Genomic DNA, 144179 nt, shown 5'->3' with positions numbered 1-144179 from the left:
TCCAAATCTCGTAATATATCACAATTATAATGGTCATACTGTTTACTAATAAAAGACACATTATGAATTTTGTACGTGGATGATATCTGCTAAACATCAGAATTATATATTTATAGCTCATTATTCTGAAGGTTATGATTCACCATTCATTTTGAAGTATAAAAGCATATACTAACTACAGAGGAACTACACTGTTGTTATAGCATCTAGAACTGAAAATTATGAATAGCAGCAATTTTGTACAAGATCCTCTTGGTAACTTCCCAAAAATATTTTCTTTGAAAGAATGTAAGACGTTTATTTAATAAAAAGGAAAAATAAAAATTATGTAGGCCAAATTTCTGACATCAAGTATTATTGTGCTGATACTATAAAACCAAAATCTAGGGAAATATTTCTCAAATGGTACAGTGAAAAAGTTAAATAAAATTATTTTTAAATATGAAGAAAGAAATTAATTAATACTGTAATTATGATGTGGAAGAGGTTGTTTAGAACTATGAAAACAATTTCTATAAACAGCTAATATAGTACCATTCTGTTATTTAACAGTTGCTGGATTGTGTATGGCTATATCAGATCTAAATATTTACCTAATAGAAAAATCGCTGTGTTGGATAAATAAGAAAATGAATATTACAGTAAAGAATCTATAGCTTACTTAAACAGTTTAAACAACAATAATATTCAACATGTCCTTGACAGCAGTGAAGTAAATATAGCTGGAGCTAAACTAGATCTCTTTGATAAGGAAACCGATACTGTTTATCAATACCATGACTGTGTTTGGTGTAGTTGTAACAAATGTTTAAAGGTGTAGCAACAGAAATAGGAATCGATGGGTCACCTATATCAAATGACATTAATTAAAAGTTCAGAAATACGAAATGCTGGATATAATTTAGTGGTGATGTGGAAATGTGATTGGCTTAACTCAGCAGTATATATAACACTTAAGAAATTAAAACCGTTACCCAGTGTTGTTGAACCACCAATCCAAATGATGCTTCTGATTCATGTCATACAAATGCAGTAAAATTTGGACCTAAAGCAGATATTGGTAACATAAAAATAGGAGATACTGATGAGTGTAGCGCCTCTCTAGCTGTACCATATAATGATTATTATCCTGATACAACAAGGTATTATAGTAAAAGTGGTATGGGCTTACAAAACGTAAAGTTGTGGCACCTAGAAGATTGTATCATGCCGTTTCACCTGGATCAAGGGTGATCAAAATGAATCCTGTTGTTTCCTTTATGTGGAAAATGTGCAGAAGAAAGAATAAATAAATGTAATTACTATGATGACGAAAGAAGTTTTATTGGAGTTTGAATAACTGATGAACTAAATAAATCTATAGAAAAAGGACATAATATTTTAGATACGTACTAAGTATGGAATTTTAGAATTAAAAGCGATGTGTGGCTTAAAATTTATTTGTGACATCACAAAAATAAAATTAGAAAGCAGCCCTCTTAAGATTGAAAGTGATAACAAGTGTATAACACATGTAAAAGAGAAAAACAGATATTCACTTAGATTTAGGTAGAATAAAAGTACTGTAAACCCAGGAAAATGATTTGTTGCTAGGATACTTCTGAATTCACTGTGGGGAAAATTTGTACAATGGCAAAATATAGTAAAACAGAGTATGTCACAGATTTAGAAAAATTTTATGAGACACTATTGGATAATCACTTAGATAATATAGATATAAATGTTATTAAAGACAGTATGGTTCCGATGAAGTACAATTTCAAGGATTATTACATGGAAAATAACCCAGCTAGAAATATTTTCACACCAGCATTCACAACAAAATGGAGAGAAAACTAGCCAGAATACATTCATTCAGTGTTTGATAATGAGAACACTTCCCAACTTCTCACAAATACTGAAGATAATTTCAAACCTATTCTAAGCGTTCTCATTAGTCTATGGACAATTAATCCAAAAGTAATTTTGGGATTTTGCACCTTTAACCACAAAGGCTTTACATGCCTAACTGAAAATATTTAAGACATTAACTCACCTATACAGATATCAGACGTTTGGTGCTGTTTTGCACGTATGCATTCAGTTCTTTAAATGCTGCTGGCCAGGCATAGGGGTGTTCATACCGATATTTCCTATTATTCCAGCTAAATTGTTGGTGGAACACAGCTTCCTGATCACTTTGAGATGTGTTACTTCGGTGGCTGTTAGTGGTGTTGTGTCAAACAGATGGTCTGGCAGATGGGTTTGATGTTTTCATAAATAATCTTATCATCTCCATCAATATTTTTTCATATTATTTGAATTGCATCTTCATCATATATCTGAGCTTTGCACATATCAAATAATGGTACAGCGTGCCCATTACACAAATATTTTTAACAATGAATATATGCATTCTTTGTCTACAATTTTTGAGTCCTGGACAGACTTGACATACCACTGCTTTTTCAGCGTTCTGAAACTTTAGTTTTATTAGGAAATTATTTTACAACGTACTGTAAAGGATAAGACAGATTTTGCATTGTACTCCTATGCATAATTCGTGGTCGTATTAGCTCCAACGCCAGCGTTTCGAGATAATAATCACACTTGTATTTTCTTTGTTCATTATTTGACTATTTAAGCCAGTAAAATTTAAAATCGAAAAAATATCTCAATTGCCATTCACATGCTACTCGAACCATGTAATACTCTTGTTCAGATGATCTACCAAATAGACAACTTCTTTTGTCCGGTGACAGTACGTGATGGTTTCGGATTTTGCATGTTCCCCAGTAGTTGGATCAATTAAGATAGAGTGTAATAATCATATGGAAAACTTTTTTTCTTGCTGACTTGTTTCAACATATCCTAAAGTTCGTTCTGAATGTGCAGGCCCTGGCTGTTTTCTGTTTGTCAGTGTCCCTCGCAAACGAAATGATTCAGTCCAACATGTTAAGAGTGCGAAACTATCATGTCTAATAGATTGAATTGGCGACGAAACCTACAGTGGACTACAACGGTAGACTAATGATTATGCACAAAACTACTGCAAGCAAACACACGATGTTGCACAGTCCACGGCTCCCTGACCTCGACTAAACAAAATGGCACGAAACAGCAAACACGAGACCACATCAGTCCCCCATCCTACTACTTGAGCCTGAATACTGTATGTTCTAAAAACGTCCATCTTTTCTGTCTCACATTATAGAATACTCGTCATACTTTGAAAAGGGCCAGTATTATAGTTTTCTATCCTTTTACTGTGACTCAGATAACTCAGATAACGTGTACGTACTGATAATCAGGGTCATCAAGTCAGAAAACGTTCAGCGCCGTAAAAAGTGATCTGAAGTAATATTCTTTGTTAATAATTATACTCGAACCTTTTTCGTATTTCTTTAAAATTTTATATGTAAGGGAGAGCGTTTAATTTAAGGTCTTTCGTCACTAGGCAGACTTGCAATAAAAGTTTGATGTATTTCTTACCTCATTTTGAAATGATAGGATTCACTTGATATGTACTGCAGTCTTTTTCCGAAATTGCAAAACGTGTCGCCACATAACACCACTTCAGTGTGCACGTTTGTAGCGCTTGACTTGTCCAAAACTGTTGTAACAACTTCCTTCTGAACATCACATGGAACGCTGTGGCCGTCAGTGCCAGAAATATGACTCAACGCTAGAATATTGCATGTCATGCCGCTAAAAGATGATTGCAAAAAATTGCTGGTAGTGGGGAGCGTTATATTGGCAGGGCAGTTTACATGGGAACTCTTGATGTTGCCTGATCGCTGTTTCAATATAATGACCGAATTTAGAAGGAAAGCTCTCCAGAGATTGCCATTTCTGGCAATTTCATGTTTTCGTTGTTATGAGATACGAGGTTGTTCAAATGGCTCTGAGCACTATGCGACTTAACTTCTGAGGTCATCAGTCCCCTAGAACTTAGAACTACATAAACCTAACTAACCTAAGGACATCAAATACATCTATGCCCGAGGCCGGACTCGAACCTGCGACCGTAGCGGTCGTGTGGTTCTCGACTGTAGCGCCTAGAACCGCTCGGCCACTCCGGCCGGCTCGAAGATAACAATGGAAAAGATTGATTAATAGGAAATAGAATAGAATAAGGAATTGACGTCTATTCCATCAAGTGTGCAACAGAGACGATGCAGCTTATGGGAGTGAACGAGGCAGGAGAAGTGAGCCTGTCAGGTGCCGTGGGACGGTCAAAGCCAGTAGTTGCCATGAGCGATTTTAGACAACTGGGGAAAACTGCCAGCATGAAACACAGAGCTACTCCGCTGAGTTGTCCAAGGTGTTTTACTGCTGCTGCCAAAACTAGCAGGTACAGAAATGACAACGCTATTCCGATAAAAGTGACATCCATCTTATTTAACCTGTTATCAGCATAAAAATGTACAACTAGTCCTTGAAAAATTGCAGAATGTTTTACCCCGGGTACTGCTGATCGTATCTTGTCTCGTGGAGAGCCATGACTTGTTGACGTTCTGACGCATTAAATAGTTAAATACTGTTGTTCTGCATGAATCATGGAAAAAGCGCCATATCATTCAATATGACCTGATAGTTAGTACGATGTTAACAAATCAATATAATCAAAGACTGGAATAAATAAAGAGATCAAAACTATCAAAATCACAGAGCTCTCTCTGATGATCCTTGAAGGCTATTGCTCAAAAGTAGGAAGTTCCCTCTAAACGATGGAAAATTCTGCATCTTAGTCAGTCGCATAGTTTCTGTCAATGGCAGGACATTTAACAGTGTGAGATTACTTCACCACCTGCTCTAGCTTTTATGAAGAGACATTCAATTACACATCATTCAGACTTTTACAATGCTTATGACGAATGCTTCATTGATGATTGAGAACGGTTTTATTAACGAAAGGAGCTGCTTTAATTGCTGAGTTCTTAAATACAACGCTACAAGATTGATACCTGAAATACCAACATGCACTGCACTTACGCCTTCTGAACTTCAATAGTTGGCGTAACACTGAGAAAGGCTCGAAACACAAGATCGTAATCGTATACACTGCGGCAAGGATACCTCCTGAAAAGTGGAAAAAGCAAATCGCTTCAGCCGGCGGAAAGTTGTTGTTGAGACCAGACTGTTGATATTGTCTTGGAAACAGGCAAGTTGAGCAAGTATTTCGAAACATACTTAGCCCGAACAATAACGTAATGCTATTGAACCCAACAGCATGATTAAAAGAGTGAATCAGTAGCAAGCACCTGTTTGTTAAGAGTCAATAGCGAAAAAGAAATACTCTTCTATGAATGGACGTCAGAATCACCTTAAGGTGCAGAATTTTTAGTGTTGTGTAGCGCTCTGGATAATTCACGATACACATCCGACACCGTGATGCTGCATGTCAGAGACGTTAACACGAGACGTATGTAGCGAGCTTAGGGAACTTCTGTTACGGAAATAAAATATTTTATTTTTGACAGACAGCATGTCTTATCCAGTTAATAATTCCGGTTTTACACATGGCGACATACGATTACGTCGGTAGAAACAGATACCTCCATCAGTTTGCTTTTCAAGTAAATTCTACGTTATAAGTTCTGACATGATGCGTACGGCCGAGCAAAACACCAAAGTAGTTTGTGAACTTCACCACTGTCTGTAGAATATGTGGATCAACGCTGATAACCGTGAGTGTTCACTTTACTCACACAAGATATGGAAGAGCACAATACAGTCTTAATAACGCCGTGCAATGTCTACAGCTGCTGCTGATTTAAGTAACCATCGATACGATAGCGGATTGCAGTCTGATAATGAAAAGAATATTATCAAATAGCTGCTCATCAGAGGAGAGCGGAAGGAGACACCAAGAGAATGTAACAAAAATCACGTTGTACGTACGATAACATTTAAATTTCCTACCGTAAATTGTTTTAAAACCTGGTTCATATGACAAAGTGAAACAAATGGGGGTAAAGGTTGTTATACAAAAAAATATTTAGTGCAAAGCTAACATCACAATTTTTCATAAAACATAAACCTGAGTGTAGTAATGTAGCATGTAGAGGATAATAATGTGTACAGATACAGTGATTCCTGCGACCTTCCGGAACCCATTAATTTGAGCACAACCTCAGTGACTTCTGTTAAGTGAAGAACAGTTCCAAATGAAACTACACATTATAAATGTAGATGTGATTGGTAACGTTCTCTACACAAAGAAAAAAGAGTACATACAGTTCATCTGCGTTCACACCGGTAAACGGTCGCTTCATGCATTGACAACGGGTAGCCTTCTTATTCGTAATTTATCTTTTTCAGCCAGTAGCTGCAACTTGAATGTAGCGTAATGTGATTCAAATTTCTCACTTACATGCACCATTAAAAAAAACTGTAATTGAGACCAAACCACATGCCCGTCGCTGGCATGTGAAATACATAGCCATCCAGTCAAACATCAGTATTGAATATTCGGGACCAGCTAGTTCTGATTGGCCGGTACGTGCCGCATGCCGGCTAATGAACGATATAGGAGTGACAGATGACGCCTTTCTGCTCTTTTTATGTTTGACGGCTAACTCCATATGTCACTGTGTATTATGCAGCAGAATTTGTTGCGGTAGGTGGCTCTGATGTCCTGTTTTCGTTGCCTTTTAATTAGGCACATGTATGTTTTACTGTCTCGGTGGCAGTCTTCCTATGCCTTTAAAAATATGCCCTTCCATCGTTCCGTTACACATGAAATGTGTTTCGCCTTCGGTTAATTCTCAAAGCGGTGAAATGTTGACAATGCAGCCACTGGTGGTGGGCTGCTTTGTGCGGGTACAAAAGTGAATACTCAGCTGTGTCATTGATTAGACACAATATGGATGTATGGCATACATTCTAACAAAAAGTTAAATAGCTACATCCGCTACAGATAATATGTTGTTCGCTTAATCAAGTCCACTCGTTCCGTCATTGAGAAAATGTAAGTCACCACAAGCAAGCCACAATGGAATCTCACTTATTGAAACGGGCGTTCCTACATAATCTCCAGCGCAGACGTTGTTGAGTCTGTTGTCTGACAGCTGTGATGACAAATCATCAAGAAAAAGAATTGTTACTTACATCACACGTTTCTGTAGAGCAATCTGTGTCTCTTCACTCACAACGAAATCATTTCGCTGGTGAAAATGGATGTCGCAAACGGCGTAACTGAAGACAGCTAGAGTATACGGTAGATTTTATTATGTCGTTTGTAATTAGGCTCCAGGCATTAGTAAAGGGAAGTCTTTCGCTCTATTAAAATAATTAATGCCGTCTTTGGCAAACATTCAGAAGTAAAGATATACGAATCATTTACTTCGTTCACGCAGAGCGAAGATCATCCTGTGATAGGACACGAACATCACATAACTTAAACTATAGAACAAATAGTGCTAGATATGAGCAAAAGTGGTGACCAGTGACGAAGCAAGTGTTATGACGAGTGCCGCAGACAATGACGAATTAAAAATAATCATGTAATTATTGCCGTATTCCTATTTTGTCCACTGTGCAAGTCGCAATTTGAATGTAGTCTTCAAGATACTGCAGAGGCTAATCAAAAACAGTTCCGTTTCTTGAAGCAGTTAGGAACATATAAAAAATATTTTAGCCAAAGCATGCTACGGTGCCACGATTTAAATAAGTGCTTCACTAGAACTCCCAAGCTAACAAAAAAGCCATGAAGTAAACTGCTGTAGCCTGCGAGATTTGATGCCGTCTATGCACCTATGAAATACACGCTAACGTTCTTAAACTTAGGACAAACATAATTCTTACGAGTAAGATACACAAACAAACAGTAGTAATTTTTCTTCAAAAAAAAGGTCAATAGAGCAATTTCGTTATGCTTTCAGTAATTCAGTGTTGTTGTTGTTTTGGTCGTCAGTGGTCTTGATGCAGATTCCCATGCTAGGCTATTCTGAGTAAGCTCCCTCATCTCCGGATTAATTCTACAGCCTACCTCCACTTTCAGCTGCTTACTACTTTATTGAAGTCTTTATCGCCCTCTAGAACGTCTACCTCCAACCTACCCCCCTCCCCCCCCTCCCACGCACCCACCCAGCAGGACACACCGCCCACCCAAAAAGATAATGACGTTCCCTTGATCACCAGGATATGTCCTATCAATCGATCCGTTCTTTTACTGTGGTAGTGACGTTAATTTACTTTTCGCACAGTTCGATTCAGTAGCTGCTCATTAGTTATTCGCTGTATCGTCTAATAATCAGCATCTTCTGTAGTACCGGTTTCCATAGCTTCAATTCCCTTCTTGTTTGAACCGCTTATTGTTCACGTTTCATTTTCATTAATGGCTATACTACAGACAAGTACTTTCCGGAAAGACTTCCTGATACTCAAATTGTTAAGACACGTAAACAAATTCAGCTTTCCCAACAATACTTTTCTTGTTCTTGATAGTCTGCGTTTTGTATACTGGCTGTTTTGGCAGTTATCAGTTGCATTGCTGCCCAAACAGCAAAATTCGTCTGCTACTATTAGTGTTTCACTTCGTAATCTAATTCGCTCCGCATCGCCTAATTTAATTCAGTGACGTTCCATTACTCGTGTTCTACTTTCGTCGATGTTAGTCTTCTAATTTAGATAGAAGACACAATTAATTTTTTCAAATGTTTTTCAAAGTCCTTTGTCGTCTGTGAGACAATTATTACTATGTCATCGACAAAACCGTAAAGTTGTTATTTAGTCGTGTTTGCACTGAACTGTAATTTTCTTTCTAAGTTATCCCTGTTTAGTTTCACAAATAGTTCAGTGTATTCACTGAATAAAATTGGGAATAGGCTACAACACTGTTTCACTCCCTTCCCAACTGCAGCTTCCCTTTCGCGTCCTTCGACTCTTACAACTACAGCCTGATAACTGTAAAAGCTGTAAATTGCCTTTCGCTCCCTGTGTTTTAATCCAGTTATCTTCGAAATAACGAAGAGTGTAGTACACTTGACGTTCTGAAAAGCTTTCTCGAAATCTACAGATAGTAAGAGCATAATCGTGAGTTTGTCTTTCTTAAACCTATCTTCTAGGGTAAATCATAGGGGCAGTATTGCTTCACGTAATCGTACATTTGTCCCCTATCTTTGTTTCTGTCACTTCTTCCGTTCTTGTGTAAGTAAATAGTGTCAGTACTTTGCAATCGTGACTTATTAAATTGATTGTTCGATAGTATTCGCAACTGTTAGCACTTGGCTCTTTGGAATTGGTATTACTAAATCTTCCTGAAGCCGGACGAGATCTCGTGTGTCTCATAAGTCTTCCACACCAGGTGGAACAATTTTTGTCATAATTGAATATCCCAAGGATATCAGTAATTCTGAGGGAATGTCGTAGCATCATTTCTCCCATCTCATCTTAATATACTTCGTCTTCGCTCTCCGTAATATTGTCCCCAAGTTTGTTTCTCTTATGTACATCCCTATATATATATATATATATATAGCTTCCACCTTTTAGCTTCCCCTTCTTCTGCAAGCACTCGTTAGCCATTTTGGCACTTGGTTCTCATTCAGTGGCTTGCCTTGTCTCTGAAGTTCTCTTTAATTGTCCTAAAGGCGGCGTCTATCTTTTGCGTAGTTATGCGTGTTTCTACAGCATTTGTCCTCTAGCCATTCTTGCTTACCAATTTTGCATTTTCTGTTAATCTGACTTTTTTCTATATTCCCTTTCACCTAGTTCATTTGTAGCATTTTCACATTTTCGCCTTTTGTCAGTTAGATTCAACATTTGTTGCTTTAGTAAGGGATTCCTTCTAGGCTTTATCTTTCAAAAAACGTTATTCCTTGTTTCGTCTCTCAACGCTATCCTACCGTTTCTGCCGTATTTCTTCCACCTATTTGAATTCAACGTTTGCTAATACTCACTCCTAAAGTCTCAACAGCCTCCAATTCCTTCAATTTAGGCAAGTCCCATCGTATTATAAACCTACAGTTTTCGTAATTTCTTCACTGTTAGCCTACAGTTCATAACCAATAAACTAAGATTGCAGTCCACATCTAACACCGTAAACGACTTATAATTTATATTCGGGTTTAGAAACGTCAGGTTTCGCACTATATCACCAGTCTGAAAACTTTCATTGTCCTTCTATTTATTCGAAGAATATAATCTTATTTCATGACACTTAAAGCAAATGTTGGTGAAGTTTAAATAGTGTTCAGTGCAAAATTCTTCCATGCAGCTTTCTCTTTTATTGATTTTACCCATTCCATGTGCTCGTACTATTTCTCCTTCTCTACTTTTTATGCTACAGAATTCCAGTCACCCACCACAATTACATTTTCGTGTCCTTGAACTGCCTCAATAATTTGCTATATCTCATCATAAGTTATTTCAATATGTTCATCATATGCTGAGCTAGCTGACAAACTCGTACTGATGTGATAGCTATTGACAAGGATCGTCCGTTCACTATGCTGTTTGTAGTAGCTTACCCATATTCATATTTCTTTACTCGTTGTTAGGCCTAATCCTGCATTACTCCTCTTTGATTTCGTGTTGAAGACCCTGTACCGATATGACCTGAAGCCTTGTTCCTTCTGCCTTAACTATTTCCCATTATATGTAGCTTACAGCTGCCCACTTCCCTTCTTAAATTCTCTAACCCACCTACGGGATTAAGGGATCTAACAATCCATGCTCTGCCCTTAGAATGCCTGTTTTTATCGTGGCGTCGACATCCTCTTGAGTAGTTCCAGCAGCAGATTCGAATGGGGGGAATACCTTACGTCCGAATGTCTAACGCACGAGGATGCCATCATAGCGACTGTAGTTTCCCATTCTCTTCAGCTGTCCGCGATACCAGCACAGCAGGGCAGTCTTGGTTAAAGTGACAAGACTATCCAAGTTAATCATACAGGAAGTTGTCCCTGAAACTACTGAAAAGTCTGTTACCCCTCATCAGGAATTACAGGTTAGTCTGGCCTCTGTATTGGTACCACTGGGTAGTAGTTTCAACTATGATACAAGCTAGAATATCGCTGAGGCACCCAAGATAGCCTACCTTGGCAAAGTAGATGATTCATTTTGGGCAGTTCAGTGTAAAGTACTACAAAACTGATATAACGTCTAAGGCCTTACCAACTGAGGAAATGGCCGTTTCAGTTGCATATGAAATCTATGGAATAATGCTGTCATTCGAGAACTGGTTGATAAGGCTTTCATCTGCGAAAGGGACTTTAAATACGCTAACAACCGAATAAAGGCAGTTAACAAGGAGTTCGATCACCTTCGTAAGAGTGAGAGACTGATAAATTCAGTGCCTAGTCCAGTGATTGATATAATTTACTTGCAGCTACATAGGTCTATTCGTTTTCATGAACTGAAGGACGTTATTAACACATACAGTGCAATAGAAACTTTGTCAATGTCTATCGACTATGCCGAAGATTTTAATAGTGAAGCACTTTACTATGGCGTTGATCCTGTCTTTTAGCACGGCCGATGTTGATAAGAACTCCAGTAAAGGGATAAAAATAAAAATTCACTCCTGTACAAGATCTTGCAGACCTTTCATTAATGAAACATAGCTCACTGGTATCGCGTTATGCCGATGAACACACATCCATCCTGACGTTTCTAACAGCAGCTGTGATAACTGAAAAACCTGAGCGCTCTTATTGCAACCTCAAGTTAATAAAGCACTGAATTTTACAACGAGTGAGGAAAGATTATCTGGTCTGCCAGTACCGTCACTAGAAGAAGAAGCGGACTATTTTTTTAGCCAAAATAATACACGATTTAGCAGACTTAAAAAAATTATTCAAGTGAGGGCAAAAATTAAGGCTACTATATACATATATTTCATTATTAGTAAATATTTTAACATAGATATTCGTGATAATGTACTTCGTGTAAATTAACTTCTAGGATCTACACTGCGCAACAGTAATACAGGACGACTTTTTCGAAACCTCATAAACGCCTCCCATTGCGACACATGAGTTAGAAATTTCGCTCAAAGGTGTTGTAAGAGGTGAGGTATGCGCTATATGCGCTGCCTGCAATAGGCAAGACGTAGGAGAGTCTCTGACCAGAGAGCAGTATGTCGTTAGTTGTTGCTTGTCGCTAGTCTGCGCTAGTCTGCGCGTGTCGACGGTAGTCTTGAGTAGTCTGCGGGAGTCGGCGCGTGTCAGCTGTCTGCTCTGCTCGACACTCTGGTCAGGACTCTGGAGGATGAGTATTGTTGTAGAAGGTAAAGAAGCAGCCTTGCGCATATCTGGTAATGTATATTGTCATTTAATTTCTTTAAAAAATTCCCCAATAATAATTTTTATAATATAAACTAATTAAAAAAAACAACATAAAATTTACCAGGTTACTAAATTTTTTTTATTATTTTGGTGTTTAGGAATTTTTTTGTTTCGAACTTAACATTAAATGAGAAAAGAATTTTGTGGTTACATTAAATGTGAATGCATTTCTGCGCAGAGATTATAAATGGGAGCCAATTTTGTTCAGAGGTTACATTCAATTATTAATATTTAAATTCTTTATAATATTTCTGTGGGGAGGTTACACTTGGCGACATCCGGCCAGGATCGTATTTCTTTGTGAATCTTCTGATAAGTAGTCATATATCTGCTCTTATTTACTTAAATGTAGTTTGCGTCTGGCGCAACGCATTTACTAATTTGTCACTATTTTGATTTGTGACAAACGCCGCGAAAAACTGTTAACAGTACATCGCGATGTGCAATGAGTGAAATAGCCGACTCGAATAATTTGACCGATAATATTTGCGACACTCAGTGTAATGATGACAATCCTCCATTTACAGACAATCTGTGCGTACGGACAGCTAATAATGATTTTGATCCTAATGATGAACAAATAAATTCAATTGTGTCCTCTGTTAATTTCACGACAATTGATGACGCGGGACGATCTGTTACAATGAACGCTGCCCAGCTTGACACACCCGGTTTGCAAAATCTACCTAATGAACAGGCAAATTTTTCTAACGAAAATGAGCAGTGTAATCAGAATACGTCAGATTTATTTAATTCCGGTGTAGGGGCCAACAGTGCATATCCGATTGGCAAACCTTTTCAAGAATCACAGAATATCCAAATGGATACACAAAACGTGACAATTGCAGATACACCATCACACAGTACGGAGAGTAGAGCCGCTGATTTTGGGTGGGATCAAGTTATGGCATTATTGTTACAAATTAATGAATCGTGCAAACAACGTAATAAAAATCTCGAACAGTGGATTGAAAAACTAGACAACAATTCCAAACAGTTGAATGAAAGTTTCAAACAGCGGAATGAAATACTAGATAACCATTTCAAACAATCGAACGAAAAACACGACAACCTTAACGAACAGAACAAACAACTTAGTGAACGGATTGCAGCCGTTGCCGTGCAACGTCATGATACTAAAGAACAATTACGTGACGAAATTCAGACTTGTGCTAGTAACAGTAGTGAAGAAATTAGATCTGTTGCACAAGAATTAGGTAATAGACATGAAGGCACAACAGAATCACTTAGAGATGAAATTAATGCAGTCACTGAACAATGTTCAGAAAACGCAACACAGATACGCGACGAGTTTAATTTAGTCACCAGAACTTTCACACACTCTGGATACGGAAGTCGATAAGAAATGTGAACAACAGATCAGTCAAATTGACGAACGTTTTAAAGTGACAGAAATGAAAAATGTTTCAGTCACTAACACGTCACAGCATTCACCACATTCCGAACATTTCTCACATTCACACAGCCAGTGTAACTTAGGTAATTTGCAGAGACTACGAGACTTAGAATACGAAGTGACACAGACAAACAGATTCTCACACAAACCTGAACCTGTTCACAAATTCAGAGACGATAACGTTGATTATAAACAATTTTTATCCGTGAGAAAAAATAAAGTATTTAAAAATGTCAGAGCACAGGTACACGCTTTGAACTGGATACGTCGATTTATTTTTGTACTTTCACCAGCTTGGCCTGTAATGCAGAAACTAGAATTGACTTGGATACAACAATTTGTTTTTGAATTTTTACCGGCATTGCCTGTAACGCAAAAGCTAAAATTTATTTGCAGCGCGTAATTGACCTCAGGGGATTCATTACGCTATAATGAATATGTGCCGTAGCGTGCACAGGGCTCCGAGCCGTAGTAGTGCTATTTCATCTTTAGTTTTCTGCACTGCTGCCTTCTCTTCTACTATCCTTTATATCTATCAAAACAGCTCTTCAACTATCGATCTATCTAGAATTAAGAAAGTGTAAAGAAAACCTGATATGACAAGTTATACCGAAAGTGACAGTTATCATTATACGCTCCAGATATGACAACCACAAGAACTTTAAAACCAGACAAAAATTTAATCATCAGTATCGTCAAAATTATCAGCAACAGGAACCACATTTTGGTAACAATAGAGGTTTTTCTCCGCAACAGCAACAAAACCAACCGGTTAGCATACCTAACCAACAATGTAATGTACAAGGTCAACCAAGCTTTAATGTTTAGCCGCGTGCATGTATAGCATCAGCTCCAACAAATAGTAACGCACAGCAACAAGGGAATCAGTACGTACAGAAAACACACTATTTCAATTCCTATCGCAATGCACCGTATAGAAATGAGTATCATGACAGACGTCAAAGTAATGAACACAATTTTCAGCGTACGTTTAATAACAGTCGGTCTTACCAACAGCAAACTCATCCACTACAACATATTATCATGAATGAACCAGACAGTAGATATCATCCCGAACGTAATACGTCAGGACGAAATAACAGAACTGTACAAATAGTTGAAATGCCACAGCATCCTCCCGCAAATAATAGCACGTCAGATAGAATTTGACTAGATAACTGTACAGGTCGCATCTTCCAGCAACGGAAGCAATACTTCAGATACACAGAATCTTGTTTACGAAAATGTTATTTGAAACATGCCTTGTTGAATGCACCTCTTTTATCACATCCAGATCTTACTAGAAATTTTTCCATTGCCACCGGCAGTTCTAACACCGCATTAGGCATACACATTTTTCAGGAAATTGAAGAAGATGGGACTACAGTAATTAAAAACATAGCCTTTGCGAGTTGCATTCTGTCACCTGCTGAATGAAATTATTCTGTTACAGAACTTGAAACATTATGTGTTGTATAGGCATTTACGAGCTTTCGGCATTTTCATTATGGAAGACATACGACCGTTTACACAGATCATAGAGCTATACAGTTTTTACTTTCTGCAAAATTTGCACACGACAGATTAAGTAGATGGAAACTTTATTTACAGGAATTTAATTTTACAATTGTTCACATTCCCGGTACACAAAATATTGTTGCAGACGCACTATCCCGTTCTCTCAGCAACAATCAGCAAGACATCGCAACCAACTTCTGCAAAGCAAATTTCAGCGTCATGTACTTTCAACAAGTTGCATTTGAGAATTTCATTTCGTCGTCATTACAAGACATAGCACAAGAGCAGAGTAAAGACAACGTATGGAAAGAAATTAAACACCTTTGGCAAGATGGGAATAATGTTACCATTAGAAACCATTACACTGTACGCAATAACATTCTGTTTCGCCGCTCTCACCCTGACAGCAACAATTGGTTATTATGGATTCCTGACGAAATTGTTAACAAATTAATTTGGTATACTCATTTAAGTTACGCAAATTACGGAGCCAGAAAATGTTTTCTTATACTGAGACAGAACTGTTATTTTACCAACATGGAGAAACGTATTCGACGAGTTTTCGCGTCATGTAAAATCTGCCAGAAAGCTAAGTCAGATACGACTTCACATATTCCTCCATTACATCCCATTGTACCTGTTAAATAGAGACACATGGCCGCTGTAGACATTTTTGGTCCGATTCCCAGAACTAATAGAGGTTTTTGCTACATCTTTGTCGCTGTTGAACTCACTTCAAAATTTGTTACCTTCACTCCGTTACGCAAAGCTACTGCTAAAACTGTTTCGAAAGCATTTGTAAACCATTTTCTATTTCATGTAGGGCAAGTATTGAAAGTAATTTCCGACAATGGATCACAGTTTCGATCTGCTATATGGGCACGTATGTTACGAGCTAGAAACATTTCTCCGATCTATATATCCAGGTACCATGCTTCTTCGAACCCTTGTGAACGATTAATGAAAGAAATTGGTAAACTGTGTAGAATATACTGCCATAAAAGACATATTGATTGGGACACACACATACTCTCATTCCAGGATGTAATTAATTCCATACCAAATGAATCTACTATGCTATCTCCGTCTGTTATACTGAAAAATGTTGAACCACCTAACAAAATTAAAGAATTAGTAACCTTTCCTACATCTCGTCGACTACGACACCATGAAATAATTGACATTGCGCTGAACAACATCAAACGTGCCGCAGAGCGCCGGAGAAGTCACGCCGTGACTTTCACATTGGACAGAAGATATTAGTACGCACACATTATTTATCTAATAGAGGAAAAGGTAAATGTAGTAAGTTTGAGCAGGTCCATATCGAATCTGCAGCATTCCTCACCCCAATGTAGTACACGTCGAAACTTTAAGAACCAGAACAACCAAAGGGAATCACCACGTCTCCAACGTCAAACCTTTTATTGAATGAACATACTTTATGATTTATCACACTGTAATACCATTTCCTGATTTTTTTATGACCACTTATGCAATTATATTCACATGAACACTTACTGATGATTATCGTATTTTTTCTTGGCAAGTGCCCGGCAAGGTAAGGTTAGCAGGTCGCTCTTCTTGTCGTTACACATCAGACCGTGCACATTTTGCATTTTTCATGTATGTATGATTGTTTTACTGTTTTGTTTGTATGCACTATGAAATATTTAAGATATAACAAACACCAGTTGACTTTGACATTTTGCCTTATGATATCTCAACATCGTGACTTTTTTTACATTTTTTTGCTGCTACATTGTGATATTCTGTGTACATTTTTGCATCTGAACACTGTCTATGTTTTTTGACATATTACGTTTTCTGTCATGCAACGCTGTATGCTCAATTATATCACTAGAAACCAGCTTTTATTTAATGGGTATATGATTTAAATGCAAGACATTAATCATTGTTCATTATTTTCAGAAAGAAATAACGTGTAAAAGAAATACATTAAACAGAAATGGGAATTTCACCTTCGGAATGACCGAAAGAAGATGCAATACCTCGTCACGAAGAGTAAATGGATCAGAATTAACAAGCATTAACAAGAGTATACTATACACATCGTATAATAGCAGTCTTAACTAATTTTTTTCTTTCAGAATACGAGACGATTGATGCAGACTGGCAGACAGAACTACACATCTTAGTTTTAGTTATGAAATATGATAGAAATAAGGAATTCTATACTATGAATAGTTGTATAATGAATAATGAAGTGACTTTTTTGCAAATGATAATGAACGATGATGAATAGTGATGCAGAATATTCTAATATGGATAATAAAGTTTTTCTTTACAGGTGATGATAATAATGGAGTTATGATAATATGGATAATGAAGTGATGGATAATGAAGTTTTTTCTTCACAGATGAGGATAATGTTGAAGTTATGTATTTATGCTATGTAGTTATTTAAGTATTTGTTGCAGTCCGTTTCGACAGTATGTGTTATATTGCGTAGTTGGATGAATGAAGGTTTTGGAAGGGACAGCTATGGAACACATTTTTATACACATTTCACTGCCTGTTAATTCGAGGTCACTACTTTTCAGCATAAAATGCGTTTCTTCCTTCAGATTAATAATCCATTTTTTGTATATTTTTTGCAGGAGAAATTATTTATGAAATTAATGTGCTATAAGCAGTTGTTCATTAAGTCTATGTCATTTACGAATGTGATCACATATACTCTACTTGTTTCATAACCTTGCTACAGCTGACTCATGACGAATAACGTTACACATCTTCATTTGCAGCAATAAGTCAAATGCAAATATTATTATCCCCCAGCAATTGGTTATCGATCTCAACGCAATGCATTGCTAGCAAATAATAAAAAAAATATAATAATACTTTGTAACTACGAAATGAGTGCCAATGTTCTCTGTAAAACACCACATGAATATTATGACTTCTGATGACTTGTAATTAGGAAATGAGTGCCTATGTTCTCTGTAAATCATTATATGAATATTATTATATAATGACTTCTGATGATTTGTAATTAGGAAATGAGTACCAATGTTCTCTGTAAAACACCACATGAATATAATGACTTCTTATGATTTGTAATTAGGAAATGAGTGCCAATGTTCTCTGTAAAACACCACATGAATATATTGACTTGCGATGATTTGTAAGTAGGAAATGAGTACCAGTGTTCTCTGTAAAGCACCACATTATATAATGACTTCTGATGATTTGTAATTAGGAAATTAGTACCAATGTTATCTGTAAAACACCACATGAACATAATGACTTCTGATGATTTGTAATTAGGAAATGAGTACCAATGCTCTCTGTAAAGGACCACATGAATATAATGACTTCTGATGATTTGTAATTAGGAAATGAGTACCAATGTTCTCTGTAAAGCACCACATGAATATAATGACTTCTGAAGATTTATAATTAGGCAATGAGTGCCAACGTTCTCTGTAAAACACCACATGAATATATTGACTTCTGATGATTTGTAAGTAGGAAATGAGTACCAGTGTTCTCTGTAAAGCACCACATTATATAATGACTTCTGATGATTTGTAATTAGGAAATAGTACCAATGTTCTCTGTAAAACACCACATGAACATAATGACTTCTGATGATTTGTAATTAGGAAATGAGTACCAATGCTCTCTGTAAAGCACCACATTAATATAATGACTTCTGATGATTTGTAATTAGGAAATGAGTACCAATGTTCTCTGTAAAGCACCACATGAATATAATGACTTCTGATGATTCATAATTAGGCAATGAGTGCCAATGTTCTGTGTAAAACGCCAATTTATGAACATTATTCTGTAATACTACATACATGGTACAGAAATGTTCAATTACTGGGAATGAACGCCGCAAACTACTAATGTAATTCTCAGTGAAGACTAGTATGTGACTTAATGTCCTTCACCTTCTGGCCTAACTACCCTGAATTACTGCAATATCCGTTTATCTTTACAGGTGATGATAATAATGGAGCTATGATGATATGGATAATGAAATTTTTCTTTGCAGGTGATGATAGTAATGATAATAAAGTTTTTCTTTGCAGATGAGAATAATGATCAAGTTTATATATTTCCTATTAGTTAAGAGATGCTATGTAGTTATTTAAGTATTTGTTGCAGTTCCTTTTGACAGTATGTCTTATGTTGCATAGTATAATGACTGAATGTTTTGGGAAAGACAGCTACAGTACACAGATATTGAGTACACGTTTCATTACCTGTTAATTCGAAGTTCACTACTTTTCAGCATAACATGCATTTCTTCTTTCAGCTCAATAATCCACTTTGTATTTTTTCCAGGAGAAGCTTTTCATGATACTTACTAAACCTGTTACTTATTAAAACTGTTCTAGAACCTGCATTTTTTACCCAGTTGTCTATCATTTATGAATGTGATCACATATACTGCCTTTGTTTCATAACCTTGCTACAGCTGACTCATGACGAATGACGTTATTAATCCTTATTTCCAGCAATAAGTCAAAAGGAAAAATATTTTCATGCCCCAGCAATTAATTATCGATTCCAACGCAATGCATTTGAATGCATTATATCTATGTATTATTGGACTACAGACCTTGAGTAATAGTTACAGTGTGTTACATTTTTAAATATGTCATATGCCACTTGAATGATGAAAAATGTTTTGTAATAGTCAGTACTTGCTGAATGATGACTTCTGAATAATACTGAATAATGTTTCGTAAAACTATATGAATACTTTGTAAATGGCCAATGAGTGCCAATGATTACTGCAATCAGATGAGTTATGAATAGTGTTTTGTAATATTCAATACTTGCTACATGTTTAGTAACTGGCCAATGAGTGCCAAATATTATTTTTAAATATGTCATATGTCACTTGAATGATGAAAAATGTTTTGTAATATTCAGTACTTGTTGACCAACGAATGCCACTGTTTCTTATACTTTAAGTTTATATTATGTCACTTTCATGCTATATATATGAATTAGCTCCTGTTTTGAATGATGACTTCTGATGATTTGTAACTGGCCGATGAGTGCCAATGTTCTCTGTAAACAGATAACTTATGAACATTATTCTGTAATACTTCATACATGGTACAGAAATGTTCAGTAACTGGGCGACGAGTGCCACGAATTACTTAAAATCAGTTAATAGACTAGTGTAATTATCAAAGATGACTGGCATAAGACTTAATGTCCTTCAACTTCTGACCTAATTACCAGAAATTACTGCAATATCCGTTTGTCCTGACTATCCTCATGCTCATGGAGCACTATATTTGGTTTTTGCACTAATTCTACGTTGGTGTACCTTACAAGAACGTGGTGTTGACACGACATGCTGTCCACCACCTTGAGCGATGGAGATGTTATTATGGTCCCGCTGTTTGGTGTACCTAATGTACTACCAAAATGATAACGTTGAATATTAATGCGACATTTCAGTGTCTTGGCTACACTGATTAATACTTCAAGGAAAATAAGTTCAGATTGTCTCACTTGGTGTTGTGCTTCTGTAGAAAGATATGGACTTTCAGTGCAGCTACGTGCAACCTACTGTGCTACAACCATGATGCAATCCTTCCCATTCCTTTCCTAGTTCTTGTAAAATGATAATGACATATACAGTGCGTGTGCACTTCATTTTCATTTGTTAACAAGTTCAGTTGTCCTAAATATGCTAAAGACTTTTACAGTCTGTGTGCACTTTATTTCACTCCTTGATATGTTTATTTGTTGTAAAAATGCTAAAGACTTCTACAGTGCGTGTGCACTTTATTTCACTCCTTGATATGTTTATTTGTTGTAAAAATGCTAAAGAGTTTTACAGTGAGTGTGCACTTTATGTCATTTGTTAATATGATTTGTATTCATTGCGTATACATTTTGTGATTTGCTGATATATTCTGAACTACAGTGCGAGTGCACTTTATGTCATTTTTTAATATGATATGTACTCATTCCGTATACATTTTGTGATTTCCTGATATGTACTGTACTACAGTGCATGTGCACTTTTTGTCATTTGTTAATATGTTTTGTACCCATTGCGTATACATTTTGTCTTTGCTTGATATGTTCTGTACTCAGTGCATGTGCACTATATTTTATATTCTGCACTTATATATATGTATATATTCTGTGCTTGTAAACTTAGTTAATTAGGAAAAATTTGTTGCTCATGGCAAGTCCAATAGACTCACCACCGCTGCCAAATTTCCCCCCCCCCCCCCCCCCCCCAGTGGTGGGGTAATGTAAGAGGTGAGGTATGCGCTGCCTGCAATAGGCAAGACTTAGGAGAGTCTCTGACCAGAGAGCAGTATGTCGCTAGTTGTTGCTTGTCGCTAGTCTGCGCTAGTCTGCGCGTTCGACAGTAGTCTTGAGTAGTCTGCGGGAGTCGGCGCGTGTCCGCTGTCTGCTCTGCTCGGGACTCTGGTCAGGACTCTGGAGGATGAGTATTGTTGTAGAAGGTAAAGAAGCAGCCTTGCGCATATCTAGTAATGTATATTAATTGTCATTTAATTTCTTTCGAAAAAATGCCCCAATAATAATTTTTATAATATAAAGTAATTTTTTTTTAAAAAAAAGCATTCATTTCAATTTAAAGATTTTTTCCAATGAATAATTATTCCTTTCGCGATTCACAAAGCATAGGCCAGCATTGCACGGAGCTGTGCCGAAAATTTTTATGTAAGAACAGATATATTTGCAGTTTTTATTGAGGTAAGAATTTTTGCTTTTTTTATTCAGAATACAGGCGCGAGGCGCAGCGCTGCTGTCGTCATAAAATTTAGCAGGTTACTAAATTTTTTTTATTATTTTGATGTTTAGGAATTTTTCTGTTTCGAACTTAACAATAAATGAGGAAAGAATTTTGTGGTTACATTAAATGTGAATGCATTTCTGCACAGAGATTATAAATTGAAGCCAATTTTGATCGGAGGTTACAATATTTAAAAATTCATGTAATTATTATTTTTGTGGGGAGTTTAGGCTTGGTTCATATTTTTAAATATAAATAATTCTGTGGGGAGCTTACAGTGTCTACAACCTTCCTGTGTAGTGTCGAAAAGCATGGCGCCCCGCAATGTCATCCATTGGCTCGGCGATACTAGCAAGGAAAAGGTTACAGCTGGTGTAGGCAAACCGAATGAATGGGTGTCGAAGTGGTTGCGGAACCCTCAGGCGCCACAGCAGCTGCCATTCTGATTTGTTGTCGAAATTTCTGATAGGTACATTTCTAATGTGCTCAACAAAAGTGCGTAGGTGGGACCGAGGGTGTTGCCAAAATGGAGGGAGAATCTTAGAAGAACCCTTTGCAGTTTTATTCACGCACATGATGACGTTACAAACACCTGCGTGATAACGCCACGCCTTGTTTCTTGGATTACGTTCATATTTCGTCGAATGGACTTCAATGATCCCTAGTAGTTCCAACATGTACACGAGAGTAAAAATTACGGCCGCGTTGCACTTCAAATGAATTCTATCACCTTCACTGGGGATGCAGGCCCACAATTTCCTTAGAGAAGCATTGAAAAGCCCGAGTGTGTCAACAGTGTCAAAGGATTTCAAGAACATTATTCCTCTATGTCATCTATATACAAACTGTTGTTTCCAACTGCGAAATCTGTGGGAGTCAACGCCCCAGCCTCCTTCTTCTACTAGCACCATTGAGCTTAAGGTCACAATGCATGGTTCGATCGGTGACAAACCATGCATTATAGATGCAGTAAGCTAGGTCACGCTTAAGGTACTGTACGCAGCGTCTGACAGGCAGGCGCGGGACTGCTGCACATTAGCGCCAATGTCACGTGTGCGTGTGTAGCCGTCAGCCCCGTCACAGAATTGGTCGATGCGCACCTCCAGGCATCCAGTCGTCAGCAAACGTGGTTGCCGTGTATTGGCTGCGGCTTCGCCCTGAAGGTCGCCCACCCGTTGGGAAAGACAAGGGTAGACTTTCAGTTGCAGTGTTTGCTGCTTCCATGCCCCGCTTTTCATTGCCAACTGGACTCACAGAATTTCCACAGTTACAAAATCGTATAGTACTTTGCGCCTCTCAGGAAAGTTGCAGGTTGATTATAAAACCTGGCTTTAAGCCTATTATTTAATGTGATATGAATTTCATTGGTCCACACTTTATCAAAAAATGACTTAACAACAACAAAAAAATTTAACTACCATATTTAGCAAAAAAAATTGTTTCAGCTAGAAGTATTAAATATTCACAACAACACTAGTGAAATATGGACACACATCGGCAATTAAACTAGAAAGTGAAACTGAGTTTTAAAAACATAAAATGCTTTCTTGTACAATATTAGATGGTCAGGATGCGATTAGTACCAATATTACTTCCACCACGACTCTAATTACGCTAAATACCACAGTATATACGGACCTACAATTATTCTGCACCACCACAAAATTACCACTGAAGTACACGTTATATCTACACAGATGGGCAGATTAAAAAAGCAACATTGTCATTACATATTTATCTAACTACTTTAATTCTCTACTATGTTGGAAAAGACATATTGCTACTTACCGTAAAGAAGACACGTCAAATTGCAGAAAGGCAAAATTAATAGACAGTCACATAAAGCTTTCAGCCACAGCGTTTGTCAGTAAAAGAGACAGAAACACACACTATTCACACACATACAAGCAAGCATACATCACGCACACACGACCGCCAACTCCAGCATCTCGGGTCACAATGCTGCATTATGTGGACTGCAAGCAGCAATCTGGAGGGGGCGGGGAGGGGGAGGGGACAGTAGCATATGGGTGAGGAGAGAGACGAAAGCTGTCTGATGGAGTGTGCAGGGACTAGAATGCCAGTAGGTGCAGCATCAGGAGGTTGTGAGGCAGGAAGGTGGGGGAAAAAGGAGCAAAATAGGAAAGGGGCGGGGAAAGGCGGTTGGATAAGTTGGCAGAGAGCAGGAAATAAACAAAGTGGGAGATGAGAATGGGGAGGAAAAAATAGGCCACAGGGGGTACGAACTGTTGTGTGGGGGCAGTACGCTACCGAAGGTTGAGGTGGGATAATTACGGGAGCACAGAATGTATTGTAAGGGTAACTCCCATCTGCGCAGTTTAGAAAGGCTGGTGTGGAGGGAAGGCTACAGATGGCTGAGGTAAAGAAGTAGCCCTTGAAATCAAGTGTGCAATGTTCAGCTGCATGTTGTGTCTACTTTTCTCTTGGCCACAGTTTGGATTTGACCGTTCATCCTAGTGAACATTTGCCTGGTAGTCATACCAATATAAAAAGCTGTGCAATGACTGCACAGAGCTGGTAAATAACGTGGCTGCTTTCACAGGTGGCCTGTTCCCCATAGGTTAGAATAAACGTGTGAAAGAACTGGAATAGGAAGTGCTGGGGTAGGTATTGCACCTGTGTCTTTCACAGGGACGTGATCCCTGTGACAAGAGGTTGCGATTGGGAGAGGCTCACGGATGGACTAGGTTTTTGCGGAGGTTTGAGTGGGAAGTATCTCGGATAGGATGTCCGTCCTCTGTATTTGATTCAGGTGTACACGTCTCCAGTGACTCTTTCTGATATTTACGGTGCCCGCTCGTTATCGCTGACCTGTAACTGAAAATTATTCTCGCCTGAAACGTAAATTAAACGCTAAGTCCGAATCATAAAGCAGAAACACATATAAAATCAATACACACCGGAAATAAGGCAGAACATTGTCACACACAGATATGTCGTACTTCTACCACACAAAAAAACTAAAGCGAAAACCATCTAGAAATTATAGGTGCTGCACAGTAGAACAAAATCAGCAGAGAAAAAAACTCAATGGTATAACCGTCGGGGCGTTATTCATCGTCACCATCATCCATAGGTATCCAGTTCACTCGATGAGCATCTTCAAATCGAGACTTTTGATGCCCCCACACATGAACCAGGTAATTAAAAGCTTTAACTGAGCCGGGCGCGCCCAAAATTCCCGCGCGTGATCCGTAGGAATGATCTCATTCGGTCATCGTCTGTCTTCCGGACACCGGTAATATCTCCATCACAACACCACCGAAGACCGCGCCTCCCCCCTGTCTCGTCAGACGGGGATGTTACTCACTACTGCGGCTTAAGATGAGCTCCAGTTCGGGTATGAAAAATCAAGCAGCGTACTGTGGATTGGTCCCACAAAACACAATCATTACAGGGAACGACAGTGTGACGGACGAAAATATTACTCAAATTTGGTTTTTTTTTACTCCATAGTAGAATTTAGTAGACAAATGGGGTTTGTTGCAATGAATAAACCATACATTGAAGCTGTTATTTTTTTACTGAAAAATATTAATATCTTCTCTGCGTAATTTGGATTTTCCCGAGGCAACTCTCAAAGAATGTGGATCGACGGTTGTCGCTGTAACTCCGCTTGTGGTTATCTGTAACTTGAAGTTAACGTATCACCCTGATCCTTACAGATGTAAATTCAGTTCATCGTACGGACTTGAAAAAAATTGCCAATATTATAGATATTTGGGAAAAAATGGCCATTTTTGGACCCCTCTTTCTTGTCTAACAAGAATACTAAATATTAACATTAAAAAAATTGGCTATATGTTCTGCAGAGAATTCAGTTTGCTTCAAGAGAGACGAAAAGTCATTAAAACTGGATGAAAATTGTAGCGTGGGCCGAAATACATGGTTTTGGGAAAAGCGCGTTTGAAGCTTGACAAGTAGTCATCATATGAAGAAGTGGCAAAACTTGACTCTTACGGACATCATCGACACCTGGTCCACAATAACTATCGTCCCTGCTAGTGGATGGTCGCTTTCTACTACTTTCATCTGACAAGCCCTCATTTTCGTCCTCAAAGCCATCTTCGTCGCTGAGCACATCGTCGCTAGCGTCTCCCTCTTCAGAGAATCGGCGCATTCATCGCCGTTTTTGATTTGGAGGCCACTTGCCACGTGCATTAATGCAGTTTGGCCTACATTGATTACATATTTGATTGAATCAGTGGAGTCAATTTCGATTACGGTGGATGTTAATTTTTGAGCGTATCTCCAAACGAGAATATCGAAACATTGGTTCACGTTTTGAGTATAACCGGCCATACGACGCTCCGGCAAATGAGGTTTACTCAAAACACTAAACACCTCACGGACGCAACGAAGGGAACGTGAGCGTGGGACCGGTTCTCTAACCCCAAGACGTGCCGTGTACACTCCACTTCAAACGCTCACAGAATTGTTACTTTCTGGAGTTTGCGCATAATATTTTGCAGAATAATTCTGAAATGTACACACATTCGAATTCTGTGACAAAAAATTTCTAGTTTTTTCGCCAGCAACCCTGTGTTTACCCTTAAATATTAAATTAACTGGGCCTCCATCGACTCCCGACTACACTATTCTTCCACCCAGGTCAGTAACCACATAGTGAACATACATAAAGTCGGTCGCCTAAAGTAACTTCCATATTCATAACGGGAATTATAAAAATAAAAATTAACTCCAAAGTTTCATTCCTGAGACAAAAAAATGAAGACGAGCCTTCCTTAATATTGCAACACTTTTTCCACGAAAGGCTCTTGTGATCTTAGTTTCTTATAATGGAAGGTACTCCAAACTTCCTCGCTCCTTCGAAACACCACCTCACTGATAAAGGCCAAGGGACTTCCAGCGCACAGAACATGTGCATGAAGTACCTTCATACTCGAAATAGTTCCCACGGGACTGACGGCTAGAATTATCGCGCTTGTAGTCTCACTTAGCAACTCCTCTATCACCTCGTCATTCGCTACAAACCGCACATGTCACTCACTTTCCATGGTTTTCTCCACTACTTCGTCTCTCGTATCGGACAAACGTCACTGCGTTGCCCGTTATCGGGAAAGCCGACCTAACTTCATCACCGAGTGGTGGATCAACTTTCCTGTCGTTCCCGTCGCCGTTTCCACCGTCACTCGTACCATTTCGCTAGTTGCTGTTCCAATCTTTTCGCCTACAGTCGCCCAAGCTATTCGGATACTGCTAGTGACTGGGGCTGTTCTGGATACGCCGGCGTGTTGCGGACCCTCATCCCGATTCTGCTACCTGCGCGGCCGTGGCTCGCAATGGTCCGCACGCCCTCTGCGCCGTTTTTCGCTCGCTCGCTCGTATCGTATTCGATCTCTCGGAGCACAATTTCTAAACTCTCGATTCCATCTCTCTGCCCTGAGCCTCGAGCAGGGTTGCCGATCCTACCAAACGTCGCTCGCACATCTCTTTGCTTCCTATTTATTTTCATAATGGTTCAGCTGAAAATTTAACAGCGACCTCATGTCTTCCTTTTCATCAATTTCCAGCACACTATCACTGGATACCCTTTCCATGAGCTTCGCGACATCGTCTCCAAAACTATAATTTCTCCCTTTTGCCCGTTAGTCTCAGATACATGCAATGCTCCTCCAACCCGAAACTGGCCACAATATCACTCTCAAGATTCCCCTTCACTGTTGCGGTTTCTCCCGAACCTCCGTTCACCGCCAAGTCTAAAGATTCCTCGCTCTTGCGGGCGTACTCATATCCTAATTGCCCCTTCATGTTTGACGTGTCGCGCTCTGGCATGTTGCCACACACGCTTTTGTTCTCCCTCTAAAGCGCTGAGACGCTGTTATATGCTTTGGAACTTAGAATCTAGTTTAGAAGCAATTTCCGTTTTAATCTATAGTGCCAGAACTTCTAAGTTGATTTGCACATTCTCCTGCAGTTTCCCGTTGTTTACAGATACGTGTTTCCCGAACTTCACGTTGTCCTCCGATAGATTTTTAATTTGACTTTCGAAGTTATGGATTGTAATGCGCCAAACCATCTTCAACCGGAAAAAAGCAATAGTTATTTGTAGGGAAACTATCAGAAGTTTATTGATAATACGGTAGCGTTTCTATTTGTCCCTAAACTACAAATCAAGACCTATTTAAAAGGGAACACATTAATTCTCTCTGAAAGAGATCGTGGAGTGCTGCGTTTTGAATTTTAAATATTAGTGGGTCGCGGAAGTCAACGCCTGAAATGGTTAAGTTTTGTTTGATTATTTGAGTTCATATAGCTGAAAAATGACACTCAGGTTTTTGGTTTTGGTTTTTTATTTTTTTGTTACATTTCCGCTTGTTGGGGTTTGCATAGATAACCAGCACTTGAAAAATAAAACGCTGACTTGTACCTGAAGTGGATTTAATTGTAGGAAATAAAGAAAACAGTTTTAAACTGAAAAAGTCAGTACCCGACCTGTCTTTAATCCCCAAACTATTTTCAAAAAACAATCATAGGCTTATTTGAAAGCAGACTAATATCTGGAATATCTCTTTTCGGAATAAAGCAAATCCAAACGGCAAAAAAAGTAAAAGACTGAAATATTGGTAAAAGCAAAGTTCAAACAATTTAAAGAAAAATAGTAGTATATTTCAGCGAACGACTTGCAGCGAAAAGAAAAATAATTGGTATTTAGACAGGGAAAGCAAGTTTGCGGGTTATGGAAAAGTGATTAATTATAAAGGAAAAGTTAGTCCATTTACTATTGAAAGACTGAGATTAACGAAATACTTTTATTATGATAATATTTCAATAGAGTCAAGGATATTGTTGTAGCAAGGCGCTACTTTTAGAGGAAATCGTTGACTCACTACGAGAGATAAGCATTGTGAACATATTCTCCAATATACGTTGTTATTGGTACAGTAAATACATCATTCCTACCCCCCGTAGACTCTAGCATTTAATGTTTTTCTGGTGAATGATACTAGCTTTGATGGTAGTTTATCTTTCGTACCTAGTGAACCCTGATAGCTGCGTTGTTGTAGTTAATATCCAGATATCCCATTATACCACGAAAAGTGTTATTGTGTCCATCCTTTCGTAGATAGTGATGTCGTAGCGAGCCGGTGTGTAATTTATAGCGTGAGAAGCTAAATATAAAATCTTACGTGACGTCGTTGTGTTAGTACAGACTATTACTTCAAGTCGCATAGATTACGTCGCCGAGTGTAGGCAACATCTTGTCAGGACATATAATTGTAGTATTACGAAAGTGAGCTATATTGTCCGACGTTGCTTTTCACCTACGAATTGTAGTGCTGATAGAGCCTGTTCATTCAGTATATCTCCTACGATTGAAACATACTACAAATTTGGCGTTAGTGGTATCTGAAGGGTGGAGCAGAACAGGATTCTGGTACCACTTCGCGGACACTCTGAGAGTTTTTCGCATTACTCCGATTCTCCTCACTTGTTAGTGGAACCTGCTGCACACTTTCCAAGTTTAGGTTTAACGCAACGCCCCAGAAATTCGGCTCCCTAATCTGTTGATGAATTTCCCCATTTGCGGAGGCAACTGCAGCGACGCTCCGTGCATTTTTCTTCTTCTTCTGAATCGACATTCGAAACCTCTCGAGCCGCATTACCCTCAGAGTTATTGTGTCTGGAACTGCTCTTCGAGCAACTCTGTGTATTCTTATTGCACACAAAAAGGAACTACACCGGAAAAAACCCTTATACAAAATTGTTTCCCCCAAAATACAATTGAACGCTACAGAAGATCTTCACTCGCAACGTAACGTACAGAGCAATAATAATGTGCACACGCAGCTTAATATACAAGAAAAAAATCGTCACACGCGAATCAAAAAATAAAATCCCAACACAATAAAATAAAAAAGTAAAATCGTCAAAAGAAAACACAGATGCACATAAATATACGAAAACAAATAACACTGTTATACCGCTGCATAATACTAAATCGGTAACTTGGAAGTTGGCTGAGTGGTGAAAAGATTTTTGCTCATTAATACACACTGAAAAAACTGTAACTCCTTTTCAGAGAATTCCAGTAACAGTGGAATCAGACGACAGGGTCGCCATGTGAAGTGTATCTCTATAGATTATGAAAGATACCTGTGTAAATCATGAACGGTATCTATTAAAATTCTGTGAGCAATAAATTTTTTTTATTTATGACATAGAGGGTAAAACCCTCTCATCGAAAGAGTGTATACATTCTCTTCTCAGTTAGGCAATCATCTGTTCATAGGGAACGTACTTTATAAATCTGAGATTTTAGTTAACAAGCAATTAAATAAATAGGCCTGCATGAATGGTACAAGATACGAACGCTGCAGAATGTATCCTGTGAAATAGAGATTGAGACAAGGGGGTAAAACATTAACAGTGAAATTTAACTTAAATCAGATTTAACTTTTATTTTACGTAATCACATTAGAAAAGCACAGCACATTTATACAAAAACATAATGGTGGCTAGTGCCTGCTTTTACTAACCACATGAGTGCAACAGAATGGGATGCCTTGCTTGATGGGCTCATAAATCATTCTCTCTATCTATATCCGAATCCCGCTCCAGCTACTGCCGGGTCTGGGTGCTGATGAGTCATCTCCATTTGGCTCGGTCCTCCCACCACTTGCTGCCAGGTCACACCTCTCCTTTATACAGATATTCTCACTCCCATTTTCCACCGGGTTCTTGGGCGCCCTCTAGGTCTTTTCCCATCAATCTTTAGTTCTTCTATAATTTTGGGGGGGTCTCTGCCCATGCATCCTCTCAACATGCCCATACCATCTTAATCCCTTTCTTTCAATTTCTTCTCTCATACTTTCTTGTTTGAGGTCCTTTCTAATCTCTAAATTCCTTACTCTGTCCAATCTTGTTTTTCCCTTAACTGCTCTGAGAAATTTCATTTCCCTCTCTTGCAGTCTGCTACAGTCCCTTTCTGTCATTGTCCATGGTTCTCCACCATAGGTGACAATAGGGATGTAATAATTCTTATACATAAGGAGTTTTGCTCTTACTGAAACATCATTATTCCAAATCAGGTGTTTTATTGTTTGGTAGAAATTACCTCCCTTCTGTAACCTCCTATTAATTTCGTTAGTTATTATTCCATCCCTAGATATTTCACTCCCTAAATAAGTGAAACTTTCTACCACTTTGAGGGGTTCTCCATTCAAAGTAATATTTCCGTTGATTCCTTTCTCTCTTCCAAATACCACTACTGCACTCTTATCTTTATTTATTTTTAATCCATACCTTTTCATTATTTCCTTCCACGCATCAGGCTGTAACTGTACATCTACCTCTTTATCACCCCATATTACCATATCGTCTTCAAAAATCATCTTTTTGTCTTTATCTTTTACTATATCTTTAACTGCCCTATTCATTCCCTCCATCACAACATTAAAAAGTGCAGGAGATAGAATAACTCCTTGCTTAATTCGTTGTCTTTTTTCGAAGTATTCAGAGTTCCCCAAAGGTGTTCTAATTCTGTACATTGTCTTTATAACATTAATGTATCCATCTTCTATATCTATCTTCTTCATTTCTTCCCAGAGGCTTTCCCTGCCTTTTCTATGTCCATAAAAACCATTTGAAACGTCCCCTTCGAAAAATTATTGAATTACTGTGCTGATAAATCTCTTACATTATTTGATTTTTCCAACAGCTGAACAAAACTGAACGTACTCAGTCATTTTGCTCTTTACCTATTCTGATCAACACTAAACTGACACACAATATTTTTTTAGCGCAACGCAATCTGACTTTCAATAATCCCAACAAAAGAATGGCCCTGACTAACATTAACCTATACCTTTCACAAATCACTTACCTCACAAAAATCTTCGTTACTCGAACTACTGCAATACAGCGAGCGCCACTACTGCCAGCTAAATAAAAGATTCAAACTACTGAAGGCACTAACTACTGATAGGCATAGTTAGCAAATGAAAGATTTTGATAGAGAACAAACAATGTATTTACCTTAATAGTGTTCAAAAGTCATAATATATATAGCAGTTCATGACATCCATTGTTACAAATGTACTGTTTCTGATGGACACACGTCCAGATCATCTGCTCTCAAAAATCCGCCATCTCACTCCCCCACATCGACTACTGCTGGCGGCCCACCTCCAACTGCGCAACGCTACGCGCTTTTAACAGCCAACTGCCCAACACTACAATGGCCAATATTGCAACAATGCCGACCAGCCTCAGACTGCACACAGCACAGTCAATGATTTTCATACAGAGAGCTACGTGGCGTTACCAATATAAAAACCTAAACAACCTACTTACATAGCCCCCACGCTACCCACAAAAAATTTTACAAATTGTTTTGGGCAGTGGACAACACAGATTTGAAAAAAATTTTCATAATTACAATAACAAAGAAATCAAATGCACACACTTATTGATACAATGTTGGTCAAAAGCTAAAATTTTCTCACACTCCATAAAGACAGTCCTGATCATTCATCACAGTAAAATTGCAGTTTTTTTTCTCTAAATCTGAGCGGTAAAAGAAAATGCACACGGAAGTAGCGGATTTCCATGCTGTCTTGAACAAGTAGTGTTGTCCTTCCAATGGAAAGACAGTGCTGGCTCTTGACATGCAGACAGGTAATGGGCCACAACAGAGCAAATCCACAGCAGAGTCAGTCGAAGTTTTGAAGAATATTGGTAGGTAGGTCATCACAGAGCAGACCCACTGTATTCCTGGTATAGATTATGGTACTGGTGGGCTACCAGAGGTGCAGACCCAGTGCAGTCCTTGTAGAAATAAAGGTATTGGTGGGCCATCAAAGATGCAGACCCACTGTAGTCCTTGTTGCGACTGTGCAGGTGCACAATCACCATCGAAGAGTCTTGTGGAGAATATAGCAAGTCCTTAAACCACCACTTGTGCACTCACAAAGTTTTTTTTTAATTGTCCTTAGAACCAGCAATGCTGTTAACCAGTCCCTTGCTGAGTTATTAACACACGTGCAAACACTATCAGTCCCTACTTCTCACATATTGTCCATATACTATGACCAACAGAAATGTGTGCAGTGAAATGTTATTTACAAGTTACTTAATTTGATGAACTGGTAACAATTACAATTTTATAACATAAGAATACATTTACAAAGGTACAAAATACATCATTAAAGAACATAAAAATACAGATAACATTTGTAGTAACACAGGCTTTACAAAAGAATAGAAATAGACATATATATCAGTATTTCAGGAATTATGACATAAGTAAATGTATAAAATAATGAGAATAGTTTTGGAAACATTAATTTCACATATAAGCATTGAAACAGAACAGAATAAATAATGCCTAAAAATCTCTACAAAGTAAATAACATTTTATTGGAAAAATTCTACAACATAACACTTATTAAGAAAAACACAAATACACAAGAGTACAGAAACACATAGCAGAATAACACAGGAGGAAAGGACAGGATTTGTTTTCAGTGTAACATTTGGTACTGCAGTCCAACCCAGAACTTCATTCCATAGATCGTCCCTCTTATTTCAACATATGCTCCAGCCAAAAAAATTCTATCCAAGCATGATTTCTGTATTCTATTAGTATCCCCTTTGAAAATCGTTATTCTTCACTGTACACTACATTTTTGGCCAAAACAATTTTCTTATAACTTCTCAATGTATTCTTTCCGTATTCTTTATAGTTAGTTTCTTATATAGTCTAACCCCTCTTAAGCTAACTTAAATCTACTGAGCTCAAATGCATAAACTAAAGGACAAGGCAATGCAGCAACACACAACAAATTAACAGAAACAGCAATGACAAAAAATGCAAACTGGCAAAGCAAGCAGCAGTATATATAAATTAGCAAAGCAATTGCAATATTACATTTAATATAAGGCAATGTGCAGCAAACAAGAAAAAAATCAGTAGTAAAACTGGCTTAAAAGAGTACTACAAAGTGAAATTTAGGACTTAACAGAGTAATAGAAAGTGAAATTTAGTAGCACTATGCCTGATAAACAGCAGCAGCAAATGCTATAACTTATATCTAAACATGACAAAGCTCAAGCAGAAAAAATAGTAGACTAAAGACAACAATGCAGATAAGGGAAATGTCTATTCACATCTTAATGTCTATGTAACTAAAGTGGTGCACCACAAGAAGTTATTCAACCAAAAAAATTACCAAGTAGTTGAAAAGAAAATTATGTTTGCAGTAACTGCTATTAATCCCTTCTTATTGGTCTTTCCTTTCCAAGTGCTCCTTTTTCGAAGAATGTGGATCATAAAATAATTATTTAATAGATCTGTTGACAGAAAGTGTTCACATTAGCAAATGCATTTAATTTTATTTTACAAAACCAATGCTGCAACGCAACTGGAAACCAGATATCAAATGAAATAAGCAACTATGTACAAAGTAAAGCATAAAAATATCATTCAGTAGTCATGTGGCATTTCATAAGTTAGTAGAAACTCGCTCAACTCTCGTAGAAAGACGCTTGTCATAATCAGGTGTGCCGATGTAAGTATCTTTCCAAGTAATGAGCGTGTCGTATTTGCGATGCTTTCTAGAAAGGAACGTCAATAGCGAGGTTAATGGTCTCTTTTTTTCTCCACCTGATGGCTTTTTCTCCAGGCGACTAGCATAGCTGGTTGCCCATAACGCATTACCTCAAGGTCACTTAGCTTTCTTACCGAAATATTTACGACACCAGTTTGCACTACAGTGAGAGTCTCATATAGAAAATTTCACAGGTCGAGAATTTGCGTTGCAAATGTGTAGAAACAAAATCCTAGGAATATAACAGTGTCCAAAAAATTTTCTCCTGCATTGTGATACATTCACGCATTTTCATACATTTCATAACTATTAAGTACGATTCTCAGCTTATTGATCATAAACACACCTCAACAGCATAATACAGATAGTCATCGTAACAATAACATCATAGCACCTCAATCAAATCTCAAAAATGTCGTAGCTTTTTGCCATAATGTCAAAACCTAAAAAATTTCTCTGCTCATTTAAATAGTGTCATCTACCTCAAACATACTTTAAAAATCATGATCCCATGCCAAATACGACATTGAAAGCTCTCATAGTATCACAATGGATCCGAAAAAGTATGAACAGTTCACTCAGTGCAGACAAAAATACAATTTCATACATGTGAAATTATCCAACTGTGTAATTGCGTAAACATGTGTCACTGATGCAGTAAAAAAAATGTTTGTTTGTCTGTTAAATAATCAGATAGCTGTGTAATTTATGTGTTAGAGAAATATGGTACCGATGTGTAAAATTGTATAAGCGAATACCATATTAGCTAAGGCTCCTTGTGCTTGCCAAACACATGGTACACAAAGTAAGCGTGTACCCCCCTGAGGATTAATGTAATTATACCCTCAGGTGTTACAGCAATGGAATGAAATGTATCACGGAAAACTTTCTTTGTAATTCAAAAATCTTTAAATATAAATGTTTTAAGTACAAAATTAAACACTCAAATGCGTGTCCTGTAGTGCAAAATGTGCGTCTTGCTGTAAGATAATTCTGTGGAAGTGTCGTAGTTATCGTCCTTTGTAAGCAAAGTTCTGCTGAAGTCAATGTACTCACCTCATCATAAACAAAAGTGAAATGCTTTGCGTATAGATATCGTAGTTATTGTGCTTATTGCCGTGATGAAGAAAGTACTGTACTGTAACGTATTGTTGTGCTACGGAAAAGGTTGTCTCATTGTAGCTATACCACAAAAGTTACAACTAAAACATGTTTTACTTTCGAGAATAATACGTAAAAACTGTGCAGATGTAAAACAGACACACCGCAAAAGCAACATTGTAAATTGTGTCACACATTAGTAGCGCCGTGATATAATCGTGTAGCTGTCAAAGAAACCAAATACTAAGTCATCTTTAATCTCACAGAAAGTGCTTCAAAGAAGGAATGTCTTTGCAAGTAAACCAATGTTGCATTATAATCTCATTAGCAGTATATGTTCTAAGTATGTAAGCCTTATAGTCGCTACGTAATCATGCAACTAACAAGCAAGAATGTACACACACAATAACACCGTGTCCTCTGTTCACTATAACAATGCATTCGTAATTTCTGTTTAAATAAGTTCTCTTGGTTCTTGGCTGGATATTTAACATCAAACATTGTTGCATGTTAACAGATTCTAAGTCTGACAAAGCATACTAGTAATGCAAAATGAAAAATTTTACAGCATAGACTAAGTTAATGAAACAGATTATCTCTCAATAAACGGTTTTACATGTGAAATGTGGTGCAATCCCTTACTCTTCCTAGTAGGCAGAGTTTCAACTTCAACGCAATTATCATGTGGTATACGTTGGATTCTGTAAGCTCCATTGTAAATCAGAAAGAATTTGTGACTCAAGTGTTTCTTCTTATGTGACAATGAATGAGCTTTAATGAGAACTTTCTGACCAATATATAATTTCTTTGCATTTGCTTTACCGTGCAGTTTTCTCCTTTCGTCTTCTGCAGATTTTATATTTTTAACAGCCAAATCAATTATGTCTTTGTGTCGAAGTTTACGTGTATTCGGAAAAGGTACAAGCTCTCTGATTCTGTTCGGAGGTTCTTCATTCTTCAGTACAAGAATAGGTGGTAAAGCAGTGGAGTCATGAGGCATTTCATTCAGCATGTTTTGAAATAAGTGTAAATATCTGTCCCAATGCTCATGCTTTCTGTGACAATAGAGTCTGCAAAGCTTATTGATTTCTTCCATAATCCGTTCAGACGGGTTACAATGTGGTGAGTACAATGAAACAAAAACAGGTTTGATTTTATGGTTCCCAAGCATGCGTGACCAAACAACAGACCTGAATTGTTGTCCGTTATCTGAAATGACTGTACTAACGTGTCCTACTTCACGTAAGAAATTTTTAACAAAGGCGTTGGATACAGACCGTCCAGCGGCTTTACGTAACGGAGTGAAAGAAACAAATTTTGAAGTAAGTTCAACAGCGACTAGGACGTACGAAAATCCATTCGATGTTCTGACAAGGGGTCCCAAGAGATCAACAGCAGCAAATTCTTTTAATTTAGAAGGGATGATAGGAAACAACGGAGCACGATGTGAGATAGTAGATGGTTTCGCCTTTTGACAAAGTTTGCAAATAGACAAGACAATTTTCCTTTCCATATTGTTAAAATAACATGTCGTTCGAAGAATATAACATTTTCGTGGACCAAAATGTGCATAGCAGAAATGAATGTACCAAATGAGCTTATTAACAAAATCGTCTGGAATGCAAAGTACCGATAGCTTGTCATCAACAGTGCAGCGTTTGAAGAGTATGTTGTTTCTAACCAGGTAATAATGCCGAATCTGAGTGTGTGTCTTTTCATGCCATTTACTTTTGATGTCTTTCCAAATCGGATCTTTATCTTGTTCATGAGCAATGTACTTTAAAGACGTGGAGAAGAAGTTTTCAGAGGCGACTTTCTGAATGTAAAGAATACTGAAATTTTTCTCGAGGTTGCCTTCTGTGTTACTTTTCTCAAGCCCAGCCGGTGCGCATGACAGTGCGTCCGCAACAATGTTCTCCTTGCCGGGAATGTAGACTCTTGTGAAATGGAATTCTTGCAGAAACAATGCGCAACGTTTTAACCTGTCATGATTTAATTTTGAAGACATAAGAAATTGTAATGCACGATGATCACTGTATGCTTTTACGTGCTTACCAGAAAGAAAGAAATGGAATTTGTTAAATGCCCAAACGATAGCTAAAGCTTCTAATTCAGTAACGGAATAATTATTTTCAGATTTTGTTAGCACTCGGCTAGCAAAAGCAGTGCTTTTCTGAACAGTAGTGTCATTTTCTGTGGCATTTTGAAATAAATGGGCACCAAGACCAACTTTAGAAGAATCCGTGCTAAGACAGAAATCTTGTGACAGATCTGGATGAGCTAGTATTGGCGCGTTAAGTAGCGATTCTTTCAAAGAATTGAAGTCCAACTGTGCTTGTTCGTCCCAGTTCCAAATAGTATTTTTTCCAGTGAGAGAACAAAGTTTTGCTGTAACTAGAATTTGCATATTCAGAAAACGACGGTAAAAATTTACGAGACCTAGAAAACTGCGGATTTGCTTTTTGAGGATGGAACTGGAATGGCTCTGATTGCTTCTAACTTTTCATGATCCGGCTGAATGCCTTCAAAGAAATAATGTGTCCCAAAAATTTCACCTTTGTCCTACCGAATCCAGACTTTTCCAAGTTAACTGTAATTCCAGATTCTGCAAAAAAAAAGTAACACGCTGTTGAGGATGCGATTATGTTGTTCCCATGAGGCTTCTGCTATCGGAATATCGTTCACATATAAGGTGATGTGACATTTTAAGAACTCAGGGAATATGGAATTTATCCCGCGAATGAATGCTGCCGAAGAAATGTTCAAACCAAAAGGAAGTTTCCGAAACGGATAACAAACGCCGAAACAAAGGAAAGCTGTGTATTTTCTACATTCTGGATGAAGTTAGATCTGATAAAAGCTGGATCTGAGGTCAATAGAAGACAACACTTTTACACCATTAAAATTTTGAAGAAGTTCTTCCAACGTTTGCGGCCTGTCTGTTTCAGGAATGATGATAGTATTGATTTGTCTCGAATCTAAGACAAGCCTGATCGATCCATTTTTCTTCTCAACAACATGTAATGGATAGTTGTATGAGCTTACTGCAGGCTCAATAATGCCCTCGTCAAGCATAGATTGTATTTCTGTTCTAACACGGTCCCTATAATGTGCCGAAATTATGTATGGTCTAACACAAAATTTAGTATGCTCACGAACACGAAATTGGTATTGAAACCCCTTGATTGTTCCTGTTTTGTGAGTAAAAACTGTGGAATGTGCTTGTAAAATCTCAAAAAGGTCCTGCCTATCACTGTCATTGCAATTCTCAATTGTTTGAATTTTATCCTGAATTAACTCATTAGTATCAAATACGATATCACCCCTGTCAGTACTTGCAGAGTGATTGCTAGTGTCAAGTTCCGTCGAAAATTCCGAACTGTTGTCTAACAGGAGGTAAAGCCGATTAATTTCCTCGTCATGGTTTGAGAGGCAATCTTCAAATTTCGAAGCTATTGACTTACCTTCTTTCTCTAAACTTATTTCAGCATCGTGAAAGTTTAAGATTGATTTGTATTCATTCAAAAAGTCTACTCCCAATATAATTTCGTCGACAGTTATGGAACTATAAGAAAGTTCATAAAGAAGCTGTGGCTTTGAGAAAAGAATTCTAAGTTGGTTTGTTGGTCTACATCTACACTTTTTCCAACGATTACACCTTGTAATTTAATCTTACGTAACGGAAGTGTGGGGCAATCGTTCGATTTGTTGCATTTGTTAAAGGCTGTTTCACTAATTACTGAAATGGGACTGCCAGAGTCAAGTACTGCCGTAAATTTTACTTCATTTACTGTAATGTGAATCACAGGATATGCAATGTTGTTATGTTTTACGTCGTGTTCCTGGAGTAAGATGTCCCTAATGTCTTCCATTTTTACGTAATTCTTGCTACGGCAGCTGCGCCGTCAGTTTCAGAAGTACGTTTTGTGGTTGCCAGCGGTATGAGTCATTGCCTATTGTCTCTTTGTTGGCGCGCGTCGTTATTGGGATTTGGAGACCTAACTTCTACAAATTCACCTTTTCGAGAGGGCCCTGCCCTATTTGAATCCCGCCAGTTCTGATGCAATTGAGGTCTGTCGTTACGATCATATCGCATGTCGTCATGTCGGTAGATTCCATAGTTTCTTTCTTGTCGGTCACGTGGTGGAGAATTTCTCCCTGAATTGTAACTGCGCGTTGGACCGTTGCCTCTGAAGTTATTCTGTCTCCCTTGATAATAATTATTTTGGTTCCCATATTGTCTGTTTCTATAGTTGTGTCTGTCACATTCATTACTATGGAAAAGCGATCTTTCTCTGTAACTATTATTCTGCCAACGGTTGTCATATGGATGGTGTCTGTTTTGGTCACGATTTGTGTTGTGAGAATAGCCTTGTCGTGTCCAGTTATTATTTCTTTCGTCGCGGAATTGTGACGGATGTGACCTGTAATTGTTGTGTTCCTGTTTTCGCGTTCCGCGATTGTCAGTGTCAATTTCCAGTTCTTGTAACAGTCCCTGACAAGCTTCAATGTCGTCTTTGCAACGTCCTGCTAAAATAATATGTCGTAAATTTCAGGCAATTTGATTAAGCAAATGCGGATGAGTTCTGAAGGGCTGTATGGGTTTGAAAGATATTGATTCTTATGCAACATGTCTTCAAAATATTTCACAAGACTGGAAAATTCAGATTGTTCGAAATGTTTCATCATTATGATGCCATGTTTTACTCGGTCTTGTGTAGCTTGAGACCAATGTGCTGAAAGGAAGGCATGGTAAAATTCTCCTTCACTGTGACAATCGTGAATGACCGATCGCATTCTTACACCTGGTTCATTCTCTAAATAGCCACACATAAATTCTAATCTGTGCTCTAATGACCAGTTGGGAGGAAAACAATGAGAGAATAGATGAAGCCATTTTTGTGGATGAATGTCGTTGTCAGAATTCTTAAATGTTTTGAATTTACGTGTAGTAATGAACAGCTTGTAGTCAAAATCATCGTGTCGACGAGTAGCATATCGGTCATTGTTACGTCGTGTCAGCGCTTCCATCTCAAAATTCGGTGTACCTTGCCAATTTCTTTCATAATTTCCGAAATGCCGTGTGTTATTATATTGTGGCTTTTCAGTATTTATATGTCCCTCTTCCCGCATTGGAGCGCGAGTGTCCTCTGAAATATGTAATTCTTGTATTACCTGTGTCAGCTGATCTAGTACTTCTGGGATTTCTCTTTGGTGTTGCGTATTAATTTGATTCCGATTTTGTTTGAATTTCCTAATTTGTTCGAACTCATCTGTCAGTGAAGGCAACAGGTCTTGTGTCATTCTGATCATCATCCACGTTTGTAGACAAGTTAGTGAACTGATCCGAAAGTTCGGCTACTTTCTCCGATAGTGAACTTATTTCCTCAGTGTGTTTTTCTGAACCAAGTTTCAGAGTGTCCATTTGTGTTGAAATCGTATCTTCTGTGTCCTTTAAGTTTTCCTGAGTTTTTGCAAGTTGCGTAACAGAATCGGTAGATGCAACTGAGTCAATCTTAGCTTGTAAGGTCACATGATTTTCATGAACAATAGTTTGCAGTTCTTTCATGACTGGTTCGTGATTCTGTAATGTATTTTCATGCCTCGAAAAAATAGGTTGTAAATGCTCACAAATTCGTGTTTTTACGTCATTACAGACTTTTTTACATTTCTATTCTATTTTATGTAACTCATTGGTTAAATCTGACACGGGTTTGTTCAAGTGTGGTGTCTAACCTTTGAAGATTTTGTTCCATTGTGTCTAACTTTTGAAAATTTTGTTCCATTGTGTCTAACTTTTGAAGATTTTGTTCCATTGTGTCCAACTTTTGAAGCTTTTGCTGTACTTGTCCCATTTGTTGTATTAATTGTAATAACAACGCACTGGTGTCTGAAACATGTTCTTCAGTGCTTTTCAGCAGTAAATTTGCACCGGCAACATTCACATTTTGACAAGCAGAAAATGTGTCTTGACTTATTTGAGAAAACGGTGAGGACTCAAAACCTGAATCTACTGTATTTGCAAGATTGTGTCCTGTCACTTCGGATTCCTGAGGCGAGCTGTTGCCGACCGATCAATCGATAATGCTTCCCTGTTCACTAATTGTTTCACTGTCTGCACCATTATTTGCCGCCTGCTCCATTTCCCTAAGCACAATTACCAAATTACCACTTTGAATGTCCGTTAATTCATTACACAGTGGTGCTGATAAGCTACACTCGTCGTCACTATTATTTCTCAGTTTACTTTGGAGCCTAGTGTTTCGTTTTTCACACTCCATTTTTGTCACAATATTTCACACAATAACACATAAAAGCACAATTTGAAGAGCAAAATTAGAAAACACATTAATATAGCATTGAAAATAATATCACGTCAAGTGTAAACGCAGCTGCGAAATACTTGGTGGATATCTACATGCATGCCTCAACTGTTTTACTGTACAACAATGCAAAACTACAACTACAAAGGAAATTCTCTCTATAATTATGCACTAGCAATAAACAATAACTACACTAATGACACAAACTACAAGGAAAAAATCAGAAGATTCCAGTGAGGTATCCTGGCAGGGTCGCCATATGAAACGGCCCCTTAGAAAAATTATTGAATTACTGTGCTGATAAATCTCTTACATTATTTGAATTTCCAACAGCTGAGCAAAACTGAACGTACTCAGACATTTCGCTCTTTACCTATTCTGATCAACACTAAACTGACAAACAATATTTTTTTAGCGCAACACAATCTGACTTTCAATAATCCCAACAAAAGAATGGCCCAGACTAACATTAACCTATGCCTTTCACAAATCACTTACCTCACAAAAATCTTCGTTACTCGAACTACTGCAATACAGCGTGCGCCACTACTGCCAGCTAAATAAAAGATTCAAATTACTGAAGGCACTAACTACTGATAGGCATAGTTAGCAAATGAAAGATTTTGATAGAAAACAAACAATGTATTTACCTTAATAGTGTTCAAAAGTCATAACATATATAGCAGTTCATGACATCCATTGTTACAAATGTACTGTTTCTGATGGACACACGTCCAGATCATCCACTCTCAAAAATCCGCCATCTCACTTCCCCACATCGACCACTGCTGGCGGCTCACCTCCAACTGCGCAACGCTACGTGCTTTTAACAGCCAACTGCCCAACACTACAATGGCGAATATTGCAACAATGCTGACCAGCCTCAGACTGCACACAGCACAGTCAGTGATTTTTATATAGAGCCCTACGTGGCGTTACCAATATAAAAACCTAAACAGCCTACTTACACAATATCACCCTTTTGTTATACACCCAACTTTTTTACATCAATTGAAGGATAGTAAATATCAAGTCGATCGTGCTTCTTCCTTTCCTAAGCCCATGCTGTTCTTCACTCAGCTGCTTTTCTATCTTTTCACTTATTCGATTTAGTAAAATTCTTTCAAAACTCTTGGCTGTATGACTTAAAAGGGTTATTCGTAGTAGTTTTTACAAAGTCTTTTATTGCCTTTCTTGAAGATGGGAACGATGTCTCCTGTTCTCCAGTCGTCAGGTATTGTACTATTTCTCTACACGCTTGATAGTACTCTATACAGCCACTGCATCCCCACTGGTCCTACTGCTTTTATCATGTCCACTGATACTTCATCAGGTCCTGGGGCTTTCCCTCCATTCATCTTCTTCACAGCCTTTTCCATTTCTTCCCGTGTAATTTGCCCTAATTCTGCTTCCCAACTTCTCTCAATTTCTCCATTATTGGTTGTTTCCTCATGTACCTGCTCCTCAGCGTTTAACAGCTTCTTAAAATGTTCTTTCCAGAGATCTTCTATATTCCCTGAATCTTCAATAATGGTACCATCCTCTGTTTCCATCTTTACTGGTATTTCAGAAGCCTTCCTTTTATTTTTCATCATTTTATAGAACATTGTCTTATTGCTCTTCACATCTTCTTCAAGTTTTTTTTGTAAACTCTTCCCATGCCTTTTTCTTTGGTGTTTCCAATATTTCTTTCCACTCCTTCTTTTCCTCCATATATCTTTTATGGTCTTCATCGTTTTTAGTTTTCCACCACTTTCTTTATGCTCCATTTTTTCTTGTAACTGCTTGGAATGTGGTATCATCCCACCAACTTCTCTGTCTTATTTTTTCCTTTCCAGATGTCCTGCCACATACTTTTTGTGCTGCTTCGACTAAAGTGTCTTTGAATAAACTCCATTCTTTTTCTACATAGCAGAAAACTTCTTTTGGAAATCATTAGAGTCTCATAAAGTAGGAATCACTTAAACCTAAGGAATCACACACGCACTTCTAATTCATACTAACACCACACAGTAAAGAGAAAAGGAATTAGAAGAACTACAACGTGCACCACAAACAGACATCGTCGTCAAGAGCTTTGCTCCAGCGACCTAATGCAATGCAGATCAGATCCGGAATGCCTGTTAAACACAGCACAAACGTGTAGGCGATGCAATTTAAGCCCTACAAGTATAGAATAAGAACAAGAAACCGACAAGCTAAAGACTAGTTCGTGTTTCAAACACGTTCCCATAGCCACACAAAGTCAGATCAAGAAAATGTACAAAAATACCGAACAGTCAATTAATCTGTGGAAAGAACTATCACTGTAACTGAATTATCGTGTAATAGTTGTAAGATGAAACAGATTCAGAGAATTGAAGGTTCTACGAAACAACGACAAAAAAGAGGTATTGAGCAAAGACATAACTGCTAATGGATGGAAATTACGGAATACCAACGAAACTGATGAAACGCAAGAAGAAATAATATAAGAAACGCAAGCAGACTCACATTCACACTGGGAAACACGAAATATGGTTGAGACTAAGCAGGGTTCGCACACCACACTCCCCCAATTCCAAGTTCTTGTTAAACAAAAATAACTATTAGCAAAATCGAACAATTAAGAAATACCCTACCATTTCCCATTCCGCATGAAACATTCTGCGTGAATATAAAGATTTAAAGCTAGAAAAGAAATGGATTAAAACCTCGACTAGGCTGTAACTTCAACTGTCTCAGTTACCATACTCACTACTGTGAACTAGCTGTCACGAGTGACCTCTCTCTCTGCGAAACCCCAGGACCGAGTGTCCCTTACCACACCTTGCCAACTTACGCACAATGGCGCTTCGAATAGAAGAGTACAAAACCTCTTTGACACTCTCTAAACTTACACCAAAGATGGTTAAACTGCCAAAGTAGCAGGTAAGAAATTTACCCGCCACCAGACATTATGAAAACTCAGTGTACATATGCAGTCACTCCCTGTGTCATTCTAAGATGGTAGGAATTGGAAAGATGGATAACGGTATATTATAAATACATTGAAATTAATTGTGGGGCTGGTATAGGAAGCACAAAGGCGTAATAAATTAATACATGGATATAAAGTAGACTTAGATTGAATATGAGTTCAGTGAATGTATGCAGTTATTGATGACTGGAGCATGCTCATTTCCCTATTATTTCTCCTGCAATGGTTACTGGACGCAACACGATTATAAGGTGCTAAGGGACAGTGAAATGACGTTAAATATTAACAAAACATTATGAGGTCGCTAATATGGAAACCCTTCAGTCGTTTAACAGTGAAAAATATGTTAAATTTAAATAAGGAGAGAATAGAGTATTTGACTTTTCTGGAAATTGTCTTAAGTGATTAATTATATCATTTTATGCTCCTAAGATGCTTTTTCCCTCTTGAATTTCAGTATTCTTATACAAAAACGGAGACGAAATTCGAATAATTTGAACGCCCACTAAAACGCGCCATTCGAGTCATGTGATGCCTGTGACGTCACTGGCTAGATCGCTGCTCCTACTGTCATACTGCTAATTGTCTTGTTTTGGAAGTTACGTTTGGGAAAAGGGTTACGAATGGTCTGTAGTACCATACTGTACAAATAAATCTACAAAACCTAATGAAAAGTTGTATTTCAGTGTTCCAGAGAATGAGAAGGTGCGTAAAATTTGGTTTAATGTACGGTGAGTTGCCACCACGTCGACGCACAAGTTCACTAACTTCATTAACATTAACTTATCTCCGATACAATCTCTCCCTCTGGTACAACGAAGGATAGCGTCATACAGCAAAATTAAACTCTCAGTGAAAATTGTCGTTTAACCTAAATGCACCCCAGTTATTCGGTAGTCCAGTTTTTAGAGCAATACCAAAATTTATAAGAAGATCGCTGGTTGCAATCTAATCCTAAAGAACATTTTAACTTATCTTTAAAACAATTCGACAGTCCTCTCATATGAACACCAAATCATAATTACAAAACTTCACAGATCAGAAATAGAATATCATTGTGTTTTCCATGCTGTTTACATGCGCCTACTTTTGCACTCGCTGTTTACACACATCATGTTCAAAAAGATATTTCCTAGTTAACATGCCCACACACTACTTTCTTTATTAGAAGCAATGTTTTTAACTTCCTTCTGTCTAGCTATGATCCTTATGCAGCTCCATCATCTTACATAAACATGAAGTACGTGTGCTTCAGATGTTAACGTTAGTTGACACTCACAATCATCAGAGCGCTTATGTTTGTGTCAGCTGTGTAACAGGATGACCGGAGCAGGTGACGTGGTCAGGGTTGTAGGGCGTGGCTGGGTAGAAGAAGGTGGCTGTTTTTAACAATCTTCCTCTTTATTGTTGGTTCTCCCAATACATTTTCCGGTAGCTCAGCACAACCGCTCGTGTTGTGGTGGAGACGTGCTGATGCATGCAGTCCAGGGAACGCGACGCCGTGCTCGGTCAGCAGCTGCGCAGGCGGTAGGAGGTTAGTGGCACGAGGCCGGACCCAGCGCGCCTCCTGCAGACGCGGTGGCTCGTGACGACGCCGGGAGTCGCCGGTGCAGCAGCGGGCAACGCTCTCTGCTGGCCGGTCCTTGGGGACAGCGTCACTGATGACGACGACGTGACACCGACCGAACGCCCTTAAATAGTGCAGACAGCTGCTGAATCCGCTGGTTACACGGCGCTGTGTTTGATAGACGGTTCTCGATGAGCTGGCTAACGCAACCGCGCCACATGAAGCCTGTGCCTGCGTAATTCTGATAATGCTGTGTTCTGGCTGTTGATGGCTGCCGCGCACGTACAAACATACCGACGCTAGTCGCAAAACTGTGTAACCTGCATAACGCGCCGGCCAGCCTTCGTCCGCCGTCTGCCGTGAGGCTGGCGCATCGCACACTGAAACACACTAAATCACAATTTCGCACCATATTTCCTAAAAGTAACCCCTTGTCCTCTACACTTCCATGTTGTACTCGCTGCATTTCTCTCCGCATAACCTCATGGTCCTACATCTTATCCAATGTAAGTGTATGGGTCATATCTCCGCTACTCGCAATGATTTCCAAAAACGTAGAGTGTTCATTCGCAAAGTAAATGCATTTATCCTTTGTTGTCCGTGTCTGAGACAAAGACTAATTTGAAGCTCTATATTACATCCCACATCGAAAAAACGGCAAACGGATGTGTTATCCACTGCGCCATGGAACGCCTGGCGTAGGCACAGTCTCTGCTGAGTGCCTTCTCGTTATGCTTTAGGTCGACTGATAATCGACAATCCACTTATAATATACGGACCTATTTGAAAAAGTTCCAAAATTCCTTAGTTTTGAGCGAGTTTAATTATGTTGCAGGGAATGGGGAAATGAATGTCCATAATTGCACATATCGCCGCTCTAAATGGATGGAAAATAAATGCATCAAATTTCGCAAGGCTTCCACTATCAGGGTTCTCAAAATTTCTTTCTATTGTTACCTAAAAGTCGTAACTGCGTTTTACATTACTAAATAGCTAAGATGTTGTAGTAAAAGTACGTAAAAACCTCGTAACTTCGGCTAAGGCTATGGTAACATTAGTATTGCTTGCTCTTACTCCTAGCCTCTGACTCCCTGAGTCCCCTTCAGACCATGCAACACACTTACGCAGCGGATACGGTCGTCCAGAACATCCATGATGCCCTACTCCACCTGCAACGGCAGGGGAAGGCCGTTTCTTTCTGCTGGGTGCTGGAGCGCGTGCGTATTAGGGGAAACGAACTGGCGGATGTGGCTGCCAAAGATGCATGTTCCCTCCCTCACGTTGTTGAATGTGCCGTCCCCCTCCATGCTGTTACCTCCCTTTTGCGTTCTCGTGTTATGCGTCAATGAGAAGAGGAGTGGCGGGCAGTCGGTGAAAATACGCTGTGTCTGGCCAAGGCCACCACGCGGCCATGGCGTACGTCCTACCAGTCACGCAGGCGGGATGAGGTTCTCCTCACTCGCCTCCGCATCGGGCACAGTCGCTTAACGCATGGTTTTTTACTCCGGTGGGACGACCCCCCAATCTGCAGTGCTTGTGGCGCCCAGATTACTGTCCGCCACATTTTACTTGACTGTCCTTTATTCTCTGACCAGAGGGCGGTGGTTTCCTTGCCACCGGATTTGCCCTCTATTTTGCAAGACGACGCAACGACTGTGGTTAAGGTCTTAAGGTTTTGTGTCCTGTCCAATTTGTTGCCTCGGATTTTAGGGAGAGGTTTTTAATGTGCTGCTGGGTGACTGGCTCACCCAGGTTTTAGGTAACAGGTCCGCCAGTCACGATTACCTACTTGTTTCACTTAGATTTCTGTTCCCTTTTCCTTGTGCTTCATTTCCTTTTTAATGCATTTCTTCTTATCTTGTTTTGCCTCTGTATGTGAGGATTTGGAACTGCGTCAGGTCTGTGTCTTTTAGCCGTTCTCCTTGATCGCTGTCCGTCTTCGTCCCTTCACCGTGTGTGTTCCTGTTTCTATACGTTTGGGCGCTGATGACCATGCTGTTTAGCGCCCGAAAACCTCAAACCATACACACACACACACACACACACACACTCCTAGCCTCTGACGTCACCAGGGCGTCAGCCAACAAGAGAGCGTTTTCGGTCATGTGAACAAATCTCGACATTTAATTACTTTTAACCTATAATTACATAAAAATAACAGATATTTTGTGAGAATATTGGCTGTAAATGCTATTTAAATTTTATAATCAGTCAGAATAACAACAATAAAAAATGATTCAAATGGTTCTGAGCACTATCTGATTTAACATCTGAGGTCATCAGTCTGCTAGAACTTAAAAACACGTGAACCTAACCAACCTAAGGACATCACACATATTCATGCCCGAGGCAGGATTCGAACCTGCGACCGTAACAGTCGCGCGGTTCTGGACTGAAACGAGTAGAGCCACTCGGCCACCGTGGCCGGCAACAACAGTCCCATCCTTTTTTTTAACTTGGGAAAAAAAGCCTATTATGGCATTAGAGCTGTTAGAAACTTTGAAACAAACACAAGAGAGCGCAGGCAAGCGGCAAAAAGATAGTCCAAGATGCGGTGGAAGAGGCTGCAGACGTCTCGTGAGGCAGAGATGAGGTGCACTGGCAACTTCAGCAGCTGTTAGCCAAAAACTGAATTTTTTCGGAATAAAGTATACTTTTTCGGAACTTCTACCTCGCAGATCTAGTACTAAATTACGGAATGTACTCACTGGTGTACTGTGTCACATTTTAATACAAGGGCTTTCCTATTTTGTAAATATGAACGAAGTAAGAACCTTATGTACACAGGTAGTGTGGAGTGTTTCTTTATTTTCTATCAGCGTTTTACAAAAATTCACTACTGGCCATTAAAATTGCTACACCACGAAGCTGACGTGCTACAGACGAGAAATTTAGCCGACAGGAAGAAGCTGCTGTTATATGCAAATGATTAGCTTTTCAGAGCATTCACACAAGTTTGGTGCCGGTGGCGACACCTACAACGTGCTGACATGAGGAAAGTTTCCAACCGATTTCTCATACACAGACAGCAGTTGACCGGCGTTGCTCGGTGAAATGTTGTTGTGACGCCTCATGTAAGGAGGAGAAATGCGTACCATCACGTTTCCGACTTTGATAAAAAGGCCTATAGCGATTGCGGTTTATCGTATCACGACATTGCTGCTCGCGTTGGTCGAGATCCAATGACTGTTAGCAGAATATGGAATCGGCGGGTTCAGGAGGGTAATACGGAACGCCGTGCTGGATCCCAACGGCCTCGTATCACTAGCAGTCGAGAAGACATGCATCTTATCCGCTTGGCTGTAACGGATCGTGCAGCCACGTCTCGATCCCTGAGTCAACAGATGGGGACGTTTGCAAGACAACAACCATGTGCACCAACAGTTCGACGACGTTTGCAGCAGCATGGACTATCAGCTCGGAGACCATGGCTGTGGTTACCCTTGACGCTGCATCACAGACAGGAGCGCCTGCGATACTGTACTCAGCTACGAACGTGGGTGCACGAATGGCAACGTCATTTATTCGGATGAATCCAGGTTCTGTTTACAGCATCATGATGGTCGCATCCTTGTTTGGCGACATCGCGGTGAAGGCAAATTGGAAGCGTGTATTCGTCAACGCCATGGTGGCGTATCACCGGGCGTGATGGTATGGGGTGCCATCGGCTACACGTCTCGGTCACCTCTTGTTCGCATTGACGGCACTTTGAAGAGTGGACGTTACATTTCAGATGTGTTACTACCCGTGGCTCTACCCTTCATTCGAGCCCCGCGAAACCCTACATTTCAGCAGGATAATGCGGACCTTTTTGGATACAAAAAATGTTCAACTGCTGCCCTGGCCAGCACATTCCCCAGATCTCTAACCTATTGAATACGTATGGTCAATGGTGGCCGAGCAACTGGCTCGTCACAATACGCCAGTCACTACTCTTGATGAACTGTGGTATCGTGTTGAAGCTGCACGAGCAGCTGTACCTGTACACGGCATCCAAGCTCTGTTTGACTCAATGCCCAGGCGTATCAAGGCCGTTATTACGGCCAGAGGTGGTGGTTCAGGGTACTGATTTCTCAGGATCTATGCACCCATATTGCGTGAAAATGTAATCACATGTCAGTTCTAATATAATATATTTGTCCAATGAATACCCGTTTATCATCTCCATTTCTTCTTGGTGTAGCAATTTGAATGGCCAGTAGTGTAAAAATTGTTCAAATGGCTTTGAGCACTATGGGACTTAACTTCTGAGGTCATGAGTCCCCTAGAACTTATAACTACTTAAACCTAACTAACCTAAGGACAGCACACACACCCATGCCCGAGGCAGGATTCGAACCTGTGACCGAAGCGGTCGCGCGGGCCAGTAGTGTAATTATTATCTAAAAACTAAGCAATACTTTTAAAAATCCCCCTGTTAAAATTGTTAGAAAAATCATTTTTTTCAAATTTGCAAGTTTGCAATAGTTTTTGAAAAAAGGTACTTTTTACTTGAGTAAATTTTACATTTTTTAAGATGGGTATTTTCCAACCTTTTCGGAGCCTCTTAAGGTTCCGAATATGGCGTATACGTGATAAAAGGGAAGTTAATATTCGCCAGGAGACTGACTCGAGATACTTGTGTATGCCTGGGAACTCGCACCGACGTGCACTGCTTGAGACGGCTCGAGGCAGCTCTGTCCGAACGTGGATTTGGGTCGCCAAATAAAGGGGGCGCCGAAGAGCTTTTAACGAAGATTTGTGGTCGGGCAAGCGCGGCGGTCCGCCTGGCCTCGCCTACAGCCCGCTGGCCAGCTCTGGGAGGGGGTCGCGCGGCACGCACGCAGGCTCTGTGCCTCAGATAAGCGAACCGGACAGGGAAGGACGCCGCGGCGATAAATTCGCAGCACTGGGGCGGCGGTACGCCGGCGTGTGCTGCTGTGCGCGGCGCGACCGAATCGACAGTGGCTGCCCTGGGTGGCCCGTCACACGGTCCTCGCTCCACGTCAACAGTCCGTCTATTGATGTTGGTTCTCGTGCCCTGGGCTACGATCACCCCCTGAAGGACGCAGGCCAAGGTTTCTAGAACATCCCAGCGTCTCAGGGTCACTATTACTTTCGTAAAATCTGCAGACACCGCGGCGTCACCTCTGTCTGAGCAGGGCCTCTGACATTAATCGGCAAATCTTCACGAGCACCTCATTAGCTACGTTCACCAGAGCTCTTCACTTCTGAAAAAATAAATAAACAGATAAAAGAGCTTACATAGACATTGTCACGTACTGTCGGACTCGATTACCAGTTACGATAGCAGGACCGTGAACACCCGACGGACGCTTAACGCTCGTCATCTCACAAGGGAAACTCCCCACCGCACCATCTTCTGATTTAGTTGTAAGAGGGTCCAGTGGACAGCCCGTCAAATACTAAACACAGGTCAAGCATGGAAAGAGGAAGAAGGTGTACTAAATGTGGAAAACAAAACAGAATAGAAACAGTGAAATATCCAACGACAGGATTTGTAACATAGAAGAAGGTACACTATTGCCAATTAAAATTGCTACACCAAGAAGGAATGCAGATGATAAACGGGTATTCATTGGACATGTATATTATACTAGAACTGATATGTGATTACATTTTCAAGCAATTTGGGTGCATAGGTCCTGAGAAATCAGTACGCAGAACAACCATCTCTGTCCGTAATAACGGCCTTAATACGCCTGGGCATTGAGTCAAACAGAGCTTGGATGGCGTGTACAGGTATCCTCCGTGTGTCTGTGAATGAGTGACGAAAGGCTTCAGACATGGGAGTTTTTATACTTTCTTATGAACATGACGCACAAAAACGTTGCAGTGTTCTGCCAAATGCTGTGAGAAACGGAATCACAGAGAGAGAGAGGGAGGGAGGGGTGAGGGAGGGACACATAGAAGGGGAGGGAGGCAGGGAGGAAGAGAGAAAGAGTTATACAGAGAGAGAAATGAGGACTAGAGATCGAGGTATTTGACATAATAAATAGATATGTTTGTATGTATTAGGAGGGAGAGAGAGAGAGAGAGAGAGAGAGAGAGAGAGAGAAAGAGAGAGAGAGGGGTGGGGAAGAGGGAGGGAGAGATAGAGGTGGGGAGGGAGGCAGGGAGGGAGAGACAGAAGAGAAATGAGGACTAGAGGTCGCGGTATTTGACATAACAAACAGATAAAATAGATATGTATGTATATTATGGATTTATTCGACCTTTAAGTCATTTCTGTATTATGGGAGAAAGTGCGTGAGTTTGACATTATCATCACTTTAATAAAACGTGAATGGCGTCTATTTGTAAGTAAATAATATAACAACTCCGTTAATAACGTGCATCTTCGACTTTCAAGGAAATAATGAGACTTTCAAGCTGATGTTCAGTAATTTTTACAGCACATCTGGTACCATTTTTCAGTACTGTTCTCTGACTGGTTGGAGGAGGCGTAACGTGACGCTCATGTCAGAAAAAAATATAATTTGACACCATTCTAATACTACGCTCTGATTCCTTGGAAAGAGGAGGTGGGAGGAGAAGTGTACGCCGGAAATAACGAAATTTGACACCATTTTTTCACATCATTTTAACACTGAAATTGATTGGCTTGAGATAGGAAGGGGAGAGGAGGCATAGGCAATAAGGGCAATCGGGTTGTTTCCATCATCTTGTATGGTTAATAGTGAGCTATGATTGGCTGGAGATAAGAGGTACTCCCCTGTGATTGGTTGGAGATAGGGGGAGGGAGGGGGCTTTTAATGTTCTACTAACTTGGAATAATTCTGCCATGTGTTTGATCTTTTTAATACTGCTTTATGATTGAATGGAAATAAGGAGGGGCATGGCCTCCCAGTGATAAGGAAAATGATGTCTCTGATGACACCATTAGTTGAAGATTATCGATGTCATTACTCATACGTATGATGGCATGACTTCTCAAGTTCGGGGCAGACAGTGCAGCACAAAAAGAGTCACCGTACCATTAATACTCGCATTCATAAAGAATTAATGAACATTAAGGATGCTGAACGAGACGTTACAGGTGATGTTTCTTTGAACCAGTATGCTATTGTTCTCAAGACGCAACGAGTGTCCTGGATGCATGAAGGAATTTTCTGAAGTGTTTTCACTATTTAAATTATAAAATATGTAGGGTGTGTCACCTGTTGCTAATTAAATATTGTAATTAGCGTAGTTCTGTTGCTTTATATCTGCTGGCTTCAAGGGCCTCTAAAAAGCCTAGTAGAGGATTAATCCATCTCCTCTTCATGTCAGCCGATGTTACACTTGAGCCTTTGGTAATTTCCAAGTGACAACCTTGATGCCATGTCATTTCCAAGTGATAAATTAGTCTTAGGTAGGGCTTATATTTGTAACAAAGAAAACTATTAATCATATAAGTGCACTGCATAACAATGTAGTCAACCGTGCGATACAAGACGTTAATACCATGTAGCCCTCTTCTAGTTGTGATAAAGGTCTCAGTACGCTGAGGAAACAAATCCACAAGTTTTATTGACACTTTCAGCTGATGGTTACAACCCGCAGAGTCACGAAATTACGGGGATGTTGATTGAAATGTCGACGCTTTATATCATGTTAAAAGATGCAAAATCGTAACTTTTCGGTTACCACAACACTACTTCTTTCTGTCACTGTCCTGTTAATGTGTTGTTTGGTCCACTGAAGTGAAAATTTATGTGCCGCTGAGTGACATTGGTTTTGTTGCGAGGTACCTGCTCACCTGTGTATAGATTCGTTCGTAGCGTTCGTTTGAAGACCCGTAGGAGGTCCTGTCGGCTATAAAGCCGACTCTTACTCATAAGGTGTGACACTCGCATGCGGTCCCTGTCGGTTAGTATCTAAATGTGAGTGCAGGACATACGTGAAGGAAGTTGTGGACTCCCTCCCTCACAGAACTGAGGACATAACCGAGCCTAGGGGCGGTGTTAGGCCGTACCAGCGTGACGTTTGCTGGGGATGACTCATTATGACGGCCAGTATTCTCACGTCGAGTTACATGTCCCCGAGTGGTGCACCATTCATTAAAGACACGTCGGGCAGTCATTGTTGATACACGAACGATCGGGCAACTTCGCTGACAATCTGATCATGTGCACCTATAAAGACTTCTGTCACTTCTCCAAGTCGATAGATCTCACCTCTCTGATTCTGTACAACCCGTTGGTATATATGCACCACTTCATCGCCTTGTCTTACGTCAGCAATGGAGGATCTTATGACTGCTCAGCCTCAGGTTTACACCATCTGCGGCGCTCCGAAGCGACCATTGTGATTTCTGAAAGATGTATATAATGTTTCATCTGATGAGGTTATACACACGAAATTGTTTTGTCCGTCACGAATCTGATGCGTGCAAGTCACACATGTATCACATGTAAATGGCCACATACCTTACATCTGTGAAAAAGACAGTTGGTCTGTTTCAAAACTCTCCTCAGGGGCTCAGCCTTGTTCCCGAAATACTGAGCGTGAGATCTTAACTATAATCCGTTTATCATAACAATAAACCAAATGTAAACAAACACAAACGCAATAACTGTTCAGTAGCCGTAGCACACGTACACTGGTGTTGTTACGCTCTTGGAAGTAGGTCCTACTTACGTATTAGATATATTATTATTAAGTTACGTTAAATGAAACGTTAAAATATTCAAATGTATTAACAGCCATCAAAGTTTTTCTCAAACACGCTTTAGTTACGTAGTTTTTATTTCAAAAATGGTGTACAGTCAAGCCTCTGCAGCGTTGTGTTCTGATTGTCGTCCAGTTAATGCTCAGTATGAAAATGACTGAGGCTGCTTCCTGTTCCGTAGTGAAACATACTCATACTGGAACTGAGTTAAAAAGTGCTGAGAAATAAGCTGTTCTTAACGTTTTTCATAAACTTCTGGAGATAATCGGCTTTGAAGTTTTCCCAGTGTGTATATAATTCAGTTGATAAACGAAGCCAGATTGAACGTGTGGTGCAGTTGGTAGCATAAGTGAATGTGAAAGATTTGCGGTTTTTAGTGCGTTGGTACAGATGTCCCCAGTAACATTTTTTTTCTCATTCAATTGGAAAAACCTACATCTCGTAACTATAAAATTCATCATCACTTTTTATGAATAATGCACGTCTTCTTGTTTCTAATTATATATTGGACGCGAAATTCCAGTTCCCATATCAAATACAAATTCTTAATTATCGTTTTTTTATTAAATACTGTTCATAAAAGTTGTATAAATTAAGAAAACACAACAATTTAATTTCTGAAGGCAAAAATGAAAAACCAAATACTCTTTATTGGGACTATGTCCATCGTTTTATACCACAGAGGTAGATAAGCATTGTGGAAACATGAAAAACAATCATTTTCACAGCATCGAGCACATCATACAAATGTTGCATTTTTGCATTTGCTACTGTATCTCTACAATATTAACCCAATAGAACTGATCTGGAGCGAAGGTGCTGGATTTGGCCCGAGAAGTAACAAGACTGTTAAAGCCGCAGACGTACTGGAACAAAATGCACGCAGCTTTCTCACACGTCACTGCCGAACGTTGGCGGAATATACAACGGCTCGTCATAAAAGAAGAAGAGAAAGTGCTGCGCCTGGTTGGCTTCGTGGATTCTGTTGTTGATAGGCTCGTTACCAGCGTAGCAGGTGACACTTCCAGAACTGAAATGTATTTCATGAATTCGGATAAGGAAGGAACTAAGAGATTACCAGACGACTTACTGTAAGTAATACCTTCAGTGGCTTCAGTATTTAACTACACAATGAAATCCTTCAATACTCTCTTGCACTACTCACAGCTTATGCAGAAAAATTACCCTGTGGTTAAGTCAGGAATTTTCATCATTCTTGTTTTTAATTACAATAGTACGTTAGCTAAAAACGATACCGTGTTGCGGTTTTCGTCCAGTCGTCTAAGGAGAGTATTGTGGGAGATTTTCAGTGTATTATTCCTTTCTGCTTAAAAATTAAATGACATTCGAAGCTGTATTGCTCCTCTGCTCGTGTATTTTTACGTATGAACTTCAGCTGGCCACGTCACTGCAGGCTAGCTGTACCAAGACCACCACAAAATTTATTGTAGGTGGTCTTGACTGGACCAGCTGACCTTCCAGTGCTGTCCAAGTTAAATGCGACGGTAAAGATGTTGTCCCTTATTATCGCTAAGTCGATGTGGCTCAAAACGTACGCTTATTGTCGTACTTGACAGTAGTCGACACAGCTTGGCTGCAGTCCTATGTGAAACGGAAATCCAATGAGTTTCCAGCAAACGCGGAAGTTTTCATAGTGCAATGTTTACTTCAGGCTTATTCTTATGATGAACGGATTATAGTCACAGAGTGGCTGAGGCACTAATTATTTATACGAGTCATCCAGCTGTGGTTATTTGCCCCTTTCCTAAATGTGTCTTTTATCTAGGATTTTATGTAGTTATTCTGCAGTGTCTCTTTGGGATTATGTTACGGGCTTTTCTGAAGCTCATCCTGCCGGCCGGGGTGGCCGAGCGGTTCTAGGCGCTATAATCTGGAACCGCGCAAACGCTACGGTCGCAGGTTCGAATCCTGCCTCGGGCATGGATGTGCGTTATCTCCTTGGGTTAGTTAGGTTTAAGTAGTTCTAAGTCCCATAGTGCTCAGAGCCATTTGAACCATTTTTTGAAGCGCATCTTATTGGAATTGCCTTACGATTCTTGTAATTCGATGAAACTAGGTTTTCCGTTTTATTAACGATTTTCCATAGATTTTCACAGCGTTCATAGGTATATCATAAATGCAAGGGCGCTAATGACCATGCTGTTAAGCGCCCTGCCCCACAAATCATCATCATCCATACAAAACGGGAAGCACATGGGACATGTACCGCACGAATCTGGTTTCAAGGTCGAAAAACTAACTAGTCTTCACAAGATACCGGAACGTTTTCATCAACAGTATTGCAAACCAGCTGGAAGAAGGAACGCCTTTATCGTGTGGAGCAACGCAGTTCAGCTGCCACACAGGAGTCAGCCTTGGCCAAAAGAGGGGCAAGTACCATCGCTGCACCGAGGAGGAAACCGAAATACGAGACGTACGTGGCGGGTGGGGGCAGGTTCGAAGCCTAGTGTTAATAGCGGCAGAGAATAGCAGTGCGTCGCGTCGCCCAGGGTCCTTTAGGAAGGCCGGGACTTAAATTTAGGACATTTACGAGGTCGGCGGGGGGCGGCAGACCAGCGTCGCGTGCGCAGACGCCGTCACTCGTGGTGACGTCACAGCCGGGCGCCACGCACCGGCCGGTTCTGGGACCGACCGGCCGCGGCCACTGGGTGAGGTGACAGACAGACTGCTGCACGCAGCATGTGACACACACACACACACACACACACACACACACACACACACACACACACACGCAAACACACGAGCGTCACGCTGCCTGGATGAGGGCTCGAGGCTCCGCAGGAGCTAAACACACTGAACACATTTCCCGTGGTCTCCGCACTTCTCTACAAGCCACTGACACTAGCGATCCTTTGACAAGTCCACAGCCTAGTCTTCCGATCTCACTGCACCGGTCGATGTCGTCCAGAGATAGCGGTGCCACACCAAAGCCGGCAACGCGAATCGATACCACGGATGTTAGCGAGGGTTTGCTGCAATTCGCAACAACCAAGAGCACACCTCCTTCCCAGTGTGGCGGTGCCCTCGGGTTGACGTCAGTGTAATGAGAGCGTGTGAAAACTCTGCCCACTCCATGACCTCATTTGAAGCACTTGGAGCGTGGGACCACCACGTTGGTAAAGTTTGTGATAAATTTGTGCTTTAGTAATGATAGAACATCGTACCTCAAGAGAACAGTTTATTAAGCTGCGCATCATATGATGCTTCCACAGTCAGTAACAGTAGTAAATTCTCAAGCAAGTGGTACTGAAGTGTGTCAAAGTTAAGTAAATGCTGCAGTCATTTATGTAACAAAATCAACTAATATTTCAGGTCTTGCACACTGGTGTCCCAAATTAAAGCAACAAACGGAAATTTTGCAAGATTGCGTTGATTTTGGCACAAAACAGTATAAACAGGTGGCAGAAAAGTACATGCATTGTAAAGAATACTGAACGTTAACAAATGGAACATGCATAACAGTAGACGAAGATATTCTTCGTTTTTTCAAGCTTAACAGATTTAAACACACGTTCCGACGACTGGTTAACGCGCTCACTATGGGGTGTGACCATCCCTGGAGCAATACAGGCCTGAGAACGACGGAGCGTGCTGTGAATAACGTCATCGATGTCATGTTGAGGCAATAACGCTCGTTATTGCTGCAGAGCTACTCGTAAGTCTTGAAGAGTGATTGGTGAACGCTGACGTCATGCAAGCCGTCTCCCTAGAGCATCCGAAACATGCTCTATAGGGTTCAAATCGGCAGAGCGGACAGGCCACGCCGTGGATGCAGTATCTCCCGTTTCCATGAAAACATCAACCACTCAGTACAAAGTCTGGGCGCACTGCACTTTGCAACAACTGTACATGAGGTCCCAAGACCTTGTCACGATACCTGGCGGCAGTTTAACCTTTACAATTCACCAATCCAACTTCATGGAGATATATTTGAGAGATCAACATAAACCCCGCCCACACCATTAGGGATCCTCCGTGATATCGGTCACTTTCCACAATGTTTGGGTCCCGAAATCGTATTGCACGTTCCCTCCAAATGCGACTCCGTCGAGAATCAGTCTCCACACCAAATCAGGACTCATCTGTGAAAATAACACTAGCCCACTATTCAACTGTCCAGGTGGCATGTTGACGACTCCTCTCTAGACGTTCCGTTTTGTGAAGACGCGGCAGAGTCAGCTGATCTCCGACAATAAAGGCCAGTCGGTCGAAGTCTTCTCTACACCGTTTGTATCGCTGCAACACGTCCAGCGGATGATGAGAGGTCAGCTGCCAGTTACAGTGAAGGACTAAGGCGGTACCGTCGTGCTCTTATGGCCTAATAATTTTGCCCTCTTTGTGATGGCACAAAAATGTTCAAATCTGTGTGAAATTTTATGGGACTTAACTGCTAAGGTTATCAGTCCCTAACCTTACACATTACTTAACCTAAATTATCCTAAGGACAAACACACACACACCCATGCCCGAGGGAGGACTCGAACCTCCGCCGGTCTGATGTCACAAGTAGTCGTGACACAGTTCCGGTCTCTATAAACTGTCACCATACCCGAGAAACAACAGAACGATACACGTTAAGCCATTGGGCCACATGGGTTTTCGACTGTCATGCTTCCATTCTTCCTATGGTCCTCCGCCGCAGAGAGCCTGGTAGGCATCTCTTCACTGTCTGTGACTGTGTACACAGCAGCTGTGGATGTGGCACTACCCAACAAATACTACTAAGTCTAACAGATGCCCTGACGTCATCGTTACTGTGGTTTTTAGTTGACCGAAATGCCATCTTCCATGGAGAACACGATCGGACAGATATCTGTTGATATTTAGTATGATTGTATCGTAAATTACACACAGGATGGAGAAATAGCAGTTTGTTGCTTCAATTTTTGGCACCACTGTAATTTGGTGACGCTCCTCCCAGAGCAATCAAAGAAACCACCGTTACAGTTATGAGGTCAGGCGAAACTACTTTCATACCAAACTAGTTTCACCTGACCACAACACTCCACGCCCCACACAAACCGCACCATATCTGTCCACAACGAAGCTACTCCGATTTACTAATCTGGACCGCAGGCGTCAACAGGACAACGAACAGTATAACGTACTGGCTAAACAAGGCACAGCTACTACATGCATGCCGTATCAGAGAAAGATACCTAAAACCTCTTTCCTATAGTGATTTAAAATGACTGTGGGAATAACGTGTCGCGAACATTGGACGAAAAGAGGCACCAACAGCTAGAAACGCCATAAAAAAGTATGCAAGATGAAAACCCATCGATATGCCTAGAAAATTTTGTGCATACAACTGTCAGCTCGGAATTAACGGCAATGGAACAAGTGAAGGTGTTTTCTACTTGAAAAACTCAAGTGGTCATCATCTAACATGCGTGCCTGCTACCCGCGACAGAAATGCTATTTGTACTAAATGCTTGACTATAACGAGGAGCTCCGACTTCTGCTGCTTTCGCCAAGGACCTCTTCTCAGAAGACTTTCATAATAAACCTCACGTGGTGAATCAAGGATCATTGCACAACTCCAGACAAGTCAAGAGTAATAACAGAGACACAGAGACTTTTAAGCAATCGTTCTTGCGGTGCACGGTACTTTAATGTAACGGAAAAAGGTCTAATAACTGGTTTTGTGGTAAGTCTCCTGTGTCATACATTTCACAGTGGTTTGCAGAGTGAAGATATGGAAGTAAATTGTAGATGTAGATGGATGACCGTACCGGATTTGGGCCGCCGTCACACCAAATGAGACCGGTGCGTTATCACTTCACCACTTCACTGTATAAATGACTGATTTTCTTAGCACTGAACACAAGTAGTGACAAGCAACTCTCCAGTGCCAATTGCAGTGTTCCAGCATTAGTTTCAGTGTATACAGACGACAGACAGCAACTCCAAGATATCGGTGCCTTTAATGTGGAAGGACCTGGGTCCGATCCCTGGTACTGCGTCGAATATTTATGACAAGGGGGACCTGGAATGAAGTCCATTCAGCGTCGTGAGACCGAACGAGGAACATTTTGAGCAAAGAAGCAGCGGTGTCATCCGGATTCATCTACTGGCAGTAACAGCTGCAGGGGATAATGACGACATGCTTATCACGTGTTCCGTGATTGCAGATTGGCTCCTCATAATGACTTGTGGGCAGCAGTGGGCCAGTCGCAACACACCAAAGGCCTAATATGTGAGAGGTGGTTACGTTTACGTTTTACATACGACACAGCAATATGGCAAGTTAAATCACGTTGAAAGCCGCATAGAATAAATTGTTACCAAATGAATAAACACCCTGCAGAGCCAGAGAAACTGGCACCCCTCCATAATATCGTGTAGGGCCCCCGCGCGCACGCAGAAGTGGCGCATCACGACATGGCACGGACACGACTAATGTCTGAAGTAGTGCTGGTGGGAACTGATGCCATGAATCCTGCAGGGCTGTCCACACATCCGTAACAGTACGAGGGGGTAGAGATCTCTTCTGAACAGCACGGTGCAAGGCATCCCAGATATTTATTTATTTTATTTATTTATTTATTTATTGTTCCGTGGGACCACATTTAGGAGAAGTCTCCATGGTCATGGAACGAGTCAATACATGAAATTATAACACGATTGTAGAAACAGATAAAATGAAATATAAGAAACATATTCAGGCGACAAGTCGTTAGTTTAAATAAAGAAAATCAAAAATGTACACTGGAATTTGCTTAATTTTGTATCTCTTCCAGGAGCTCCTCGACAGAATAGAAGGAGTGAGCCATGAGGAAACTCTTCAGTTTAGACTTAAAAGTGTTTGGGCTACTGCTAAGATTTTTGAGTTCTTGTGGTAGCTTATTGAAAATGGATGCAGCAGAATACTGCACTCCTTTCTGCACAAGAGTCAAAGAAGTGCATTCCACATGCAGATTTGATTTCTGCCTAGTATTAACTGAGTGAAAGCTGCTAACTCTTGGGAATAAGCTAATATTGCTAACAACAAACGACATTAAAGAAAATACATACTGTGAGGGCAATGTCAAAATTCCCAGACTATTGAATAGGGGTCGACAAGAGGTTTTCGAACTTACACCATACATAGCTCGCACAGCCCGTTTTTGAGCCAAAAATACCCTTTTTGAATCAGAAGAATTACCCCAAAAAATAATACCATATGACATAAGCGTATGAAAATATGCGAAGTATACTACTTTTCGTGTTGAAATGTCACTTATTTCAGATACTGTTCTAATGGTAAATAAAGCGGCATTTAGTTTCTGAACAAGATACTGAACATGGGCTTTCCACAACAGCTTACTATCTATCTGTACGCCTAGGAACTTGAACTGTTCCGTCTCGCTTATAACATGCCCATCCTGTCTGATTAAAATGTCAGTTCTTGTTGAATTGTGGGTTAGAAACTGTAAAAACTGAGTCTTACTGTGATTTAGCATCAAATTATTTTCCACAAGCCACGAACTTATATCATGAACTACATTATTTGATAATGTTTCAATATTACACACAAGATCCTTCACTACCAAGGTGGTGTCATCAGCAAACAGAAATATTTTTGAATCACCTGTAATACTAGAAGGCATATCATTTACATAAATAAGGAACAGCAGTGGCCCCAGCACCGACCCTTGGGGAACGCCCCATTTAACAGTGCCCCATTGGGACTGAACATCATTACCACTCTCAATATTGCGGAGGATTACCTTCTGCTTTCTGTTCTTAAAGTAAGAGGCGAACCAATTGTAAGCTACTCCCCTTACTCCATAATGTTCCAACTTCTGCAGTAATATTTTGTGGTCAACACAGTCAAAAGCCTTCGTTAAATCAAAGAAAACACCTAACGTTCGCAACCTTTTATTTAATCCGTCCAAAACCTCACAGAGAAAAGAGACTATAGCATTTTCAGTTGTTAAGCCATTTCTAAAACCAAACTGTACATTTGACAGCAAATTATGTGAATTTAAATGCTGCAGTAACCTTGTATACACAACCCTCTCAATAACTTTAGCAAACACCGATGGCATAGAAATAGGTCTATAATTGTCAACATTATCCCTGTCTCCCTTTTTATAAAGTGGCTTCACTACCGAGTACTTTAATCGGTCAGGAAACCGACCACTCCTAAAGGAAAAATTGCAGATATGGCTAAGTACTGAGCTAACAAACGTGGAACAATACTTCAGTATTCTGCTAGATACCCCGTCATATCCATGAGAGTTCTTGGTCTTTAGTGATTTAATTATTAACTCAATCTCCCTCTTGTCAGTATCATGGAGGAGCATTTCAGGTGACAGTCTCGGAACACTTTTTTCTAAGAGCGCTATATGATTCCCTGCTGGGACTAGGTTTCTATTTAGTTCACCTGCTATATTCAGGAAGTGATTATTAAGTACTGTACATATATGCGACTTATCAGTAACACGGACATCTCCACTACGCACTGATTCTATATTCTCGACCTGTCTCTGCAGACCAGCCACTTCCTTTACGACTGACCATATGGTTTTAATTTTATCCTGAGACTTAGCTATTCTATCTGCATACCACATACTTTTTGCCTTCCTAATAACTTTTTTAAGCACCTTACAATACTGTTTGTAATGGGCTGCTGCATTTAGATTTTGACTGATTCTAACGTTTTGATATAATTGCCACTTTGTTCTACAAGATATTCTTATCCCTTTAGTCAGCCACCCAGGCTGCCTGTTTGTGCTAGTACCCTGTTTTGAACGTTTTAACGGAAAGCAACTTTCAAAGAGCACGAGAAAAGTCTTGAGGAAAGCATTATATTTATCGTCTACTGTATCAGCACTATAAACATCTTGCCACTCTTGTTCCTTGATAAGGTTTACAAAAGTCTGTACAGCAACTGGATCAGCTTTCCTAAAACGTTGGTAACTATATTTAACATGTGTTGCAGCACAAAAAACTTTTAGACTTAAAATTTGTGCATCATGATCTGAAAGGCCATTCACCTTTTTGCTAACAGAATGCCCTTCTAATAATGACGAATGAACAAAAATATTGTCTATGGTTGTTCTACTGTTCCCTTGCACTCTCGTTGGAAAGAATACGGTTTGCATAAGATTATATGAATTAAGGAGGTCTACCAGCATCCTTTTCCTTGCACAGTCACTTATACAATTAATATTGAAGTCACCACATATAACTAACTTTTTGTATTTCCTATAAAGTGAACCAACAACCTCCTCTAGCTTTAGCAAAAATGTTGTGAAATCGGAGTCTGGGGATCTATAAATAACAACAGTAAGAAGTTTAGCTCCACTAAATTTAACCACACCTGCACAACATTCAAACACCTTTTCAGTGCAGTACTTTGAAACATCAATTGACTCAAATGGGATACCGTTTTTCACATACATGGCTACTCCCCCACACCGCAAAGAGCTCCTAGAAAAGCTGCCAGCCAACCTGTATCCTGGTAAAGGAAGCCTCTGAATTATCTCCTTATTTAAGAAGTGTTCAGATATACCAATAATTTCAGAGTCAACATCTATAAGCAGTTCACTAACTTTATCTCTAATACCTTGTATATTTTGATGAAATATACTAATTCCCTCATTAATCGGATACCCAAGCTTTGTAGAAAGTGGTTTCTTTGTTAGAGAGACTTCCCTTAAGCAGGAATGCCTATCAGCTGACTTCAATCTAAAAAAGGTACAGCTCTAACACCCACAACTACCGGAATTTTCCCATGAGTGATCCCACCACCCCCACCTATGCTGTCACCTATAAGTTTTGCCAACCTCCCCTTCCCATACCTGTTGAGGTGCAGGCCATGTCTAGTGAAACCCGTCCTACTGATAGACTCCACCGACACCACTGAAATGTGACTCATGCCTTCTGTCATCAGCGCACCCCCAAGTCTCATGTTATTACGCCTGACGGCTGTATTAAGATGAGGCCGATCGTGACGCTGAAACAGTTCCACGAAATGCACATTCGTGTTGCCAGTCTGAGTGGCTATCTTTTCCAGGTCACCATCTATGTCATACTCCCCATCCCTATCAATACTATTACCAGCCCCACCCACAATCACTACCTGATCCTCTTTAGTAAAATCCCTACATAACCCCCCTATGTTAAAAGTCACCTGAGCCAATCCTGCATTAGGCTTCACAATGCTGGTGACCTGGTACTCACTCCCCAAAACTTCCTGCAACTGCTGGCCTACACCTCTACCATGAGAACTACCTAACAGCAGAACCTTCTTCTTTCTCTTAGACTTTGCAACTGTCCTAGCCACCGTAACTGCTGAGGTCTGCTGCATACTTCCTACATCTACAGCTACTAGAGATTCCTCTCCACTAGACTCTGACAGTTGGTCATATCTATTACAAACACCAATAGTAAAACTATCTGAAAATCTCCTTCTCCTAGCAGATCTCTTGCCAACAGCCAGCTCCCATTCCCCAACTCCCTTCTCCCTCCTCATCCTATCTAGCTCCTCCTGTGCGTTTTTCAACTGCACCTGAAGGGCACAGATCTTACGCTCCTGCTCCTCTATCAACTTACTCTTGCTACATAACCTGCAGTTCCAGGAGAGGATCTCACCAGAATGCCCACTGGCTTCCCCACTGCATTCCCCCCAGTGAAAATACTTCGAACAAGTCTCACACCGCAATCCACTACTCACGAACCTACGGCAAAGCCCACACTTCTCACTCATGGTAAAATTTTACAATTATTGAAACAAGAAAACAACTTTATCTAAGTTCCGCTACTACAATAAGAAGATGTTAAAAACTGACTACAATAATGACAAACTTGCTCTACAAGGGAAGTAACTACTATTATTGACAGTATTAATCAACAACAAATGAGAATATAACAAAATACTAACACAGAAAGAAAATCAAACGTCTAATGACAGTAACGAAACTGAAAGCAGTTCGCAAAAATTTCTTCTGAAGTTATTTCACCGGAAAACACCAAGAACACCGGTTGAAGACTACTAAAGTTCCTAAATAAACTACTATACACAAACAATTAATTAGTACTTAGCTTTCGATGCGCCGCTACAGCTGCAACTGGTCAGCGCGGAATGTAAACACGGGTAAGAGGTTAAGTTGCTCGATACGAAACACTCACAAATATCAGGCCACAACACAAGAAATGCAGAGGTGAATGAAGAAACCACTAATAAGTCACTTATATAGTAAATATTATCACAAAAACAGTTAAAATATATATCTGAAACCTAAAAATAGATGAAAACTTAGAGAGCGATCTCACACGCAGTCACGCGCTTATGACGTCACACCAAAGATCAATAATGTTCGTCTCTGGGGAGTCTGATGGCCAATGGAAATGTTTAAACATAAAAGAGTGTTCCCAGAGCCAATCTGTAGCATTTCTGAACGTGTGCGGTGTGCATTGTCCTGCTGGAATTACCCAACTCGGTCGGAGTGCACAATGGACATAAATCGATGCAGGTGACCAGACACGATGCTTACGTACGTGTCAACTGTCAGAGTCGTATCTAGGCCTATCAGGGATCCCATATCACTCCAACTGCACACGCCCCTCTCCATTGCCGGCCGGAGTGGCCGAGCGGTTAAAGGCGCTACAGTCTGGAACCGCACGACCGCTACGGTCGCAGGTTCGCATCCTGCCTCGGGCATGGATGTGTGTGATGTCCTTAGGTAGTTAGGTTTAAGTAGTTCTAAGTTCTAGGGGACTTATGACCACACCAGTTGTGTCCCATAGTGCTCAGAGCCATTTGAACCATTTGAACCCTCTCCATTACAGAGCCTCCACCAGCTTGAACAGTCCCCTGCTGACATACGGCATCCATGTATTCACGAGACAGTTGTCTTACATAGGTGTTGCTGACGCAGTGCCGTATTCAGCCTGTTTACATAGCTCTGTATTTCAATACGCATGCCTATACCAATTGCCGGATTATGTGACCGAGCGGTTCTAGGCCCTTCAGTCTGGAACCGCGCGACCGCTACGGTCGCAGGTTCGAATCCTGCCTCGCACATGGATGTGTGTGATGCCCTTAGGTTAGTTAGGTTTAAGTAGTTCTGAGTTCTCGGGGACTGATGACCTCAGATGTTAAGTCCCGTAGTGCTCAGAGCCATTTGAACCATTTGAACCTATATTAATTTCCTTGGCTCTTCAATGTAAATAGACGATCTTTATATTTAGATATTCTTTGCATGAGTGGCTGATGTTGCGTCTTAAGTGTGCTTCTACCTAGACTCTAAATGATAATTTTTCCATTCTTCTTTTCCGCATTTGACTCCTACGTAAATGTCTATGATAAACTGCCGTAGAACAATCGGTTCTCTTGAAACTAAATGCCAGTAGGCAGTGAAATGCCCAAGTGGAGTACCAGTTACGAATATTCAGTCGGGATTAGCAGTCCCACAAGCAAGAGAAACCGCAAACACGTTGGTGGGAACCGGAGGAGTGGAAATGTTTTTATTTTGTTGTTGACTGATGTTCCCCTATTCAAAATCTTGAACGCATCGTGTGTTAATGTGTATCTGCCTGTGTGTGAACGAGAATAAAACGATGGTTTGCGCAGTCTATGGTCTGCTGTACGTGCTATTCAAAGCTGTGAGATATCGTAGATTTCCTCTCTACACTGAAGTCAAAATCCAGGTACCAGTCACGCTAAGTGATTGACAACTGTATAATGGTGACTGTTAACGTTAGTCCGTAATATTCATATACGCTTCATGTTCCACTGCTCTGATAGATGAGATCTTAATATCTCCCCATTACCAATTTAGTTCGCTATTTTTCGATATTTTCAGTTTTTGTAAACATTGTAATTGCTCGACATAAAAGTTTTCTGGGTTTGGTACCGCGTCACAATGTAAAAACTATTGCTGCTGGTGAAAAACCAACGTTTCGGCCACGATTGCAGCGGCCTTCTTCTGGGTCTAATCGTGCGCTCTAGCTATGCAGTGTCCTTTATATTTTGTTGTTAGTGTTCACTGCGCATGCCATTACGTCATAATTTTAAAAGGTAGTTAGTTTCATTGGGCACTTCAGGAAGAAGTAGAGGGAATTTTATTTTAATAGGTTATTGCGGTGGAGGGAGAACGTGACCTCTGTTGTCTATTGGCTCTCGTGTTATGTACGATGATTGGTGGTCACCGTCGAATGAGAAATTTGCTGCTGTTTTTTCTCCAGCAGCAGTAGTTTTTACATTATGACGCGGTACCAAACTCAGAAAACTATTATGTCGACTGACTCTGGCCGCGGAAGCCTACGCAATTATATTGCAATTGCTATTAGGACTTACTTGATAATGACTACACCGTCGACCGCGAAAAGCTGTAAAAAGAAAATAGGCAACTGTATATGTAAAATCCCTTTTTGCAAGGGCTGTCAACGAATGTCCTAGGGGTTCCATGACATCAGTGAAGTTGAAATTTGCACGTCTATGATACTGCTGTGTGCATACACGAACTCTGAATCTGGGGTATTATTATCGCGAGTAGTAGCGGGCGATCAGTTGTTGAGAGGAGACGGAAGTGGTCGGACACAGCCTGCGGTAGAGAGAAGCAGCGCGACATTATAGGTCGCAATCTGTCGTGATCGTACTATTGGTGCCGGAGGAGACTTTGGTATCAATTGAGGATTTTTTGGTAATTTGCCACTTCGCTGCACATTGTTGTTGGCTGCATGTCCACTGGAGGGATTTTGTCACATTTGTGAATGCATACACTCAGAGTAATATTCGTTTGTTTGTTGTGCTCAGAAACGTGTTTATTGAGTATAGACATTGTGGAATAATTATAAGTCTGTGTAAAGCTGGTAAGCATTTAAATTAACAATTTTCTGAATATAGAGAAGTAAAATTTTTATTGGTTTCTTTCATTTTCATTTACATCGTTTAAAGTTAGTTGACCAAATCTCTCCAGATCATTCAATTTCTACGTATAAAAGTATGGCAGTAATTATCGCAATTGCTGCATGCATTGCACTCTGAATGGATCGCTGTATTGCTTTTTGAAATATTTTCGGATGTTGCTGAACACGCAGTTGCGTACAGGAGCATTTCAGAGCAGCTGTTAGGAGACGTTAGAGGATATTTTAAAACTAGCAGTCAGATGGTTGGGAATTGATTTCTTTGTAATTCGTGTGACGAGTAGTTAATTTTCTGCTAAAATTCTGTTTTTATTAGTCCTCAATCGGAATACTTTAATTATCAGAGCGGAGCGTCACACATCCATTTTCGTAAGCCTCTTTTAAAATAATTACAAACTCGTTTCAAAGTAAACACTTAGATCGAATGTACAAGATGAGAAATGTTGTGCAGGCAGGTCACTACAAAATATACCGTACCGTCACCAGCGTTCCACTTACAGCGCACTTTTTACAAAAGTTAACAAACAAACCGTGTCGAACAGCGGTGTAAGACAGCAATGATGTATATGACAACAGCAGTTCATCCTAATTCTGTTCCAATTATAGGTCAACGTTAATATCGGTGTTTCCATACAGCATTACACGCCGAAGAGGCAAGGAACCTGGTACACCTGCCTAAATACCGTGTAGGGTCACTGTGAGCACGCAGAAGCGCCGCAAAACGACGAGGCATGGACTCGACTAAGGTCTGAATTAGTGGTGGACGGAACTCACACCATGAATCCTGCAGGGGGTAGAGATCTCTTCTGAACAGCACGTTGCAAGGCATCCCAGATATGCTCAATAATGTTCATGTCTGGGGAGTTTGGTGATATCAGAAACGTTTCAACTCAGAAGAGTGTTCCTGCAACCACTCTGTAGCAGTTCTGGACGTGTGGGGTGTGACATTGTCCCGCTGAAATTGCCTCAGTCCGTCGGAGTGCACAGTGAACATGAATGGATGCAGGTGATCAGACAGAATGCTTACGTACGTGTCGCGTGTCAGAGTCGTATCTACACGTATCGGAAGCCCCATATCACGCAACTGCACACGCCCCAAACCATCACAGAGCCTCTACCAGCTTGAACAGTCCCCTGTTGACATTCAGGGTCATTGGTTTCCATACCTGTACACCTCCATCCGCGTGATACAATTTGAAACAAGAATCGTCCGAGCAGGCAACATGTTTCTAGTCATCAACAGTCCAATATAGATGTTGACGGGCCCAGGCGAGAAGTAAAGCTTTGTGTCGTGCAGTCACCTCGCGTACACGAGTGTTCCTTCGGGTGCGAAAGCCCATATCGACGATGTTAATGGTTCGCACGCTGACACTTGTTGATGGCCCAGCATTGAAATCTGCAGCAATTCGCGGAAGGGTTGCACTTCTGTCACGCTGAACAATTCTCCTCAGTAGTCGTTGGTCCCATTCTTGCAGGATCTTTCTCCGTCCGCAGCAATGTCGTAGATTTGATGTTCTACCAGGTTCCTGATATTCATTGTACACTCGTGAAATGGTCGCAGGGGAAAATTTCCACTTCATCGCTACCACTGTCAAACACTTTTAGATCTTGGTAACTTGCCATTGCAGCAGCAGTAACCGATCTAACAACTGCGCCAGACATTTGTTGTCTTTTGTAGGCGTTGCCGACCGCAGCGTCGTATTCTGCCTGTTTACATAACTCTGTATTTGAATACGCACGCCTATTCCATATCTTTGGCACTTAAGTGTATTGAGTAAATTTGCTCTCCCTCAAATTAAATTACGTTTACAATCGGAAAAACTGGTGTAACGTTTCTCGCCTATAAATAGTTCATAATATTACATTGATGTTTATAATTGTGAATGTTTCATATTGATATTTGAAATATCTTCACATATGTTCTGTGTCTTCCTAGCCCTTCTCCAGTTGATTGAAAAAACCTAGTTTAAATTCGTTTACATATATGAAATTGCACCAATAAAATTTTTATACTTCAAAACAAATTTTTAATAGTGCGTCACTTCCATGGTTGATTCTCAGATATTTGGATTACAATATTAGAAGGATAACAAGGATTACAAATAATCGATAATACTGGAGCGATAACTGTTCAAAATAGGAAAAATATTTGGAGTTAATAAACATTAATTTAGTTTTTACTCTATCGGCATTCAGGCTGCTAGTGTGCTTGATGCATGTCTCCACGCTAGACTGTCCCCTGGAAGCCTCGCTTCAGCCTGTTTACTATGGTCCAGCATCGATATCTCCCTGCAATTTTGGTCACACACACCTCCTTGCACTACGAAAGCAAACGAAGTTGTGCCAAATATTTCTTGTCTCATAGGTTCGATTCAGTACTGACTTAAATATAACTTGTATAAGTGCGACCGCAGAAAACGAGGCCATAGCACAAAAAAGATAACATGTACTCTTGAACTGGTTATGACGCCAAACCATCACACCATAAACACCGTTCTGCGGCACAACATTTCAAATGTTCTGCTCTGCTCATGTCTCTAGCGTTTATAGCCCACGTTTAACTTCTGGATAAGGTTGTACACCAACCATACATCTTCATAAATGGCTTTGAAGCCTTAAATTTATATTCTATGGCACCAAATTTCAGAAACGCCTTTCTGGCTATTACTGGTCTGAGTTTTGCCAGTTCTTTTCTGCAGCACTGTTAGCTGTTTTTCTGGCCAAGAAGGAAAACATGTCATTCAGTTTCAGTGTCTCATTTCCTAATCTAGATCTAAATATGCTCGAACAGTCCACGGGTGTACTGCCGGTCCATAGTGTCCAACGCGCACAATATTTCGGCGATCAGACATGTCGCCATCGTCAGGTGCGCTGACGAACTGAGCTCCTGAGTGCGGGCGGCCGATTTAAATCCCCTCCCCCCCGCGAGCCGCTCTCTTCGCCGTCCGCGGCCCGGGCGCCTTCGGTCGCGAAGACGTGGGGGTCGGAATCTGCCGTAGCGTCGATGTGCTCGCTACATCCGCCCTGGTCGCCAGTTCGTACGTCTTGTTTTAAATCGGCCGCCCGCCCTCAGGAGCTCAGTTCGACAGCGCGCCTAACGATGGCGACATGTCCGATCGCCGAAATATTGTGCCCGTTGGACACTGTGAACCGGCAGTATACCCGTGGACTGTCCGAGCACCAAATACGCCGGGAGAAAATGAAGAATCACATAATAGAAGTAAATATGTTTCAACGACACTATATTATCATTGTTTTACTTTTGTTGATGTTCATCTTATAATATCTTTTTAACATACTGCCCGTTCCGATCATCTGATATTCTAAGTGTCGTGTACGTGGACAGTGGTAAGGAGAGGTGGGCTACACAGTCGTAGAATACCTGTTGACAGGAGCAGAAATGAATGGCGAACAAGGTAATACAACAACAGAAGACTTACTTAACTCGTATTTCTCCAAGCTTACGAAGACTCATTGCAAATAATGCAGCAAGACAAACTATCGCAATGCCAGTAAGGATGAAGCACGAACGAAGGTGTCGTAGCGCGAGTGGGCGTAGAGCCTGCCTCCGGCCGCCCTGTAGTGCAACGGCAGAGGACGCTCTTAGTGCAGAGCTGCTGGTGGTGAGGCTCAGCAGACGGACACAGTTGAGTCCACCAGATCCCGGGCGACTGCTGTTGGCGTCAGACGGAAACTTCCCACTCCTTTATCAACTTTGATACGCCATGGAGTGGCATCAATACATGGTACCACACTGAGTGTAGCACTGTCTCTGCTAGAATTACATTGTCACTGGCAAAACTTCAAATATTAATGACTTCTACCTCAGGAAGGGGTATATCGAGGGTCTATACAAGGAAATGGAAGAGAATGTAGACGAAGATGAAATAGGAGATATGATACTGCGTGAAGAGCTTGACAGAGCACTGAAAATGGCTCTGAGCACTATGGGACTCAACATCTGAGGTTATCAGTTCCCTAGAACTTAGAGCTACTTAAACCTAACTAACCTAAGGACATCACACACATCCATGCCCGAGGCAGGATTCGAACCTGCGACCGTAACGGTCACACGGTTCCAAATTGAAGCGCCTAGAACCGCACGGCCACACCGGCCGGCTCAGAGCACTGAAAGACCTAAGTCGAAACAAGACCTCGGGAGTAGACAACATTCCATTAGATCTACTGACAGCCTTGGGAGAGCCAGGCCTAACAAAACTCTACCATCTAGTGAGCAAGATGTATAAGACAGGCGAAATATCCTCAGACTTCAAGAAGAATATAATAATCCCAATCCCAAAGAAAGCAGGTGTCGACAGATGTGAAAATTACCGAACTATCAGTTCAATAAGCCACGGCTGCAAAATACTCACGCGAATTCTTTATACACGAATGGAAATACTGGTAGAAGCCGACCTCGGGGAAGATCAGATTGAATTCCGTAGAAATGCTGGAACACGTGAGGCAGTACTGACCCTACGACTTGTCTTACAAAATAGATTAAGGAGAGGCAAACCTACGTATCTAGCATTTCTAGACTTAGAGAAACGGTTTGACAATATTGACTGGAATACTCTCTTTCAAGTTCTGAAGGTGGCAGGCGTAAAATACAGGGAGCGAAAGGCTATTTACAATTTGTACAGAAACCAGATGACAGTTATAAGTGTCGAGGGACATGAAAGGGAAGCAGTGGTTGGGAAGGGAGTGAGACAGGGATGTAGCCTGTCCCCGATGTTATTCAATCTGTATGTTGAGCAAGCAGTGTAGGAAACAAAAAAAAGTTCGGAGTAGGATTTAAGTCCATGGAGAAGAAATAAAAACTTTGACGTTCGCCGATGACATTGTAATTCTGTCAGAGACAGCAAAGGACCTGGAAGAGCAGGTGAACGGAATGGACAGTGTCTTGAAAGGAGGATATAAGATGAACGTCAACAAAAGGAAAACGAGAATAGTGGAATGTAGTCGAATTAAATCGGGTGATGTTGCGGGAATTAGATTAGGAAATGAGACGCTTAAAGAAGTAAATGAGTTTTGATATTTGGGGAGCAAAATAACTGATGATGGTCGAAGTAGAGAGGATATAAAATGTAGACTGGCAATGGCAAGGAAAGCGTTTCTGAAGAAGAGAAAGTAGTTAACATCGAGTATAGATTTAAGTGTCAGGAAGTCGTTTCTGAAAGTATTTGTATGAAGTGTAGTCATGTATGGAAGTGAAACGTGAACGATAAATAGTTTAGATAAGCAGAGAATAGAAGCATACGAAATGTGGTGCTACAGAAGAATGCTGAAGATTAGATGGGTAGATCACATAACTAACGAGAAGGTATTGAATAGAATTGGAGAGAAGAGAAATTTGTGGCACAACTTGACTAGAAGATATGGCAGGTTGGTAGGGCATATTCTGAGGTATCAAGGGATCACAAATTTAGTATTGGAGGGCAGCGTGGAGGGTAAAAATCGTAGAGGGAGACCAAGAGATGAATACACTAAGTAGATTCAGAAGGATGTAGGATGCAGTAGGTACTGGGAGATGAAGAAGCTTGCACAGTATAGAGTAGCATGGAGAGCTGCGTCAAACCAGTCTCTGGACTGAAGACCACAACAACAACAATAACAACCTCGGTTTCAATTCCTCTCCCAAATATTTCTTTGGTATATTTGCTATTTGACTGGGGTACAGACTACACAACACAGAGAACGAGCTACCACTCAGCCTCACTCTTCTCTCAACTATATTCCCCATTTATACCATACATCTATCATAACTATACTGTGCTATCTCTCAAGTTATTTTTATCCTTGCTATCTCGAGAATTTCAAATACGCTATGTAATCAAAAGTATCCGGACATCTGGCTGAAAATGACTTACAAGTTCGTGGCGCACTCCATGGGTAATGCTGGAGTTCAGTATGGTGTTGGCCCACCCTCTACCTTGATGACAGCCTCCACTCTCGCAGGCATGCTTTCAATCAGGAGCTGGAAGGTTTCTTGGGGAATGGTAGCCCAATCTTCACAGAGTGCTGCAGTGAGGAGAGGTATCGATGTCGTTCGGTGAGTCTTGGCACGAAGTCGGCGTTCCGAAACATCCCAAATGTGTTCTGTAGGATTCAGGTCAAGACTGTGTGCAGGCTAGTCCATTACAGGGATTTTATTGTCGTGTAACCACCCGGAACAGGCCATGCATTATGAACATGTGAAAGATGCAATCGTCTTCCCTGAATTGCTCTTCGACAGTGGGAAGCAAGAAGGTGCTTATAACATCGATGTAGGCCTGTGCTGTGATAGTGCCACGCAAAACAACAAGGGGTGCAAGTCCCCCCCCCCCCCCCCCTATGAAAAACACGACTACGCCGTAACATCACCGCCTCCGAATTTTACTGTTGGCGCTACACGCGCTGGCAGATGGCGTTCACTGGGCATTCGCCATACCCACACGCTGCCATCGTATCGGCTCATTGTGTACCGTGATCTGTCACTTCGCACAACATTTTCCACTGTTCAATTGTGCATTGTTTACGCTCCTTACATCAAGCGAGGCGTCGTTTGGCATTTACCGGTGTGATGTGTGGCTTATCAGCAGCCGTTCGACCATGAAATCCAAGTTTTCTCACCTCCCGCCTAAGTGTCATAGTACTTGCAGCGGATTCTGATGCAGTTTCAAATTCCTGTGTGATGGTCTGGGTAGATGTCTGCCTGTTACGCATTACGACCCTCTTCAGGTGTCGGCAGTCACTGTCAGTCAATAGATGTGGTCGGCCTCAACGACTTTGTGCTGTACGTGTCCCGTCACGTTTCCACTTCACTGTCACATCGGAAACAGTGGACCTGGGGATTATTAGCAGTGTGGAAATCTCGCGTACAGACGTGTGACACAAGTGACACCCAATGACCTGACCACGTTCGAAGTCTGTGAGTTCCGCGGAGCGCCCCATTCTGCTCTCTCAGGATATCTAAGGACTTCTGAGTTCGCTGATTTGGAGTACCTGGTAGTAGTAGGTGGCAGCACAATGCACCTAATAAGGAAAACGTATGTTTTTGGGGGTGTCCGGGGACTTTTGATCACGTAGTCTATTTTATTGCGGTCAACACTGTAAAAAAATATTCTGTAAATCTGCAAATGCCTTAAATGTATGTTTGACGTTTTACAACTTATAGTCTGAGATATGACGTAGGTCAGTATTGCTTCTCGTGTTCCCCATTATGACGGTACGGAAACTGATCTTCCTCTAGGTCTAACTCTACCAGTAATTTAATTCCTATGTAAATAATTCATGTCAGAAGATTGTACCATGAGTAGTTAGACAAAAGGTTCAGTAATATTCGCACTTGACAGCACCTGTTTTTTTTTATATAACATTATACTATCACTTTCTTCGTGAAACCTGACAGAATTTAGGCCGTTTCGGATTTCTTGCGTACCAGGAGGGATAGTTTTGTCATCATGTGATCTCTCTATCATCTCAATAATTTTGACGTAATGCCATCTACTTTAGTGGACTTTTTTCCACATAGGTCTTTTGCTGACGTGTCCGATTCTTCTCGCAGTATTCAGTCTCATGTTAATCTACTTCCTCACCCTTTCCCATAACAAAATTCCTGATAGAGGGGTACTGGACCTGTAGAGGAACCCACCAACTTAATTCTGCGTATCCATAAGGAAATTCACCTCAACACGCACTAGTTATTCTTTCATTTCTTATCTGGTACATGTTATATGAAAAGTAAGTAATTACCATACTCAGTTCTGACGAAGATCCTGTGGAAGATTTCCCTTATTAGTAAGGCTTGAATTGGTAAAAACGTCTCAAAAACTGCATTACTTCTATCCCAATATCAGCTCGCCATGAATTTGGATGAAAAGTCCCTGATTTCACGTAAGTCATTATTTTAACAGTTTTCTCTACCTGCGTGATGAAAAATCCAAAAAAAAAAAAGAGAAATTACTGCTTTCAAATTCGTTTCCTTGGCATTGGCGTTCTATTTATTCTTTCCATCTTTCAGCCTTCCCTTGTTTATTCATCATTTAGTTTTTCAGCTCTGGAAGTAGCCGTATTTGCACCTAAACTTACTGAACTCCAGGTCTGTCTGTTATACAATCAATTTTTTAAATTTAATTTCATTTTTATGTATATAACTGAACATATTGCAGCATTTTTGTGTCATTGTCAGCATCCACTTACAAGGGCACAAAGGTAAAGAAACATCTTTGCTTCATCACTTGCTGTTTATCAATTGAAATATAAAATAGTAGGTAGACTGTAGCTGAACAATGTGTCAGTATGTACAATGTAACAGCAGCAGATTTTATCAGCATGGTCTCTTAATAGTTTTTGTAAATGATGCCACGTATTGTGAAGCACTGCTACCGTGTTCAGTTTGCACGTCTACACTTCACGATGAGGAATCCTGTGGAAACATGAACAAATATAGCACAAGTCTCGGTAACGGAAATGAGAAGTCGTTTCCTCACGAGTGACATGTCTTAGTGTTCTGCATACAGAACTACCGGTGCAGCGAGAGATGCTATCCACCAGGTGCTATGCCTGCATGCAGCCGGAAGGACGTAACGATTGTGTGCAACGGTAGATAGGCTATTATCTACGTAACCTTTCCGCCTATTAACCTCTATACCAGGGTCTTATCACTGTAAGCTAATGGAGTGTTAAATCAGACAGAACAGAGGATAACGTTTTAACCACGAATTAACATCGCAGCAACGGCCTTTGCGTGGTAGATTCCGCGATTAGCAGTGCACTGTGCGATGAGGTGGACCCATAACTCCCTGTGCCAGGAACAGAGTCCTGTGGGCCCATTTTCGCTGCGCGCTTTCGCTGTGTAACAGCTTATTGCTTCTTTACACCTGTACCTAATTTCTTGTGTTTCAGCTGATACGTTAGCTCGGATATTGTTGAAATAGGCTGAGTAGTACAAATGACAGTCTGTCCCTGCTAAAAATTTTGTTCGTGATTTGGAGTCGAACCTCGACTCACACGTTTAAGCTGCGACGCTCTACCAGTTACGACCTCCGTTCACGCCTCACCCACCATGTCATAAATCTGAACTACTCACCTCCTTTTCTCGCTCTTCACGGGTCTGGGTTCGGATACCGGTTCAATACACCAGTTTCAAACAGACACAGACGTTCAGCGCAGCCTCACACCGCTAATTGGTAATAAAAACTGTTTCAACCAAACAGCTTTGCAGACAGTCTTTCTATACTGTTTGAAAGTAATATTGAATTGACCTGAAGGATGGTTTAACTCTTGTGAAGCCACGAATTAAGTAGACCGGAAACATTCCTTAAAACCTGCACACCATAAGCCACATACGACTCTACTCCATTCCATTGCGGCCGCTCCGAAAAATAGTAACCAAATGAATTTTGAGAAGAAGGCACAAGATAAAGGTGTTACATCAACACGCATTCTTTCTGAGAAACGTTTCAAAAGCCAGAAAGAATGATGCAGGCAAAACATCTAATCATGTCACTTTATCGTATTTCATTTTATTTTAACTATTTTGTACACATCTGGGTACGTGCAGATATGTAATAGGGCCTCCTCATCTTTGCCGCTCATCATTTCTTTTCTACTATGTGAAAAAAACCCTTCTGCAGGTCGAAATACGGAACTCCCTCCTGGTATAGCTTATCTGGTCTCTTTCCGGTTCATTCGCTTAGAGGCCGCTTTTGAGAAACTGCACAAATTCCTCTGTGTTCACTGTAATAATTAGTCCGATGCGGTTTGTGGGTCCCTACGGTACCGACGCAAAGGGAGCAATGTATACCTCTAGAGTTCTCACAATGTACGTGTTCTTGCAACTTTCTAAGCAGGCTCTCTTGCCACAGTTTACATGTTCCTTAAAAAAGCCTATGGGATTATGGTATACGTTCGTTAGATATGTAATATGACATTAAATTATCTTTTATTAAATACGGCTTTTTACATGGAATTTTGTCTTAATGCTCTCTTTACTTCTGGCACCTTTAGTTTCGGAAACACTCTATGGTATATCCATTCACTGAAACGAAATCGACTAAACAATGAAATTGATCATACGAAAGACGCAAAATGATTTCACTGAAATTTGTTTAGAAATGTACACTCCTGGAAATTGAAATAAGAACACCGTGAATTCATTGTCCCAGGAAGGGGAAACTTTATTGACACGTTCCTGGGGTCAGATACATCACATGATCTCACTGACAGAACCACAGGCACATAGACACAGGCAACAGAGCATGCACAATGTCGGCACTAGTACAGTGTATATCCACCTTTCGCAGCAATGCAGGCTGCTATTCTCCCATGGAGACGATCGTAGAGATGCTGGATGTAGTCCTGTGGAACGGCTTGCCATGCCATTTCCACCTGGCGCCTCAGTTGGACCAGCGTTCGTGCTGGACGTGCAGACCGCGTGAGACGACGCTTCATCCAGTCCCAAACATGCTCAATGGGGGACAGATCCGGAGATCTTGCTGGCCAGGGTAGTTGACTTACACCTTCTAGAGCACGTTGGGTGGTACGGGATACATGCGGACGTGCATTGTCCTGTTGGAACAGCAAGTTCCCTTGCCGGTCTAGGAATGGTAGAACGATGGGTTCGATGACGGTTTGGATGTACCGTGCACTATTCAGTGTCCCCTCGACGATCACCAGTGGTGTACGGCCAGTGTAGGAGATCGCTCCCCACACCATGATGCCGGGTGTTGGCCCTGTGTGCCTCGGTCGTATGCAGTCCTGATTGTGGCGCTCACCTGCACGGCGCCAAACACGCATACGACCATCATTGGCACCAAGGCAGAAGCGACTCTCATCGCTGAAGACGACACGTCTCCATTCGTCGCTCCATTCACGCCTGTCGCGACACCACTGGAGGCGGGCTGCACGATGTTGGGGCGTGAGCGGAAGACGGCCTAACGGTGTGCGGGACCGTGGCCCAGCTTCATGGAGACGGTTGCGAATGGTCCTCGCCGATACCCCAGGAGCAACAGTGTCCCTAATTTGCTGGGAAGTGGCCGTGCGGTCCCCTACGGCACTGCGTAGGATCCTACGGTCTTGGCGTGCATCCGTGCGTCGCTGCGGTCCGGTCCCAGGTCGACGGGCACGTGCACCTTCCGCCGACCACTGGCGACAACATCGATGTACTGTGGAGACCTCACGCCCCACGTGTTGAGCAATTCGGCAGTACGTCCACCCGGCCTCCCGCATGCCCACTATACGCCCTCGCTCAAAGTCCGTCAACTGCACATACGGTTCACGTCCACGCTGTAGCGGCATGCTAACAGTGTTAAAGACTGCGATGGAGCTCCGTATGCCACGGCAAACTGGCTGACACTGACGGCGGCGGTGCACAAATGCTGCGCAGCTAGCGCCATTCGACGGCCAACACCGCGGTTCCTGGTGTGTCCGCTGTGCCGTGCGTGTGATCATTGCTTGTACAGCCCTCTCGCAGTGTCCGGAGCAAGTATGGTGGGTCTGACACACCGGTGTCAATGTGTTCTTTTTTCCATTTCCAGGAGTGTATAAACTGCCACATAGGCGTAATAAATACATCGTGACAAAACAAAACTTCAGCTAGATCGAGATTTGAATCTAGATTTTCTGATAATCGCGAACAGCTGCCTAAACCCAAGACTAAGTTAGCTTCTGGTGTCATCCGTGCGTGTTCTGAGTGGTTAGCGTCACTCCTACCAACAAGCAGGAGAGCCAGGTTTGAATCGAGCAGTAATACAGTTGCTCAATTTTGACGACATGTTGGTTACACTGCAAGTTGAGGATTTATGGTTCAAATGGCTCTGAGCACTATGCGACTTAACTTCTCAGGTCATCAATCGCCTAGAACTTAGAACTAATTAAACCTAAGGACATCACACACATCCATGCCCGAGGCAGGATTCGAACCTGCGACCGGAGCGGTCTCTCGGTTCCAGACTCTATCGCCTAGAACCGCACGGCCACTGCGGCCGGTGAGGATTTATGAACAGAGTTCATTAACATTTCAATAGAACTCACTTCACTGATATCACACTCACTGTCTCTGTGTAAATGATGAACTTTGTGTTTTCGCCAATAATTAATGGTGAACGAGTGTGTGAACAGTACCGTGTAAACAAACAGTGGAACATACACGTGTTATTATACGCTTTATGCTAAGTAGCCAGTATAAGAAGCAAAATGTTTATTGCTGCCATTAAGGGTATAAAACACGCGATTATTTTCAGTTTCCTTGCTTTTCGTAAGATGCAAAGTGTGGATAATGAGGGACGTAACGTCGGAATTGGAGATTGATCAAGGAGGTAAACTGCCGTGTAGTATACGAAAAGCTTTGAAGATTATTTGCTGCAGTATGCTCCAGCCAATGAGAATAAAGAAAGATGGAGTATTCTTGAGCCGGCCGCGGTGGCCGTGCGGTTCTGGCGCTGCAGTCCGGAACCGCGGGACTGCTAAGGTCGCAGGTTCGAATCCTGCCTCGGGCATGGGTGTTGTGTGATGTCCTTAGGTTAGTTAGGTTCAAGTAGTTCTAAGTTCTAGGGCACTGATGACCTAAGATGTTGAGTCCCATAGTGCTCAGAGCCATTTGAACCATTTAGTATTCTTGAGCGGAGAGAGATATTTGCGGGCTCCCTTCTCGATGGGCCGTAATTCAGCTTTATTGACATGGGGACCAATATTTGGTGTTCTAGTAATTTTGTATAAACGTTGTGGTTTGTTTTCGCTGTTGACTATTTCGGAAAGTGAAGAAATCAGATGAAAACAAAGCTTCCGGAAATTCTGAGCATTTTAGGGAATTTTAAGTCATTCTTTCGATGGGTTTGAAAATTCCACGTGATGTGCTATGCAGTCATATTTTGAAAACTTCACATTACTGAATGCTGCTGGAATGTACGGCATTACTAAACGATACCGAAACGGATAACCATCCTGTGAACTTCCAGACTACTCCCTGACTGACAACGCTGCGCTTCTTCGGACAGCAGGTGGCGAGTTCTATATGTATTCTCGTTACTACTGAATGAATGTCACAGTACAAGCTACGAACAAGTATACGCCTCTATCCCAAGACCTCCGTGTTCGAGCGGACTTGGTAGCACTATTTGTTTCCTTAGAATCGGTATACATGAGACAACACGCCTACAAGGATAGCAGGGACTGTGTGCCGTGGACTGGGCGGTTTTTTAAGTTAGAGGGTCTCGGGACACAAGAAGGGCTTCAGTCACAAGGGGTACAGGCTGAACACAGGAAGAACGTAGATACAGGAACCATGGGTATAACAGTTGTAAATTGTCGTAGCTGTGTTGGGGAAGTACCAGAGCTCCAAGCGCTAATAGAAAGCACTGACGCTCAAATCGTTGTAGGAACTGAGAGTCGGCTAAAGCCGGATATAAGCTCAGCCGAAATTTTTGCGAAGAACCTAAAGGTGTTACGAAAAGATAGGCTAAACCCGGTTGGCGGTGACTATAATTTACCCTCGATATGTTGGCGAAAATACATGTTTAATTCCGGAGGTACGCATAAAATACCATCGGAAATTTTACTAAACGCGTTCTCTGAAAATTATTTCGAGCAGTTCGTTCATGAGCCCACGCCAATAGTAAACGGTTGTGGAAACACACTTGACCTCTTAGCAACAAATAATCCTGAGTTAATAACGAGCATCAAAACCGATACAGGGATTTGTGAACACAGGGTTGTCGTAGAGAGACTGAATATTGTAATCCCCAAATCCTCGAAAATAAGCGAAAAATATACCTATTCAATAAAGCAGATAAAAATTCACTTGACGCCTCCCTGAGAGACAGTCTCCACTCATTCCAAATTAATACTATAAGTGTAGACCAGACGTGGCTTAGATTCACAGAAACAGTATCGGTAACAGTTGAGAGATTTACACCAAATAAACTAACAAACGACGGAGCTGATCCTCCTTGGTACACAAGACGGGTTAGAACACTGTTGCAGAAACAACGAAACAAACATGCCAAATTAAAACAGACGCAAAATCCCCAAGATTGGCGATCCTTTGCAGAAGCCCGAAATTTAGCATGAAGTTCAATGCGAGACGCCTATAACAGTTTCCACAACGAAACTTTGTCTCGAAACCTGGCAGAAAATGCAAAGTGATTCTGGTCGTATGTGAAGTATGTTAGCGGCTAGAAATAATCAACGCCTTCTCTGTGCGAAACACTGGAGATACTATCGAAGACAGTGCTGCCAAAGCAGAGTTACTAAACACAGCCTTCCGAAATGCCTTCACAAAAGAAGACGAAGTAAATATTCCAGAATTCGAATCGAGAACAGCAGCCAACATGAGTAACGTAGAAGTAAATATCCTCGGAGTAGTGAAGCAACTCAAATCACTTAATAAAAGCAAGTCTTCTGGTCCTCACTGTATACCTTTCCTTTCCGAGTATGCTGATGCATTAACTCCATACTTAACAATCATATACAACCGTTCACTCGATGAAGGATCCGTACCCAAAGACTGGAAAGTTTCGCAGGTTACACCAATATTCAAGAAAGGTAGTAAGAGTAATCCACTAAATTACAGGCCCATATCGTTAATGTCGATATGCAGCAGGATTTTGCAACATACAGGGTTTTACAAAAAGGTACGGCCAAACTTTCAGGCAACATTCCTCACACACAAATAAAGAAAAGATGTTATGTGGACATGTGTCCGGAAACGATTAATTTCCATGTTAGAGATCATTTTAGTTTCGTCAGTATGTACTGTACTTCCTCGATTCACCGCCAGTTGGCCCAATTGAAGAAAGGTAATGTTGACTTCGGTGCTTGTGTCGACATGCGGCTGATAGCTCTACAGTACTAGCATCACGCACATCAGTACGTAGCATCAACAGGTTAGTGTTCATCACGAACGTGGTTTTGCAGTCAGTGCAATGTTTACAAATGCGGATTTGACAGATGCCCATTTGATGTATGGATTAGCACGGGGCAATAGCCGTGGCGCGGTACGTTTGTATCGAGACAGATTTCCAGAACGAAGGTGCTCCGACAAGAAGACGTTCGAAGCAATTGATCGGCGTCTTAGGGAGCACGGAATATTACAGCCTATGACTGGCGACTCGGGAAGACCTAGAACTACGAGGACACCTGCAATGGACGAGGCAATTCGTCGTGCAGCTGACGATAACCCTAATGTCAGCGTCAGAGAAGTTGCTGCTGTACAAGGTAACGTTGACCACGTCACTGTATGGAGAGTGCTACGGGAGAACCAGTTGTTTTCGTGCAGGCACTATCAGCAGCTGATAGGCCTCCACGGGTACATTTGTGCGAATGGTTCATCCAACAATGTGTCAATCCTCATTTCAGTGCAAATGTTCTCTTTACGGATGAGGCTTCATTCCAGAGTGATCAAATTGTAAATTTTCACAATCAACATGTGTGGGCTGACGAGAATACGCAGGCAATTTTGCAATCACGTCATCAACATAGATTTTCTGTGAACGTTTGTGCAGGCATTGTTGGTGATGTCTTGATTGGGCCCCATGTTCTTCCACCTACGCTCAATGGAGCACGTTATCATGATTTCATACGGGATACTCTACCTGTGCTGCTAGAACATGTGTCTTTACAAGTACGACACAACATGTGGTTCATGCACGATGGAGCTCCTGCACATTTCAGTCGAAGGGTTCGTACCCTTCTCAACAACAGATTCGGTGATCGATGGATTGGTAGAGGCGGACCAATTCCATGGCCTCCACTCTCTCCTGACCTCAACCCTCATGACCTTCATTTATGGGGGCATTCGAAAGCTCTTGTCTACGCAACCCCGGTACCAAATGTAGAGACTCTTCGTGCTCGTATTGTGGACGGCTGTGATACAATACGCCATTCTCCAGGGCTGCACCAGCGCATCAGGGATTCCATGCAACGGAAGGTGGATGCATGTATCCTCGCTAACGGAGGACATTTTGAACATTTCCTGTAACAAAGTGTTTGAAGTCACGCTGGTAGGTTCTGTTGCTGTGTGTTTCCATTCCATGATTAATGTGATTTGAAGAGAAGTAATAAAATGAGCTCTAACATGGAAAGTAAGCGTTTCCGGACACATGTCCACGTAACATATTTTCTTTCTTTGTGTGTGAGGAATGTTTCCTGAAAGTTTGGCCGTACCTTTTTGTAACACCTTGTATATTGTGTTCAAACATTATGAATTACCTCGAAGAAAACTGTCTATTGACACACAGTCGACATGGGTTTAGAAAGCATCGTTCCTATGAAACACAACTAGCTCTTTATTCACATGAAGTGCTGAGTGCTATTGACAAGGGATATCAGATCGATTCCGTATTCCTGTTTTTCCGGAAGGCTTTTGACACTGTACCACACAAGCGGCTCGTAGTGAAATTGCGTGCTTATGGAATATTGTCTCAGTTATGTGACTGGATTTGCTTTCAGAGACGCCACAGTTCGTAGTAATTAACGGAAAGTCATCGAGTAAAACAGAAGTGATTTCAGGAGTTCCCCAAGGCAGTGTTATAGGCCCTTTGCTGTTCCTTATCTATATAAACGATTTGGGACACAATCTGAGTAGCCATCTTCGGTTGTTTGCAGATGACGCTGTCGTTTATCGACTAATAAAGTCATTAGAAGATCAAAACAAACTGCAAAACGATTTAGAAAAAATATCTGAATGATGCGAAAAGTGGCAGTTGAAGCTAAATAACGAAGAATGTGCGGTCATTCACACGAGCGCTGAAAGGAACTCGTTAAACTTCAGTTACACGATAAATCAGTCTAATCTAAAAGCCATAAATTCAACTAAATACCTAGGTATTACAATTACGAACAACTTGAATTGAAAGGAACACATAGAAAATGTTGTGGTGAAAGCTAACCAAAGGCTGCGTTTTATTGGCTGGACACTTAGAAAATGTAACAGACCTACTAAGGAGACTGCGTAAACTACGCTCGTCTGTCCCCTTTTGGAATACTGCTGCCTGGTGTAGGATCCTTACCAGATAGGATTAACGGAGTATATCGAAAAAGTTCAAAGAAAGGCAGCACGTTTTGTGTTATCGCGAAACATGGAAGAGAGTGTCACAGAAATGATACAGGATTTGGGCTGGAAATCATTAAAAGAAATGCGTTTTTCGTTAAGACGGAATCTTGTCACGAAATTCCAATCACCAACTTTCTCCTCCGAATGCGAAAATATTTTTTGGACACCGACCTACATAGGGAGGAACGATCACCACGATAAAATAAGGGAAATCAGAGCTCGTACGGAACGATATAGGTGTTCATTCTTTCCGCGCGCTATACAAGATTGGAATAATAGATAATTGTGAAGGTGGTTCGATGAACCCTCTGCCACGCACTTAAATGTGATTTGCAAAGTATCCATGTATATGTAGAACATGCGTATCCATCAAGTTCCAAAGCGCTGCGCAGAAAAATGGGACATTCCGGTGTTCATATCTCGGGTTCTACTGGTGATAGAAGGGTAGGATCAAGTGTATTGGGTATCCCTTGGATTAGAGACTATTTGTATACCTAATAGAAGGACGTCCTTAGTATCAGTGACCTACAATACAGAGTTAAGTATGAATATTACACATTTCTTCGTGCTTAGGCAACTGAAAAAACTCGTTTGGTAATTTTTGCATTTGATATGGTTTACGGTGGGCTTCATGGGACTTATAGGGGCACCATTAGTTCATAGGCGGTTCCTCGGAAAACTTTCAGAAAAGTTCTTTACTACGATATTTTTGTAGTCACCAACGGACCAAAACTCAGCCGATGATTCCAAGACGGCTACGCACAACAAATGCCTGAAAGTTTTACGACGTATTTCTAAGAACAGCACCTTGGACAGCTTTGAAAGTTTTCTTCATATTTTTATCGGTTTCCAAGACAAAGAGGTTCAAATTTACCCTACTTGTACACGTAAAATACGCACATAAATTCCGGTGTGAGAGGAAAACGTAGTTTTACTGTAAAGTGTCTCCGTTATCGCTTGGGAACCCCACGTTGTAATACGGAAAAACAAACAATTTTTTTATTACACTTAATGTCCTATCTGAGATGTAAAATAAGTTTTTTTATTGTTGTAGGTTCCCGTAAGTAACCTATCTAGATTTTTCAGACCAATACATTATTTCTTTTCATATGAGTGACACGTCCTATTGCAGCAGGGGAAAGAAGGGAACCAGCGGGAAATTCTCCTATCGGAGCAAAAAAAGACATTTAAAAGACTCTGACTGAAAAGTGGAGTACGAGCTGTCTCATTCTACCTTCGTCGGCACTTTTTCAAATTTTTCCAAAAAATTTGGCTTTCGAACATGTTCGTGTTTTTTTTCTGCTGAGAGAGAAGAAGACAATGATACTGGAAAAGAGACGGAAAAGTAATAAATACTGGAGGGTAGTAGACAGTGATTGTGTTATAGAAAGAGAGAAATAGACAATGGCAATATGTGAGAAAGAGAGGGACACAGTGGCAGTGGAATCTAGTTGACAGTGACAGAACAGTGCTAGGAAAAGAGTGAAGGAGACATGAAGGAACAAAGAAAAAGAGAAAGTGAAAGTGGCTGAGAGCCAGTGATAATTCCAACAGAGCTGTATCAATGCCAACGAGAATTAGAGACACAGTGACAGTGAGAAGAGACAGCAACCGTAGGAAGGAATAAATGATTTATTAACAGCAACAGAGAGCAATTAGTCACAGTGAGAGGAAAGTATAGTAGTAGGACAGACCGAAGGGGACTCTGTGAGGCAGGAGACGATGACAGAGAGACATATAGAGATAACAACAATGAGGTGGGCTGAATGAATGAATGAGAAGGGGCAACTTGGAGTAGATGGTTATGAGCGGGCTACAGCGATGGACTAATGGGTACGAGTGAGTTGCAGTTAGGGGAGCTTGTGGGAGTTTGAGATGAGTTACATTTAGAAAAAGCGCGAATATATTCTCATTCCAAAATTTTTGGTAAATATTTTAAAAGCGCTGAGGGAGGTAGAACGAGACAACTGGTACCCCATTTTCCTGTTAGAATCTTTTAAATAAACAGGAAACTAATCGCATTTTTTGTGCTCTGATAGAATCATTTTCCCGCTGCTGATTATGTACAAAGACGTTCTGGACAACAGCTTGTTTCATTTAATAGCCTTAGTGAGACCTGATAAAAGAAATCCGCTTTGCAGCGAGAAAAATGAAGTTTTATGCTCAACATTGATATGTGTAGTGCACCAAACTTTTAAGTGGCCTCTCCAAGTTTAACCAAATTATTCGTCTCTTCATGGCATTTCGTGGTTCTAAGAAACACGTAGATATGTGAATAAAGTTCCAATAGATAGAACGAACCAGTACGGTCGCTCCCGGTGTAACAAGCCACGTGGCGCATGCGAGCAGGACCACTTTCCCATCGAGCTTCGGTCCAGTCTACTCGTAGATGACCTCGTGCGCGTTGTAGTCGTAACTGATGATGTAGCAGAGGCCAACATGGGAACAGATAAGGGTCCCCTACAGCAGAGTCCCATGTCCAACAATGAGTTCTGGACGGTACCGAAATATCTGTTCATGCACCAGCACTGTTCCGTCAGTATATCTGCCACATATTGTTACCTATCACACTTACACAGAATGAAACAGGCGTGCCAGTGACCTCCTCATTCTGTGACGAGATATGGACGTCCAGCACTTTTGTCATCTGCCCATAGTTCCCCCACTCTTCATCCACTTTCCGTAAATGATCACAACAGTAGAGTGGGAACAACCAACCAACGTCGCCGTTTTCCGAGACGCTGGGCCACAACAGTCTGCCCTTTGTCAGAGTCGCCTCAGCGAATGAATTTTACCACCTCCAGTCCGCATTGGCGCTCGAACGATTCCCCATTCGAGTCTTCGCCGCTTATATACTTTCTATAGCCCGTCAAATGCCGTCAGTGCCACCAGATACCGTTCAATCTCCCTGTGTGTTGGGCTCATAATGTTTGTTGCTCATCAGTGTCTTTGTAACGTAGTGAACAACAACAATTGCTTGACGTGATGACGACGAAGTCGTCGTGAAAACCGCGTTTACATAGTCGGCTCTCGCATACTCAGTCAATAGGAGCGAGTTTCTGGCGATTTATTTATGCTTCCTCCAAAACCGTGAGAAACCAGGTCTTCCTCTAAATGTACAAGGTGTGGTGCTTAAATCCAGACATATTTCAATTTGCCCCCCCCCCCCCTCCCCCATGAACCAAGGACCTTGCCGTTGGTGGGGAGGATTGCGTGCCTCAGCGATACAGATAGCCGTACCGTAGGTGCAGCCACAACGGAGGGGTATCTGTTGAGAGGCCAGACAAACGTGTGGTTCCTGAAGAGGGGCAGCAGCCTTCTCAGTAGTTTCAAGGGCAACAGTCTGGATGATTGACTGATCTGGCCCTGTAACACTAACCAAAACGGCCTTGCTGTACCGGTACTACGAACGGCTGAAAGCAAGGGGAAACTACGGCCATAATTTTTCCCGAGGGCATGCAGCTTTACTGTATGGTTAAATGATGATGGCGTCCTTTTGGGTAAAATATTCAGGAGGTAAAATAGTCCCCCATTCGGATCTCCGGGCGGGGACTACTCAAGAGGATGTCGTTATCAGGAGAAAGAAAACTGGCGTTCTACGGATCGGAGCGTGGAATGTCAGATCCCTTAATCGGGCAGGTAGGTTAGAAAATTTAAAAAGGGATATGGATAGGTTAAAGTTAGATATAGTGGGAATTAGTGAAGTTCGGTGGCAGGAGGAACAAGACTTCTGGTCAGGTGACTACAGGATAATAAACACAAAATCAAATAGGGGTAATGCAGGAGTAGGTTTAATAGTGAATAGGAAAATAGGAATGCGGGTAAGCTACTACAAACAGCATAGTGAACGCATTATTGTGGCAAAGATAGATACGAAGCCCACGCCTACGACAGTAGTACAAGTTTATACGCCAACCAGCTCTGCAGATGACGAAGATATTGAAGAAATGCATGATGAAATAAAAGAAATTATTCATATAGTGAAGGGTGACGAAAATTTAATAGTCATGGGTCACTGGAATTCGGTAGTAGGAAAAGGGAGAGAAGGAAATGTAGTTGGTGAATATGGATTGGGGCTAAGAAATGAAAGAGGAAGCCGCCTGGTAGAATTTTGCACAGAGCACATCTTAATAATAGCTAACACTTGGTTCAAGAACCATAAAAGAAGGTTGTATACATGGAAGAATCCTGGAGATACTAAAAGGTACCAGATAGATTATACAATGGTAAGACAGAGATTTGGGAACCAGGTTTTAAATTGTAAGATATTTCCAGGAGCAGATGTGGACTCTAACCATAATCTATTGCTTATGATCTGTAGATTAAAACTGTGCAAAAATGTGAGAATTTAAGGAGATGGGACCTGGATAAACTAACTACACCAGAGATTGTACAGAGTTTCAGGGAGAGCATAAGGGAACAATTGACAGGAATGGGGGAAAGAAATACAGTAGAAGAAGAATGGGTAGCTCTGACGGATGAAGTAGTGAAGGCAGCAGAGGATCGAGTAGGTAAAAAGACGAAGGCTAGTAGAATTCCTTGGGTAACAGAGGATACATTGAATTTAATTGATGAAAGGAGAAAATATAAAAATGCAGTAAATGAAGTAGGCAAAAAGGAATACAAACGTCTCAAAAATGAGATCGACAGGAAGTGCAAAATTGTTAAGCAGGGATGGCTAGAGGACAAATGTAAGGATGTAGAAGCGAGTATCACTAGGGCTAAGATACATACTGCCTACAGGAAAATTAAAGAGACCTTTGGAGATAAGAGAACCACTTGCATGAATATCAAGAGCTCAGATGGAAACCTAGTTCTAAGCGAAGAAGGGAAAGCAGAAAGGTGGAAGTAGTATATAGAGGGTCTATATCAGGGCGAATGCAGTATTATGGAAATGGAAGGGGATGTAGATGAAGATGAAATGGGAGATTCAATACTGCGTGAAGAGTTTGACAGAGCACTGAAAGACCTGAGTCGAGACAGGGCCCCCAGAGTAGACAACATTCCATTAGAACTACTGACGTCCTCGGGAGAGCCAGTCCTGACAAAACTCTACCATCCGGTGAGCAAGATGTATGAAACAGGCGAAATACCCTCAGACTTCAAGAAGAATATAATAATTCCCATCCCAAAGAAAGCAGGTGTTCACAGATGTGAAAATTACCGAACTATCAGTTTAATAAGTCACAGCTGCAAAGTACTAACGCGAATTCTTTACAGACGAATGGAAAAACTAGTAGAAGCCGACATCGGGGAATATCAGTTTGGATTTCGTAGAAATGTTGGAACAGGTGAGGCAATACTGACCCTACGACTCATCTTAGAAGCTAGATTAAGAAAGGGCAAACCTACGTTTCTAGCATTTGTAGACTTGGAGAAAGCTTTTGACATTCTTGACTGGTATACTCTCTTTCAAATTTTGAAGGTGGCAGGGGTAAAATACAGGGAGCAAAAGGCTATTTACAATTTGTACAGAAACCAGATGGCAGTTATAAGGGTCGAGGGGTATGAAAAGGAAGCAGTGGTTGGGAAGGGAGTGAGACAGGGTTGTAGTCTCTCCCCGATGTTATTCAATCTGTATATTGAGCAAGCAGTGAAGGAAACAAAAGAAAAATTCGGAGTAGGTATTAAAATCCGTGGAGAAGAAATAAAAACTTTGAGGTTTGCCGATGACATTGTAATTCTGTCAGAGACAGCAAAGGACTTGGAAGAGCAGTTGAACGGAATGGATAGTGTCTTCAAAGGAGGAAATAAGATGAACATCAACAAAAGCAAAACGAGGATAATGGAATGTAGTCGAATAAAGTCGGGTGATGCAGAGGGAATTAGATTAGGAAATGAGACACTTAAAGTAGTAAAGGAGTATTGATATTTGGGGAGCAAAATAACTGATGATGGTCGTAGTAGAGAGGATAGAAAATGTAGAATGGCAGTGACAAGGAAAGCGTTTCAGAAGAAAAAAAATTGTTAACATCGAGTATAGATTTAAGTGTCAGGAAGTCATTTTTGAAAGTATTTGTATGGAGTGTAGCCATGTATGGAAGTGAAACATGGACGATAAATAGTTTGGGCAAGAAGAGAATAGAAGCTTTTGAAATGTGGTGCTACAGAATAATGCTGAAGATTAGATAGGTAGATCACAAAACTAATGAGGAAGTATTGAATAGGATTGTGGAGAAGAGAAGTTTGTGGCACAACTTGACTAGAAGAAGGGATCGGTTGGTAGGACATGTTCTGAGGCTTCAAGGGACCACCAATTTAGTATTGGAGGGCAGCGTGGAGGGTAAAAATCGTAAAGGGAGACCAAGAGATGAATACACTAAGCAGATTCAGAAGGATGCGGTAGGTACTGGGAGATGAAGAAGCTTGCACGGGATAGAGTAGCATGGAGAGCTGCATCAAAACCAGTCTCAGGACTGAAGACCACAACAAGAACAACATTTCAATTTGAATTTCCCGCCATATCGTAGTTCCGCCAGAGGTCGCAACTGGTATTCTTCAAAGCCAGAGGCATCTAGTAAACAATCAGTCAAACTATCCGAGATGTTACGGGCAAGTGCAGAGTACAACCGAAGTCTTCTCGCTGGCGTTCGCCTATGTAAGTAGTTAGATTCTTCGGCTACCCGAGTTCAACTTTTTACGATATTGTGGCCAAGTATAATGCTTCGGAGAAGTCAAGTCAAGGTTGCGCTAACCGGGCGAGGAAACCTCATTCGAGGAAACGCGTGTCACGAACTGCGGCAGTCATCGAAAAGGAACAGGCGTTGATTTCGTAGGACCCGTGGCGATCGCTGAGGAAATTGGCGTCGGTATTGAATATCAGCGAGCGAATAATGCGTCGGATGGCAGAGGAGGTCCTCATACGAGCCACTTAGTACATGACTGACTCTCGCATAACGTTGGCCCCCGAATAGCCCGGATCTGAATCTCGTCGACTATTGTCTGGAGCGTTGTCGAAAAAGTTACCAGTAAGACGAGGTACCTTAATGTCGCATCTCTACGCATCGCTGTCGAAGCAGCATTTCCTGAATATGGCCAGTGCTTTTTTAAAGAGTGCTTGCGGTCGCATGAAGACAAAAATGGAAGCGGTCATATCGGCTGAATGTGGTTACATCGAGTATTGTTACTCATGAACGATACCACTACTTGTACGTAAAAGAATTTTCTTTTTCATTTGTATTTTGTTTTAATAACTTTTGCTTTAAAATAGGGTCGTTTATCCAGATTTCAGGGCCTTATCCTGTATAGTTGTCTGACAGGCAAGATTTCTCACGTGACCTACCAAGAGAAACTTTCGCTTGCATTTGCTGGTAGGCGGCGAACCACTTGGTCCACTTCGACCTGTCCTCCTTTTCTTGATTGTCACTTCACAGTGGTTTCGTAGGGAAGCGATAAACGTGCTGTCGTTCCACAGGGATGAAATTCCTAATGAGTCTATACCTACACTTGGCCAGAAATGGTACGGTTTGTAGCAGAGATAGAACAGTGTAGTGGTACCCCACTGGTGTTACATTCGTGGATGATACTTGGTGGTACCTGAATGGGCCATGTAACAGAAAACAGCTGAACTTTATTCATCCAAATTTGATTATGACAGTTCTCACTCCGATTACTTCTTAATTCTTTGAATAATGAAAGCTGTAATTTATTTATAAATTCATTAGATTCTGTGGAAGAGATCTTTAATTACGCCTTAAGTTGGTACTTATCACTGTATTCGGTTGTTAAATAAAACTTAACCTGGAGTGTTACATTGTTTAATCTATTAAAGAAAGTGTCTAAACATTAAATTTAAAACCTTTGCTATTTTCATGTTCTACACGTAACATGACTGCAATTTAAATTTGCCTCCTGATTCTCAATGTTTTACCTCGGGTTTTGTATAGGCCATTGTCAGAAATTATTTGATATGAAATAAATGAAAATGAATAAAGTTCCAGACTCAAGAAGTAGTATCGTTACGGGGACTGTAGCCTGTGGTGTCACCGCCAGACACCACACTTGCTAGGTGGTAGCTTTTAAATCGGCCGCGGTCCATTAGTATACGTCGGACCCGCGTGTCGCCACTGTCAGTGATTGCAGACCGAGCGCCACCACACGGCAGGTCTAGAGAGACGTACTAGCACTCGCCCCAGTTGTACAGCCGACTTTGCTAGCGGTGCTAAACTGACAAATACGCTCTCATTTGCCGAGACGATAGTTAGCATAGCCTTCAGCTACGTCATTTGCTACGACCTAGCAAGGCGCCATAGCATTTGATATTTATCTGGTGAAACATGTACAGTCAAGAGAGATGTTCTCCAATTGTGGATTAAAGTTAAGTATTCCAAGAACTACGTTCTTTTCTTTATAGGATAATTACATTACCTTGTTCCAGACCTCACGCCAATCTGCGTGAGCTTAAAAGCGTGCATTTCGGCCTCCTCTAGCAACACGGTGTTGGCTCTTCTGCCAACACAGCTTAGCCTACTTTGTTTACATTTATGAGTTACGTTAATGACCTTGACGTACATTCTGGTTCACCAGCTACGTTAATGACCTTGCCGTACATTCTGGTTCACCTTGTTTACGTTTCTGAAATCACCATGTCATTGATCATTCTTCACATCTGTGAAATCATGTGATTCAGGCTACTGACCTTTCGAATTCAAGGGATTCCTTAGAATTTATTGTCATTCTGAATACTTCCGTGTCATTCTCAGAATCGGCGGGAAGTTTAAAAATTAAGTATTTTGGTGAGAGTAAAATTAAAACACACACACACACACTGCATAATGTACCAAGTTGTGGTGTCACCGCCAGGTGTTAGTCTTTAAATCGGCCGCGGTCCGTTAGTATACGCCGGACCCGCGTGTCGCCACTATCAGTGATTGCAGACCGAGCGCCGCCACACGGCAGGTCTAGAGAGATTCCCTAGCACTCGCCCCAGTTGTACAACCGACTTTGCTAGCGGTGGTTCACTGCCTATATACGCTCTCATTTGCAGAGACGACAGTTTAGCATAGGCTTCAGCTACGTCATTTGCTACGACCTGGCAAGGCGCCATATTCAGTAATTAGAATGAATTCCGAACAGATAATATTGTGAATCGTGTACCGTCAAGAGCGACGTTCATCATTAATGGATTAAAGTTAAGTATCAAACTAATTGAGTCCGCTTTCTGAATTCTAATTCCTTGTCATGTTCCAGACCTCACGTCAGTATAGTTCTTCCCTCCTGACGCCAGCCTGCGTGAGCTAAAACGCGTGCATTTCGGCCTCCTCTAGTACCACGGTGTTGGCTCTTCTGCCAACGCAGCACAAGTCTCTATCCTCTCCTCCGATCAGAGCCTTATATTTTAGCCACAATTCAAATGAATGATACAATTGCAATGTAGAATCATCAGGGATGTGCTCTAAAGTATCTGAACGATGTCCATTATTTATTCTAAAGCGCTTCACACACTAAGGAAAAGCATCTGAATTGAGTAAACCGACGAAAATATTGCCAGTTATGTTGTTCATTACTGACTTACAAAAATCCTTTATACACTGGATCACTAGATTTCGTTGAAATCTATATAACATTCGCTGTCAACTTTTAGAACAAACACATAATATGCTCTACATAAACGGTTGAAAATCAACATTTGCTTGTCTTAGGTAACACAATTGTTGAACATCCGTTTTACTTTACAAACTGTTTTGCAAAACTTCAAAACTGCGATGCTCTTCTTGTTTGTCGTCATCAACAGATGGTTGCACCGGTAAAACGTTAACATTTAGAAATATGTATCATAATGTAAGAGACAAAAGGGCTGCAAATTAATTATTCACACCCTCAGTGTTGCTTCACACCCTCAGTGTTGCTTATCAGATGTCACAATAATCTCTCCAAGACTGCAAAACTGCATCAGGAACGCAAAGAGTTCAATATTTATCTTAAATGGGTGTCACGAACATGATTGCGAACTCTAAAGTAAATACCAAAATGCTATTTTAACGCCTAGACAGATGTGGGCGGAACGTAGATCTCGTTCGGAATATGAGAAATAGTGTAAAACATATTCACCATAAATAGTTAAAACTCAAGATTTGCTTGCGCAATGCAATGTGAGAAGGAGTATGAAACATACTCGACATAACTAGTTAAAAATCAGCACCTGCTGATGTAATATAACTAATGTATTACTTAATATGTTGTTATTGAAGATTATTTCACTCTAAACACAGTTCTAAAAAGCCTCAAACTAAAATAAACTACTGGTTGAAGCTCATGTTCCTCATAATCATCAACAGGTGGAGACACTCATAATTTGATCTGAGCACGACGCTTGGTGTAAGACACAACAGAGCCACAAATTAAAGATTATACAGATCTATAATGCTTTTCAAGTCTAACAACTTTCTTTCCAGGTTTAAAATTTGTGCACAAGAAACATCAGCAACGAGAGAAGTGCCATGTTTATGTCAAGTATCACATTTTTATATTTCACAAACTCACATATCCATCAAATTATTGCCTAAGTTCAGATCGTAAACTACAGAGTAAATACTCCAATGCCGTTTCCAAGCCTAAATAGTTTCAAGTAATACGATAAACCAAACATTGACATTACAGTTTTGGTCAAAATGATCGGTGTCATAAAATTAACCTGACCTGGCTCGTAAGTCCAGAAAAAAACACATAAGCTAAAATACTAGTCTAAGCAGGCAGGTACACAAACAAATACGCATTCTGATTTACTGGGAGAATGTTGTTAATTAGAGCATCTCCTGGTGTAACTCACAATACATTGTTAAATTAAGTATTTCCACATCTAAACCATTCTCAAATACCATTTTAGAAGGGACAAAGGTAATGCATCAAATTATAAGCTGGAAAGATATAATCGATGAAACTGATTGGAAGTTACTGGTTTAATTACAAATGACTCTGGTCCACTAGAGGTTATGTACAATAGCAGCTTTCAACGAAGGTTGTAATATTTTCCAATTATAGCTGCGGCTCCATGGCTCTAAATGTTTCTAGACTGTATTTCCTATAATAAACTATTAAATAACAGCAACGTCAAATAAAAATTACCACTGTGAAAAAAACGCACTCACAATCACACAACATAAGTTAAAGACAAACAAACGGAGCAGACACCATAGTGGGAAGGAAGGAAGAAGGTCTTTTGTCGATTTTATCGCAATGTAGCACTTAAACTGCAATTTTTTACTTAATACACGGAGATAACGTTTGTTATGTATTGAAACATGTAAGATCTGAAGACGATCACAGAGTCGAAATGTTTCCAACGAAGATGGTGCACCAAGACTGAGCCAATATCTCAAAACTAAATTTTTTGATAATATTATTTATCATTAATTGTGTTCATAAAAGTGCACATACGCACCCACCCACCCACCCACACACACACACACACACACACACACACACACACACACACACACACACACACACACACACACACACAGCTTACATGCTTATCGTAATATGCAACTATAAAAACAGATCTCTACAGAAATTCAAGAAAAACAAAACTGCATAGTTCGTAAAAATATGTAAGATTTTGCACAGATAGAAAACACAATGGACTTTCAAGTTAAATATTTACGCCTGTAAATTGTCTGTAGTACTTATCATACTACACACAGTTTGCTTGTCCATATTATTCGAAAAATTTGTAGGTTAGTAGACGAGTGTAAATCGACATTTATACTGTACATCAAAGTCACAAAACTGGCTACAAAAGAAAAGCACATGAGCACTATTTCAGATCCAAACTACAGCTTAAATTGCACCCTGAACTACTCTCATGTCCAAGCTTATCATCAGAACGAAAGTTCGGTATTCGAGTCACACTCTGCAAGCACAATGGTCTTTCAAATTAAATATTTCCGTACCTAAATTCTCCGTATAACTTTTTAAAATACACACAGGTCGTTTACTGATAACATTAAATTCATGTAGAACACTACTGTAGATTTTGATTACTGCGTGAAGTACACTGAGAATTAGCAAAGTAAACAATGGCAGCATCGTAACAAGTGGTTCACCATACATATCCGATTGTATTTAGCTTAGCAATATAATCGGAATGCGTGCCAATATCACAATGGAAGACGTTGTTATCTTCTGCTGTTACACAGTGAAAAACGGTATTCCCTTCGTAATATAAGGGATGGTCAGAAACTGTCTGGAAAGCTTGTAAGGGTGTTGCAGGGTAGACTGTGCTGAGGAATCATTGTTAAGAAAAAAAAATTCTATACGTTGCATCATTTCCCGTGTCATTTGCATTTTAGTTAGCTAAATGTAAGCAATCCACCAGAGATGGTGTCACCAAACGTGTTCTTCGCATGGTTTCTGAAAACCGAACAAGAGAGCAATACAAAGCTTGGATAAGGAATGGTAGTAAGGACCAAACCGGAGCCAAAGGCTACGCAGTCTCTCGCGCTACCATCTATGGTATGAGAATAACTGGTGTGAGCCACTGGGTGTATCAGTTACCGGGGCTATCACCTGCTGAGGGAGAAGGCAGCAACTGAATGCTACTGGGAGAGATGTTAGCTACTTGGATGTTAGGATGTGATTTATGCAATTTCATCTGTTTTTTACAACTTAAAGTCCTCAGTCTTTCGACTAATATGATGACAACCTTCATCTCTTTCTGTATCGTTCTAATCTCGAAGTCTCGAGACCAAAATCTTCTATAATATGTTCTGTGTATTCTGGTCTTAGCCTTTCACTACCATTTATCGCCTCTTCTGCCCTTCCCAGAATTGAGTCAAGTATATACAGATGCCGCAGTAGATACTCCCACTAACCAGACCGTTTTTCTGGTAAATGAATCCCATAGACTCCTTCCTCAAACACTGGTTTTAGTGCTTCTTCATTTCATACTTTATATTTCCACTAAATTTTCAACAATCTTTAATGCCCTAGTCGGGTGTTTCCTCAAAGCTGTCACGATTAGCCATTTTCTCTTGATCTAAATCAGCTCTCCAGAAAGTGGGATGCAGGCAGAAAGAAACGAAACGTCTTTAGTTCGAGTCGGATGGAGAAAGAAGTCGACCTCTTTTAGTCTGCAGCCGGAATGCTTCGGTATTGCCCACCATGAACCATCCCTGCGAGGCGTCATTGACTTCCACCATTTGTGCCTACCTCGGAAGAACTGTACACTTCATCCTACCACAGGATTCTGCATAACGAACAGACAGGTTCTAAACCAGTTAACTGCACGCACGTGACCACAACAGCTGAATTATATTTTCTCACTGTGAGTCTCAGACTGGTAATATTCGTGAGAATATCTCATTTCACCACAAGCACATCTGTTCAGCAGTTCGTAAATATACAGGGTGTTTCAGAAGTGATGATCAGCATTCAAGGATATGAGGGGAATGATCATTCTAAAGAATAAAGTCAAGTAAACATGGGTTCTAAAGCGCATACTTAAGAGCTGTGTTCAATTCTTGATCTTCGATACTGTGCAACAACTCTCTTCTCCTGCAAACCCTTTGCTTTCCACATTTTGGGAAGTTGTAGTATGGACCAAAACAAGAAAAAAATGTCCAGTAAACATTTGCTCTAAAACGCATACCTTAAGGTCTATGAGCGCCTGTTCATCTTCGCTACTTTGAAACACAACTCTGCTAATGAACAGGTGCTCATAACTGTTAAGTTATGCATTTTAGAGCAAACGTTCACTGTTTTCTTCTTCTTGTTTTGATACACACTACCACTTCCCAAAATATGGAAAGCAAAGAGCTGACAGTAGAAGAGATTTGTTTCACAATATCGAAGATCAAGAATTGCAGATAGCTCTTAAGGTATGCAGTACTTGACTTTTTTGTTTCAAATGATCATTCCTATCATATCCCTGAATATTGGCCATCACTTTTGAAACACCGTCTATAGCAAATTTTTCCTCGTTCACTAGAAAATCTTCATTAATATTTTACAACATTGTGATACATGTCCCTGACGATACATAAAATAGCCATGACTCGTCTTTTTGTGACTGGGAACGTAACTGATACAATTCGTGTACTCGAGATGATTTCCCTGCGACCTCATCAAATAAAAACAGGTGTTTGTGTTAACGATATGGACAGAAGTAATGTGTTCATTGCGTAGATATCCATCCTTAAAACTTCATGGCAAATATTCACGGAGGTTTTGATATTACCAAAATTTTTGTCTGTATTGTTGTAAGCAGTGTTGCAGTTATAGGTGAACAAGACATCATTTGCTAGCAGAAATTTCGATTAAAGAGAAGTAGTTGTGTGAACACCCGAACACCGATGACGTGCCAGTAACAAGTAAAGATTGGAAGGATTCTACAGAAGTGATGTAAAAACGATATCAGCCTGAAGATAACATTGTGCAAACAGAAGAAAAGTTTGAAGATGATGGAATAGGTGTTCCGATAATACGGGAAGAATTTGACCAGTTAGTATGATCACACAGGCAGGCATATGTAAATGAGATATATAAAGTAGTTGCAGTGCAGTTATGCAGCAGACTTAAAAGACTTGGACTAAATCATAAATAGTGTTGAAACTGTGGCTAAGAGTTCGAAGTAAACGGTTTTAATCAGGCTACGTTACAATATACGTACCTTTTTGATGTGAAGAAAGGCAAATGACCATCAGCTATAAAAAGTGTGAAGCCCTGCCCATGACTACTAAAGAAAATCCACTAAATTTCAGGTAGATCTTAAGGAACACATATTTCAAAGTTGTTGATTCAAATAAATACATAGAAGTTACAGTTACCAACAACTTAGATTGGAGCCATCGCACAGAAAATATTGTTGGAAGGCTAGCTAAAAGCTGCGTTTTGTTCGCAGAGTAAGTAGACGATGCAACAATTCTGCTGAAGAGACTGCCAACACTACACTTTTTCGTCCTCCTCTGGAGTATTTCTGTGCCGTATGGGATCCTTACCAGTCAGGATTGACGGAGGACATAGGAAAAGTTGAAGCAGGACGGCTCATTTTCTATTATGGCGAAATCGGAGGAGAGTGTCATTGATATGACAAGAGTCGTGGGGTAGAATTCATTAAAAACAAAGGTGTTTTTCTTTTCGGTGAAATCTACTCACGTAAGTTCAGTAACTTGGGGTATTGGTCTGCAGTTTTGCGGGTTCGTTCTTTTACCTTTCTTATGCGCTGCAGTCAGCTGCGCTTTTTTCCTGGAGATAAGGCGACGTTCTTTTCAAGAAACACTGTTGAGAAAATTTAGAGAACGGGCATTTAAAGCTGACGATTCTACTTCCTCTAACATACATCGCGCTTAAGGATCACGAAGAGAAATTAGGGCCCATACGGAGGGGTACAGACAGTCGTTTTCCCTCGCTCTGTTTGTGAGAGGAACAGGAAGGGTAATGACAAAGTAGTACAGGATACCTTACACCATGCACCGTAAGGTACAATCGTACATGAATCACGGCTCGTTGATGCAACTACGTATTAACCCACGTACAGACTTTTATATCATATGACTTTCACCTATAACATTAAATCCAGACATCCTACAGCATTTCTGATTGCAAAAGCGGAATCAGCGCACCCTGTTACATAATACTGGCGTTATTTTCACCCAATAGCAAATTTATTGTTGGGTAGTGTAATACTACAGTGACTAACGTAGATAAAAGCAAACAGTGATCGACTCGCACATGCGCCTGATTCCAGAAAAAAAGGGTGTTTTGAACAAAAATAAGTAAAATAAACTAATAGTTAAAGTATTTTCCAGTTATCAAGTTTATTTCTGTAGATATTATATTGAAACTAGGAAATAATATTGTGGATTGGGATTGAACTACGTCATGCTGCTGCATTCTGAAGTGCGTTATGCAGAAAATGCTAGCTGCCTGATGAACATCACCGTCTGACGTTTGAGGTACAATATTGCGACGTTGCCACGACAGGTTGGCCCTATTGTCTGTACGCAGCCGCCAGAGTATAACGCCGCCCATGGCGGTTGAAAAACACATAAAAATCTCGGTTTCCTCCCATAAAAGGCTGTAAATCTGTATCCTGTAGCTAACTATACTGTGTAACCGTGTTAGATATCCGTTCCTTAATTTTAATTAGTTATTGTTACGTTAATTATTTTGAAACGGGTATAATTTTCCCCTCTGATAAACAAGTTCAAACTTACACATCATAATATCGAAAAGTATTGAACTCTCTGGAATATTTTTCTCGTTGATTAACAAAATGTGGACTTACCTCGTGGTCACAAATCTCAAGGAATTAGAGAATATTAAAGCTAGATTCGTAAGAGAACTCTGTCACTCTCATAATTTACAAGAAATAGAATGAAAGGCAAAGGTCCCGATTTCGAGTCTCGGTCCGGCACACAGTTGTAATCTGCCAGGATCTTTCTTACAAGAAATCGCTACATGTATGATATTAGACAATGATTCTATCTTCCAGAGGTGTTTACGTACAAAACTGTCCTTGAGGAGAGACAGAACACAGCCAGGGAGGTTCTGAAAGAAACCATGGAAAAACAAGCTATGAATTGAGACTCCTGAGCAGAACCCAGATTTCAGCTGTACACAGGCTTTGCCACCCACGGTTTCCACGGGAAGATATGCCCGAAGGCATCATATCACGAGCCCAAGGAGGACTGTATCGGTGAGCTACACAACAAACTGTGCCCAAAATACCGTTTAGTCAAGCGTGAAAGCAAAACTTAACCACTAACCACTATAACAAAAGAACGGTGAGAGCATAACTCAGATTCAATGGTATCTACTCGTTGTGTCCGGTAAACTTGTTCTTAACGAAGTATCTCGCTCGTTTTAAGATCTCGCTGAAGTTGCGTATGAAACTGTTTTTTCTACACTCGGTTCGAATAAGGGCATTTTTTTCAGTAGCGTCATCATTAATCCGTAATATTTACGCATAACAAGCATGAAGTTTAAACTCTTTAAGAGAGCGGTCAGGCGAGAAATTGAACTTCCGCTTCGACAAACTTAACGTTCAGCAGCACCGCATTTGCGAGAGGACTGGAAATGGGGAAGACACTGCCGTCGCGGATCGTGTCTACAGGCAGTCTTCACTCGACCGCATCATCTGCCTTCGTGGGCTGCACGTTATATCAGCAATGAAATGCGTCAGTTGTACAATTTTCAGTATAAATTGCATTATTTTATTAGAGATCAACAAAATACAAAAGTATATAAATAAAAATCTTCATTTGTTACGATTTGCTATGACTTCTGTGCATTGCGCTAGTGGAAGACCATATAACAACACTTTGAGATGAAACATTTTATCTCCGTATGATAAATTATAGCTTTCATTGTCAACTCAATGTTTTCTATGAACCCTTCAAAAGGTTCTAACTCAGCTGCTGCAGCTAAGAGTAAGGGAAAAGAAATTCAATTTAAATGCATTTTCTGCGATAGTCCAGCACGTACTTGGTAACACTGCCTATCATTGCGTCAGTTATCTCGACGATCTAATGACCGAGTCATTCAATGTGTGGCTTGTGGCTTGCAAGAAAAATTTCACAAGATAGGAGAAATGACGGGTACAGGTACTCGAGGATGTACTGCGTAACACGCAGTGAAAAGCAATGACAGAACACGATGACCGTTCGATCATTAACGTCCACTAACAATGTACCGTCGACTCCTTTGTTTCAGTCGCGCCTCTTTGAGAACACTTCATATGAATTAAAAACATGGACAAATGAATAGGCTTAAAATATAGTTGAAAAGTAGAACAATTTTGGCATCGTACTTTATTAGGAAAACTTGCGTAAAGTTTCCTTAGGAATCTTTACAAGAGCGCAACAGGATTGCTACGCTATCGTACCAAGATAACACACGGAAGACGACTGTAACAAGATTATTCGAAACATCACAAGAGCAAAAAAATAGCGGACGAACGAAATTAGTCCAGCATTTACATTTATCTTGTACACACGAGGTTTTAAAGATCGACATTGTAAAGTGAGTAAATTCAGAGTAAGTGCACAGGTGCAGCGTTTACGTAGTTACTGTATGAACAATTCATAGGTGCAAATTCTCGTATAAAAATGTAACAGTATAATCCTAATGAATTTTCCAGTGTAATTTTATTTTTGTTTTCTAATATGATAAAAAATTAAATATTGATATACTTCAATTTTTTTCCATTTTAATCTATACTTATATAGATGTTGTATTCCATACTAGAATGTCGTGTTCCCAGTTTGGCACAGCTTTGCCACGGGAAACACGAAAGAGGCCGAAGACGTCCGACTTCTGGTCAGCTCCTGATCGCTTCTATTATTTGCATAAGATCAACCCGGATTCCTTTACGTAATCAGTATGAATTTTATAATTACCTAAGGGACCTGTAACAATGAACAATAAAATTTACATTTGCAAATTAAATCATTAATAAATGGGGCGACTGTGAGTTGTATAGAAAACAACGAACGGCCTCCTGTCTACTACCAGGATGCCGAAGTATTCTCTGCTGTAGTAAAGGCTGATTGACATTTATAAAAATAATAAGACATGGAGGTAAAAAAAGGTAAAGAATCGAATAAGAACTCTGGTAAACACTAAATATGTTCAAATAATTCTCACAAGCAGTTAGGTCTTATTTATAAATAGTATAACTTACACAAGTAATTTTCTGACTTGGTGCGAAAAGATTTCAGCCTGTTCTGTGATCGCTTCTTGGTTCACGTCTATATCACAAGTTACTCTCATTATCTTTCTCTTTCCTTCGATGCAATTCTTTCACTGTTTAACACTTTTATAACAGTAACTTGTCGATTTACAGTATGGAGACCATGGCTGTTGTTTGAAGACAAATGTTGATGGTGTTAGGACAGCAACCAGCCACAAATTTGCTTTCAGTTCCTTTATTCAAAGGAAACCGTTACCGGTTTCAAATCGTTGTGATTCATCCTCAGACGGTTTACATGCTTTCTTTATGACATTTGGTGTGTTTTTACAGATTAATTGTCGTGAAACGTCGGTTTCGAGTGTTTGTTTTCATAACATTCGTCCAACAGATGTAAATGTATTCCCACTGCATCCTCGTTGTTGCAAACGTAAATAGTTCTGAGATCATTTCAACCACGCACGACATGTTTTGATACATACGGAACGACTGCTGCTTATGTCCACGAACGTTCCTCCAGACGTGGGTTTTCCATGGATTTCCTGAAACTAGGACACATATTTTTTCCGATTTAGACGAATCTAACGGTTTGTCGACAGCAAATTTAAGCATAGCCTTCAACACGAAAGAAAGCAAATTCAAATATCCTGAAATTATAGTCGGCTTCTTTTAGAGTAACAGCAAGATCTCGTCGTGCAAAACTTGGAGACATGTGTAACACTCAAAAATTTTAAAAATTTTGCCATTGTTTTTGTTGTAAATCTGTTCCTTCTGCATTTACTTACAGCTATCCTTTACTATCCTCTGTAACGCGAGGTTGGCGCCAATATCGATGGGTGAGCTCAGTTGCTATCGATCATACTGGCTTGCGCTTGTAAGATCTCTGGGCGTCTCTTGATATAATTTGTGACAACGATGAGTTATGTTATGATGGGGCTAAAATTCCCTTCGAAGATACACTAAACCAACAAGAAATCCTAGTATTAATCAGTTTCAGTTAATATGGCTGTTAGATGGCCATTTCAGTGTAAGTTGTATTAATATCGCTGCAACAAACATGTTTCATCGCTGCATGCTTGTACAGTCGTAGTGCTTTACTCTTTGACTAAAATTCCATTTGCTGAAAAACTACAGTACTTAAATTTTACAATATTTTGCATTAATGGAAGAACTGCGTGTGTCAGATCGGCTGCCGTTTTGCATTGGTAAGTAACTGATGAATCTCTTTTTGTTGTTTACGTATATTGTTGTGCTTAAAATTTTGTTTCGGTTTTGGAAAGGGGCTGCCGTTTCTAACCACAGTAACGCTGGAAGTTAAACTGTTACTTTCTTCGTTTTTCCACTTTTACAATCCACTTGTCTCCAGTTACGTAACATAACTTGTGTGATCTGAGACTGGAAAAATGTAATACAGCAAATCTGTTTACAAAAACGTCACAGTGTGACACTTACACTGTCTTTCTGGACTATATGAAGTGTTGCTCCATTTGTTGTACGTACAATAAACACTCTGCCACTTATTAACAGTGCTGCCTAAGAAGAGTCCCAATGAAGATGAGCAATTCTATTAGTCTTATACTATCTCTCCTAGAAATCTTGATCATGATGGCAAGCTGATCTGTAAATGGCCTACGTTCTAGCTTAGCTTGGAAGGTGGTAACAAGGGTCTTGTGAATATTTGCGTAGTACCTATTCAGACACGAAAAATGCAAGAAAGGTGAGACGGAACTACATAGCTCTTACCAGTAATTCTACCACGGCGGGCATAAGCAAGGCAAAGGTTAATGGTCAGTACAAAGAAAGGAGATGAAATACATCTCAGAACAGTCAGCACGTTCGTAAACTATTATATGTTTTCTCATTAAGAGCATTTTCGTTGGCAGTGACAGTGAGTGCGTTAGATATTGAATGAAGTTTCTAAAATCCTTCTTTCTACATTTTAAGAGCTCGTTTAAGCTTGGTAGTGGGCCTGATGATTTTGCCCTCATATCGAGTCTTGTGTACAATGCAGTGAAAATATTTGGCACTGACCACTGTTGCTAGCAACACTGTCACAATTAAGTCACTCCAGACTTGTTGATTCTCATGAAGGTAACCAGAGTAATAGACATTATGTACATTTATTTATTTTTAAACAACCAAAAAATAACTAGACTCCCGGATGCGCTGCAAGGATGGGATATTTTGAACCTTCGGCTGGAAGCCATTGTGGTGCTAAGAGTCCGGAAGTTGACGTATATTGTGGCTTGTTAGGACACAGGTCGAACACTATACATTTATTAGTGAATACATACAGTATTTGTTGATCATGACTGTCCTGCCTACACATTATGTACGTGAAGAACAGTGGTGAAGAGCTGTGTAGTGTTAAATTGCACGAGTGAAGTCTGGAAAGGCACCAATATTAGCTTTTACAGTTACATGTTAATGTTCTATTTTAGGGACATACGATCACAGATTTGAATTTTCAGAAGAGATACATGTATGTTAAACTTTTTTAACAGTAGCCAAGTAGCCACTATTTTTGGTAGTACTGGTGACCATGAGGCTCGAAACATTTCATTTTGTGACGCTGTAAAATAGCTCACGATATCAGGATTCACCTGCATACTGCATATGGAGCGAACCGGTAACAATGTAATGTACCAGATACAGGAAGAACCATGAAATGCTAAACACATTCCACTTCAGAAATCTGGAGCACAAAATAACGAAATGCTACAATTCGTGCTCCTGCGATGTAATGAACTGCATTTAGTTGGAACAACCAGTTACCGCAAATTTACTGTAGTGCATAAAAAAACCGGTAATCAGTGACTCGTTGCAGTTTGTTCATAATTTAAATTAGTAGCTAGTAGTTTCATATTTAAATAAGGGATTTTCTTTATGACATTACTCAAAGAGAGATGTGTTGTAACCAAAGGCACCTATTCCAAATGATCCGCTGTTCGGATTTGTCGTAGTTCAGGGCGGGTGCTCTCTTAGGAGCTACAACTCAGACTGATAACGTTTCCGTCAGCACACCCATACCTCCATTTTGTGTCGATGATGACCTAACTTAAAAAGTACCGTTCACTATGAAAAGCTTTGAAACACTATTATTAGTGCTTTTAAGAGCTTGTATAATTTGGCAGGTTAATTGTTTGTTTTATTTGACCTGAAGAATTTTTCACGCAGAAGTAAAGCTACATATAAAGGAATAGAAAACCATTTTGTAAAAGTACTCTTAACATTACCTTGATTAAGAACAATTATGATTATTTGCTAAAAGTCTAGCATAGAGCCAGCTGAGTACGTACGTGTCTCGTGCAGTAATCTTGTCCGCGCTTTCCGTGAGATATGACTGGAACGAAAGAAGGTTTGTCATCTGAGTGTGCTACGCAGTCAGTGAGAGACCAGCAGGCAGACGACGTGTTTCGATGGAATACATTCGGAAGAAAGAGCGAAATCTTGCTGTGAACGAGTATTATAAATTGAATTGCTTCTTGTCTGGGTCGCAGCTATTTTATCTGTGCTAGTACTTACATGCAAACCTAAGGACAGCCTCGTAACCTGTGATATAATGGAAAAAAAACAGTGGAAAATTTTTGATAGTGATGCCTATATATGTAACTGCTTCTCGTTTCTCTCACTGCATTTTAACCAATGGATGCATGCGTGTTCGGACTGACGTTAATGCGTGTTGGGGGTTTCAGAAGCGCCCTACATGGTTGTTTTCCATCGTGGTTTGTTAAGTTTATTATGAAAGCTTACTTTTATAAACAAGTGAATACAGACTTATAAAACAAATCCTTCGTTAATTTAAATTAGGAAAACATTAAAGAAAAGGTTGGACATTAATTTCAACGGAATAAGTTTCGATTTAATCGTTATTAATTTTATTATTTTGGCATATAAGAAATTATTCGAGGGTTGGATCTTTAATAGTGGCAACTATTTATTTACTGCCCGTACAAAATAGATACGTGTTTCCAAGTTCTACTGGCCTTTAATGTAGTCACCAGCATTGTGTATAACCCTCTGCCAAAGATGTGAAAGTCGTAGGATACTCTTAGTAGTGCCAGTTGTGTTGACAGCTCAAGCGGCGCGGTCTATTGCCCGACGAATTTGTAGCAGTTCTGAAGCGAATGCCGTGAAGTGTTTCCTTCAGTTTAGAAATCGAGTTGAACTCACAAGGGCTTAAGTCAGGAGAGTCCATTACGTGGTATAGCACTTAGTAGCTGCATCAGTCAAACAAATTTTTGGAACACAACCTACGACCAGCTTAGAAACAGAAGTGATGACACTTTCTGCAGGATATGACCATCATTTTGCAAGACAATGCTCAAGCAAGTACAGTGTAAGCTGTTACTGATTTGTTGGACAGATGGAGCTGCTAAGTGCTACACCACCACTACTGCACTGCCCTGACTTAATCCCTCGTAAGTTCAACTCGATTTCTAAGCTGAAGGAAGCACTTCATCTCATTCGCTTCAGAACTGCTACAAATTCGTCGGGCAATAGACCGACCGGGCCGCTCGAACTGTCAACACAACTGGCGCTGCTTAAGAGTATCCTACGACTTTCACATCGCAGATTCAAAATGGTTCAAATGGCTCTGAGCACTATGCGACTTAACTTCTGAGGTCATCAGTCGCCTAGAACTTAGAACTAATTAAACCTAACTAACCTAAGGACTTCACACACATCCATGCCCGAGGCAGGATTCGAACCTGCGACCGTAGCGGTCGCGCGGTTCCAGACTGTAGCGCCTAGAACCGCACGGCCACTTCGGCCGGCTCACATTGCAGGCAACGCGTTATACGCAATTCTGGTGACTACTTTAAAGGCCAGTAAAACTTTGAAACATGTATCTATTTTGTACGAGCTGTAAATAAATAGTTGCAACTATTAAAGTTCCAACCCTCGTATTAGCACTTGTATAAACTAGGAATTTCAAATTGGTGAGGTACAATGCTCATCGATATGCATAAAGCACCCACAATGCAAAATAGAAGGAAAGGAAATGGGCTTCGTTGTTCCTTACACAAACACAGCAAAAATTAGCTACACAGTATTTTATCCTAATAAACATTAGACTGGCTGTCACAGTAGTCGACACATCACTGGAAACAATCTTCACAAACAAACACTCTACGTTCACTGTATACATTGTTAAAACATTCAGAACAACACAGCAATCTTCGTTTGCAGGTCACTTGGTTACAAAAAATAACTCTTGTTGGACAATTTTTTTGGTGGATGGTATCCATTTCCTGACCCCTTTTGAAGTCACATGTAGTCAATGCTTGTAGGACATTTCATTGCAAATTTGATTGTATAGCTCTGGACTCAGTATGTGGACGAATATATTCTAGTGCCAAGTCATTCAATAAATTACCGCTTTTATGTGATTTTCCATTGTGATATTCTAGGCGCTTTCTTGTTTTCCTTACGTTTTATTTTCGTATGCAGCACTTCCTTTTCCCGCTATCTTTCCGTGTATGCTTCCATTTCGCTAGAGTTGTCCACATTCGTTCCTTTTAATGTGTGCCAGGGCGCTGATGACCTCGACGTTGAGCGCCCGTTAGCCCCAACACACACACACACACACACACACACACACACACACACAGATTTGCAAGGATGCAGAAAGCATTTATATCTGCAATATCTATTAAATTAGCCCATAACAGAAACGACCATCTCCTTGTCTGTCCTTTGCAAGTGTAAGTACTTGCGTTTTGGCCAAGAGAATCCACAGCTTTTTTTTTTTGTTATAAAATAAAATCATTTGTGGTTTCTTCTTCCTGTGAGTCTCATCAACTGTGGCGACGCGATGTTTGGAACTTAAAAACACCACACTCTTATTCTTCTTACTCACAATAGTAAAATCATTTCAGACTCCAAATGTTGAAGACAGAACCTCTTGTGTCTTACATGGTTTCATTTCAGGTGGACTTTGTGGTTTGTTATAAGGGTATAGTACCGACTGCTGCAATTTTTCCTTCAGTAAATCTTTGTAGAGGGAAACACATGTAAAGTAGTTGTCCATCGTAATATTGGCTTAGCTCCCTCTAGCCGTCTTTTCCAGGTTTTTACACATGATCTCCAATATTAACTTGACGAGGATGATCTGGATTTTTTCTGAGTACACTAGTCCATTTAGCGTATGATGTCTAATGGTCACAGAGCCAGAATATCTTTATTCCATATTTTTCTAGCTTGCTTGCAATGAGTTGTTGAAATTTGCAACGCGCTGTGGGAGACACTATCGCTCGTCTATTGTGGAGATCTCTCCTGGATGATATCTTTGTCTGAATTTGTTTATGAATGGTTCCCACCATTTGCGGAAAGCTGCCATATTACCTTCTTGACTCCTAGCTTCTCCGGTGTGGCTACTGTCCAACCTTAGGCTCTCCTAGTTTCTTCAAGTCTGTTTCTAGAACTGTTGCCATGCAGACAGGGTTACAAGTTGAGTCGTGAAATAATTGTCTTATAAAAACATCCCAGCTTCTGTAACTGCCACCTAATGTGACAACTCTAGAAAATGCATTGATTTTTTCGTTTGTCCCATTACACCATGACTGAACTTTTATAGCTGCTGAGCGCCGTCCTTCCAAAATTGCGCAAAAAACTATTTCATCCACAATGTTGTTTGTGATGAAGTAACTCCCAAGCATCTTTTGGCGTTTGTGTATTTTTCCTCTAACAGGATCTGGAGAAACTTTCATTGTATTATGAATAAGCGTTCTGCTAGAAGGAGGTGGCGTTTATCATCAATGAGTTCCACCGCATCCGATAAAAAAGTTTGCAGGCTGGGCTGGACTTCCTACATTATTTGCATTTTCGAGTGTGGCTGTGCTTGCTATATTATTTGAATTTACAGGATGGGTTGTGCTTACTACAGTATTTCAATTTTCAGGCTGCACAGTATTAGGAGGCTAGGCTGTCCTACATCATTTACATCCCAATATTCATCACCCGTTTCTTCAGATTCTGAGCTGTCCAACGTGGGTCTATATGCAGCACCAACGTGATCTTCGGGAGCAATACTAGTTTCACATTCGTTCCACCATTCAGAAATACCTGTTGAAGTGTTTGGATCATCTACATTTATAGCATAATAGGATGTCTTTTAAAATAAATTACTAGATAATTCCTTACTATAAGAAACGACAGTTTCTTGGCTAGAACGAAAGTCTAAATAGTAACTCGCAGTTAATAAAATGTTCCGGGCTCTTATTTCACGCCAGCCGGTGTGGCCGAGCGACTCTAGGCGCTACAAACGAGACCCGCGCGACCGCAACGGTCGCAGGTTCGAATCCTGCCTCGGGCGTGGATGTGTGTAATGTCCTTAGGTTAGATAAGTTTAAGTAGTTCTAGGGGACTGATGACCTCAGTAGTTGAGTCCCATGGTGCTCAGAGGCATTAGTTATTTCACAGTAAAGCCCAACGCTTCATCCCCATATGCGGAGGACATTTTCAATCGGGATTGCAACTTCTTTGACTCGCTACTGACGGCAGCGAAAGTCCGATTCCACGTGCTTCGTGCGCAATGCAGCGACGTCACATGTTTTGAAAACCCGAGCGGAGTAGGCCGTTGTCGACGATTGTTATCCTCTGTTGCTGTCACCTCATTGCGGAAGACTGGTACACGTCTTCTTCAGTGGAATGACATCTAGATGTCATTTAATCTCGCACCCTCCTCCTTCCTACTGAAATTCCTGGAGTATATTTTGTTATCTGTGCGGCCTCTCTGTATAGCCTTCCACGACATCTGTTTGTGGCTATCATTACTTGAGTCGTATCAAAATGAATGTGGTGGTCTCCTGGCTGCAAAGCACGTTCCGCAACAGAAGACCTGTCAGTCTCCCCTCTTCTGCAATTGCCCTTGTGCTCTTCTAGTCGTTTGTTGACAGTTCTTTTTGTACCTACGTACACCTCTCCACAACTACATGAAATCCTATACACTCCTGCTTTTCCAGCGGTTGGTGAGCATCCTTGGCCGATTTTAGGCGATCTCGTGTCTTCCGGGTGGGTTTGTAGATTAACGTGATGTCCTGCTTTTCCAAGACTTTTCCTGTGCGGCCTCAGTGCCTGTGTGCCTTAGTGGAAGGCAGGATAACTTTCGATTTCACTGGGGCTAGAGTAGTGCTATGATTCATATGCAGTAGTCTTAACGATCTTTTTACCTCTGTTAACGAATAACCATTCCTGAACAATGCATTGGTGAAATGTTTTAATTCTCCGTCAAGCAGCTCATTTGAAGAGGTGTAAAGAGCGTTAAGTCAACGACATAGAAATCATAGCACTACTCCAGCCCCAGTTAAATCGAAAGTTTTACTGCCTTCTATTAAGGACGTAACTAACCGCACAGGTAAAATCTTGGAAAAACAGAACCTCACGTTAATCTACAAACCCACCCGGAAGACACAAGATCACCTAAAATCGGCCAAGGATGCTCGCCAACCGCTGGAAAAGCAGAAATTTATAGGATTCCATGTAGTTGTGTAGTGGTGTATGTGGGTACTACAAAAAGAACTGTCAACAAACGACTAGAAGAGCACAAGGGCAACTGCAGAAGAGGAGAGACTGACAGGTCATCTCTTGCGGAACGTGCTTTCCAGCAGGGAGGCTACCAAATTCATTTTGATACTACTCAAGTAATGGCAGCCACATGTGGATATCATGAAAGGCTATACAGAGAGGCCATAAAGATAGTAAAAAGGACCTCAGGAAATTCAATAGGATGTGAAAATGAATGACATCTGGATTCCGGTACTGAAGAAGATGTGTACAGGTCTTCCATAATGAGGCGACAGCAACAGCGGACGACGGCCGTCGACAACGGCCAATTGCGCTCGGGTTTTCATAACATGCGACATCACTCCGCTGAGCAGTAGCACGCGGGAGAGGACTTTTCCTGCAGTCAGTAGCGAGTCAGGGTGTGAATCGGACATTCTTAGATTCTACAATCGTCCTTGAAAATGTCCTCCATATATGGGGACGAAACGTTGGGGTTTACTGTAAAATCCATTAGGCCATGGCATAATAGCTGGGAACATTCTTGTTAATATTGTGACATTTCCTGCCGTGAAAAGTTACATTTTACAATAAAATAGGTACTTTTCAGATGAAGAGAGAAAAACGAAAAACAGAATAGCAAACATAATGACATCAGTTATGAGAGCAAGAAATTTCACTTCTGAGGTCAACTCAGCAACGACCAGGAAGTCTATTATTGTTGTTGCTAGACTCTAGCACATGCAACAATTACCAGTATAAAAATTTCACAGGTGAAGACATTCACAGGCAGACAGAAAATCGCTTGCTAAGGCATTAGACATAAACAAGCTTGAAAAGCCCCTTCATGCATTATATGCATAGCTTTAAGAAAACACTGTTGCCAAACAACATTTGCCATATTAAATCCAATTTTTTCATGTTTCTTAATCCTAGACGTATCTTTAACGACTACATAATGGCTCTGAGCACTATGGGACTCAACTGCTGTGGTCATAAGTCCCCTAGAACTTAGAACTACTTAAACCTAACTAACCTAAGGACATCACGCACATCCATGCCCGAGGCAGGATTCGAACCTGCGACCGTAGCGGTCGTGCGGTTCCAGACTGTAGCGCCTTTAACCGCTCGGCCACTCGGGCCGGCCAAGGACTACATACAATAGGGTCCAATTACATATGATTTTCATACGATTAAAGGGACGACTAATTTACTCTCGGGCCTGAAAGGTCCCCATCATGCATCCAAGGGTTAAAACGCCTTTGTAACACCAAAGCCAACCCTAGTTTCGTAACTCGTAACATATTCGGAAAAAGACAATTAAATACTTGTGACAACGAAGATTATGAATTGAATTCGTGGTAGTTTTAACGACGGGTAATATTAATGTAACACTCCTCTTTTACTTGCAGTACTAGATGTAAGTTGCATGACTAGGTCCCAACTTCAGCAAAATTTCGCAATTCGAGACATGACCAATTCCAACATACGTAGAACTCGGGCTAAGCTGCAGCTCAGTCAGTCACCACAAACGGATTTTTTGGCTTCACCAGATCACAAGCAAACGTTGACACTCCACCAAAACTAGACCTCGGCTGAAGCAACATATCAGTCTGTCATAACAACCAGAGTATTTTTACTTTCTCATTCATTAGCTTCGTCGACTCATAAATAGATTCATATCTTCCAATCTAACGTATATCGTGGGCGGGGCTACAGGTCACTCTGCCATCACAAGCACTTAAAAAAAAATTTTAGGTTCGTTGGATTTGCCAACTCACAAACACAGTTTCAAAGATCGGCCCTGAATTGATCCTTGTTTAACAGACCTTGGCTGCACTCGTCAACATTTTATTTTGGGAACGGGCGCTGATAACCTCGTTGTTGTGTGCCCTAAAACACTAATCATCATCATCATCATTCACACGTAAATTTATTTAACAAGAACCTCCTTGTAACTAACATTTATGATGAAAAATAGTCAAATATTTCTGACAACCAGTAATTGCTTTTCATATTAGGAATAACAATTACAGTGAAAACAATGCAAAAATGAAACAGCGAGAAACTTTGTTCGTTCGGATTATATAGCATTGCAGCAGCTCACAGAAAACACAAAAGGAACCTTTGTTCAAGTGGTTATCTACAACCGATAGACATATGAAAAAATCATTTGTTGTGCCAAAGACTGTAAAGTTTTATTCATTCTCTACCGGTTTCGCCACTGGCAACTACCTTTACAGGAGACAGTAAGGTGCGTCAATTGGTAAAAAATACATCGCTTTCCAATGGCAGCAACTTCAAGTATGACGTATGTCGAATTATAACAGTAACTGTTCACTGAATTTCCATAGTAGATTTACCCAGTGGAAATGTGGTAACATGAAAGCACTTGATCTTAACATCAAATAAGCACCACAAGCTCAATCAGCTTGATTTATACGAGAAGATACTGTTTCGTGGATCAGTAATGCACAGGTCATCAGGGCCTTTCACGAACATGTAACTTTTTTTTTAACATTAGAATATTGTCTTTCGACTGTATTACGGTCTGGGTTCTATATATTGACGAAATAACGTCTCCTTTTATAGATCAAGCTCTGACTAAGCTTGTGGTGGTTTTTTGATGTTAAGATCAGGAGTGTGCTTGTTACCAATTTCGTTTGTGTAAATCTACTGCAGTGATAATTCAGAATTGTCCTTGTCGTATTTGGCAGAGATGTGCTTTTGACCAGCTGATGTACATTGTTATCTCCTGTGAATATGACTGCCAGTGCCGAAACCGGTAGAGAATAAATAAAATTGTACAGCTATTCGCACAAATATGGTGTCTTCCAAAATTAAATAGAAGTCTGCAAAGTCTGGTTCATGTCGAATTTGTTCTTTCCACATATATTACAAGGGGTAGCTATAAAAATGTATTTTACTGTCTTGTTCTGGCAGCCCATGTTCCTATTTGTGTGGGAATCTGTCTCCGGATCCTTGAAAGTCAATTTGTGATTGACAGCAAGATGTTGGAAACGCTCGCTTTTTAGACATTTGTATGTGGAGAAACAGTGTGATATAACCGGACATTTTCCCACACTGCTTCTTCTCGACCTGAGATAGACCAATCGGAACAATCTGCCCTTCGTCACGAAGTTTCTCGTTCTGAGGCAGATTTCCGCGCAGACTTCTCTACAAAATTGCCGCCAGCGCACCACGATTTGTTTGGCCAGATCCAGTTCTCAGGACACATTTTGACTTACACTCATAAACCCATAAATAGGTAAGCTTCAAAATGGTACCAACTACCATATTGTTCCCAGAAACCAGATACTTATTTCTGACAAAACGCTTGGAAAAATGACGGCTTTTGCTGCTCTTACAGATCATTCCATCCACACAAACCTTTGACTCTATAAGAGCCATTTCACCACCACATTTGACACATTTTTGTGTCTTTGCAGTTAATCCATGAGACATGCACAAATGGCAATGTTGATGTGGAGAGCTAAATACGTAAATCATTCCACTATATATATTTCGCTACCATAATCACAAAATATTTCTCTCGAAACTCACAACTACATCGAAAACCAGCAGACGAGACAATGGTTTCAATTCCGGCGCAAGAAATGCAGCGCCTCTTTTCTCACCTCTCCTTAGTTCCCTGGAAGTGTCATCCCAATGGCTAAGCGAAAGTGACGCGTTACCAATCTATGAACAGTAGCAAAGCACCAACGTGACTGCCACAGGCCGTGGTCTAGACGTTAGCCTGATTATCAGCGCTACATTTAACAACTCTGAATGATGTTGCTTCATGCAGACAGATCCTGCAACGCAACGAATAGTTACAGTCTGCTCCATCAAGAGTCCAGAGCACCAGTGTTTGCCAAGATGTCCGATATGTAAAAGCCAGGTCGAAGTCATTCCAGTTATTGAATTGCAAACAAATACATCGTGAAACTTTACAATTAAAGTTTCGTCTCATCAACCATTTAGACCAGGTAATTTCGCCTGTAATCCTTCCGGCCTTAATTACTTAAAAAGACGTTTTTATTATTTTTTATGAACGGGTATGTTCGTCAGTTAGCTTCAGGCTCCGGGTTTTTTCTATCTTCCCGAAACCTCAGCATCCAGTCACTGTGTGTTCTCTTACTAGTGCCCATTTGTTTCAGATATCTGCCTGTCAGTCGTGTAGACATGAACCCATGAACCAATGACCGTCCATCTTCCGTCTTTATGTAGTCCTTGTGGTTGCCAGCGGGATAACAGAAATTGCCCTACGATTCTTTTGGCTGTCGGTTAGCCTTCATATCTTGCTTTATCGCGTCTCGTTCGTGATACGAATTTTTTTTTTTTTAATTTGATCGTCAAATACACATTCGGCTGTATATCTTCAGCTGTGGTTTTCGTGCGATTGAACTGTATCGTTACGGTAATGAGCCCAGGTATGAGATATTACACATGTAGATAGATGCTTTACCCTGGGTTTAAATATTTTTTTCAATGTCTGTCATTCTATTTTCGCGATTCCGCTGACAACTTTAGTTAAATCTTATATCTGAACTACGCGGAGCTCCCCTGTGTGAAAGGCTGTCTGGTAGCTGCGACGTTTTACTGTATTTACTCCTTGCTAAGGCCTTCGATGTTAACGTATAGCCTATACTTAGTGTTTCTGTGCCTGTTTTATTGGTGTATTTGCCATTTCTAGTATTCCCAATAATTTCACTAAGTGCTAGAAGTGGTTAACCTGTGTGATGATGATGCAACATATGATCGTAATGAATCTTAGGTCTGCATCCTCCCTTGTGTTTTATCTTAATAGATTTGCGGGTTGGATTTGGTAGCATTGGCTTTCTAAGAGGGTGTCTGGCTTTAGTAGCACAGAAGATAATTATTAATAGATTGTCATAGATTCTGATTAGTTTAATTTTTGTTAACATATTTACTGCAGGTATTTCTGCATCAGCTTGAAGAGATAGAGTTGTTTTTAATTCAAAATACTCTGCTTTTTTACCCTGAAGTATACGTTATCGATTTTGTTTCTCAAAGTGACTGAGAGTAAGTTAATTTGTGCTACCCACATCATATGTAAGAAAATTTTAGACCGGATTGTGAGTAAATCAAGGTAAATGAAGGTATATAGCCCAATGTGACTGCTGTACGAATCGTGTAACAAGTTTGTGTTATTTTCAGCTTTCCGAACTTTTCTGCACATGGTCGGCGCTATCGGAAACGCACCTTTTTTTCAACAATCTTACATTCTGTCTGTTTCTCTAATCTGGTATGGAATGTACGTGAGAGGAAATTGATAGAAAAAGAATACCTCTGTAATTGAAATGATAATTAAATCGACATCATGGCTGCAAACAGCGCTGATATACATAATTGGGTACATGTTGAAAGTGTTGCCCTGACCAGGACTCGAACCTGGGATCTCCTGCATATATGGCAGATGCTCTATCCATCTTTTTTTTTTTTCATTTTGTTCGTTATTGATCGTTGTGTTTGGTCGTTGAGGACGTCGCAAGACGTCCTGTTCAAGTTCGGTGGTTGATCCTTCCACTCAGTTTTTGATTACAGAGGCCAACCGGCTCTCTGACCGAACACGCTGAGCTACCATGCCGGCTATCCATCTGAGCCACAGAGGACACAGAAAATAGTGCGCCTGCAGAAACTTATCCCATGCCTGATCCCCGTGAGAACCACATTCCCAACATGTCCACCCCACTACATTCGTAGTGTGCCTAATAGATGTTGGACCATCACACTCATTACTCGTGGGTAGATTAATCTACCAAGTCCCGTACGAGTTGGGGCATAGCGTGTGCGTTCGCACTAGGTCAATGGCCGGGTATCCATATTTTAACTGTATATGAAGGTAGTATGTGTTCCCGAAAGAACAGATACCATTGATAACCGTGTAGCTTCTCTGGAATGAAATGATAATTAAATCGACACCCTAGCTGCAAACAGGTGTTGATGTTCATCATTGGGGACATGTTGAAAATGTGTGCCCCGACCGGAACTCGAACCCGGGATCTCCTGCCTACATGGCAGACACTCTATCCATCTTAGCCGCTGAGGGCACAGGGGATAGTGCGTCTGCAAGGACTTGTCCGTTGCACGCTCCCCGTGAGACCCACATTTCCAACATGTCCAGCTCTGTAATTGTTTGGTCTTAGCACAGTATATCTTGTAATGTGAAATCGGTTCTATCTTTTCCCCTGTCCTTTTGTAATTCATGACTTTTTTGATACCTTATTGATGTTATATCTTATTGTTGATTTATGAAAGCTCGTTTCAAAGGCTAATATAAAACTATCTGAAAATTCATTAAACATAAGAGGGCACGCTGAGAAGTGATGCCTCCGAATTTTTGATGTGGTAACTCTTAAAACTTCTTAAACGAAGCAAAATTTATTAACATTCTACATCTTTATTCTTCATTTATACGTATTTATTTCTCAACATAGATATCCTGGCGACGAACACATTTCTCCCAAAGAGAGACCATTCCGTTTATACAGTCACTGTAGAATGTTTCACTTTATTGACGGAGCCACAACCTCCCCCCTGCTTGCACCGCTTCAACTCTATAAAAGTGAAGTTCTCGGAGGTGTTCTTGTAGCTTTAGAAACTGATAAAAATCGTATGGGGCCAAATCGGGACTGTATGGAGGAGGATCGATGACAGTGAACGCAATCTACCGGATTGTTGCAAGTGTCGCAGCGCTAGCGTGTGTTCTGGCATTGTCATGCTGAAGTAGACGGTGCTCCATGTGCGGACGAATTCTTCGGTTAGAAACGGGATTACAACACGCTGTGTGTCATGCACAAGACATAGTTACGTTACGCACACCCATGTCAGATGCTGCAAGTCAGAGCCTTCTGGCTGTGGAAGGTTGCAACTTGCGTCAGCGAAGCGGGAATAGTCGACCTACTAATATGCGTGACTTGTAATATCTCTATCGTTACTGAAACCAGAATGAAAAATTCGGAAGCACTATTTTTCAGCGCGCCCTATTAGAAATGACATTGATCACCATGTACGTATAGCTCCGGTCAACCTCTTGTTCTGGTCCTGGCGGAGGTTCGAGTCCTCCCTCGGACATGGGTGTGTGTGTTTGTCCTTAGGATAATTTAGGTTAAATAGTGTGTAAGCTTAGGGACTGATGACCGTAGCAATTGAGTCCCATACGATTTCACACACATTTGAACATTTTTGAACCTCTTGTTAGGCTGCTATGAAACTTTCTGATATCTATTAAATAACTGCGCCTACTGATTTTTATTATACCACTTAATTGTGATCAGACAGGTAACAATAGTTGAGCATCATTGCTAGAAAGTCCATTCACTACTGAATGAACATTTATATAATTTATCAAGTGTTCTACTATAAACTTGTTTTCTATTAATGTTTTCCTGTTCCGTCAATTCCAGTGGGAAAGGGAACACAACTCAGGCTATATCGTTAAGCTGCATTTTGTAATAATTTATTTTACATCAAGCTTTCAGAAAATTTTATTTATCAGTTCTCCAATCTAATACAGCAGTACACTCTCATCTTGAAGGTACATCTGTAATTATCGTATGCATCGGCAACGGGTAGTCATTAACATTTACTGTGTGTGTCTAACATTTACGAGGGGGGACGTGTATGTGTGTGTGTGTGTGTGTGTGTGTGAGAGAGAGAGAGAGAGAGAGAGAGAGTGTACATATGTTATACCTGCTTCAGCTAGGTTTAATATTGAGTTAATAATACTGTATATTTGGTCTGCTGCGTCTTTTGTGTTACGACACCTCTCTTGCATTGGAAAGAGATTTTTATTATTATTTATTATGATAATTTGCATGTCTTGGCTCTATATTTGTAGAATGATGGCTATGTTGTTTTAAATTCTGTACACTAGTATCTTGCTTGAACAATCTGATCAACTCCGTTCAACTTGTTCTAATACGTCTGATACTCATATTGGAAATTAAGTTGATAGACGTCTGATCCCTGAAATTTATCTGTTTTGAGTGTTAAGCGCCTTATATTTCCTTGGAAATTTTTTTTATTGTATATGCTGTAGAGAGACATCAAATGTGTATTTAGAATATCTATTGCTTTACGTGTTAATTTATGTGTGTGTGTCACTGTGTACCATTTCCTTTTCTTTTGTGTTGTGTTTTTTATAATGACATCAGCATCTATTATAAATAATGAAATACATGTAAAGATCAAAGAACGCAAGAATCAGCAGAGCACTGTTTGTAACTGAGAAGCCCAGGGGCTATTATTGCAGTTGAATTTATGTGCGTGTGTGTGTGTTTTTCAGGTCACTGAAGATTCCTCTGTATGCTTAGCTGAAAAACGTCTGACAAAAAGGAAATTTTGATCATTTATGCAAACATGAAATGTAGGAATGGGACATTGTGATAATCGAGTGGCGAAAGTTGAAAGTATGTGCCAGACCAGGACTCGAACCCGGATTTACCGTTTTTCGTGAGTGGTTAATTTAACGACTTTGGCCATCCGGACGCAAATCAAATTTCTAACTTAGAGCTCACTGCAATGCAGCATGCGTCGTCCATTAAACTCACTACCAGCAAATCCTGATTCCCGTAGGAGCTCCGACGATATTTGTGTATTCGCTCCGAAAAAAAAGTTGAAGACCTGACCCCTATTTTTTTCAGATATATGTATATGTGATGGGTGTCTGTTCTATCAGACAAGCCTGACAGAACAGACACCACTCGGGTATACACATTTCTGAAAAAGTAGGAGAAAAGTTCTTGACGTTTACTTCAGTGCAAATGCAAAATATCGTCCAAACTTCTACAGGAGTCAGGGTATGTGACACTGGTATCAATCGACTTCGACAGTGGCTTTAATAGGGCCCAACACCAGTTCCTTCTATCGGTAGCTACGCATACGAGTTTCCCTTCGCCATTTGTTGACACCCTGCGACGCCTGCTAACCAGTGCCGCATCAAGTTTTGAAGGCAACCGATCACTTGTAGACCAATTCCAATATGGCGTTCTGCCAGACAGGGTTGTCCTCTCTCGACTGTGCTGCTCGCAGCTACCCTCGAACTCCTTAGTGGAGGCCTCTTACCCTGCCTTGCACGACTCACCCTATACGCACAAACATTTCGTTGCCTGGCACATGTGGACGACGTCCTTCTCCTGGCATGTACGCCATACGTGGATCCCACAGTATGGAAGAAATTTAAGAAGCATCGTGGGTAAGGCCAAATCAGTGACAATGAACACTGGTGGTGGCTCCCTAAATTTAGGGACTTAGCCACTGGCCACAGTGTGCAAACTCTGTTACCTGGGTGTCGCATTTATTAGACGTACCCACCACACAGAGGCATACACCTACTGTCATTTGCTTCTAATGATACGAGCCCACATCCACCACTGCATGAATCCACTCCAGCGAGGGGCCCACATCCACACCTACATCGTACCCAAGTTGGTAGACATTGTCCAAATTTTCCGTCTACCTACAGTTATAGGACGACAATTCCAGATGGCCATTGAGTCCTTCGTATTGGTGGGATTCATCTTTAAGATCCGCTGAGACTCCCTCTCCACCATTCAGCAGGAGGATTCGGTCTCGTCCGTGCTACAGCCAACTCATTTGCTCTATATTTAACAATTATGACAAGGCTTTGGCGTAGGCCTTTTAAATCCCTTATGTGCCGCCTCTTTGAGGTTTCTACGCTGGCCTCCTCTGTCTCGCTGCTGAATGTGACCCACATTGCCCCAACACTTTCCCACATATCGAACTGCTTTGTCGAATTTAGCTATGTATGTGATGTCTATCTGACAAGTGAAAGACAGCTACAAGTTGTTTGTTTCTGCAATGCACCCCTTTCCCCACAATACTTTGGAGGACCCCTGCCGAGATATCCGTTGGTGAATGGTGCAAATGAACATTCATGTGCCCTTCCTTACAATCGATGCACAAGACCTGTGGTATCATATCGTCAATAATAAATACCTGACAAACCAGCGACTTCATCGTATTGGACTGGCTGAATCACCGATATGTACTGAATGCCTCAGCGAAGACAATGATGAGCATTGTCTCACTTGTCCGTCGACACTTGGTGTCATCGGTGCAATGTATACTGACATGTTACCTCCACGCCCCACCAGTGACGGTCAGCCTTCAATTCCTTCTCCTTGCAGACGACACACATTTTCCACTCACCAAGCACCACTCTATGACATGGTTCAAGGGCCTGACGATTGCCCACATCTTCAGTGACTGGGCGCAATCGAAACTCGACTTTTGGTACTGTGTTTTGGATTCTCATACCGCACTTGATCGGACGCTATACTACCGCCGTCAGTTTGCAGGTTACTTACACAGTGTAATTTATGATCCTCCCTCCCCCTCCCCTCCCCCCCCCCAAGTTGGGGCATACGGAGAGCACAATTTTCGAAATAGTACAGCTCATCATCTTAGTTCCACCGTAGACGTACTTGAAGAATTGCATCCTATGTCTCCCTCATTATATTACTTTGTTTTGTTCTTTATTCCTCCTCTCTTTTGCCCGTTTCTTGTCATATCCCCAGTGTTCAGGAGTTATTAGTAGTTAGGGAAGTCTACTCCTATTGAACACCACGGGTGTCAGCTGCGATCTCTGCACAATTTGGTCCCCTACCACAGATAATCGGTGGACCCCTTCGTTGTTAGGATACAAAAGAGCAGTTAAAGCAACCGCTCAAGCGGTACATCCCGGTTTGAGGGCCATTCTGACACAAGTTTTCAACTTTCGCCCTTGTATTACCACAATGCTCTGTGTGGTTGGCCATCACGATTTCCCAATCACCATTATCTTTTCCCCTTCCTACATTTCATGCTTACATGAATGTAACCACTTCGTCATCACGAGTGATGTCTGTTCCGTAAGACAAGTCCTACACAACGGACACCACTCAGATGTATACAGTTATTCATTTAGTTTCACGTGTTGTTGTTGTTGTTGTGGTCTTGAGTCCAGAGATGGGTTTGATGCAGTTCTCCACGCTAGTCTACCTTGTGCAAGCCTCTTCATCTCCGAATAACTACTGCAACCTACATCCTTCTGAATCTGCTTAGTGTATTCATCTCGTCGTCTCCCTCTACGATTTTTATCCTCCACGATTCCCTCTAATACACACCGGTGGTCCCTTGATGCCTCAGAACGCGCCCTACCAACTGATCACTTCTTCTAGTCAATTGTGCCACAGATTCCTCTTCTCCCCAATTCTATTCAGTACCTCCCCATTAATAACGTGATCCACCCATCTAATCTTCAGCATTCTTCTGTAGCATCACATTTCAAAGCTTCTGTTCAATTCTTGTCTACACTGTTTATCGTCCATGTTTCACCTCCATACATGGCTACACTCCATGCAAACACTTTCAGAAACGACTTCCTAACACTTAAATCTATACTCGATGTTAAAAAATTTCTTCTCTTCAGAAACGTTTTCCTTGCCATAGCAAGTCTACATTTTCTATCCTCTCTACTTCGACTACCCAAAATGGCAAAACTCATCTACTACATTAAGTGTCTCATTTCCTAATCTAATCCCTCAGCATCACTTGATTTAATTCGACTACAATCCACTATCCTCTTTTTGCTTTTCTTCATGTTCATCTTATATCCTCCTTTCACGACGCTGTCCATTCCACTCAGCTGCTCTTCCAGGTCTTTTGCTGTCTCTGAGAGAATTACAGTGTCGTCGGCAAATCTCAAAGTTTTATTTCTTCTCCACGAATTTTAATTGTTACTCCAAATTTTTCTTTTGTTTCATTTACTGCTTGCTCAATATACAGATTTAATAACATCGGGGATAGGCTACGACACTGTCACACTCCCTTCTCAATCACTGCTTGCGTTTCATGCCCCTCGACTCTTATAACTGCCATCTGATTTCTGTACAAATTGTAAATAGACTTTCGCTCCCTGTATTTTACATCTGTCACCTTCTGAATTTGAAAGAGAGTATTCCAGTCAACATTGTCAAAAGCTTCCTCTAAGTCTAGAAATGCGACAAACGTAGATTTACCCTTCCTTAACGTATCGTCTAAAATAATTCATAGGGTCAGTATTCCCTCGCGTGTTCCAACATTTCTACCAGTTTCTCCGCTCGTTTGTAAAGAAAGCATGTTAGTATTTTGCAACCATGACTTATTAAACTGATAGTTCGCTAATTTTCAGACCTGTCAACATCTGCTTTCCTTGGGATTGGAATTAATATTCTTCTTGAAGTCTGAAGGTATTTTGCCTGTCTCTTACATCCTGCTCACCAGATGATAGAGTTCTGTCATGGCTGGCTCTCCCAAGACTATCGGTAGATCTAATGGAATTTCATCTACTCCTGGGACCTTGTTCCAACTTAGATCTTTCAGTGATCTGTCAAATTCTTCACGCAGTGTCATATCTTCCATTTCATCTTCATCTACGTCCTCTTCATTTTCCATAATATTGCCCTCAAGTACATCGGACTTGTATAGATCCTCTATATACCCCTTCCATCTTTCTGCTTTCACTTCTTTGCTTGGGATTGGTTTTTCATCTGAGCCCTTGACATTCATACCGGTGGTTCCCTTTTCTCCAAAGGTTTCTTTAATGTTCCTGTAGGCGGCATCTATCTTACCCCTAGTGATAACATGGTTCTACACCCTTATCTGTCCTCTAGCCATCCCTGCTTAGCCATTTTGCACTTCGTGTCATCAAATTTTTGAGATGATTCTTTTCTTTCTCCCCTGCTTCATTTACTGCATTTTTATATTTTCTCCTTTCATCAATTAAATTCAGTATCTCTTCTGTTACACAAGGACTGCTACTAGACCAAGTCTTTTTACCTACTTTGACAAGTACAGACATAACTAAAAATCTTTAATATCTAGTAAAGTTTGTTACAATTGCAACAGTGTGAACGGTTGGCCTGAATGAATCCAAACTCAGGAAACGGTTGTACCAGCGAGATGAATTACTGAGAGAGAGAGAGAGAAAGAGAGAGAGAGAGAGAGAGAGAGAGAGATGGTGCGCACCCACCCATGCCCTTCCCCTCTTGAAGCTCTGTCGGCGAATAATCATCACACACAAAGGGAGTGTGGAAGAAAGCACCACTGTTTCCAGCAGGTCACAGTATTCGTTTTTAAAATTTAATATTATTAACTTCTGACATGCAGGTCATAGGAGCATCTTTTACTGTTTCCGAAATTTTGTAGGATTTTCAAGATAAGATGAAGGAGAATTGCCGAATTAGTGGGTAAACATTGACAACATATAATTAACTGCTGTTAGCAATCTGTATTGTGATTTTTATACTTGCTACATGCTAAGAAAGTGTGATTTATATCTCCTATTGTTACTGCGCCATATTCGCAGTCAGCATTATTGCTGTATTCGATGTAGATGGATGGGGGAATGTCCTGTGGTCAAATGTTAGTAGATTCTTTTTATCTGATGGGTAACAGGTTTAGAGGGAATGCCCGCCTGTATTTGTTCATAAGTAATTTACGTATTTCGTTTTGCACTTGATATTCGTCTTCCTACTGGCATATTACTCGTGGGATAATGCTCTCTTTGCCTGTTATGGCAGTATTTTAATATATATAAGTGTACCTCTTGAAGTGGTGGTCTTCAGTATGTATTGGACTATGCCATTATGCAGAGTGTCCTAGAAACGTTACGACAACGTTCATGGGGCTGTAGAGGGTGTCCTGAAGAACCAACCAAGGATAGAAAACGTCATCCAGCGATGCTACAGAGTGTCAAAGCTGAAGGCGGTTGGTTCCTAAAATCGCCACTGGGGCTCTGCTGTGTAAGCAGCCCTTGTCTCTTATGAGTGTGATACACTGATGCTTTGATGGATGACAGTTTTGGACATGAGCTTCCATCTGCAGTTTATTTTTCTCCTGTACACCGAAAAACGTTAGACATTTTAGAGGGTGCGGGGATAAATGAACTGTGGATGGGAACCCGTGTTTTGAACTGTCATTCACTAAGGCAAGAGAACATCGCTTTCACAGAAGACAAGGTCTTTTTACAAACATGTAGCTCCATGTTCTCCACTGACAATCGTGTCAATTAGTCGCCATCCCTCAGAAACAAACAACTTAGTGAGACGTTCCGTCTACGGTCCGTCAGCGTACGGACGCGGGTTCTTGTTCTCGATTTGTTCCACAAGGCCCCCTGTACAACCCCTCGAACTTCTTTGTAACATTTCTGGGGCACCCAGCATTTTATGTTACCATAATCCTTGATCAATAAAAAAATTTACTTTCTTCCCAAGACCTTTTTTGCCCATGATGAGTTTTATAATGCCAACTAACAATAGATTCGATATGTTAATAACGGCTGTGATCTGTGTGTCTTCGAGCAAATTTCTGCAGTCCCCTGCAAAGAAAATATTTTTTGCTGTGTGACTGTGAATGTAATGCTGCAGTCATAGCTGCATCATTGCCAGAATATCAAGAAGTCTCAGTGGGAAGCAAATTCGATTCACTTTTACCACCAATTGGTAGAAGGGATGCGCAGCGGTTACCGTCATTAGCTGAGTTTTCATAGTTTTCTGGGTATAACTTGAAATATTCCTAGATGTTACCAAAAACGGAAATTATTGGATAGTTGCAGCTGTGGTTATTTTCTGATATCTGTAGTAACTTTATGATTTTCGGAGAGGAGATAGTAGCTCGATTCTGATGAACATTACAGTCATATCTTTTCTTCTCTTCTCTTCCCTATATATTTGAGATCGCATGTTCGCTTTTCTCTGTACATTTGGGCTAATCTAGGGAACTACTGTACGGATTTTGATCGGGTTTTGACTAATACAATGACTCTCATGGCAGAGTTATGTATACAATTTACTAATATTTCGTAAAAACTGTTTGCATCATAATCAATGGAAGTCCCGTGTCGGTGTGAAAACGATGCTACTGTCACCTAACGTTACAGCCACCACAACTCTAGAGAGCAAGAGGGAACCGCCAGAGCAGACAAGCTGGATGAAATTTCGTACCGGGCCTGGTGGTATTGCGGCGTGGTATGTGCCCGAAAAGTGAAAGTTTGTGGGTTCAAACAATGGCCAAATCCTGTTTTTCTTTCACATTGCCTTTTAACCTGGAATTCACTTCTCAGTGATGTGGGGATTCGCCAGAAACGAAACAGTTCGGATTTCATGATACGCTACAGGTCCCCAACATCCAAGTTGCGTAAGTGAGGTCATTTGATTGTAATCTTTTCAGAATGACTGCACAGCGAAAAAGCACGCGAACCTAACTCTGTGGTTTTCAGTTTTCGTGCAAAAAATTTTCTGAAAAGTTAGTTCAACATGGACTGCAGCTTTACTTCATTTACATAAAGGAAGTTCTTCAGTAGCACAGCAGATGACTGAACTTTCAGCTTTCTACTTTTCTTAAATCAAACACAGGTGCGAACAGGATTCTTTGCGTGATAGGGCGGCAAAATCCCTCATAAAAGATCATCGGAAAGTAATTACGGCACTGAGTCCCAACAGTGAATAAGTACGTACAAAGCTATAAACGGAGGTTGCCGTCACGGGTTACATATTAATATCAAACGTGTTTTTTTCTGTTTTCATTTTAGTTTCTTTGTGGTCTTCGGATACGATCCCTCAGGTACCCTCTGATACAAGTTATAACACAGCGTCATTCTTATTAACATTTGAAACCCGCTGAGGCGACGTAGATGACTCTGAGACAAGTAATTTGACCCTCTAAATACCGCGTGGCGGCAGAGAGTGACGCAGCCCCAGTGTCCGCGGAAGTACGTGTTAGTCCGTAGTTCCCTCGCTTTGCGTTTATAGAAGTTCCAAGTCCAGGTCCACTATCCCCCCCCACCCCCCAGAGTATTGCACGTGACTGTCTCCTGTTTCCCTGTATAATGAGTGAGAAACTATCCGTTGCGCTGAAAACATCTCACAAGCGGCACTCCATACCGCGCGCGAAGGAACATGTACGTATTTATTTTGTCGTACCTCTCTTTGCTTTTACCGTTGTTTGTGCCAACCGTCGCTACGCATTGCGATAAGTGCAATGCACGTAATTACTTCTAGGAATAGGTACAATATATATGATGAAGTTATATCTCAAATACTTTGTGGGGCCTGAGGACGAAGATGATGACTTAGAGCCTCCATGCGACTTCACCATGAAAATGAACGGAAGGAAGGAAGTGTGAACATGTATTAGCACAGCAGCGACTCAGAACAATCCGGGGACGAACATTCCAATCCCTTACATGAAATTCAAGGCAACGGTTACCGTTTTTACGTCAGAAAACATTAAATAACAGTATTGCCAGGCTCGGAAAGAAATATTTCCTCGCATCTGTTCATGAGATTCATTCACAAAAATATGACTGACAAAATTGTTGGGTACACAATCGTGTATATTTCAGAACAGAGATATACAATTTATGTACGAGGGACTGAGATTATAGGTTTACTTCTTCTTCGGAAATGATGGCTCTTTGTGGAGTTCTGTTACTGATCGCGCTCAACGAAAGTAGGCGCGCCAGTTCCCGAAGTGCCTGGAAACGTAATAGTACCAAGATGATGGCTTGCCGAGCTGCGTTTTCATATAGCAGTTTTATGTTCCTACTGAGATGTATCAGGATTGATGAACGAGCAACCAGGGGAATACGAGAAAAGTATAATATATTGGCAGCCATTAGGGAGTTTTACAGGGATTTTGAAAGTATAAAAACAACTACTCCCTGCGATAACTTGTGACCATTGATGAAATGCTGCTTCCCTTTCGAGGTCGCTGTAGTTTCATCCCATTCATGCCTGCAAAATCGGCAAAGTAGGGCCTGAAATTTTATGCCATTTCGGCATTAGAACATTTTAAAGGGAGAACGTTAGCAAAGTGTGGTTCATCTGTAAAGGAGACGGCTTATAGGACTCTAGTGCCATCTATTCTTGAGTACTGCTAGAGTATTTTGGATCCGTACGTTGTCGGATTGAAATAAGACATCGAAGCAATTCAAAGGCGGGCTGCTATATTTGTCACCGTAGGTCTAAAGAACACGAAAGTGTTATAGAGATAGTTCGTGAACACATATGGGAATCTCTGGAGGGAAGACGACCCTCTTTTCGAGGAGCACTAATGAGAAAATTTAGAGAATCGGCATCTGAAGCTGACTGCAGATCGAATCAACTGCCGCAGCGTCCTATCCCCAAAAGGACAACGAATTTAAATGACACAAAGTAGCGCTCTTACGGAGGGATATAGTCATTTTGCCTTCGTCTTATTTGCGACTGGAACAGGAAAGGAAATGACTTTTAGTGGTACAGGGTACCCTCCGCCACGCACCTTGCCGTGGCGTGCGAAGTTTGTACGTAGATGTAAGTGTGGTACGGGCACCACCAAACACGACAGTTGCTTTCTACCATTCTGTCAAGTCTCCACGTCGACCGCTCTTGTTGGACTTGTTCCCTGGAACTGCCTGGCGCGTACAATTCGCTGTAGTGACTATAACGTCAACAATTAAGAGTCGCGTGACAAGCTAGTAGCAGTTCTGCACCACGTAGAGCACTGCAAAGCGAATAGTGCGCTTTTTTTAAGCGGATGACTGTTAACAGTGAGCTAACGTAAGAACAAGCGGCAACTTCATCAGGCAGTGAACGTCACCTTGTCTGCATGGCCGTAGCGTCCACGGAAGAGCCCGGAGAGCGTGGTGCGCGCCTGAGTGGCGCCAGGCAATGTAGCTGGCTGGTGTCGGGAGCTCTGCGTAAAACAGTTCTTCAGACAGGGAGAAAGTGCTTTGCACAAATCGTCACTCTCACAAGAAGACGTCACGACCGTGGGGTCGGGGATTTGTCCGCAATTTTGTGTGGTGAAAGAGGACCCCTAACACCTCACGTGGTTAAAATATTAGGACGTACTACTCGGAAAATCCCGAGAAAAATCGATCCAAAGTTTCTTAGGTTCCTTATGAGCATAAAATGTTAGTCCATTGCCGCGCCTCCGTGCGACCTACGTGGTTAGCGCTCGGACACTTACGCCAGATGTCTCGGGTTCGATTCCTCGTCCGGCACTTCTTTTTTCTTCTGTTGCTTGCAAAATTGTAGCGCATTGATACAGGAGAATCGTGAAATTAATTCCCGGGAAGAGTGTATAAAAATTCATTCTATAATTCACCATCAATTATCGTCACCAATGTTCCGAGACGTGATTTAGTATGCCTGGTTTGCCTCAAAATTGTCACAAACTCGAAACATTTTCGTAAATGTTAACGGGGTATGTTTTTGTACAGATTTATTGCAAACGCCCTGTGAATGTAAAAAATCCGCTCTTATATGTTGCGCAAGATGTCGCAAAAATTATTGCTTTGTTTGTTTTTACGATGATTGCCACTGCGGTTCTTGTTTATTATTACTATATGTATAAAAATTGAATGTTTCCCAGTCGACTTTTTTCTTCTGATTACAAAGGCAATGTTTCTCCTCATATACTTTACAATGAAAAATGGAAAACCCACCGCCATGAATTGTTGGACAAAAAGAAAATAATTTTTATTCAATAATGTAACTAATTTGTTAAAGATAATGTAGGTTTGGGAAACTTTCTGAATAATTGGTGGAATAACCAAAGAAAATGAAAAAGAAGGAAAAAAAAGTGCCAGAGGAGGAATCGAACACGAGACCTCTGACGTAACAATCCGAGCCCCAAACACCGAGGCTAGACGGCGGATCGACAGTGTACTAACATTTTATACTCATAAGGCACATAAGAAACTTTGGATCGATTTTTCGCGGGATTTCCCAGGTAGTGCGTCCTAATATTTTAACCACGTGAGGTGTTAGGGGTCCTCTTTCACCACACAAAATTGTGGACAAATCCCCGACCCCACGGTCGTGACGTCTCCTTGTCAGTATGGGGGACGTACAGGGAAAACGGTGCGTGCTGCACCTCAAATCATCCTTACGCGATACACCTGTACCTTTGATCGGAGTTCTTAAATTTTACTGCTGGGAAAGCTAATTTTGGTTCACTTTACAGAGAAATTTACAGTGTTAAGACGGAGAAATACTATAACATAATGGTCAATAAAATGAACGCAAATCTCGCTCTGTTTATTGAAAGATATGTTGTTTCTATTCCACTACGTAAAATTTTGGGAACAGTTCACAATTGGGTAAGGACTTAGAGACATGAGGGCTCAATTTCATCACGACAGTTTGTTGCAGCCTTGAAAGATGCCTTCAGAGTACTAAAATGTAATGAACAAGAAATATGCTTAAACAGACTTGTGTGAACCATCTTCTGTTACCGGACGGCATAGTTTTGTTTGTTTTAGGCCCTAGAAGAATGAATTCTAAAATGCGATAGTAGTTATGAACAGAATAAATCTACAGGAAACCTGATGATTATTTACAGATCAAAGTATTGTACAATAAATATGCCTATAGGAACATGGTAACCATTATTGATGAAGCTACAGAAGCAGTTGATTAATTTGCTTACTTACTCGTATTACAATTCAACACACCATGCAACTTAACGCCTCAATGAATAAATAAAAATGAGAGTATAATAGGTTATCGACTCATTTGAAGAACTGAATGCTTTATTCATGAGTTACTTTCCATCGTGTCTTAATCATAAAGCCTAACACTAGTGTATATTGCCAGTAGCAATTTGCAAAACGTTACGTTATGCGCTTCAAATGCTAAAATAATCTAAAAATTAAGGACTACCAAGCGAACAATGGAAATGTACGTGTTATACATAGCAAAAACGACTGAAAAACAAAAAGTGAATAATGGGGAAGTAGTACATGGATAGATAATAGTGACTATTCGAAAGTGAAATGCTAATCAGCAGCACATAAAACAGCACAATGTGTACGATCCTTTGTGATAAAAAAAGCCCTATAGTACGTCCTAACGGAAAGTGGAAAATGGTTCAAATGGCTCTGAGCACTATGGGACTTAACGTCTGTGGGCATCAGTCCCCTAGAACTTAGAACTACTTAAACCTAACTAACCTAAGGACATCACACACATCCATGCCCGAGGCAGGATTCGAACCTGTGACCGTAGTGCTCACGCGGTTCCAGACTGAAGCGCCTACAACCGTACGGCCACACCGGCCGGCGGAAAGTGGACTATCACTGAACAAATAAGATAAATTTGTGTCGTAATGAATGAACAAGGGAGCAACAGATCAGCTGAAATGGGTGATTATGATGTAGAGGATTTACTTGTAGTTTCTGCTCAGAATTTAAAAAGCAACAAAATTGTATGACACATGAAAACACGTGGATACTTAACTATGTTGCTGTGTAAAATAGCGGACAAGTCTCTTAATTCCCTATGACAAGTGAAGTAAACTGCAGCTGAAACAATGAAAACCGAAGGTACGAAAAACTGCAAAAACTTATATGATATAATTAAAACAACAAGGATCTAAACAATCCATAATTACAGTTTTCTTTGTGATAAAACCGCTCTTCAGCAGCTTCTATCAGCTCCCTTGCTAATTACATGAGTTGAAGTGTTAGTGTCTGTATTTTGTCAAGACAATCCTTGTCAGCAATGACGAGTACAATGATCCTGTTCGCGTCAGTTTCTATCCCTAGCTGTTCCGTAACATTAATTGTGGTTGTTGGCGAATCACTGAAGCATGGTACATAATCCATGTCTCCACACTCCAAGGTACTTATTTTTCCTAAGCGTTGTTAGGTCCTTGTTTCGTGGTTCTATGAGTGCAACTCTCATTCGCATTTTCTGTAAAGTAAATTCTTAAATATTTCTCTATCAGGCAGAATTAGTAGAGGCACTAAACAAACTCGAAAGAAGAGCAGCGTGTTCCACAGCAGATTCGATTAATATATGCGAGAACGCCAAGGAAATGCTCAGAAAACACAGGTCGCAGGCGGTAAAAGAGAGGTCATTTGTAACATGGTGAGGTTCATTGTTAATGCTCCAAGACTGTTCGAGAGTCAGGTAACATATAGCTCCATTCCACATAATGATAGCGGTGGGAAGATCAGGAACGTTAGAGCTCGTACCTCCGATCGCTGCCAATCGTTCTCACATTTCACGTCCCACAGATGTTGGCGTACTTCTGTAATTTTAAGTTGACTAATTAACACATTTGAATTTTGCTGTTTTAAATGTTGCCATGGATGACACGTACTGTTTTTTCTTTGTGCAGAGACAGAGACTGCTGTGAAGGGAACGCGGAGGAACTCAACAACAGACGCTGCGACCTTAGTGGGGCCCTCAGCAACCGCGGGGAAAGAAGAGCCATCACATGCCGCAGAATGTAATATCTTTGAAACCATATCTGGGCATTCAAGATTTTCCCAAGCTAGGGAATCAGGGAACGACGTCGTAGATCGTGAACCTCCACCTGGCATTACGGAGGAGAAATGTAGACTGGAATTAGAAGAAGCTTACGCTCCAGTTTTTTCGAGCGAAACGTGTGAGACACCCAGAGGTTCTGAATGTCACACTGGAGCTACTGCAGGCGACAGTACTGCCCCTTCCTGCTCAGACTTGGAAGCAGAGGCTGATACATTTTCTGACCACGAACTTCCTATTGGGAAAAAATGCGTTAGACTGGATCAGGATGGAACTTATTCCCCAGCTTTCTCCAGAGAAACGTCGAAATGTCACACTGGAGCTATGGCAGGTGACAATACCCTCCCGTATTGTTCAGGCATAGAGGCAGACATGAACAGTGTCGCGGATCACGAACTTGCAGTCGACATTATTGAGAAAAAATGTTCTAGACTGGAGATGGAACATGCCCTCTCGCTGGCTGTCTTCAGTGAAACCTGTGAATCGTTGTCCAGAAGCAAGGAATGTGACACAGACGCTGCTGCTGGAGGTGACAGTACCATTCCAACATTGTCGGATGAAGACGAGCCTGAACATTTCGAGGCTGTGTCCATGTCGCACACAACAGGCGAAGGCCCTACAGAAACTGGAGAGCCTTACGAGCTGTGTGCTACCGATTTTTCCACAATGCCATCGGAAATAGAAGAAAGCGTCTGGAAGGAGATTCGACACGTGAAACGTCGACTACTGCAAGGGAACAAGCCATCCACCAAGCGGCTCCCACGCGTTGCTTTGGTGGCACTGTTCGACGCAGTCGACGCCTTTATCGGTGACGCCGGGTCGACTTCTCCCGGCCCCGCAAGTGGAGCACGCGGTTCAGGACGCGGCTCGGGCACCTTCTTGACATCCAGGCGGTGTGGTCCGGCTTCCAGGGTTTCCAGCCTCCCAGAGTCGCAACCGCCGGAGGAAGTCCACACAGGGGCCGACGTGTGGACCTCCAAGCACCTCTCAAAGACACTGGAAGCCATCAGTTCGCGTCTCGAAAATGTGGAACGGTCTGTGCGGTCGTACCGCTCTGACGCCGCAGAAACTTCCAGAGAAGTGACGGAGGAACAGAAACGGCTGCTGCTGGAAGTGGAGAGGAAGATGGTTGGCGTGATGTCTCAGGGGATGGGGGAGCAGAGGTCCCGGCGGACGTTCCTGCAAGCAGAGGTCGAGCTGTTGGCGCGCAGGCTGCTGAGGTTGCGGGACGCCCTGCGGGCCGGAGGCGGCGGCGAGGGCGGGGGCGGCGGTGGCGAGGTCAGTGGCGGAGGGTACTTCACGGAGCTGGATGTGCAGGTGGCGCTCAACGGCGCTAGGAGGCACCTGAGGGCTGCGCTGGCCGCGGCAGCCAAGCTCTCCCTGCAGCCGGCAGTCGACAGCGAAGAGCGGCCTTCTGTCGGCGTCGATGTTCAGGGAACTTGATTCAGCGACTCTGTCACAGAGCTGTGCACCTTTTTGTCATAATAACGGTTGAAAAACCTAAGTTCGTTCAAGTAAAGCAGTTTTTATGTTAGTGTTTTGTGATTCTTACCACCAGAAACTTGGTAAAAATATAAGAGCTTCCACTTACAAATGTGCAAATAGAAAGAATCCGTATAGTATATTTTAATCTCTCCATTGTTGTTAGCTGTCGCACGTTAGGGACACTCAGCAGCAAAGTCTTCTACTATCGGATATCTTATCTACAGGTATTTCTTTATTGGCACTGATTAGTCACACAACGTCGAGTCGTCAGATGCATCTGGGAAATCAGTCACATTTCTATTGACTGAACGAAAACAATTATCTCCAAACATGGTGTTTCAAGTAAAGGTATGCAGAAGCTTATATTTTTCAGATTACATTCAAAACGAAAACTGAAAATAGAACCAAATACGCACTTTTGCACAGATTTCCATGATTTTTTTGCACATGGTAAAGTGTACAGTGGGATGTGACTTAATATCGGTTTCGTTTTCCATTAAATCAGTACTGATTTTCCTAAATACACTTGATGATAGAATGCGTATTTCGAAATTGATCATATGTTGTGTAAATAATCAACGTCAGTTTCTATGAAGCCCGACGAGGTCCTTGAACTTTAACTTAATAAAATCTAAAGAATAACAACTTTTCTTTTGTCTCTAGCACACCTTTTATTTTTCCAACAGCCTTACACGTTTCGTCTTTCCGTCATTTTCAAAGGCAGTGTTGTGTCAGTCATACAAAATCGTTCATTAGATAGGTTGTATCACGTCAACATTCTCGGTCACGAGACAAGTGGGATACATTAGCCGGCCGGAGTAGCCGAGCAGTTCTACGCTCTACAGTCTGGAATCGCGGGACCGCAACGGTCGCAGGTTCGAATCCTGCCTCGGGCATGGATGTGTGTGATGTCCTTATGTTAGTTAGGTTCAAGTAGTTCTAAGTTCTAGGGGACTGAAGTTAAGTCCAATAGTGCTCAGAGCCATTTTGGGATACAATATACCTAATGAACAGTTCTATATGACTGACATAACAATGTCTTTGAAAACGACGGAAAATCGAAATGCTTATGGTTGATGGAAAAATAAAAAGTGTGGTCAAGATATAAGAAAAGTTATCAAAAGTGCATTCAAATGGCCGCGTTGTCTCACAGCATTTTCATGCAAACAATAATTTAATATTACTTTACGGGAACCATATGGCGTCCGACCCTTCACTTATAGAGTCTTGACATGACATTAACTATGGATGCGAGGGTACAGAAGAAATGACCTCAGCAATATAAAAATGGTTCAAATGGCTCTGAGCACTATGGGACTTAACTTCTAAGATCATCAGTCCCCTAGAACTTAGAACTACTTAAACCTAACTAACCTAAGGACATCACACACATCCATGCCCGAGGCAGGATTCGAACCTGCGACCGTAGCGGTCTCGCGGTTCCAGACAGTAGCACCTTTAACCGCTTGGCCACCCCGGCCGGCGACCTCAGCAATATTTGGATAATATATACGACCAATTTGAAGTGTTAATGAACCTTTGATAAAACGGCAAATCTGATATAAATACACTGCTCGCCCATATTTTACAGATTTATGTATTACAACTTTAAACACGGCTGTGAGGCAGCAACCGTGCAATGATATGATCTGTATAATACAGGCAATCCGTTATAACAAGATTTGACTGGAACTGTTTTCGACACCAAATATGGGTGTCTTTATCACAAAATCCAAAACAATTACCTAAGAAGGTTACAAAACCATTAATATAGAGAAATATCAAGAATAAATATATTACAATATGGGCATGATACAGAGAGATCACTCTAATTGTTGGGTGCGGGTGTGAGTGCTGGGAACCACGTGGTTATCTTCATTCTCCCAAGGATTAGGAGTAAAATTTCCACTGAAGTTGGAGGAAAACAACAAATCATTTCTGCGAGTATCTTTATTCTACTGTCAGTCGTAGAGGTTTCTCCATGTTGCACCTACGTTGTAGGCTGGAAGAACTTGAATCATGGTTGTTCTTTGGTTGTTGAGCTTTCTTAACGAGGTAATTATCGCCATTTTTTCCCGGCTGAGACTTTCGATGGCAACGAGGGTTTGTATGTGGATTTACTTTTATTTTATAAACACGTATCACAATAGGAGTGTAATACCTGGCAGATATACTGGTATTTCTTTCACTTTGAGGGAACAAAGGTAATAAGTAGAAAAAAGTCGGTGAACGATGGGGCAATGAGAGCCAATTTTCTCAAGAATGGGACAGTAGTATTACAAAATAACAAAGTGATTCATCGGAAGACAAGGAAGAATTAACAATATCGTTGACCATTCAGTAGAAACTTCATGAATTCGGAGATAACATTGAAAGAAACGGTACATCCCAGCTAAACTTCTTCCAGACGAAGAAAAAGAGATTTTGTTAATAATGTTTATTTTTAACTCCAGTGTCCACCATACTTCCGCTCTGGAAGACAGCATCAACATGAATAAAATGTACTGTTAAACAACGTTTCTTTTGAACCAGTTTTGTGAGTATAATGACCGCAAGAACCACTTACATATATTTTGGCCCACCACTACCTACGTTTTACGGTAAAATAAGAAGAAGCCGGTTGATGGTAGTGTAACACCCGTGATACTGTAAAGGGTAGGAACAACAAGAAAGTGTGTGATGTGCAAATCATGTTCTCCAAAATATAAAGGATGTCCATAAAGTCCCTTTACAGCTTCAAAATTTTATTACAACGGCAGTTGTTGAAATATTTTAACAACATTTCTTTTATTGTAAACAGTCTCTGTATGGGAGCATTTAGTTGCATGAAGGACATCCAGACGTTACTCGATATCTTCCCATGTTCGCTGTAGTCTAGCGTCATCAATGGTGGCAATGGCATTACGAATCCTTTACTTCAAGTCAGCCATGCCCGTATCTGTGTGTGATACACGATATCTTTTACATGCCCCCATAAAAAAAGTCCAGGGGAGTGATATCTGCTGAACGCGGTGGTCCATTCCTCCCAATCCATCTCCCTGGAAATGTTTCATTGAGGAACCGACGAACATGCAGTCCGCAATGTGGTGGTGCACCATCTTTCTGGAAAATGATAGTTGGTTGTAAGTCAGTCAATTGTGGTGCTACATACCCGGTCAGAAGGCCGAGATAAACATCTGCATTAATTGTTGACTCGCTGAAGAAAAATGGACCAATTATTCGGTTGCACGTGTTCAGATCCCCAGATTCTCACACTGTGTCTGTTTAATGTCTCAGAAACACGAAAAGTTGCCTCTCTACTGAAACTAACTCACTTGACGAATGTTTCATCCTTCGAAAGGCGTTCCAGCATGTTGAGTGCAAATCCTGTCCATTTTGGCTTGTCATTTGGCGCAAGTGTCTGTAACAGTTGCACTTTGTAAGCGTACAACCGTAAGTTCTTATGGAGGACCTTATGCATACTTAAACGTGATAGTTGCAACTGTCTCGCAGCAGTGCGGATGGACTTTGTAGGTGAACGAGTGAAGACGTTTAAAACGCGAGTGTTGTTTTCCTCTGACGTTCTAGGTCGCTCGTTCCTCCCTTTATTCAACACTGTCCCTGTCTTCATAATTTTTTTTGTGCTATGGACGAACTGAAGGACGCGATGGTGGATCTCTTCCATACTTCGTTCTGAAGCTTCGTTGAGTGTGAACATCCGATTTTTTCTCAATAATCCAGGACATTCATTGTGCCTTCTCTTGGGGAGTTGCCATTTTATAGAGATTCAGTTCCTTCCATCAACAGAGTATCTGAAACAAAAAAAATTGTGTATAAAAAACTTAAGTAAACAGTGGATACAATAAAACAAATTTTGTTAAAATATTTCAATAACTACCGTTGTAATAAAATTTTAAAGTTGTAAAGGGACTGTATTTATTGTTGAAAGAAACGCATACACTAATAGTGAGCTTTCTGCAGAAAACTCAGACGATTGTGCTTGGTGGCTTGGTCGTTCATTACAGAATACATGCAGCAGAGTTTCAAAAAATTAATAATAATAGAATTTTATCCCACTCGTTACCGTTTTTCCGTTACTTCATTCAGCAATCGTTAAAGACTCGCCTTTTCCATTTCAAATTAATATTATTATAATTATTATAATTATTATTATTGTAAATAATTAATCTATAATGTTTATCTGTACTCTTATAATGTGGATGTGGAAAATACTACAATTTCTCTTTTAAGTAAATATAAGAACGAGGACTACACAGCAGGCAAGTGCCGTAGTAGCTCGTAGGGATATCTTGTTGCACCACAGGCCTCTGAGTTCGCTTGACCCAGCAGTATGTGAACTACAACACAGCAACACCAGCGACTGCAGCCACTCCACATACCCCTGCAAAGGTATGGATGTGGGTCGTGTGTCGAGCGTGGGACACTCTGAACATTTGAGAAACGTAAATTATAACTTACAACCTACATAATCTCAGTATATGTAACATAATGTCCCAACTCACTGACTCATCATTACCCAGCCCAAACCACTAAGGTAGACACTTGAAATTTGCAGAGCAAGTTGGTTTCACACTATAGGCTTCGTTTAAGAACTGATTTCTCGAAATCTGACCCCTAAGAGGATGAAACAGAGGGGACAGGTTTGTTGAAAATATGTTGGTATTAAGGAAACTTTGAAGCTACACCTACGAATATTGATATTTAGTTTCTCGGTCAGAAATAAAGAAACACGTGTTTCAAAATTTTTGGAACTTTAACCTCTCTGGAGATGAAATTGTGGAGAGAGCTTTTTTTAAAAATAAATTATTATTAGAACTACTAAAGCATTTTTAAAGATACAAGTATGAAAATTGATATTCGACTCGTCAGCTAGAAATAATAAAAAAATACATGTTTCAGTGTTTTCGGAAATTCGACAGCTAAGGGATGAAACCTTTTATGAGCTATTTCATAATGAAAGGATTTTCAATGTAAGATCTATAAAATTTGAATTTTGCTTCTCAATTACAAATAAAAAAAAAATTATTTCACTGGTTTTGGAAATTCAACTGTAAGGGGATGAAGTATAGAGAGAGTGTTTTATGAAAATATTTCACTGTGAAAGCATTTATAAAGCTAAAACTATGAAAATTGGTATTTGGTTGGAAAAGAAAAAACATGCTTCTCACTCCCTTTGGAAATTAAACCCCTTAGGTTGTGACGTAGGGCCAGACTGACTCACTGACTCATCAGCGCCCAGTCCAAACCTCTAAGCTAAGAAACTTGAATTTGGAAAGAGTAAGGATCTTGCAGGGTGAGCATCGATCAAGAAGGGATTGTTCCACTCCTAAGGCGTCGAAATCAGGGATGAAAGGCTTTTTGAAAGTATAGCGTTATTAAAGCAATTTTGAAGCTACAACTACAAAAGTTGGTATTTTGTTTCACTGTAGATATAAAAAAATTTAGAAAATTCAACCACGAAGGGGGTAAAACAGTGGGTGAAATCTTTTTTTAATAAATCATTTTTAAAGAACAACTAAATTATTTTTAAATCTATATCTATGAAAATTGGTATTTGGTTTCTCTGTTAGAAATAAAAATATTACATGTGTCACTGTTTTTGGAAATTCAACCCTTAACTGCGTGAAATATGGATAAAATATTTCGTTGTATTAAAAAAATTAAAGCTAAAGCAATGGAAACTGATATTTCACTTCTCGGTTAAATATAAAGAAATATGTGTTATGGGATGAAAGTTTCTGTGGAAATAACACCACAAGAACGCAAAAATCATGATTCAATAAAACCTTGGCCACCGGTCATCAGAGCCTCTTTTCAGTCAGAAGTACATTCGGGAAAGACTATGTTTCTCTGTCCTTAATTAGCGCCAAAAGTTAAGAAAGTGTTACAATTTGTGAACAACATAAAGATTCGATTAAGGAAAAACAAAAACATCTGTGCAGACCGTACAGTCTATGCGAGTCAGGCAGCTGGGGCTAAGCTAGTTGAAAATAAGTAACCCATTGTTGTGAGGAGCTTTGTCAAGTCGGGTGGCTCTTTTGAAACGAAACCCTTGCGGTCCCACATGTGAGTCAATGTTCACCCCAAGTTTGCACCTTCAGTCAAGTGGACGATATAATCCGGTAAAATCGGATGAATCTTTTTGAAACATCATTCAATGTACCACAACCAGCACCTGCGTCATAATGTAGCTCACCATAGACTGAGAATCAGACTGATGGCAGGTCGTCCTAATCACACCAGCAGATATGCAGCCATGAATTTAGTTTTGTTTTACATTAAATTATTGTTATAATGCTCTATTTTTGTTTGGAAAAAAAATTTTATTTTGCTCATTTCATTTACACATCAAAAGAAGTTTCGCATCACTCTGATTCCCAGTACTCCTGAAGACAGACGTTGAATGTGGATATTGTATCACAGACACAGTGCCTTTGACTGTTTAGCGATACCACTAAACCCGCCCAAAGACGTAAACAACCATGCATGAGCAGCACCTATTAGACGGAGTTAGTCCGACAGCCGATCAGTTCCAGTCACTCCACCAGGAAAGAGGTACACGGCTCGTGTCTTCGGTAGTTCAACCTTGCCTAGGCTGTCAATACCGCTGTTCGATCGCGTCCACATTGTTACTTTGTGCCAGGAAGGCTCTCAACAAAGAAACTGTCCAGGCGTGTCGGAGTGAACCAAAGCCAGGTTGCTTGAACTTGGAGGAGATACAGGAAGACAGGAACTATCGATGACATGCCTCGCTCAGGCCGCCCAAGGGCTACTACTGCAGTGGATGACCGCTACCTACGAATTATGGCTCGGAGGAACCCTGACAGCAACGCCACCATGTTGAAAAATGCTTTTCGTGCAGCCACAGAACGTCGTGTTACAACTCAAACTGTGCGCAATAGGCTGCATGATGCTCAACTTCACTCCCGACGTCCATGGCGAGGTCCATCTTTGCAACCATGACATGTTACAGTGCGGCATAGATAGTCACAACAACATGACGAATGGACTGCTCTGGATTGACATCATGTTCTCTCCACCCACCAGTGTCGCATATGCCTTCACCAAAACAATCGTCGGAGACGTGTTTGGAGGCAACCTAGTCTGGCTGCACGCCTTAGACACACTGTCCAGCGAGTGCTGCAAGGTGGAAGTTCCCTGCTGTTGTGGGAGGCATTATGTGGAGCCGACGTGTGCCATTGGTAGTCATGGAAGGCGCCATAATGGCTGTACGATATGGGAATGCCATACTCCGACCGATAGTGCAACCATATCGGCAGCATAATGGCGAGGCATTCGTGTTCATGGACGACAATTCGCGCCCCCATCGTGCACAGCTTGTGAATTACTTCCTTCTGGATAATGACATCGCTCGATTAGAGTGGTCAGCATGTTCTCCAGACATGAACCATATCGAACATGCCTGGGATAGGTTGAAAAGAGCTCTTTATGGACGACGTGACCCACCAACCACTATGAGGGATCTACGCCGAATCGCCGTTGAGGAGTGGGACGATCTGGACCAACAGTGCCTTGATAAACTTGCGGATAGTATGCCATGACGAATATAGGCATGCATCAATGCAAGAGGACGTGCCACTGGGTATTAGAGGTATCGATGGGTACAGCAATCTGGACCACCACGTGTGAAGGTCTCGCTGTGTGGTGGTACAACATGCAATGTGTCGTTTTCAGAATCAATATAAAGGGAGGAAATGATGTTTATGTTGATCCTATCCCAATTTTCTGCACAGGTTCCGGATCTCTCGGGACCGTGGTGATGCAAACTTCTTTTGACTTGTGTATTTACATTGATACACATCTGTGCTATATCTCTATAAAATTATTCCTACTCCTTAAAGAAACAATTATAATTGAAATTAAATGAAGAAAGAGAACAGACGCCAGAGTGCATAATGGTGATTTAGTGCCCATAACGTATTATTTAGCATCAGCTTTTGTCCTAGTGGTCGAGTCTTGAAGACCCTCATGATGTCTCAGGAGCTGTGCATCCTCAATATAGATAGTCTCCCTCATTTCGCGACCTTTACTGGATCGTCCTAAGCCATAGATATATTTCTGTGCTCTCCCGCCCTTGCAGACTCAGTGGGAAGCAACTGATGGCCTTCATTCCAGTGACCACT

General features: G+C 41.0%; 1 non-coding gene across 1 annotated transcript; it reads right to left on the bottom strand.

Annotated features, from left to right (window-relative positions):
• Positions 1-114282: 114282 nt before the first annotated feature.
• Trnas-gga lies at positions 114283-114366 on the bottom strand. Its single transcript is given in 2 exon segments — positions 114283-114317; positions 114327-114366. It is a non-coding gene; the product is annotated as a tRNA-Ser (tRNA).
• Between the last annotated feature and the right edge of the window lie 29813 nt (positions 114367-144179).

This window comes from Schistocerca piceifrons, chromosome 5, assembly GCF_021461385.2.
Source record: "Schistocerca piceifrons isolate TAMUIC-IGC-003096 chromosome 5, iqSchPice1.1, whole genome shotgun sequence".
Taxonomy (NCBI): domain Eukaryota; kingdom Metazoa; phylum Arthropoda; class Insecta; order Orthoptera; family Acrididae; genus Schistocerca; species Schistocerca piceifrons.
This window is presented reverse-complemented; position numbering and strand designations above follow the sequence as displayed.